The 144,179-nt window shown below is 35.3% G+C and overlaps 2 protein-coding genes across 3 annotated transcripts in view; both read left to right on the forward strand.

The window, feature by feature from the left end:
• The first annotated feature begins 21,393 nt into the window (after positions 1 to 21,393).
• On the forward strand, positions 21,394 to 97,653 carry LOC150108515 (protein Wnt-16-like). Its single transcript, XM_090415940.1, has 4 exons — positions 21,394 to 21,689; positions 74,967 to 75,229; positions 79,089 to 79,366; positions 96,415 to 97,653. Exons 1-4 carry the CDS (start codon positions 21,619 to 21,621, stop codon positions 96,877 to 96,879), a joined length of 1,077 nt encoding a protein of 358 aa, XP_090272066.1. The 5' UTR covers positions 21,394 to 21,618; the 3' UTR covers positions 96,880 to 97,653.
• A 46,352-nt stretch (positions 97,654 to 144,005) lies between these two features.
• LOC150108516 (proteasome assembly chaperone 2) overlaps positions 144,006 to 144,179 on the forward strand; it is a 135,501-nt gene continuing 135,327 nt past the window's right edge. For both annotated transcript variants that reach the window (XM_090390824.1, XM_090390823.1), the window contains exon 1: positions 144,006 to 144,179. This exon is cut by the window's right edge and continues 104 nt beyond it. The gene's annotated coding sequence lies outside the window, so the exon portion shown is untranslated.

Raw genomic sequence — 144,179 nt, forward strand, 5'->3', positions numbered from 1 at the left:
CACACACAATGGATGATAACAATAATGAATTATTATATTTTAAACGTCCTTTAGAATTTCAGCTAACGTGACATTTATTTTTCATCATTTTCACCGTGACTCCAAACTGGATGTTAATCAAACGGGCTAACGTAATTCACAAGATATTCGCAATTTTCTCAGCAAACGGTTAATGAGAATCCAACGAAGCTCTGCCATTTAAGAACGCACGCACACACACACACACACACACACACACACACACACACACACACACACACACACTGACTGGAACATTTTTATTTGCGAAAGTTTTGAAAAATACCCGAATACCTCTAATGCAACACATTATCACTTCAGGAAAAGTCCGACTTATATAAAAACAAGGACCTATTCAAGATTCCCGATCCGTAGGATAGTGGTCTCATGTTAAGTGATGAAATCCATTTGCTATCTAAAGACATTCAGAAACATTCATGTCCATGGTGGGATTTCAAAATGCGAGGTATTCGTTGAAAAGCAGAAGCACTGTCCACTAGAACAAGTGAGAAGGCGAGATTTAACATAAATTAAATGTTATATATGCCAAATGATATACAAAATTATGAAGAAATTAGTGGTAATATAATTCTTAAAATGTACGTAAATACGTGTAATATATGCATTCTGAGTGTAATATATAGTGCAATATATATCTTCGAAATCTTCGAATTTCCTACACATGGCAAAGTAATTGTTCCCAAAATTCTCATAAAGTTTCCGAAATTGCGGGGCAGCAATGAAGAGGTCTTGGACTACGGCAGTGTTTCTCAAAGTGTGTACGCATACCCCCCCCCCCGGGGATACGTGGTAATTTTCGTCTATGCATCATTAACGTATGGAATCATTATTAAGAAAAAATAATTATTTTAAATGTATATATTTCTCAATAAATTATATATTATGTGTGAATTCTCCTACTCAAATTGCGAGTTACTAATGCTACGACGTTCATGTCCTGGCGATAGTAACTCGCTTCATGCGGTAAACAACACTCAAACAACAGCGTCACCATACTGAAGACGGCAAGAAAAACAAGTAGTTTTATTGTATCACTGAATAAGGTACAGAGACATTTGCAGTCTGTGTAATATATTTCTCAACAAATAGTGCAATTAGAGACAACTGAGATAAAAACGGCACTAACTAATGAATCACATCTCCCTTCCAACAGAAACTGCTGTATAGATTCATGCAAAGTTAGAATTAGCATTTTAACTTAACTGTTGGCTTGCCTTTATCTTTGATTCGCGCGATCTTTTATTAATACCGCACCAATCATATGCACTTCATAGCTGCTCTATCTCTACTGGCCTACCATTACTGTCTGTTTCGCGCTCTGCTTTTACTTCTCATTTGTGAAGGATTGTTCATTACGTATCTCAAATCTTGTAAATTACTGGTCATTTTTGCTTGAAATAATGGGAAAGAAGATGAAGCTATTTGGGTAGATGACTTTGACGATTCATACATGGAAACTGTTTTCGATGCCAAAAGTAGCGATAGCGTAGAAGCTTCTTGGTAAGTCACATCATTTTCAGTTTTTTTCTAAAAACTTTAGTTTCAGAAAATCCCCGCATATATCTCGCACGACGATTTCTTAGCTTTAATTTTGGAGAAAAAAAGTGCGAGTTATATTCGAGTAATTTTCTACAGAAAGAACTTTCTACTATTCAACAACACATGAAACCCAATGGCTTTTCCGAAAAGAGTACACAACATCTTCTCGATTCTTATAATCCACCACTAAACAACAAAGATTCAATACGTCGAGTTCCAATTCCATACATCTCCGGGATTTCAGAACCTATCTCAAGAATTCTGAAGAAATATGAGTTAACAGCTACATATTCACCTATTAACAAATTATCTTCCCATTTTCCTTCTCCTAAAGACAAACGCTCAACTATGTCTCTTCCTGGAGTTTATCAAATTCCCTGCAACTGTGATATCTCCTATTTTGGACAAACTGGACGCTCCCTTGAAAAAAGAATCCAAGAACATCAGTCCTCCATTCATCACAACAAACCTGAAAAATCTGGATTGGCTCAGCACGTGATTGACACTAACCACAACATTCTTTGGTCAAAAACTCGCCTCTTACATAGATCCTGCTATAAATTTGAACGTTTATACAAAGAAAGCGTAGAGGCCTTACTCCATCGTCCTAACCTGAATCGGAATGACTGTATATCTATATCAAAAATCTGGGAAAGTCTAATCAGGATAACTCATTAATTCATATTAATTTTATGTTATTTAATATTATTAATTAATATATTTATTTCAATCATGTCTCTGCTTAAAAATATTCCCTTTAATACTTAGTGATATAACATCACGCGGCTTGTTCTATTTTTAAATGATAATATTTAGTATTCCACCTTGTATTTTTTAAAACTGTTCTTGTAGTGCCACTGAAGATGGTCTGCAATTTTCAGACCGAAATATTTGGCTAATTAAATATCTTTCTTGTGTTTACGTGCTTATATTATTCAATATTCGAGTAAATACGGTAATTTTTTTAGCTTTCAAATTCTTATTGAAAGCTAAAAAAACATAAATATGGATCATTGGTTAAAGACTGGGTTTATAAAACTCACAAAAGAGAGCAATATAGCAAATACAAGTAGTTGTAAGCAATAAGAAAACGTTGATATTGTATCTGGATCAAATGAAATTGATAAGGGTGTGTCGTCTGACATCTCTAGAGAACCAATTAGGAAGAAGATGAAAAATCTTCGTAAGTATGATATGAATTACTTCAAATGTGGAGTTTCATGGTCGGGAAATGAAGAGGAACCTATTCCAAATTTTGTTCTATTAAAAATAAATCATATTTTTTGTTTACATGAACATATAAATTCAAATAAAATAGACATTTACAATGAAATTTACTTTATTTATTTATTATTATTATTTTGATAAGGGGGTACTTGGTAATAATGAAAATTTAAGAAGGGGTACGCGGATATCTGAAGTTTGAGAAACACTGGACTACGCCATAAATTTTTCCCATCATGTTGTTCGCTGGTGTTATTCCAGGAAAGACAATTTTCAGAAACATGAGTTCCTGCTTTCATTCTACCGGAGTCATTGACTAGAACTGCAGTCCTTAGTTAAACAGTTGTGTGTGTGTGTGTATATATATATATATATATATATATATGTTAAAGATACCAAGCTATTTTAAACCTGGTTTTACTCCACTTCCCAAGTAAGCAAACAGACAAGTAAGTCAAGTAATACTTGCAGGTCACCTAGACCTGCAAGTATTGCAACTCTAGGTGACCCACACGTATTGCAAGTCAAGGCAACTTGTGGTAAAGGTGGATAAGCTCTGATCACTATTCCACCTTTGCCACAAGTTGCCTTGACTTGCACTACGTGTGGGGTCACCTAGACTTGCAATACTTGCAGGCGCAAACTTGACTTATTTGTCTGTTTGCTTACTTGGGAAATGGAGTAAAACCAGGTTTAAAATAGCTTTGGTATCTTTAATATTTATTATACCCAAGGTAAAATACTTTCTACATCTATCTCTCAACCTGAGATTTTTTTAATAAGGTTAAAACACCTTATGGTAACTTGTTCTGGTAAAATACTTATAAGCTCTGTATTACTGATATCTTGGTATTTCTAGCCTGGCTTTCACTGATGAGACCTCAATAAAGGTCGAAACCAGTCTGGGTAGTGACCCCTTGCCATTAATACATAGCATCATACATCTCCTCCAGGAGATGTGCTTTGCATTAAGGGTAAATATTAAGAATAGTGATCAGAGCTTATCCACCTTTACCACAAGTTGCCTTGACTTGCAATACGTGTAGGGTCCCCTAGACTTGCAATACTTGGAGGCGCAAACTTGACTTACTTGTCTGTTTGCTTACTTGTCTGTTTGCTTACTTGGGAAATGGAGTAAAACCAGGTTCAAAATAGCTTGGTATCTTTAACATTTATTATATTTTACCCAAGGTAAAATACTTTCTACACACACACACACACACACACACACATATATATATATATGTATGTGTTAAAATCTTTATAAGTTATCTCGGTTTTTAGTCATTAAATCTATGTTTTAAAATGTATCACAGCAACCGAGTAAAAGCCGATTATCATATATATATATATATATATATATATACACACACGCTTTTTTTGGGGGGGGGGTTCAAGTGGACTGATCTAGCATAAGGATATTTATCTCTAAGTGTGTTAGGCACTTCACAGAATACTGGACATACGAAGTGTTCACCATTTTGTTTCTTTTTTTTTTTTTGCTTAATTATTATTAATAATATTATTATTGAGATATCCAGGAAGGAGAGAGAAACTCCTGGATACATTTGATTGTCATGTTTCGGTTTACCGAGTAAGGAACGGAATTTGAAAAGAGAAGTAAACGAAGTGCGTATTTTATATTTCTTGAGAATTTTAACTAACTTTGGTGAAATGGAGCTGATATATGATAGAGATATAAAACTTTTACATCATTATGCTATCTTCAGTACGGTGAGCAGATTGATTAAATAGCAACTTATCAATAGTTTGTTTACGATAACCGTTCTTCTGAAAAGTTTTAAGAAGGAACTGTAGTTCTTTGGTGATATTTTCTTCTTCGCTGTGGAGGGAAAGAGTCCGTTTACCTAATGTACAAAAGATGTCAAGCTTTTGGGGCGGTTAATGATGTTATTGAGCATGAAGGAATCTGTTGATATGCGTGGGTTTTCAGCAAATTGAGATCGTCAATTTTTCTGACACACGGGTAACTTTGACATCCAGAAACGGGAGAGAAACATTAACTTCCAATTCCGAGGAAAATTGTATTTTTGGGTGTTGATTATTGAGATGGTGCAGGAACTTCTTTAAGGAATCTGTCCAAGACTCCAAACTAAGAAAACATCATGACCTTGACTTTGATGGGAAGAAATTGATTACTTTTTTCCTCAAAGGCTTCTAAATATAAATTTGCCAATATACGAGATAATGGATTGCCCATGGCCACGCCACAGGATTTTTTAAAAAGAGAAATAACCAGAATTTATGCAGTGGGTCAGGAGGAACTCGTGAACATGTTCAATAAATACTATGATATTCAGAACGCCTTCAAATGTCAACAATCCGTTTTCTACTTAATTTCGAATATATGCATGAATAATAAATTTTAGTTACTTGATAAAAATTATTATTGCTATTATGCGTTTTGCATCGAACTCATTTAAATAAAACGGTACATTTTACATGATATTTGAAATTTTAATGTTAAAAGAAATAGACGCGTGTTTTGAATAACGTAAGCAGTGACTTAATGAATAAAAAGAAATAACATTCGGTCACGTGAAATATCACAAGGTTATTTGGGAATGTGTGAAAAAAAAAAGAGACTATAGTATATCTAGGCTGTCAGAAGCAACGATCGTGTTGCATTTCTTTCAAGTCATGCGCATGCGTAAACACATTAGCTAACGGTTGCATTTGTCTGCAAGTATACATTTCAAATCCAAGTTCTACGACAACCATTATATATGAGCGTGAATAAGATCGTTTTTTAACCCTCTCATTGTTTTATAATAATTCGTTACAGTAATTCATTTAAAAGTATGTGAACACATTTCCTAATTGAAATTGAGTTCAGACTTTCAGTGCAAATAAGTATGAAATAAAAATTAATTACTATCCGAATAAACATTGCATTCTCTTATAATAAACATTTAATAGCGTTGTTGAATTAAATAGTTATACTGAAGTGCAGACATAGATTTTAGGCTTGGGATTTTGAAGCATTCGTCAAGAAGTTAAGAGAGAGAGAGAGAGAGAGAGAGGATGCAAGAGGCCACATGTGTCCCTTTTTTTACCTACAGTCCTACAAGCAATTTCACCCTGTGACCTTAGGCAACTGCCTAAGGTCACAGGGTGAAATTGCTTGTAGGATTGTACTCCTTAAATCTGTGACTAGATCTTCAGGTATGCCGGCTAACAAAAGTTGAACACGACATTATGTTTTTTTTTTTTTTACAAAGACGATTTATAACCGTTCACTGCATTTCATATTTCATTTTTTTTTATTCATCCAGACTACGACAAAAGACCCAGAACGAACGTACAGCTTGAAGTCTATACTTTTTGTTGTTCTTTTCCCTCCACAGTTAATGTTCCCCACAGAGGGGCGAATGAGACATGACTTTTTTTTTTCCTCCAGAAGAATAGCATCGAAATGTGTCATTATTATGCCAATCAGATTTTAATAAGACCGACATAGTTTCAGTCAGCAGGCATCTGCAAACGATTTGCATACTCATTAATACTGAATTAATATTATTATTAATAAGTAATATAACAACTTTATTTCTTCAGAGAATAAATTTTTATACATTTTGTCCCTAATCTTTTCTTTCTGATAATCTTTAGGTTAATGACAACGTTTCCAGAATAAAGAGAATATAATTGGGAATTGACTAGAAATTATCAATAATTGAATAGTTAATAAAGAAAGCATTACACATTCCTTTAAAATCAAGTCCAATCTTGATTTTAGAGAGACGTAATCTTAAACTTTCTAGGAATTAAAAGGAAGTACGTCAATATCGATTCACTTACCACCTGCAAAGCGAATTTGACTAGAAGTACACTAGAGAAATTTGGTCTTCATCTTTCTGAACAATGCGTGTAAAGCGGTTTACAGGTAATCAAAATAATCGATACTATTTCTCCACAAGATACCCTTCCACATCTTAACGCCTTCCGATATTAAGCTGAAGACATATGTCGATCTTCGGTTATAAATAACTGCATTAAGGCAGTCATTTCGAACAGGTAGTGTGCATCCCTTCAGTTGGTACAGCACTGCATCGAGTGGGAAACTCAAAGTAATATCCATGTAACAACTTCAGTCTCACTGGGGCTCGATACTGTGTAGCAAATATGTGTAAATTTATCAGTTAAAAATGCCGCAGTATGAAGAACTTGGAACCGAGAAACCAACATATCCATCACACTAAATATTCATCCATTCTTAAGTGATATAAATTATTACATTTAAGATTTATCCTACAATTACAGCATCATGTTTATTTAAAATAAGTGGTTTCGTATAAATATAAATTTATTAAATTTAGATAAATAAAATACTTACTATTTGTTGTTGTTTTTTTAAAGTATTAATGGAACTGACTGGAAGGGTACGCAGTGAGAATACTCCTAAGTTAGAGAATTAAGGATCCACTGTATGAAGTTTGAAAACGACTGCATTAAACAAAGGACGCATTGCATGTCTGAACTTCAACTTTGGATCGAAGGACGTTTCTGTTGATAGGCTTTTTTTAGTATTTCTCCTTTTCACAAATAGCAACGGCAAATAAAACGACTTAAAAACAAAATGGACTAACGGAAAACATAATGAAATATCGAATTTGGAACATTCTGGATGCTGTGAACTTAACGAACATCTTTTGAGTACAGTTTGAATAAGCGTAATCGATCTGAACCAAAAAATAAACAGCTCAATTTATTAGATGACTGGTAGTGAATAGAAGATGTTAGAACAGAAAAAACTAAATCAAAATGACTTTAATTAAAAGACATCAACTGAAAATAAGGTGATGAATAAACTAGAAAGGGGGTAAGTGCTTATTGGTCTCGAGGGTAATTTGGGAATAAAATTATTTAAGTGAGATTGCCATGAACAAAGTGTTTTCTGGATTCACCAATGTACGAGCATAATTCGAGAACCCGATATTACGCATAAATGAAACGTATAATTTGCGTAGAAATCAGCTTTCATGTTCATTGATGGTTACGTTTTGTAATAGTATAATGTATTTTTCCTAGTTTGAATCTTATTTTTATTTTTATTTGCGACTGATTATTTCATGCTTCGTTTTTTCTAATTTCTAGGCAGATTCTTTTTTTTTTTTTTTAATCTTATCATTTGAAAATGTAATAGTTTTTTCATGTTAGGCTTAATGGATATGTTACAACCAAGTAATTTGACTTCATGTAAATGTAATCAATGTTATCAATGTTATGACAGAGAAATGATTCTCTGTTCGTCTGCTGTACTCGGCTGTTAACAGTATGTGTGTGTGTGTGTGTGTGTGTGTGTGTGTGTGTGTGTGTGTGTGTGTGTGTGTGTGTGTGTGTGTGTGTGTGTGTGTGTGTGTGTGTGTGTGTGTGTGTGTGTGTGTGTGTGTGTGTGTGTGTGTGTGTTCTTATGGTGTCGGTGTGCCTGTTTCGCAGGATGAAAAACTGGGGAGAAGCTGTGGTTGGCAATTGCATGTATTCTCTATTGCTTTTTCCGCTTTGCAAAGAAGAAAACTCTGAACTTCCATAAAGAAGTAACTCTACTAACTCCATATGAGACACACTAACTAACCTTAAGCTCAAAAGTTCTTATAAATGTCACATGATCACCGCATCCTAGACAGGATTGAAGCCGGGGTCTTTCTAAAAAAAAAGCAACATCGCCACCAAGTGAGCTATGATACACACACACACACACACACACACACACACACACACACACACACACACACACACACACACACACTAAAAAAAGAAAAGAAAAAATAATACATGAGTTTGTTAATACAACAAGAATGTATTTAAAAAAACTTCCATGTTTTTTCATGTTGCTCATTTATTCTACATCAAGTTGTTTAAGAATTTTCTAAAACCGCTCTGAAAACTACAAATATGTAACTTCATTTATTCTCATTAACCTAATAAGAATGGCAAGTCTTAAAAAATAAAATAAAATTTAATTATACTTACTATCATTAAAACTAAAATATCTTAAGAAATGAAACCTAATTCCACTCTTTAGTAACAATGTATCGAATCCAAAAATTCAATGCTTTAATTCGTACATTGGCTATGTGCAGGAAAAATAAGGATATATCATTTGCAAAATATTTTAAACTTTTTAAAAATAAAAGAAAACAAAGGAATTAACAAGCATTCGTTCGAATATCAGATTAATTACCATTGAAATGAATGTTATTGCGAAGGAGAGAGGTGTTTTCAAGAGAGAGAGAGAGAGAGAGGGAGGGAATAGATAGAAAAATTAATCGGTTAGAAATTTTGGAATATTAACAATCTGAAGGTCAAAAAGAGGCAATTCCAAGAAAAGCAATATAGGGAGAGAGAAAACATATCCTTGAAGCCATAATTTATAAAATAATAATAATAATGATGATGATGATTCTGAAAACAAGATCGAGTTGAAAATATGACTTTCTATTTGTGTGTGCGCGTGCGTTTTGGTGACGAGTTTACAGTTTTTGCTGTAACTACTTTATATGGGCGCTGTTAAACAATGGAAAAATTTGCCCAAGCGCAGCTAACAGTTTTAACAGATTCGGCATAGGATAACAACGTGGTTGCTCAGTAGTGATTTTGCTTCGTAGTGATTTTGCGTGTCAGCTAACATTTTAGCACATGTTTGACGATGCAGAGGGGACGGCAGAAAGATTTGCACAAAAAAAAAAGTGATTTCTAGATTATGAGACAAGTGCAATTGCCGATTCATCTGAATAAGGAGGAAGCCTTCAGATTCTTCCTTCCTCCATCGTCCTTACTTTTCCTTCCGCCTGTAAAGACCGCTATCTGAAACTTTGTTATGAAAAATGTTGCAGAGAGAGAGAGAGACTGTTACGCAGTTTCAGGCAACTGGTTTGTTATAAAAATAGATAAAGTTCGGTAACTAAGACCGAAGCGTGTTATGCAGATCGATCTAAATCTGGCGTCCAATTTTATAAACTTAATGCAGGAAGAAACATCATCATAACAATACAACCTAGCAAAAGGACTTGTTTAAGTATTCAATTTTGTTGTTTTCACTTCATCCAGTGGCACTCTTTTCATACTAAAAACAAGGCATTTGTAAAAGAGATGACATTATGATTCAAATACGTAAATATAGGAAATTGTAACCTTCAAGAATTAGTCTCAAGACGTTCATGAGACCAGCATTACATTCTTGTAAGTGTACAGCCTGATGCATCGTTTCAGGAAATCTTGAATAACCATGGAATAATTAGAAACATTTTTATAACAAAGATTTTTATAACAAAACTTTGTTATAAAAATAACCAGCTGATACCATTGACAGCGTGCAACCAAAATTGTGCTTGAAGTTTCATACCAACAACTTGCAATGGACGTGCACATCCGACAAGGCTAAACAAACTTTTAGCTTTAGCAAACTTAAAATGAATAAACTTAATCTAACACCCATTACCAAGGGGAGGGGGGGGGGAGAATGTGCGATAATTTGGGAACTCTATCCTACCCACAAACATGGTACTTTTTTTTAAGACACGTCAAGCATCCAATAAAGGTAGCTGGATCACATCTGGAGATGAAAATCATCTACCAACAAAACACTTGAACAAACATCCATGCCAAGTTGGAATTCGAACCAACAGTCCTTTAAGCAACTTTATTAGTTTCTATAACCAAGTTTTATTAGTTTATTAGTTTCAACCAGGTTGCTCTGTTAGTTTTATAACTACGCACATTCTTGCGCAGTGAATTTCTGCACATACGCTTTCGTTTACAAGCAAGATTCACATAAGTCTAACTAATCTAAGAACAATGAAATGCAGTTTACAGATGAACTGCTTGAAAAATATTTTTAAGGGTCTGTAATTGTCGAGTATGTTTTGGTGCATAGAAGACTTGATTTTTTCCTTTAAATATCTGAAGAATCACTTTTGATTAAGTAAGCCACAAAATAACGAACAATAATAAAATATGAACCACGTCCTTGACATTCTGAAATAAATTATTTGCACAGGCAACTAGTTTGTTATAAAAATAGATAAGGTTCGGTAACTAAGACCGAATACAATAAGAAAATATGTAACCTGCTGCGGGTACGGTTCATACAAAACATCAGAATTATAAACAGATAAGCAGCTGAGCGAAGCAAAACCAAACCGCTGCTTGGCTTTGCTTATTCTACTTATTTGTTCTGGTTTTCCATCCTCCTCACTACCAGTTCGTCTCAACATACAGCTGTAATTCACCTCCTGTCAATGTAAACCAAAATATCTCGTGTATAGAATGGGATGAAGCTAAAATTCGTGGAATCTATGTAAAGCACTATAAATATACGAAGCAGTGAACAAAATATATAAATTGCCTGTGCATTTTTCCCCTCTCTCATTTACTGCTCTTCTTTGTGATCCTCGCTTACCATATAAAACATTTCTGGACAGGAAACAATTAAACACTTGAAACTCATAAATTTTATCATTTTCTTTTCGCATTCCTATTTCGAATCAGAATCTTTCATAAAAGGATAATCTCGTGGTGATGGAAAATGCGACTATGGAATCGACTAGTTCAGTTTTTGCCTCCCTTACGCTATATGTGAACTATTTGTTGGTTCGGAGTTTAAAGATTATCATGGTTCGGGATTCTGTCGCTATCTCCTTCACTTTATCTCCTATCCAAACTCACAATTTTCTTTACTTGAAAACTTGGACATTTAGTTTCCGTCCATCAACAGATATTTTTGACAGTTTTTCACATCGAACAGCGGGCGTCAGACTAGTTTGGCGTGTCGATGACAGTCGCAACTCTCACTGACCAGAGATAATTGACCAAAGGTGGTGCACTATCTGAGGACTGCCAAAGAAGCAATAAAGAAAGATGCCGCCAAGCGTTCCGTCATCGCAAGTGGAGAAGCATGCGTGACACAGCCCGAGGTTGAACACGTGTCAAACACACATCTTCGCACTGGAAAAGATGTGATAAGAGCGACAGATCCAGTGCACAGCAGCTGTCAGATATTAACAGAAAAGATTCAAAATTCAAGTTACGTCACGCATGCGTAACTCACCTTGGGTGTATGTGTGCGCGGATACGTCTTCTTCCGATCATAGAAACTGTTAAGTTAAATAACATTGTAGTTCTTCAATGTTTAACGAAGCCCTCAAGCCTGGTAGAACATATGCAATGTACAGACATAGGAGGCTATGAGAATAAAAAATAAAATAAAAATAAATAAATAACACGCACGAACGCGCTCAAATTTAACTTGGGATTGTAAGACACACAATTCAAACGTAATTGACGACTTGTTTTAGGTTACTTGTGACTACTTATTGTCGACGACTCGGAAGTTGATATTTGTGTTGGCGTAGAATTTAGCAATTTTTATAGTCGATTATTTATATAATGACGCCAGTCTATCAATTTCTTATTAGTTATGGGCGTCAAATGTCCTTAAAAAAAGTGCTTCACCTCATAAGAACTATTTCTTTTCTTATTATTGTCAGTGTCTTCAAAAGTGTTTTTCAAGCACGTTTCACCAAATTTAATTGCTTATTAACATTACTTTTATCTGTTCGTCCACATGTAGAGAATGAACTCCACTGCGGTTTCATGGATTTAAATAAATTTCATATGTTGATCTTTAAAAAGTTTGAAGAATCATTTAAAATTTTGTTTCAAGTGGACTATTTTCATGTTCAAAATATTTAGAAGTGATAAAAATAAAATATAAAATATAAATAAAATAATATAAAAAACTGATTAAAAAAATTCTTTAGTCCTCCTGAGGTATTAATGTGTGATAGCTTTACGGGCATATTTGGGTTGGAGAAGACACATAAAAAAAAAGGGTAAGAACCTCACTCAGGTTGGTAAGAATTTAATGATCTACGCTAAGATTTTTTGCATTATTTCAATTTTGTTGCAAACAGAACCGGTGTAACGACAAACTTAGGCAATAAATTCGGAATGATGCAAAATTATATGTTACGAATGATAACGAATGTACACTTTCTGCAACAACATTTTTGGCTTATGCGTTGTTACAGAAAGCGTACATTATGAGTTGCAGAATGTACACTTTCTGAAACGCATAAGCCAAAAATGCTGTTGGTCGAGTTGCTATGTAACGAATAACGTGATAACATATATTTATATATAAACTTCCATCTAGTTGTAAATAGTCTAGATTGATCACGCATGTTACAGTTTCTAGCAGTTTACTACCCATTCAGAACCTTCCAGTAGAAACTTTCGTATGCAGTGTAGGTGCGTACACTGCGTACAAAATCAATTTTGGTTTCATAACATAAACTTTGTTCATTTGAAGATGTGGTACTTGGAACTGAATAATTTCATCGTTTTGAATAAAATTTCTTATTTAAATTTCAGGTCTACATTTAAATAAGAAACAAAACAAAAAAAAAAAAAGACGTCATCGTTCTCTGAGCGGTATTTGCTTAACCTGCATTGACATTCCCAACTATTTTAAATAATCGACATGCATTTCAACGACTTCATATTCACAACACCTTTCGCTTTAATATTTAAAAATTGTATTTTTACTTTTTAAAAAAAAAAAATAGTAAGAGCTCAATTTACTGAAAAATACCTTTCGCAAAGAATTTCGAAAGAATTTTGGTGATTTTAAACAAATTTCAAGTAACTTGAGGAATTCCATTTATCGCCAGAGTTAAGAAAATCTCGCCGTTGAATAAAAAGTAAATAAATAAATAAAAAGATTCCTGTCGCGTTTACCGTGAATAAATAAAACAGCCACATTCAACTGCCTGTAGTAATATTGATTGAAAGTGAAAATACGATTTCGGCTCCATCAGAGTTCTACTTTCTTGCAATTCTGTTTGTGTGTGTGTGTGTGTGTGTGTGTGTGTGTGTGTGTGTGTGTGTGTGTGTGTGTGTGTGTGTGTGTGTGTGTGTGTGTGTGTGTGTGTGTGTGTGTGTGTGTGTGTGTGTGTGCGTGTGTGTGTGGGTGCGTGTGTGTGTGTGCGAAGGGCAGGTTTAGTTGCGTATAGGCAGTTTATCGTTTCATATAAATAACGCAAAAAGCAGCGCAGCCAACATAGCTATTAGTATTTTTGCGGTATTTACAAAAATAAAACAATAATACAAATAATAATAATATTAATAATAAATTTTAAAAAAATAAAACAAAATAAAAAATAGTTACAAAATTGTCTGCAGAAAATTCTGAACATAAAAGATGTGTTTTATTAAAATTACTCTTGACTTTCAATGTCAGATCTACGCAATGGTTATACTCAAATATAAACCAAAGGCACAACTTTTTTTATTTTTTTTATTGCAAGACGATGCAAGATTCAATGCAGTGCTGGTCTTAATACCAGCACTGCATTGAATAAGTGGAAAAATGAAAAAGGAAAAAGAAGAACAAGTGTATACACTTATTCTTCTTTTTCTTTTTAACCATTTTATGTTTTCGGTCAAAAAGAGGCGAAACCACTATTGTCGTGTGAAACAAATTATTATTATTTCCTTTTTTTTAAAGAACTTTTGCAACTACTTTTTAAAGTGAATGTGAGTTTGCTGATGTCATAGATGGTAGAATTTTTCTCCCCCGGAAATTCGGGATCTTATCCAGCAAAACTAACAAACCGACATAACCAACAAAATAACTGCCCTAAAACGAAATAGCCGCGCATACGTTGAACAGACTTGTCTAACGTCGCAATAAAAAAAAAAAACAAAAATGCTCAAGACTATATTATTCCAAAAACCAAAAGTTCTTTACTTTAAATTTTATGTGTCTCTTTATTATTAGATTGATTTTAAATTTCATTTTCCGTACTATATTCATTCAAACCATTCATTAAACCCAATATCAACCCATTTCGATGCTACTCGTTACCTCCATCGAACGTGCAAAGCTTAATTTGTGTTTGAGGAATACGAGAAGTTACTTAATTTGCGGGAAGGATTTGAGATTTTCCCTTGAGGAGATTTCAGATATCCAATCGTTTTTTTTTTTACCCATTCCAGACAAGTAAAGAAGGGGAGCAAGTTTTTGTTATGCCATCTAATTAGGACTAAAAGGCTTCTGTAATTACTTCATGAAGAGTGAAACTTTCTTTTCTTATTGTGAATACCACCCCTAAGAGAGTGAGTAAGAAAAGCAAAAAAAAAAAAGTAAAAAAAGAGCACAAAGAAATTCAGTTAAAAGAAGTTTTTTTTTTTTTTTCTTTTCTTCCAAAAGAGGTAAGAAATCTGCTTAGCTTTACACAGAGACCCCCGCACGCACACAAAATAAATACTGGAGATATGAAAGGAAACCAATTCGCAAACATATACTGTCTTGCGGAATATGGTTGTGGAATATAAATAAATAAAAAGGAAAGGTGTAAATAAATAAGAGGAAAACAGAGGGAAAAACTTTGAAGAATAAAGTATAAATAATTTTTACTACTTGGTATGATATCACCACTTTTTTTACGCACACCTGAAATGGCATAAATTTTTCAAAATGGTCTTACGTTTTTCAACTTTGCTGCACTCATATTTTACTTCAAAAATGAATTTCTGGACAAGTTATAAAGTAGATATCCAGCAGTTAGAGAAGACCACTTCAAATTAACATCCTGTATCGGATTGCGATTAATTAAATGGACAAGACAAACCTCCAATATTTAACAGAGAAGTTACTCATTTTCTGTTCTTTTATATATATTATTATTGTTACCTTCGAAAAGTGGCGAAAATTTAATTGTCATTCACATAATTTCCGAAACATCTTCATTGGCCTCTGTAACGAAATACTGCACATCGAAATTCATGCATGAAATATCCATAGCAACATCAGACATGCGCATTGCTTGTTGAGAATCGAGCGTTGTATTGCATGCCGTGTATTATTTATGCGAATATTGATCAAGATTTTGGAAGTTTATGCCCAAAAGTCATATGATTAATGAAGTTGTATTTAAATTTCATCATTTATTTTTTCCTCCGACTTTAAAGAAGGCTATCTACACAAAGAAATACACATTGTAAGTATAAGGGTGTAATAAGGTATAAGGATTGATATAGCTAAGGAATGCTGTCCAGTTGGCCATAGATGAATTCAAATAATACAGTGTAATTAGATAAACAAAGACGAATATACGTATAATGCTCTCACTTTCTTTTTTTACATCTAAGACACGGATTTATAGTATTTGGGCGATGGTTTACTACCTTGATGTAGGGTAGACCTACAACCATTGGCACGCATGCCCAAGGTAAAACGCAATTTTTGTTGTTGTTTTGGCATCCATGTACACAAATCACTATCACCAGTTGTTAGGAAACAAGAAAATAGATAGCATGACAAAAAATCTTCAAATTATCATACGTTTTCAACTCTGCTGCCAGACAGTTTTGTATTCTGACGTTTTTTATAAGATCGTATTATTATTATTACATGACACCTCCAAGGAGTCCAAGGATTCGTTGCGGGGGGGGGGCATTCTACTCCACTCCGCTACAAACATCTAACGATCTGCCCTACTACATACAACTACCATCACCATCATCTACCGCCCATCACAACACCACCACCTCCAACAAGATTTTTTTTTCTGTAAATTGCGTATGTTCTGAAAGCCGATTTGCCTGTATGCGGGATGAAAAACCCGAGTTTTCGGGATTGCCATCGGTTCGGCTGTAAAGAGTATTTAGGTAATGCTAGGAAGAGCAGTAGTCACTGACTCCATTTCTGCTCCTATACTAATTTCTGTCGTCCGTGAGAAGCTTATAATATTATTTATTTGTGTAGTGATTACTGTTGAACATTATATACATATAATGCTTTGGTATGCTGATTTGAGTTACATTTCGACTTGATTGATACATGAATTGAATTCAAATGACCGACAAAATAGGTGCACAACTTTATTTATTGGAAGTATTTTGTAAAGTATTGTATTCCACTGTTTCGTTTTTACATTTATTAGTATTTGCAATTTATCATTTTGGGCTTGTTTAAATGTGACAGTAACAACGGTTTAATAAGATTAACGATTAACAAGATATAATACTCTACATTATATCTTGTTTCTTTCAAAGTATTCTATGCACATTGTTATTTTTTATTATATCTTTTAATATTATTGATATGTCATTAATTTTTGGACAGGTATTCGGAAAATGGCTTACATATATTTATTTCATTTGCCCCCCCCCCTCCTCCCCCCAAAAAAACTTTCAGGAATTTTAGCACACTCTCCAAAAAATTCGAATTCAAATCCAATCAAATAAATTTATATAGAACATTCTTAGACGGGTTTTACAAGTGAACTGGCCCAATTCTCTTTCCTCATCTATCCGTTTGCATGAAATAACCCGATAATGGTGAACTACTTTTAGATTAAACATAGCATTTCTATTAATATAAATATTAAATATTATTACATGTTAAATATAATAATGTAGATATATAATCAACTTAACATATTTTGCCCTATACACAACAATGTACTTACTATAGGTTTTTTTTTTTTTTTGTAACTTCTCATGTATGAGATTTGCAGACCAGTGACGCGAGGAACTCCACTAGACGAGTGACTCACGCAGTTACCCTTTGGGCGGTGATATTAATCGCTCCCTCTGGATATCAAACACCAGCAATGAACTTAATCTGGCCCTAATCTTCATGCTTTTTTTTTGTTGTTGTTGTCTATTAAATATCTCAAGTAAGATGTCGATATCTGAACACGGCAATGCAATGTTAGGTTCATTTTTGTTAATTTGTTTTATAAATCTCCAACACAAGGTGCATAACCTATGGCACATTTAGGGCCGCATGTGGAGAAATCAAAAAGAGGAAAGGAGAATCGATTGATGACTTATTTTTTATTATATATTAATTGTTTGTATATATATTGTATTATATATTGCTTTTGTTTGAACATTCTGATGTAGGTCTCTACTTGGGAGGCTGTTCCAAAAGTAGATTGATTAGAAAACGAGAACGAGAAGTTAATTTGGTTGGTTTAAAGTTTGGCTGTGAATGGATATTGATCTGCAGTTGCTCGCACTGCTACAGTCTTACAGAAAAATGTAGAAATGTGATGATGACGATAATGATGATCATGTCAAGTTAGTAGAAGAGTGACCATGAAAACATATTAATACATAAAATAGATGCAGTCTATCAATAAGACACCAGTGGGAGTGAAGCGGTGAGATAGGAGGGGAATATAATCAATTAACCTGACTGTACTTCTTTAGATAAACCTTACAGTGGAGTTTATTTTATTGCTGATGTTCATTTTTTTAAATTACACTAACTATATTTTGATTTTTGATATCAGACTGTCTACAGGATTCTAATTGACTTTCTCATTTTGAATTTCCTGTCTCTCTCTCTCTGAAATCAATGGCAAATTTATAAAACTAATTAGGATTATTTTTATTATACATAATGTTAAACGAATATGGTCATTCAAAATTATTTTCTCTGAAATAAAAGAATATTTTATAAATAAACCCCTAATCACTGTTCTAGTATTGTCCGTTGATTATACTGCGATTTTATGACCGAATTAGGGAGAGAGTTGATCAGATTTTTTTTATTATTATTATTTAACATATGTTAAGCTTGAGGAAAACAAAACAAAACAAAATGATAGAGAAACAGATGCAATATGGCTGCATCAAAATATTGAAAATACCAGATTAAAACTATTCGGAGTTAGTTCTCTTACTTCTGTCATATCTTGAAGTTTCCTTCAAGATATCACAGCAATTTTTTTTTTTTCCCAAATCGACAAATTGATCAGCGTTTTAAAAATGAAACTAAAGAAGAAGAAAACACACGTTTAGTTTAATTTCCTCATATATATCATCATCATCATCATCATCAAATTCCTTCAATGTACCTTCAAGGAGTGTACAGGATCATATATATATATATAAACATGTATGCATACATGTTCTGTCAGATTTACGATTTCGTATTTCATTTTTTTCACACCATATACCTGAATCATCTTTCATCTCCACTCCCGGATGTCATTTGAATGTTTGACGTGTCCTGGAAAGTGGTGATAATTTACTCGCCTGTTCCTAAAAAAAAACTACAGAAACAAAACGTTTCATTTATTTCACTGTGTTTGCATTTCCACACTGAGAATTAATCGCATTGTTTTCCATTTCATCTTATAGGCCATCGGAGAACACACTTGGTTTATAGACGTAATAAATTGGTCCTATTGTCTTAGTGGCTTCGATACAAAAATCGTATCATAACAAGAGTCTCTCTCTCTCTTTCTGTGTGTGTGTGTGTGCACGCGCCTAGATAGACATACAGAAATCACTTAGAAGCGAGAATAGTGATAATGATTGGAGATTCAGTATTTTCTAGATATCGCGCAATTGCAGCTTGCACATTCATTTGAGTAGCGTCCTTTTGTTCAATATTTTCAATTTCTATTTGTGAAGATATTGCAATTCTCAAGCCATATTTTAATATTTAGTTGCATTAGCAGTAAAGATTTACTACAGCTTGAAACTTGGACAGTTTACGATGCCGTTTTTTTTTTTGTTTGGAAAGACCTGGGTTCGAATCTCGTCTAGGATTTGAAAACCTTTACGAAGGCTTTTCAAGTGCAGTTAGATATATCATACGGAAGGGGCAGAAAAGAAAGACAAACGCGACAGAGAACACACGTAGCTGACTGATATAACAGATTATGCAGACAGGATTAACCGCCCTATCAGAAAGCATTGAATAGTTTCAATAAATCAAAGTTACTTTGTCTCTTGACAAAGTAACTTTGATTTATTAACTTTGCCAATTGAGCTTAACATAAAGAAAATGATGAAACTTGGCCAAAAACTGAAGTAAACTGAATTTACTTGAGCAACCGGGTCACATAAAAATAAAGTCGATTGAAATGAATAAAATTTGGAATGATTGTTGGAGCAGCTGAGACGGAGAAATAATAAGCAATATTCTAGAAAAATTCATGAGATGAGTGAGAGGCTAAGCGCCTGTACTAAACAGTGATTTGAATGATGAAATGAGCAACCAGCCTTCTCAAGGAACATTATGCTATGAATTTTTTTTTTTTTTTTTTTTTTTGCCACTATCAGACATACAATTGTGAATGACTTTCGACCAAATAGCTGATCTCCTTTTTATCTCTGTAAATTTGTTGTATATTGCTAGTGCGATCCATTTTCTTGCAATGGGTGGCGTTTCATTAGTTTATTATGGTTTGTCAATCGCACTGGGGAAAAAAATAGTAATGTAGATCCATTTGATATGCCAGCATTCTCTGCAACTCTTTCTAATGTGTTTTCCACAATACCTATAAGGGAATAGCAAGTTCCTCATTGGAACGTGATTGCGATGACATTTATTGTTTTAGATTATTGAATTATTGTTCATCTACCCAGGATAGTTCGCCATCAATGTCAGTTTGTGGGAGGAAATCCAAATAGAAAAAGAGAGAGATCGTTTTTACGCAAAATAATTTAAATAAAAATTGCTGATTCTATAATTGTCCAAACTGTCAAATGTTAAAAAACTCCTTAAATTAGCGTTTCCTCTCTTTTTTTCATACTCCGAGTTATTGTGTATATCTGGTTAAAGAGTAAACTGTTTTTTTATTTTATTTTACGAGAATATATATATATTTTTTGTTTCTTTTACTATCTAGAGTTTTGAAGCCATTATTTTAATACGTGGTTCTAATATCTTGGTTTCTAGGAAATATTACATGCATTAATAAAGGCACCAAAGCAATGTAAACATACCAAAAATATCCCTAAAAGTTACTATACAAAGAAATAAACGGTTTTTATTGTAATATGATTTATTTTCAGGCACGCTTCACAAAATGGGTATGCATCTTTAAGAATTTGGTGTTGTTCACGTCTGTTTCTACGGAATTCGGTAACCCTGAATGGATAAATTTCATTCAAATTTGGTATCTGGAATCCTTACACAAATTTGTCAATGCTGTTCCAAGTTTGGTTTCACTCGAACCATCTGCGGAAACAAAATATGTTGAAAATATATATTGTAATAATTCTGCACTGGCTGGATGGAAGTTAAGTAAATTTAATTAAAAATTCTCCCTTCGATTTCTTAGGGGAAGACGGTCAAGTTAGAAGTTCAGTGCAATGAAAGGTTTTATTTTTGTCGTATTTCCAATTTTTCTCCAGAAGAGAGATCTTTTTTTTTAATTTTATTTTGTAAGCACTATAGCTGATAATAATGAAGGATATTACAAGTTCATAATAGAAAGAAGAAAAAAAAATCTGTGCATTTAAGTTGATCTTTAAGAATCAAACATCTTCCGTTACTCTCTTAAGTTTTTTATTTTATTTTATTTTATTTTTTTTTTTTCCTCTTTGGATAACTCTTTATCGCTAGGAAGCCTTTTAGGATTGCTTCAGTAGCGCCGCCAGTTCTCCAGCCACTTAGTTCCTTTGTTAAGGAGTTCAGCAACCAATCAGCGCTTCGCCTTATTCAACATTATGCGTCATATGGTTGCACGTTGTCATGCTGACTAGCAAGCGTGATTTCGTTGTGTGTGTGTGTGTGTGCGTGTGTGTGTGAACCACCAGTGACACAATGTGCAAATGTTACAAGTTGGGACTCGTCGCATGTTAGCTCTCTGCAACCTGTTTCTTTCAAGTCGTTTGTGCGGTAATGTCAAGTGACACCTGCGGCGACCTAACCACTATCTCAGGTCGGAAGCCGCACTCGTCTTTGCACAGTCCTAAGAGAACTCACGCGTTTCACAGCCGCCGGCGTGACAGGCCACCGACCGAGACAACGTGCCACCTATCATGGGGAAAGTCGTACTTGCTGTTTGGTGGGCTATCAGCTTCTGTCTACACAGCACCACTGCCACCTGGATGTAAGTAACTGCATTTCACTTCTAGCTTTAACATGCTGTAATCGAAATTCTCTGTCCTCGTAAGTTTATCGCGAGCGTGTTCTTTTTAACTGTTGCTAAACTTTTCAGACAATTTCTAGGTTTTCTCATTTCCGCTAGAGTCAACTGCGGAGTTCAGTTTTCTCCGTCATCTGGAAACCACCTTACTGTTATGTTAGGATACTACCGTACTCGACTGTACGATAACTTCCCAACTAATTGAACATCTCAAGGTAGAAACTCGTAGTAAGCAGTTTAATCAGGTATGATATTCATATCGTATTTTTCTCTCTTTCTCGTACAGAATGCGTCGCACGTTTTAATTGTGGTCGCAAGATGTTCTTATCTCCGAACCACACTTAAAAGTGGAAGGAGACCGTGATGATAACATGGTCATTTGGAGAGCATCTCAAATGTGAACTGCATCTATAAGAGGAATCGTTTATCTACTTGTCAAAAGTGCATTATGAGAATACATACACTTATCTCTCTCTCTCTCCACGGGTTAGTCTAATAGCAACTCTTTCAAATAAAACCATTTGTAAGCACTTCTGATCTAAAACTACTTGTATGATGTTTTCGAATGATCTTTTAATAGGATAGTATTTAAGCACATCTTGAGTCGAATGATCATTTTAATCAGACTAATGAAATTAATAGACATAAACTTTCCTTATTTTCGATGCTGTGGCTGTTCATTTGAAAACGACTACGTGCATCCATCATCTCAGGTGAAACAGGAATGGAAGTTAAATGACTACTAAACTATGCTGCCTTCGCAAAGGCAGAAGGATGAATTATGTCGATCCGACGCATTGTCACGAAAGATCTTAACCAATATTATATAGCGTTGATCCCAAATAAATAAAATATGCAAACAAACAAAGCGTGCGCTAAATATCATGGGAAGACAACTTAAAAATATACTTGAAAGGAAGTAAGTTGTCGACAAATACATGATTAACTTGAAAATTATACATAAATTTTGAATGAAATGAGTTTCATGATTATCTTTGTTAGTTGGAAGGATGAATGATAATAATAATAAAATACCATGCACGTAGATTATTATTTTGAAGATATTACGCAGCTAAAATGCAATGAATTATAAGAATTAATAACTAAGAGCTTTCAAAACCTCGTTTATCTTTTTGGGAGACAGTAGTAGATGAGAAAATGTAATAACTATTTCGAGATATTGAATAAAGGAATTCATCTTTAATAATATATGTTTGAACACGCTATATCAATATGTTTATCAATCCCCCCCCCCCACCGCCGGAACCGGAATTTGTCTTCGTATACTACTCAGAAAACAATAATAAATAAAAATATTCCAGTCTCTCAATCTCCACCCTCCCCTAATCCTTGCTTTTTGTCATTCAATTTCGTTTGGATTTCACTTCGCTCACGAGATATGCGTTCATTTCGTTAAATGAAATGCTTTCATTAAAACTAAACAAACAAAGAAAACCAATTTTTTTTTTTTATTTTTTTGTCCAGTCGAACAATCTTGGAAGACAACAAAACGGGTTCTACAAGTGATAACAAGGCAACATTCCTCCGCCATTTCCAAGAAATTTAATTTCTCCTGGCTAAACTCTGGTCCATTCATTGTATCACTTTTCTGTAGGTTTCAATCTTTTGTATGCGGATTGCTTAATTATCATTATTATTATTTGTCGCACTTTTCGTTTCCTAGTAATGTGTCAAAGATAAGCTAAGAAATTTCTTTCCGTTTCTTTCTTGTTTCTCTCTAATATTAATTCTTTGCCTTTTTCATTCCTTCCATTACTCCTATGTTCTAATATCCATCGACTACACACACACACACACACACACACACACACACACACACACACACACACACACACACACACACACACACACACACACACACACACACACACACACACACACACACACACACACACACACACACACACACACACACAGTATTGACTCCATAGCTGAGTCTCTCGACGATGCGCTTTGGTTTGAAAAGACCTAGATTCGTATCCCATCTAGGAATGCGTAGAACCTTTATAAGAGTTTTTCATCTGAAGATAAACTAGCTGATCTCCTATAGAGGTCGTAAGGTTCCCTTCCCGGAAACGCAGGTTTCTCATCTTGAAAAAAAAAAGTAAACTGACCAGAAGAGCACACGCAGTTAACAGACAATAATACGCCGGCCTCATGTCTTAATTGCTTCAGTCATAATTCCAAAATAACAAACTCATCTAGCTACACAACATTTCATCATTCTTCCTCTTAGATCTAAATACACTTTGGGGTTACATAAGACTCCTTTCCATACTCAGAAATAGTTTTCTTGTCATTCCAATTCTACATCTAACTCCTTGCACGGAATCGTCCACTCCACAGTTCCTTGTATTTGAATTTGTCTCCCTTTTCTATATGTACTCGTGGATGATAGGATGCTATTAGCAAATTCTGAGAACAACTTGCGAGCATTGACCGTACATAAAAAAAACAGAAAGAAAGAAAAGAAAAGTCAAGCAGTGAGACTTGAAATTAACTCAGATGAGACGACAATGGATATTACTAACAATCTTTTTTTTTTTTAAGTCGTTCTGGAAAATATACATTGTATCGAATATTGAAAACAAGTACTAGAACATCCAGTTTTCAGAATGAAATATACTGATATGCTTATTCTAGTATTATAGCAGTTGACTCTACATCTATATAGCAAGTTCGTATAGTACGTATGCATCTGTAGAGTGGAGAAGTTCGTATAGTACATTCTGTATGGTATTGTAGCATCTATATAGTATGTTCTTCTCGCATGTGGAGAAGAACGTACGTACTTCGACAGAGGTGGATTATCATAGAATGCTATATCACTGGTATATTCTTTCGTGGAAATGATAAAAAGACTGTTACAGCCTCTCGAATAAACTGTAGGGAACATCATTTGTCAAGGTAACGTGAGGGTGTCATTTCATCCAGAAAAATGCCGAAGAAGCTAACACCAGATGTTCGGAAGGATGTTAAAGAAACCCCAGCAGTCGGATGCATCAGCAAGGAAGTCAAAGAGTGTGCAACCGTTTATTTTACTAGTGGACCACTACATAAAGATACACACAGTCTCGAAAGGCACAAGTCAAACACCATATATGATGTTTGAGTTTTCCCTAGTAAACAGTGTAAAGTGCACGTGTGTAAAGAATATGGTGGTTGGTCTTTAGCACAGAGAGTTTTATGATATGTAATGAATAATCCCGTTATACTCTGCACTGATCAGATGGATTAGTGTGGAGCTGGGTGATGTCATGAAAAAACACCTTATGTGCGAGTGTCATCCCAACTGAGAAGTTTTGGTGATGGAAATATAAAGGTCTGGAGCTGTTTTTTTTTTCCAGACATGGACTCGTTTCATTGGTTGTAGTGCGTGGAAAGATGAACGCCAACCGATGCAATGAATCCTACACTGTGTCAGTCTTACGGAAAATATACTTCTGTATCTTTCAACTCTACAAGTACTATTGCGACATAGTTTAGAAAGTGATGTGGAGAAATCTGACTGGCTACGTCCGATCTCAGTCCATTAGGATGCCTTTGGATGTAGGCCAGACCAGTGCATCTAATTAAGAGTACAGACTGGTCAGTTTGAGGAAGAATGGTTCAAAATAAGTGACTCATATCGTAGAATATGCCTAGTATGGTGGAAAGTTTGAATAGCTCCAAAGGCTTACAGAATATCGAGACGTCCAATTTAGAAAGACCTGACGCATTTTTGTATTCCAATACGTATTTAAATATAATGTACATTCTAAACAAACATGAAACAGCATGATTTTATTTTATTTATTTTATTTTATTTTTAAGAAACTGACATAGCTATTTTTGAAGAAAAAATGCATAATTTAAATTAAATAATAAATTAAAATAATTTATTTAAAGCAGAAGTTAAAAGTAGAGAAAACGTGTGCTACTTATAGGGAAGGGGAAAAAACGCCAATACATAATCCAGTTTTCCCTCCTTATAAATTTAATAATACAGCAATTATATAAAAATCTTATGAAGAATGCAACAACACTCTTTTGCAGTGATGAAACCCTCTTTTTTAGGAGGAGGAAACACATTTTTTTCTTGATGTATTTATTCAGAAATAAAAGAGTAAAATGTGGTATTTATGAATCATTGTATGTACATATTAAAACTTCAGAGAAAGAGCGGGAGAGAATGGAACACTGCAAAACTGTCATAGTATGAATTCATGGTTCTGCACGGAAGTTTGCGTGGCTGCCTTTTGACATTTAAAGTAATCAATTAACTTTGAGGAAGTGGAGAAGCGTCAATCGTTTTCGGATGGTTTGCCGATGTGTATACAATTTGTTTGTCGAAGCATTTAGCTCTCATTACCGGAATCCAAACACATCTTTGTAAACAACCATAGAAGCTGAAATTTTAAGTAAACACCACCAATTGTTTCTGTTTAAACTACCAGATTACGTTCTCACGTAGAAATGCTTTCAACATTCCGTTATATTGAAGATGCATACAAGATGTGAAGTAAATCTTCATACAAAGTAAACCGCAGTTCGCTGATGTCAAAAACAGCACACCAATTTTCACATATTTATCTCAAAATATTTTACTTCCTTGATTTCCTCTCTGGGGAGCGGTAGATTCGTGAATTCTGAAGATGCGCAGTCGTTTAAGTGAAGACAAATGTTTTCGAAAATAAATGACTTCATTCTAACTGCCATTAATTTGGGAATAAATAATTCTGAGAGTGTTGTAACATGATATTCATATAGACATCTTAAAATGACTTACAGAATAAAGTTATTTTTATGGTGGGGACGTCCTGCTGGAGCAGCTGCACCGGCTCATCTTGATGATCTGGCGAGAAGAACGGCAGCCGGACGAGTGGAAGGAGTCGCTGATCACCCCCAGTATATAAGAAAGGAGATAAGACTCAATGCGGCAACTTTAGGGGCATCTCACTGCTGTCGACTGGTTACAAGGTGCTGTCTAACATCATGCTAATACGCCTCACACCATATGCAGAGGAGTGCCATGGTGACTACCAGACGGGCTTCAGGAGGAACCATTCTACAATAGACCAACTCTTCACACTGCGCCAAGTTTTTGAAAAGTGCTGGGAATATAACCGGGAAGTTCATAATATTTTCATAGACTTTTCTAAAGCCTATGACTCAATGATACGCCCAAAAATATGGCAGATATTAGAAGAGTTGGGAATTCCTCGAAAACTCCGAAAAATGACGCAGGTGTGCGTAGCTGGTTCGAGAGCAAGAGTGAAAGCAGAAGGTGACCTTTTGGACCCGTTTCAAGTACAGACCGGTGTGAAGCAGGGTGATGGGCTTTCTCCGATTCTCTTCAATCTAGTGTTGGAAAAAGTAATTAGAAACACACAGCAAGTGGCAGGTGCAGTCGACATGGGGGTGCAAGTTAGGATTCTTGGCTACGCTGACGACCCGAACGTTATGACGCATCAACGGGACGACGTGGTGGCATTGAGATGGGCGGACCAGACGAAGCTGCAGAAGAAGTTGGCCTGAAAATAAATGCCGAGAAGACAAAATACCTTTTTATGAGTCGCCATGCTGCTCAAGATCCAGAAGGAGCTGCACAGTTTGAGAGGGTGAAGGTATTCAGGTACTTGGGTTCTTTCGTGACTGAAGACAACAAAGTTGAGGCTGATGTCCAGAGTCGGGTAAATGCTGCGAATGTGGCCTATTATCAGGTGCGTCCCCTTTTCGCCTCGCGCTTGCTGTCTTGGGCTACAAAGGTGGGACTATACAAGACTTTGATCAGGCCTGTTCTCCTCTACGGTGCTGAAGTGGACTCTCACGGCGAGACAAGCCGATCACCTGAGAGTATTCGAGAACAAGATGCTACGACGTATCTATGGAGGGGTCATGGCAGACGGAGTCTGGAGGAGGCGGTCCAATGCTGCCATACACGCTTTATACAACTCGGCAGACGTCTTGATGGAGCTGCGAGCCCGGCGTCTTCAGTGGCTGGGGCACCTGTACCGTATGGGCCCCCGAAAGGACTGTGAGACAAGCGTGGGAGGTCCGACCTCGATCAGGGAGGCCGCCAGGGAGACTGAGAAAGAGATGGGCGGATCAGGAGAAGGAAGACCTGCAGGCTGTCGGGCTGGAGACCAGAACGTGGCGGACAGTTGCAGAGGACCGTGCCCAGTGGCGACATGTGGTGCTTGAGGCCAAAAGTCCCTCCAGGCTGATAGCGCCTGGCTAATGTAATGTATGTACTGAATACCATCAGCAGAGTGTTGTCTGTTGATATCAGAGATAACGCGACCTACTGCTTTGTTGTACATCACGAAACCACAGACCTTTGATGAGTTTTTTCGTTTGGGGAACAAGTCGAAGTCGCAAGGACGCATATCCGGTGAATATGGAGGATATTTCAATACTTCCCATTGCCACCTGTCTAACATCTCAGTCACCAGTTGTGACGCAGGCATTGTGCATTGTAGTGAAACAAGCACAGTGGAGAACCCTTGAAAAAAGTGGTGTCATTTTCTCCTTAAGGTCAGACGTAAATGGTGTTCCAGAAATCGTCGGTAGAACTGTGCATCATCATCAGTTTGCCCTTAGGGCACACCAGGATGAAGAATGATACCTTAACCTCATAAGCGACTATCACCATGACTTTAACTTTGCTGGGTTTTTTTTTGGACGGAGTGATCCTGACTGGCGCCATTCGTTGGATTGTCTCTTCAGTTCAGGCTCATAAGCCCTTGCATCCCTCTTCATTTTTGTATGGTTCCAGATGAAGGCCAGCAACCGCGAACCTGTGCATTTTTGCATCTTAGTCAAGTGATGTAAAATTCAACGAGCTGAAATTTTGCGCATACTTCCCGCTCTGGTTAGGATATGACAAACACTGACGGATTATCCCAGTTTACTGGGCCAACTGGGCGTTCAGTTCAACGGCGAGGAGTCCTAAAACAAGCTCAACATACTCATCTGAAATCAGGGGTGTCGTAGTGTCCGGTGCCTGTGTGCAAAACTTTAGTTGGCGCCCCAACCCCCCTCCAATAAAAAAATCACTTTAAAAAAGCGTTTTTTTTTTTAAATTATTTCCTACTCTTTGGCGCATTTACTAACCTGGTGCCTGTGTGCGTCGCACACATTGCACATATGGCCAGCGCGCCCCTGTCTGAAATAGTGGGTCATCCTGCACAGCGATTATCATCCGGGTGATCTCGCCCCACACGAAATGCACTGACCATCTTGCGACAGTCCGCCACAGGCTTCCCTAATACCACGATGACAGTCGCTCGCAGTTTTACCTCGTGCAATCTGGATCTTGATCCAGGATCGCTGTTTTAATCTTGTGCACATACCTTAGAGTGTTGCACACCGAGTCGTTGATTTTAATTACTTCTCCACACTTCTAACAAGGACACTTGTTAGAATGGGCTGTCTTGCCTTGTGGCATGTACAGTACATACAACTTGCACCTCTATCTGTCAAGAGTAACATTTGAGTTATTACCAACTAGGTCTCCTGACAGTGTTGTCACTACTTTATTTACAACTCTCATATTAGGATAGCCTGTTTTCAGGTATTTTAAAGGGGATTTGTATAACATATGTGATTATTCATGTGATTATCAAGAAAAATTAAGACTTGGATTAATAAGCTAGACCAGTAATGGAAAAAAAATTCCCAATCACAATGCCAACATTTGCTGCTAAGAGACTCTCGTTGGCAGAGTGATTAGCGAACCCGCTCTCTAGCCAAGAGCCTGCGGATTCGAATCCCTCCCAGGAGCATGGATGTTTGTGATTGTCCTACCAATTCTTTGTGGAAAGGTAGGACGTTTCCACAGAGGTCCTACCTTTGTAGCCTCCCCCCCATATATATACTAATATATATATATATATATATATATATATATATATATATATATACTAATATATATATATATATATATATATATATATATATATATACTAGGGGGGGGGGGCTCCTCCACCCTGGCGCCTACGGCGCCCAACTCCCCGAGTTGACTGGTAAGCCGGTAAGACAAAAAACGTGACATAAAAACGTTTCAAATTTCGGCTTATATATATATGTGTGTGTGTGTGTGTGTGTGTGTGTGTGTGTGTGTGTGTGTGTGTGTGTGTGTGTGTGTGTGTGTGTGTGTGATAATCGGCTTTTACTCGGTTGTTGTGATACATTTTAAAAAATATAGATTTAATGACTTCAAAAACCGAGATAACTTATAAAGATTTTAATGAGAATAATACTACTAGTTTCGACTTATAACATCCTACCGAACCCTGTCCACTTAAACAACAATTTGAGTTATAACATCCCAGATAGCCATGCTGCAGTTATTCAATACTGGCGTTCACGTGAGCCTGCACGCACACTTGCAATAAACAATGGCACGCCTGTTACACCAACTTGAAAAAATACAACGTTTTTTATGTATCAATTATGTGTGGCAATTTTTACCTGTAATTTCCAGTTTGTTTAGATACTTCAATGTTTATTACTATTCTTTTCCTTTATGAATACCTGAGGAAGGCTGTTATAAGCCGAAACTAGTAGTATTGTTTTCATTAAAATCTTTATAAGTTATCTCGGTTTTTGAAGTCATTAAATCTATATTTTTTAAAAAATATAAATATATATATCAACTGATGCCTGATATGAGAGAACCTCTGTAGCTCAGTCAGTACAGACAAGTGGTTCTTAATCATTTTTGCCTGATTAAATGACTCAATACGATAATTATACTGCCCCCCCCCCTCAGAGTTCACAGCGTTCCATGGGGGGGCGCTACCGCCCAGGTTAAGAACCACTGATATAGACGAAATCCATTGGTCGGAAAGACCTGGGTTCGATTCCCGTCGAAGACGTGAGGAATCGAACTTTATCTGGTCTCTTTCTACTGGGGGGGGGGATTGGGCGCCATAGGCATCAGGGGGTGGGGGGGAGGCGGAGCCCGCCTAGTATATATATATATATATAAAGAGAGATACAGTGGAAAAAACAGCTCATAAAATGCAGATATCAACATTGTAACTATAATAACCATCCTTGTGGCACGAAAGAATGACGCTATTAAAAAATTCTCTATGCATACTGATACTGTTGAACTCAAGTACATGCTTACTTTAACTCAGCACTTCAGTTTTACTCGTATCTGAGTAAAAGTCACATTACAACAACTTAATTCAAATAGGTGGAATTTAGTGAAATTCCTGCACATTCCACTTTCTTTTTTTAGTTATTGTAATACCTTCATGTAAGATCTCTTAGACGTTCTACTTCGTGTCTTCGTTTATAAGTGCACGGTATGACTATTGCAACACGTCATCATGTTTTGGTTTCTGTAATTGAAGCAAAGATCGTAGTTTGATTTGAGGCGTGAATGCGGTTTCGATTTCGAAATCCTCGCAGTTATCCTCGAGTCCAATGAGAATTGCAGACGCCGTTGTCATTGGACTCGTGTATTGGAGAGAAAAAGAGAGAGAGAGAGAGAGAGACAGATAGACAGATATTTGTATCCATTTTATCGCAGTATTATCGGTTCGTGGCAGGTACGCCCGCAGATACTACCTGTGGGCGAAACAGCAGTCTAGCGTTCTTTTAAGTTTTCTTTTATCATAGATATACGAGAGTTCTTCAGTTAATTCTTCATCGTCATTAATGAAACGACAGGATTGGAATTCTAATGTTGATATGATCCATAGTTTTTGAGACATATATTGGTGGGATTGAGCATGCAGATATTTGCTTGCGTAAAGTGGCTTCCTGTCTATTGTAATTTCAATCCTATAAAAGTTCCAGCCAGTCTGACGTTCAGAAAGAAAACTTGATTTTGTAAGGTTTGTTGTTCAAATGATTCATCATATCATGAAAGGTTTTATTCTTTTTCCTTTTTGCCGTAATTCCAGATTAAGAAAATATCATTAATGCACGTTTCCCAGTCTTAGTGATAAATAGTAGATTTCAGGATCCTTCCTTCCAATATTCCCATGTAGATATTTTGGTGAGAGAAAGGGTTCTCCATTGCCAGATCCCCATTTCTGTTTCTATATCTCCGTAGTGCTTGATGGTAATAAGTTTTCTGGAGAGTATTTTCTACAGTCGTTTTTATTAAGCTTGCAGGACGAAAAACCGAGTTTTTTCAAGGGAGAGAGAGAGAGAGAGAGAGGGAAAACAAAAAAGCTTCCCCGTGCCACAGATCGACAAACGGTCGAAAAAGGTTTAGAATAAAGTTCCTATAGTCGGCTATTCGAATCAAACTGAGAACAGTCTTTCTTTGGGTGATCTAGTACTGTGAATGCAAACATTATTTCAATAGGGCTACTTTTTATAATTTAGCACATCTTGTACACCAAGAAATAAGTGAACAATCACTACTAGAATAGGCCTTTTGGAAGAGCATTTTACAGAGGGATAATAAATAGAGATTATGTCCGCAAAATAATCTTTTTCATTTATTAAATTATTATTCAAAGTGTTATGAACATCTTGTATAATTTGAAGGATGGAATAATGATACAAGAGCACACGAGAGAAAGTTTGACAATGCAGATATCGAAACAAGAGTTCAAAAGCAGCACGAGGAATTCCAAAATTAAGGTAACATGTTTTTTTTGAGGATGTTTAATACTAGAAAGTTGACATAAACCAAGAAATAAGTGAATATGCACTACTTCTCCACAAAGTCTCCAAATTTCAAATTTATCGATGCACTTGTCCCAATGATAGATCAGATTGTCAATACCAGTACTGAAGAAGTCTGTGCTCACACCCAGTAACCAACATTGCACCGCCTGATGACCCTTCTAATCAATAGCAAAATGCCTTCAGGAAAGGTTTTTCTTGAAGGGCCATAAAAGGAAGTCTGAAGTCTCTAAGCCTGGGCTGTAGGGGATGCGGCAGAGTTTCCCAACGATTACAGCGCAACCACTCACGAGTGGTGTGCACAGTGTGTGGAGTAGCGTTATCATGCACCAAATTCACACCGCTTGTCAGGAGTCCTGGTCGTTTACGTAGAATGTTGGCTTTTCAGTTTGTCCAATGTGGCACAGTAAAGCTCTACATTGATTGTTATTCTCTTCGGCAAGAAGTCCACCAACAGAACGCCTTGGTGATCCCAGAACACTGTGACCATGACGTTTCGGACAGTTGGAATAGTGTTGAGGTTTTTTGCTCATAGGAGATTGTGGATGTTTCCAGGTCATGGAGTCTTGTTTATTCTCCAGGGAAAAGTATTGAATCCATGTTTCGTCTCCTGCGACTAGACGAGCGAAAAAATTCTCGCCTTTGTCGCTGTATCGCAACAAATTCTCCAGACACATCCCCATGTGTATTGCCTTGTACTCCTCTGACAATTGTCGGGGCACCCAGAAGGACCATACTTTTTGAAAGCTAAGAGCATCGTGATCAATTTCATAAACAGTTTGCTTATTCAAGTTCATCACTTGTACAATTTCACGCAGTTTCACTCACCGGTCTTCAAGAACAGTGCCCTTAATCCGCGAAATGTTGTCTTCTGTCTTGCTCGATGAAGGCCTGCCCTCTTGATATCGATCTTCAATGTCATTACGGTCCGCTTTAAATTCATTGCACTAAAAACATACCTGCTTCTTAGACATCACCTTTTCACTATACACAGCAACCAGTTCACGGTGAATGTCACTTGGTGAAGCCCCTTTTGCTTGCAGAAAAAAAGAAAAAAAAAACGAAGAACTTCATGGACACCTGTTTTGTACTACACTAGCAGGGTAGCCACCATCTTGCAACTGGAATTAGCTTTGAGGTGACAGTAATGTCACACTACAATGGTGGTCTTTATGAACGTCATTGATGGGTCTATCTGTCTACCGTGTTTTATCCCATTCCATTTCACCATTATTAAGAAATAAAATATGTTACCTTACTATTCGCAAAAAACCCTCGTATAACTAGTCCTTAGAAGTTTATTGAAGGGAATTAAAAATTAACATCAGTATCCTACTATGGTTATAAACTTAGGACGGTGTTGTAATTCTTCGTAACTTTTATATATATATATATATATATATATATATATATATATATATATAATCTTTCTAAAAAGAGCCTTCTCTAGTGCAAAATCCCAATTGGGCTGTGGTGATAGCATGCTTTGCTTTCCGCGCTGCTTGGAAGCAAATTTCATTTTTTGGTTCTTTGAAGGACAAACTTCCTCTATTGGTATTCTTGGTATTTATCGGAGTCCATGGACTTTTGGTTTAGTCTGCTTTCTCCAATTTGAGAAATCTACAACTGCTAGTCGCGAAGTACATAAGAAATTCATTAAATACCACGAACCTGAATAATCTGGACTTACATCTGCGTTGATAATTCTTTTGTTATATGTGCACCGCTATTGTTCCATCTTTCAAATTATACTGAAGATGACTGCAATATTTTGGATTACAATCTACAAATAATAATAAAAAAACTATTTTTATCTGAGTACAGTAATCCAAATTTTTTCTTCGTGTTTATTAAGTGAACTTACTACTACATAAACATCGGAACAGTATGGTGGTATGTGATAATTATTGAACTGAAAACAAATCGAAGATTCCAATTCGAACTCAGAGAATCTTGGAAAGACATGCATTTAATCTTATAAAAAAGCCAGGCATGTTTGGTCGTGCTCAAATAAAAAAGAATGGAACTGCCAAAGAAACACAGTTATAACCCCTTGCAAATAAAAAAAAAGTTGATTTATGTCAATTATAATAAAAATATATGTAAATATATTCTGGATAAGTAACTAGTCAACTTTTTAAAGAGTGTTTAAAGACAACGAGAAGAAAGAACAATCACGCAATGATTGTTTTTTCTTCAATAAACGGTCCCCCCCCACTCTTTTTTTAAAAGAGACTCTCAGTTCGACAGTTTCAGTTTTCTGGGAATGAAATTCCACCATGAACTCCCTTGACATGTCATTAAAATGCGTTGTTATTACAAATGACCTTTACGCTTTGAAATATTTATTACAAAAGAAAAAAAAAAAAACATTTGCAGATGTAAGAGCTTACGCTATTTAACAGAACAGACACCCAAGTAGTTCATTTACGTTTTCAGTGTGAGCCATCACCGTTTGAAGTCCGTCCACAGTAAGTTAATATTAATTTTGCTAATTTCATGTATTAGTATACATGATAAAAGCAAAACTGAGACAGACTAAACAAAAATAAATCCCAATAAAGCTCATATCTCTTATACCTACAGTACAAACCACAAAGAATGCCATTTACACCAATTTAATTCTTTATCGATATATGTCTAGAGCCTTCTTAAATACGTCGTCTCAAGTATGAACTACTACAATTCTTCCCAGAAGTTTATTGTAATGGTTAATAAATTCGGTTTTTATCCATTTTGAATTTTGTTTTTCCAGAATCATACGTTTAAAATGGCGTAGAGCTGCCGACAGAGGAAAGCATAATCTTCCAGGGCACTTTCCATTTTTCATTAGCATTTAAGTCGCGCGATATCTTGGTTCAATTTAGCTCCCTTCAGTGTGTTCCTTCAGACCCTCATAATTTCCTTTGAAAAAATTAAATCCCTTACCTTATTGCTTCGTAACACCTCCTAAAGAGAATAACACTGCGGCAACAGGTACAGTATATTTCCTCTTCTTCTTTTTGGTATGTATTGCATTTTGGTGCAAAATAAAAAGTTAACTCGAATTAGCATTCTTCAATTTCTAATCAGTATTAAGGGAAATTCAAGTCATCCACTGCTAGACATTTATTTTGCCGGTGTCCACTTGATCTGTTCGGAAAAAAAAAAAAAAACTCATCGTAATCAGAATGGTCACCTGCTTTATAACAAACTCTGCCCTTTAAAGTTGAATCCCACCAAACAGATTCAATGATGCAACCGGAAGTATCATTAAATGGAAATTTCAGTCCTGTCTGTTAAGTTACGTAGTTTCCATATGTAATCCAGAGTGCTTAAATCAGGATGGCATCATGTTGCTATTGAATCGGCTATGTCCAGATTCGTGCTATTGATCATTACATGAAATTCGAAACATTTATTAAATACACTTCTAGCATTCGTATAAAGGCAAGTAATTGCCGTTTAAGTTATTTTTATGTCTTACACAATCCATGTAGACCTTCGAGTATTGTCTATTCAGAGTTTAGTTATATGGGTTTATTGAAAGAACAAATCGCAACTCTCTTTCTGCTACTGTATCGCCATGCCCTAACATCATAACATGCACAACTTGGGTGGCCAATGTTAGCGGTTACGTCATCACTGGTGAATTTATTACAATCTTTCGAGTTGTTCTTTCTTCTGGATGATGTAAGCTTCGCATCCGCAAGTCTTTCAGTTTTTCAATAAATGTTTTAAACCGTAAATATAATTTGTAATAATGAAGTACATTATAGTGCATTCTTTCATTTGACATGCTTTGCAAAGGAGGAAGTAGGCAGTGAATTAAGAGACCAGTCAACCCAGCCAGAATGGTCTTTGTAACAGACAGAGCCCAATACTCATTTATGTAAGACCGAGTCGAGGGTAGGGAGAGGGAACTACGTTTCGTTACGCCAATATTTCCTTTTCACGTTGTCTGCAGACTCTGCTGTCCTAATTCTAGTCGACGAGAAGTAACAACAGCATTCCTTTTACAGTGTCCTTATGTGCTTGTAGACCTGGTTATTTATTTGGAAAATTAATTATTTAGTTTTCCAAAGTATGCCTGGTGTTGCAAGATTATCTACTTGAAGTATTTCATAGTTCGTTTCTTAATTTTCACCTAAATGATAATCTTAAAGGATAGTTTTGCGACCGAAAGAAGACAATCGGTTAATTTCTAACGCCTTTCAAACTCACTCCAAATGCTGTCTCAGAGATGGTTTGTTTTTTGTCTTGTTTGTCTTACAGGAAGGAGGATTATTTTACTAAACTGGTCCTTCCTACACTTTTCACTAAGAATGTAAAGCAACAGCTACCTGATATACTGTATATCTAGATTCCTTTTAGTGTTGACGTAACGAACGAACTTCCTCTTTTTCTTTTTCATTCTATTTGCCTGTATCAAAAAGTATTAGCTAACATCTAATACCTTTAGGTATTGACAAATAGCATTAATATTTCTCCCATGCCCATACACTCCACCACTAATGTACTATAGGTCGTAAAATGTCTCGCGTGTGCGTATATGTGTTAGATTTCATTGTATAAAGAGGCTATGATTAACCGGAAAATAGAAGCAACGCATTTAGTCGACTTCGGGATTTTGTTTTTCATTTTGGAATATGAAGTGGGCTTATACTGACATCAGTTAAAACGAATTTCGTTCGTGATTCCTTCTCAATCTTCGAACCAGTTTCCTAATATACAGGAATAAGTTCGATTGTGTCTGTCTCGGTTATAATGGATTTCTCCCCTATAGTTAACAATTTTTTTTCAATCACTTCAACATAATACGTTAATTATCAACGTTTCGAAGGGTAGCTATTTTATTACCATACTTTTGTGCTTGTACTATTGGAAGTAAACAGCATGCCTTATTGAAATACGTTACCGTATGACAGAGAGAGAGAGAAATTGCATTCGGATTACAACATATGTCCATTATATATCGATGGTGAATATGTATTCAGTAATTAAGTGTTAATTGTACTCGCCTGTTTACTCGTAGCGAGTTAAACTGAAACTCAGTGTAGTATTATATCCTAATGCAAGGGACGGGGGGGGGGTAGTACAGCTTCAGAAAAAAAATCTATTTTTAATTGGCCTTTACTGTGTCTATTCGTTCTAAATACCCAACACAATCTCATATAGAATTTTATGTTGGGCCTATATACGAGAGGTTGGCTGGTCAACCTATAGTGCGTTAGTACCGTATATGGGTAGTGGGTTGGGAAAGAAAAAAACTTGTTTACATTTGATTTAAAAGCCTGTATGTTGTATTCCTTGGGAAATGCGTCAGGAGGAAGACTGTTCTACGGTACAGCAGTAGCAGGGATGAAGGAGGAGGAAAAGAAACTTCTCTGTGGGTTTCAGGGTGTACTGTGAAGGGATGTTGCGCAGCAGCTGTAGGTGTTCCAATGGGCTTAGTACAGGGTGGGGGAATTATTGATACTGTTTCAGATGAACATTTCCCATGGAAATATTTATAGAATATACAAATTGCAGAGACCAAACGTCTATGTGAAAGTGAGGGGAGCGAGTTGGTAAGAGATGGATCATTTATCAGTCTAATGCTCTCCTCTGCATTGAGTCCAGCATTTTGAGGGAGCTTTTAGGACCCACTCCAAATGTTAGAGTAGTTTTCGATAGCTGGGCGGATTTGTGATTTGTATAAAGTTAACAGCTGTTTAGAGGTGAAGTAACGTCTTGAGCGAATTAAGGTCCCTTTCACTAAAGACCTGCGCGCGCGTGTGTGTGAATTATATTTACTAGAATCCAATCTGTTGCCTAGATATATTAAAATAACAGGAATTCTTGTTTTCTACTGAAATGCGCGTGCACTCACGCACACACAAAGTCTTTATAGTGAAACGGACCTTAAATTCTATATGATATTGTGTTGGATTTAGAACGAATAGACACAGCAAAGGCCAATGAAAAGCAGATGATTTTTTCTTCTGTTTTCATTTGCTGGTTTCACTGACAGCACTTCCAAGACACTTGCGACATTTATCCTTCGGTTTGAATCCCATGTGATTTGAACCCATCCTCGTGTAGAGGATTTACACTGAGTTAGCTTTGCATTAGGAACACGTCAATCCACCTTCCTGTACAATCACCGCAGACGCCTAGTAACTATTCCACAAGGTGGGAATTCTGTTCTACACCTTGTGTGATATATATATATATATATATGAATTTATATATATATATAAAATATAATATAAAATAAAAAATTAATTTTTACAGATTTTTTTAACCTTTTCATCTACGCATGCACACGCGCACATATGCGCGCAATTAATAGCATAAGAAAATACGGAGACATGTTGCCGCTACTCATATGGCAAGCAATGGATTTATCGGTATATATCAGTAACCCTTTCTACTAGCCTGTCCTTATTAGCATCACAAGAACAGGCTAGCGGATCTTCTAACCTGTTCTTGTGATGGTAAAATAAAAGAACATTAAGATTAATATAAACCTGAAATTTCTACCGAACAGGAAGAATGGATTTTGGCATAGAGCTGTTCGTATTAAGAAAAAAATAAAATAAAAAATAAATAAAATAAATAAACATCATTGGTACATTTTAATATGCTAATTATAACCAGACTTGAATGCATAGCTAAAAAGAAGCAATTTTATTCTGCCAGCCTAGCAAACAGAAGATAAATTCATTTAACTTATTTACGCACATAATATTGACGAGAGCAATCAATTTACGAATAATGCACTCTCTCTCTCTCTCTCTCTCTCTCTCTCTCTCTCTCTCCTTGCGTCAATGCATAGCTTGAGTTAAATCTATAAATGAGCTAAACTTCCATTGATTTAATCTGTACGAATATGCTAAAGTATTCGATATTAAAATCTCTTTATATGCATATTAGACATTCCTTTGGAATGCCCACTTCATATTCGACCAAATGAATGGCAGCGCTATTTGTGGATAAAGGTGAAACCACCATCCATTTATCGGAGAATGAAGCGCAATTAATATTGTGTTGAAATCTTAATAAATGAATTTATATCTTCCTAGATTCACTCCAGTACAAGTCTCTAGATTCCTTCGAATGTATCGAACTCTTTTATGAAATGTTAACAAGCCTCCGAAATGGCTTTACACATTATAACAATTCATTCATAATTGTCAACGTATTATTCAAACAGTCCATACTCGATATTACGTAGAATATGCGTCATATTCAAGTACGCTATTCTTACTTAGTGATGACGGAAGGGAATGAGGATGATGTGAATGCAAACTATTGTAGTATAATCATTTGCGATGGTCGTGTTCAGCTTTTATTATTTTTTTAAGCACAGACAAAAAAATAAGAAAGACAACACAGTTAACAAGACTTGATGCACACTGGTGAGTTTCCTGATCACGTCATATCTCCCAATTATTAAGATTTGGCGAGTTTAAAGCCATTTATTTTGTAGGTGGGTTGGTGTTTATTATTTAAATAATCATACGGCAACTAAGCCATGAACCATGTGTTAATTCGCGTGTGTGTGTGGATGTCGCCTAGCGTATTGTCGACGAGATATACCGCTGGATAGAGAGAAAAGAAAATACAACTACAAATACTTTTGAGATTGCTTATTAAGGTTGGTAATAAATTTCAGAAATGCATTACGTCATCATGCCGAGGAAAACGAAACAATATAAAGAAACCATAATGAAAATTCAAATATAACTCAAGAATTGACACTTCCATACGTCTCTCGTAAAGACATTTTGTTAAAAATTTGAAGGCACCAATAAAAACAACTAAAATTATTGTTATTAAAGCCAGTTAAGTGCTCAAAAAATTTCAGTAGTTGCTTACCTTGAATTTCAGATGAATGGAAGGTGTTATTAATTCTCGTATAAAGGGGAAATATTTTTTTTCCAACGGTTTCTCATTGAGATGTATTTCAATACATATTTGCATTGAAATCTAGAGAGAGAAATATTTTAAGCAAGTATTTATTTTCTGGTCAAGACAATATGCGGTGTCGCATATTTTACCACAAAAGAGAACAAACAGCTGTGTGGCAAAGTATGTTGTATCGATTTGCGACAACTTATGTGAACAGTAAGAAAAATTCCAGCTCGACCAATACCAAGAAGTATGGCTCATCATGAATATATTTGGAAGCTGCCATTAAATTCCTAGACAAAAAAAAGCCTCTATTTTCTCCACGTTCTTAAATGGATGACTGGATTTTTTACTTATTATTAATGACATCGTTGCTTACTATTAATTAACTGCCAGTTCATATTAATATAGCGATAAGAGATTAATAACTAATTATCCCTGAATTTTTTATTTTTTTTAGAATGATTATTTTAAAATTTAATGACAATTGTTATAAATGGTGGCAAGTTCATTGATATGCAATCACTAGCGTTGAACTTGATGGCATAGCAATTAATTTTGTTAATTGCTGTGCGAACCAGCATAATTAACAACTGAATTATTAGTAATTCTTCAGTTTAATTATTAATTTTACATCAACGGAAGGATTGTCAAGAGAATACTAAGGTGATATTTATGAGTAATTAGCACCAGTGAACATTTTACTATTGTTTTTATGCGCACATATTAACAGAAAAATTAATATAATTATATAAATAAATAATGCCAGTGCAGTACTGAGGAAATGGCGAATACTTCCGTAGCTAGGCTGACCGAAGAAAGACTGTTAAACAAGTTCGATTCCCCTCGCCGACTAGTGGAACCTTTTCTATTCTTTTATTCGGTCAGTTCCCGAGTTAGTCAATCTTTGGTATGGGCAAGTAAGTTTTTCCCAGAGTCTTATAAACCTCTCATCTAAAAAAAAAAAATAAATAAATAAATAACAAAAACAATAATATTAGTGTCAACGTTTAGGGCCACGAGATGCGTGAATTGTCCGTCTCTCTTGCCTCTGAAATAACTTGATTCATTGATAGCTTGAGCTCACTATCAGTGAAGGCTAAAGAATGAAGACTGGCTGCTGCCAATCTTCAAAAAGTTGATTAGGGTTAAAGGAGAGCACCTGCTCCCTTTAAATAAATATAGATGCACATGTAAAGAAGAAACGAAATAGTTTGAAAGCAAATAACCTATACTTGTTGGATCTTTGAGTTACATACAGTATATCGGTTTCCTTAGACCAATATACGTGTGTGTGTGCGCGCGTGTGTATATGTGTGTGTAAACCGGAACCCATCCATGGCACTCGTATGTTTATTATGGATTACATATTAGATAATCCCGATCTCTTGATCTACAGACCAAACATGGAACTGTTTTCAAGCGACTTCAGACCCCCCAGTAGGCAAACCGGTGGTCTGACCAGCATCGCATCATTTATTAGAGAACAATTTCATACTAAAAAACGTAACATCATAATATGCATTTTAAAGTGCCATTAAAACTTTCACACGAATAATTTAAAAACTTTAAGAATTGCGATTTGACATTTACCAAAGTTTTTATATTTATTATGAAATGATGAAATTGTAATGCCGTTATTAAACCACATAGAACAACTTGACAGTAAAAAAATACTTATTCAGACAATCACCAAATTTCGTGAATTAGCTGTGTTTCACATCATTAGGAGATATAATGAATAAAATAAAAAATAAAAAAGAGAGGCTAACAATGGAATGCTTGCTTATGCTATGTAGACACTTGATGGTTGGTGACACTATGTGCTCCACTGGCTTCCACGTGCGCTAAATGTTTTATGAGAGGACAATACTAGGCGTAATATCATGTCTTGTTTCTTGTTGCACTGTTGAGGGTGTTTTATCATTTCCGCTGATTCTTTGAACGCTCGAGTAGAAAATGTAATCTATGCGGATCATTTCAGGTCACAATATTTCATGTTTGGTTTCCATTACATGTTCTACCAATCTTCATTTATGTTTCTTTCTTGTTCTTGTCCTTCTTCACGTCTTTGTTAGGACTTACGTATCTCTCCTGACCTGCCTGTCTGTCCTACGTAACACAACCTACAGCTATGGGTAAATAATAAATAACTAAACTTATTTTGGTTCTACAAGGGCTTTCTCAAAGTATTTTATATTATTTTAACCAGAGTGACCACTACATTCATTGTGCTATTTACCTAATTCCTGCTGTTTACCAAAATAAACGTTACTGCATTTAAAATAAAAGTGATGAAGATTAATCATAGTTTGAGACTGACTCAGTGCTGTAGGAAAAATGATCAGCAGGCGAGTCATATATTGATTATCACTATTGTGATCCAACAAAACTGATAAGTGAGATCTTCTATCGGCGCTAATAGTTTTGCTTGTGTGCTCAAGTACTTAAGGACCGGTTCGAACCATTGATTTTGAATTGATGTTTTCAAACAGCAGCATTCCTCAAATTTTATGTAGCAGTAAAGGAACGCCCTAGTTGTTCATTTAAAAAATTTAAAAAATAAGTATTGTAATAATTATTTATTAATGACATATGTAATTTATAATTTAAAAAGAAAATATGTGGAACTGTTTCTTCAGACTAAAATTTTTCAAAATTGCAGTCTTAGGAAGTTTATATTTAAATAGCAAATACAGCATCTTACTGGTATCTAAACGTGTAGACGTTAGATTCAAATTATTTCTTTTCATTTGAATGGATGATTAAATTTTATAAAACAGTGACGTGCATTGATTTCGTTGCATAAAATTACGTATGAAGCAATGTGTTTATAATTACTTCGAACGTACTTGATGACATTCAGTTTATATACTTATAATTTGGGAATTAAGTTTTCGGATTTATGCGTGTATTGTTTAGCAAACAGAAATTTAAACTTTGAAAACTCCGTTTTAATTTAAATGATATTCATGAATAAATGCCAGATAAACCGTAAATAATTTCCATTGCGCTGTGTTGCCAGTTGGGTAATTCAAGTTATTTAAACATTACTTTGTATCCCACTTGACACGGACTCGCCCTCTGCAGTTTCGGAAACTCTGATTTACAATGCATAGGAGAGTTACACTATAATTAAAGTACTTCTCACTGATCGCAAGAGTGACACTCGATTAGAGTGGATGCTGAGGTAGCTGAATGAAAAATAAAGCTTGGCAGTGCGTGCGAAACTCTTAGAAACTTCGGCAAGTGCAAAACTCTGTTTGCTTTTTTGTCTGGTTTGAAGTTTTTTTCCCTCTTTTTTTTTTCGCCTTAAATTAAATTTAAATAAATAAATGCTTTGTACATCCTCACAGTAAAGCAGAATCATTCTAGAGTTATTCACTTGTGATTTAAAAAAAAAACGTTAATAAGAAGTCCTTTTAAAATTTAGAATGCGAAATAAGATCAAAATCTTATCACATAACTAAAAATGGAAAGATTAATTGATTATTTCTACCATGAATTAAAAATCTTTTTGTAAATATAGACATCAAAGACGGGATTTGAACCTAATCTGCGCTTTAGGACACAAATTGAAGATTTTCTGAGTATTTATTACGGAAATGTTAGTTTATAGGATGAATCGTATTACTCAGGGTATGAATATGAAATAAGTTACGTAAACTTAAAATATAATCAGCTTCCGTCCACAGCAATGCGTTTAATTAATAGGCAAGTATGAATTTAATGGTGAATTTTAAGAGCAATTTAACTGTCTGATAGGTTTGTTGGCGTGACAGAAAATTAAGAAAGAAATTAATGCAATTACCGGATGCCTAATGGAAATTCAACCGAAGGAACCTATGGATAATATCAGAGAAATTTAATTATCATTTTCCGAGCTTGTCTCTAGTAAATCAATAAATTAACCGGGAGCCTCAAAGAGAAAAGACTGACACAGGCCAGAAAGAATCGGTAAAACGATATGTCACTTTAAAAAAAAAATAAGAAGAAAAAGAAAAAAGAAATTACCTCACTAATTTGGTAAAAGAATGCGAAATACGATTATCGGCATTATAAATTTGCTATTCATAATGATGAAGGAAAAAATTATATCGAACTTGGTGTGACAGATGATTGTAAATCAGCCATCTGTTGCCTTTCTGTGAATTTTATTTTGTTTGTTAAGATTTTAATATGGAACTGAAATTAGTTGGCAGTCGCCAAGTTTTCGGAAAGTAAAATCTAGATCAGTTAAGTTTAGAATAAAGCACGAAGTAACTATGGCCTTCGGGTGTCAGCAAGTGATCATGTTTTCCAGTTTTGTGGAAAACTCCGTCATCTCAATATGTGTCCAATTAACAAAATTCGTAGTGAAAAGGTCTAAATAAAATTCTCCGCGTCTTTATTGGAATTTAAATCTGGGTCTTTTCAACCAAGGGAAGTTGGATGATGTAACTAATTCATCCATCTGTGCGACAGCAGCTTACACACGTGCATGGATTACTACCGACTTTGAAAACAGTTTATGGCATAAGAGAAAAACTAGGAAAACAATCTTTTTTTTTTCTTTCTGAGGTTTAATTTCATTCCGACTCTATTGAAATTCATTTTTCCTAAATTATGCCAACATTACTTAAAACTGCATCTTTTACTTGGTTATAAGCATGTGCATACTGTGATAATATTAGCCATTATTTTAACAAGAACCATGAACTATTAAAACAAATCAAAGGACAGATTTAACAGGGTAGGGTGTCTTGGCGATTTAATTATTTGGAAAGACCAATAATGAAATCCTCATTTCTAATCTACTTGACAAACTGAATTTGTGCCAAGAAACTTCTAAAACAGTTTCTAAAGCGATGGATAGTTATGAAGTTCAAATGCTTTTTAGAAATGGATGAACTAACACAAGCAAAGTAATGTGATATCTCAAGGCTACCTTGGTCGCAATACTAAGCTTTTTATAATAAGCTTCTATAGAATTTTCTCAAACAATTATTTGCCTACTTGATGAGAAATACGGATATTTTATTGTCCTTAAAAAAAAAACAGTGTAAGAAAGTACATAATGTATGAAAAATGTTACATAATAAATGAGAATCCTACCCAAGCCACTTCATGTCTCCAGTTAAGGAATTGTGGCGATCTCACACTCGACGACGGAAATTATCTGTAATTAGAGGACCTCCAGAACATCTATGGAATTCACAACTGTTTCAAAGCAGTGGTGCTTCACTTTATCCTGGTCAGAAGAGGCAATTTAACTTGTTATGTTTGATATTGTTTCGAGCTGCAAAATTCATATTTCATCCTGCACGAGAATTAGGTAGTCCTACCGCCTCTCTTGTTGCTTCAAAACACCCACTAAAATCCTTAATATTCATTCTTTCATCTGCTGGTTAAGATTTTTAACCGCAATTCAGCGTAACGTATCAGTAGTTATAAACACCAAGTGTGAGCGTTAATAGCATTTTATCTTTCAGACATTTTGGAACCTAATACAACTTCTCACCTAGTAAAAATAAATCCAATAAGGATAATTGTTCTTGTTTTTTTAACCTAAAGACAAACAAAAGATTATCTATGAAATAAGAAGTTACTGCTTGGGTTAAGTTCTCCTTTGCGATGGTTCTTCCTTAAGATAAAAAGGGAAAAATACGAATTAACAATTTTTTCTAGTGCAAGATCAAGTCAAGTCGATCGCGCACACACACACACACACACTAAACGAATAGAGACAAAAAGTCATTCTAATCTAACTCAGTGAGCTGATTAAAACAACCGGAAATTACCATTTTAGAATAATTGTTCCCTGTCCCATAAAATTTTCTAAAATGTCAACATCGCTTCCTACGTACAGTGAACGAATGCGTTTATATAACTGAGCCTCTGTCAAATCCAAAACTTATATAACTTAATGCGTTTAAACAGAAAACTTCTAACTGAAAGCATTTTTAAATCTTTGTGTGCACAACAAATCGAGTTAAAGCATCAAGGCCGATTACTTTATTTTTATTTTAAACACATGTCAGAGATTCGTAGCATATCAATGCTATGGGTGAACCAGGGGTTAGATAAATAACGAAGACTACCGTAGAAAAAGATATGAAATAAAATAAAATAAAAAATAGTTCTTTTCATGCTACTTCAGGCTACTAAATATGCAAAGTGACAGTGTTATAATGGGCGATGAAAAATCATCTGCCATCGAATGACTTTCATAATTATGCAAGTCACAGTGGAATTTGAATTCTCAGCTTGTTAGTTATGAAACAGAGAAATTATCAACTTGGTCAAACAGGCCAGCTTTTAATTTTAACTGACAGAATAGGGCACGACTTACAAGTCAAGGACAGCAGCGTGTCTGAAGAATTGATCTGTAAGATAAAACCGAATCAAGCCATATCTTGAATATGAATACTACCCGCGATATCAAAAGTAGGAAGACAAGGACTCATAAATTTGGACAGTCACCATTGGGATGTTGCTGACACTCGAACTGTTAGGTGGACTGTTTTCAGAACATTATGCAGAGTGATCCATAAGTCATGAAGAGCTTTAAACATTTAATAACTTTTTTATTTATTAATTATTTTTGTTCTTATTATAATGGAATACAGAACCTGAAGATTTTTTTCTATTAGTTATGAAAAACTACATCACATCAATGCCTTCCATTTACAAAGACGGGTTCTTTCTACGGCATATTTCATGATAGGTGTTAATGTTTCTGGCTGCAGCAGCCTAATTTTTTCACGAATGTTCTCCTTCAGCTGTTGGATTGTCTGGGACTTGTTTGTTCACATACAGCTTTTTCCTTCAGGTAATTTCATAGGAAGAAGTCGCGAGTCATCAGATTTGGAGAACGTTTTGGACAATTAATTGCAGATCTTTGCAAAATTACATAATCGAATGCTGGTTTTCAAAATAAAATTACACGATTTTGGTTCGTTGTTGGGTTGTGAACTTTTCCATGATTAATTTCCCAAATGTTCCTTAGAATACCTAGAAAAATAAAGTGAAAAAATAATAATTAATAAAAAGCGTTATTCATTTTAAACCCCTTCGTGATTCATGGGCCAACCTATATATATAATAGTGTCCAATGACAACGAGCTCATTCATTTCGATTGATGATTCGTGTGTGTCCATTTTCTGCTGCGATTCATTTAAAAAAAAAAAAACAGGCATATTTTGTGATAAAATTTTTCGAAACGCCATTTCCAGGTTACGAATGACCTTCCGTGCAGGTAGTATATTTTAGCATTGAAATAATGCACTGTGAATGACAATATACTTAAATATGCCCACCTGTACATTTTGTAGAGCTAACTAAGAAAATGATGAATGCCTCATTGGATCAGACATCTCATAGTGCTGCATCTAAGCAGACATGAGACATGGCAGATGTCATGAGAAGGTCATAACATCGTGCAAAAATTCTCAATGTCACTCAGTCCTTATGCAGGTACTTTTAAAAGATTCAAAGCGATGCATTTATCTTCCTAGGATGGGTTCTAAGCACCAGTAAAGCAAGCAACACCAGTAAATCACACACACACACACACACACACACACACACACACACACACACACACACACACACACACACACACACACACACACACACACACACACACGTGTGTGTGTGTGTGTGTGTGTGTGTGTGTGTGTGTGTGTGATTATGTTAAAATAATGGCTACATTAATAGAAAAAGTTTTTATTTCAAGAAGCGCAAATTTTGCAAATTTCATTTTTTAAATTTTGAAATAAAAAAGAATGCAAAGGTCAACAAGAAGAGATGGAAAGTCAGTTAAAATGTTGTTGTTTGATGAGTACAAAATCCTACAGTCGTCTCTGAGTCCGCCTACATCTGAAAATAAAACGAATTCTCAGCCATTTTTATTACCGGAAATGGTAAGCCCAAGCAAGACATCATTGACATCTATTAACGTAATACCCGCTCATACACAACTCGATGTACATCATCTTTTTCCCCATGCTACTTAATAAGTTCCTTTCTGAAAAACAGTGAATGATACCGCAGAATGTTTTTATACATATATTTATTTTTGGTATGTCAGGTTTTCATTGTTCATGGTTTGTCAGGGATTTCTTCCCAGAATTATTACTAATTAATTACTAATGGGTTTAGCACATAAACTACGATTTAATTTGTTTCCGATAATAATGCAGCTACGATAGAATTCATTATCGAACTTTGTTCGCTCTCTTCAATAATGCGAACTCTTGACTTCACAATATGTTTTGTTCGCATTTCAATATTACATTCGTAAGACTCCAAAACCGCATGGAATACTACTGCAAATAGAATTACAACATTTATACTACGAATAACAAACACTCTATATGAAAACTAAGTAAAAGAAGTTTCCATTGAAAGGGAACGGCTTATCAGATTTTCGATCCAGCATAATTAATGGAGGAACATTATAATTTTTAATATGACTTCCTATAACGATAAGAGTTTTTTCCTTACTTTCCTTATTAAGTCACTCCAGACCAATGTTAAAATTAAGTGGGAAACTATTACATCTAATTAGAAGTTTGATATGTTGGATTATTTTTCCTGTTGTTCCACATTCAACTTTGCTGCTATATCATTTATTATGTTAGCCATTTCCATATTAATTGGTCTTTTTCACTAAAACTGCTGAAATATATGTTCATTCAAATGTATTTTAATGTTTTCTTCTGATTTTCATAATTCTGATCCTGATCTTTGGTTAAAAGAGTTGTGACGGATTTATTTAATAGTTTTACAGAGTGTGTAACATGGGGAATAACATGCAAATACTAGTTTTGATCTACCTTTAATTTTAGCTTTTGCCTTGCAATAAAACTTAAAAATAAGAACTCGCTAAATAATTCCATTTATATCGCGCGTTACGTGTTTCAAACAGCTGCTCCCTTAGTAGAGTTGTTTAAATATTTCTAAAGAGAATATAAATTATCGTATTTCAAGGTCTAGAAAATGAAGCTTATTATACTTCCTAATTTCTAAAGTTGTATTTATTTTAAATAGAAGATCCTGGTCTTTGGCGTTTTTAGTCCAAATACGGCATGTTTTTCACTCCGGTGTATTTTACTATTTTCAGATGGTCTTGTATAAACTTTACCTGAAATATACAGGTTATCTGCATTCACTATAACACCCAGATAGTTTTTTTTTTTTAGACTGACACAATGAAACATCTGCTTCACGCACATCAGATTTGATCTCCTGGTCAAGTCCTCTGAATTATATAACGTGTAATTTAAAAAAAAAAGTTATAACTCAAAAACATGAACACTAGTGAAAAGTTTCGAAAATTAGATTCAAAAATTCGAATTCTGTGTCTAAAATTCACATAAGTTAATGCAAATGTTTTGGAGAGTTTTTATCTTCTTTTTTCACGTTAAGCTGTTTTTTTTTCGGGAGAGATTTTAGCATTTGACTTTACAAAGGAGATTCTTCATATTGTATTTTCCCTGCTTGCTAGATATAATTTCGTACCTCAATATAGGAGGAATTCCTGGAATATTTATTGTATCTCTTTCCCTCTACAGAAAATTTTACATCCTCCTTCCCCTTCAAAGGCACATCAGGCTTTGTAAAATTAGTTTCGCAAGCCCATAAAATTCCATATATAAATATTTGATAACCTTGGAATATATAATCACCTTATTCTTTTAATATACTTAGCTCCAAGAACTCATTCTTGCAACTTCAGCTAAATTAAGTTATATTAAAATAAAGTTAAAATCATGTTTATAAATGTAAATATGCAAAAGAAACTGTAGTTGTGAGTTATTTATTTAGAACTGTGAACCTTATTACTGATACTACAGGCTTCAAAGCACATAATTTTTATCAAAACGTTTTTTTAAAAAAATCAGATTTAAATAGTGAACTACGAAAGGAAAAATGAGAATTGTTAGATGCCAACGATAATGAAAAACCTACCAGATGATTTTAACTGTACATGGGCTATACATTTAGCTAATAGCGTTAAACACAATGAAATTAAAATATAGTATACAAATGAAAAAATATCGTAAAATAGTTTTAAACAACTGTAATGCAAATAATAAAAACTTGTAATGATAAAGTAAGCTTTTCCTGCTTCCTTCTTACAACTTTCTTTCTTTCTGGTACTTCGGTTCTCACCACTAATGCATTATTACTTTAATTGCATTATTTTAATTGTAATACGTTGGACAGTGAGGTCTGCTTAAAACAAACACGCTATGAAAAATATGATTTATAACGTATGTCTGATATTTTAAACAAGATACAAATCATGAGTTTATAAATTTAATTATCAGTTTGTTTTCTCTTAAGCTGGTCCTTCTAGTTGGGGTTTTTGCGTAAGGCTGGCTTTTTACTTGGGAAGATAACACCTTCCCAAGTAAAATATTTTTACAACTGATTTTCCGATGGAAAATTCATCGGACAGAAACAATGGAAAACGACCAAGAAAGGATAAAAGTAAATGACTAGGAATCTCGGACATTTTAAAAGGATCCATGTGGAACGGACGAAGCATAACAGCAAAGAAATTAGAATTAGCAAAGCAACTAAAAACATTAATATAGCCGCGATAAAAAAAAAGAAATTAAAAGGAACAAAATATATATAGATGGTTTTACTATGTTATATAGTGGAGCGGACCAACGTATCAAAGCTTCTATGGAAGTGCCCATTGTAACTTAGTTAAATTAAAAACAAACAGAAGCTACTTAAATATCATGGAGATATATGCTTTTGAAGAAGACAGAAAAGAGGACTCCGAACAATTTTATGAGGAACTAAACAACGGTTAAATAAATGTAATAAAAACGAATATATATTAATAGCAGCTAGAGCTGGAAATAATCCAATATGTCTTAGCAAAAGAATTATTAGACTTCTGTACTTTCAATAATTTTAAAATAACTAATAATTTTTTACATATTTACAGAGGCAATGAAATTGCTTGCTATTTTTTTGTTAAATATGAAATCATTATTTGGTAGTTTCTAAAATAGATATACTAGCCAAATGAAGAAACGAAGTAAATAAGTAAACATGAAGAGAACAACTATACAAAGTATATCTATTACAAGAAGAAAGCATTAGAATGCTATATCAATCACGATTAACAGATTACCTAAAAGAAGCCCAAATCAGCGAAGATGTAGAAGAAGAATGGAAAACTTTAATAAACACAATTCACAAAGCAGCTTCTGAAGTACCTGGAAAGAAAAAAGAAAAATTTAGAATAAAGACATAGAAAATACAATAAAAAAATGATTATAAAAATCACTCCTTCAAAAACATACAAAGAAACAGAAGAAATATACAGAAACAAAAGAAAAATAGCTAAAATCATTGTACAGAAAACTCACCAAGATTCTTGGGAGAGATTTATTAATGAAATGGAAGAAGGCATATATGGAAGACAAGACATAGCCCACCAAATATTAAGGAAACTAAACAACGAAGAAAGAGATACAGCACAAATCAACATAATACAAAAAAAAAAAAACAATGGATGGAACATTATAAGAATTTGTGGTAGGACCCAAATTTAATAACAGAAAATAATAATGAAGAAATCAGTGCTGATATAGAAAGAATTAGATCAGAAGAACTAAAAGAAGCAATAAAAGTGTCAAAAAAAAATAGAAAAACCAACCGGATTAGATGGCATAGATACACAGCTTTGGAAATATGGTGGAGAATATTTAAATCACAAATTCTTAAAATTAATAAATAATTTTACAAAATTTACAGTAAAATCCTGAATGAAACACTTTGAAATATTGCAAACAATCTACTTTCAGAAGAACAAACTGGTTTTAGACATGAAAGATCGTGTGTAGACAACAGTTATGAGTTAAAACAAACTACTGAAAAACGACGAGAATTTAATTTCCAACTCTCTCTCTCTCTCTCTCTCTCTCTACACACACACACACAGGGTGTCCCAAAATTCACGCAAGAAGTAATTTTGATAGAAAACACAGGTTTTTAATTAAAAATTGTAAGTTCTTATTATTCATAAAGTATACAGTATAGGGTTATGCATGGAATAGCATATCGGGTAAATGGCCTCCACGGCTTTGCTGACACATACGCACTCTTTTGTCTAAATTTTCCATGACCGTTTTGCATAAATGTGGCTGGATTTCGTTGATACAGCGCTCAATGTCCTCCTTCAAGGCTTGTTGGCATAAACCTTAGACTTAGAAAAAAGTCCAACGGCGTTAAGTCACATGATCTGGGCGGCCAATTCTGATCACCAAAACGGGAAATTACACGACCAGGAAATGACTCATGCAGTAATTGAATTGTTTCTCGGACTGTATGGCATGTGGCACCGTCTTGTTGAAACCACATGTCGTCCACATCCATATCTTGCAATTTAGGCACAAAAAACTGGATTATCATGTCGCGATAGCGAGCACCATTAACTGTTATTGCCTTACCAGCCGCATTTTCGAAGAAGAATGGACCGATGATGCCTCCAGCCCAAAATCCGCACCAAACAGTGACACGTTGTGGATGCATTTGTTTCTCAACAATCACTCGTGGATTTTCTGAACCCCAAATGCGACAATTTTGTCGATTAACGAAGCCATCAAGATGAAAATGAGCCTCATCGCTAAAGATGATTTTGTTCGAAAAATAAGCATCCACTTGTTGTTGTTCCATAATCCATTCAACGAACTCTCTTTGCTGTGTGTGTGGTCAGTAGGCTTCAGTTCTTGAGTCAATTGAACTTTGTAAGCATAAAGATGCAAATCTTTCGTGAGAATACGATGTAGAGAGCTTCTCGAAATGCCCAATTAAAGACCACGGTGCGCAATGATGTTCCTGGACTCTCAGCAATATTCTCACGAACTGCTTCGATGTTTTCTGTTGAATGACTTGTTGAAGGACGGCCAGAGTGTATAAGATCACTAATTGATCCAGTTTCCTTGAATTTTTTAATTAATCTTTTCACAGTTGATGAAGTTAAATCACTATTCCGACCATATTTTGTACGAAAATTGCGAACTGTAGCTTCCAAACCATCATTATTTTTAAAATATTGCTCAACAATGAAAATGCGTTGTTCTTTCGTGTAGCGCTCCATTTTTAATAACCCTGAACTGTCAGCTGTCACGCTGTCTTTTTTTTTCTCGTTGGCAACACTTTACCACACAAATGGCGCTAAATTTAAATCTTGCGTGAATTTTGGGACATCCTTTATATATATATTTTAAAGATACCAAGCTATTTTAAACCTAGTTTTACTCCATTTCCCAAGTAAGCAAACAGACAAACAAGTCAAGTTTGCGCCTGCAAGTGTTGCAAGTCTAGCAGAGCCTGCACGTAGTGCAAGACCAAGGCAACTCATGGTAAAAAGTAGAATAAGCTCGGATCACTAATCTTAATATTTACCCTTAATGCAAAGCACATCTCCTGGAGGAGATGTATGATGCTTTGTATTAAAGGCAAGGGGCCACCACCCAGACCGGTTTCGATCTTTATTGATGTCTTATCAGTGGGAGACAGGCTAGAAACACCAAGATTTTAGTAATACAGAGCTTATAAGTATTTTACCAGAACAGGTTACCATAAGGTGTTTTAACCTTATTAAATAAAAATCTCAGGAGTAGATATAAATGTAGAAAGTATTTTACCTTGGGTATAATAAATTTTAAAGATACTAAACTATTTTAAACCCGGTTTTACTCCACTTCCCAAGTAAGCAAACAGACAAACAAGTTAAGTTTGCGCCTGCAAGTGTTGCAAGTCTAGCAAAATCTTGGTATTTCTAGCCTGGCTCCCAAAGACCTCAATAAAGGTCGAAACCGGTCTGGGTAGTGGCCCCTTGCCTTTAATACAAAGCATCATACATCTCCTCAAGGAGATGTGCTTTGCATTAAGGGTAAATATTAAGATTAGTGATTAGAGCTTATTCTACTTTTTTACCATGAGTTGCCTTGGTCTTGCGCTACGCGCAGGGTCAGCTAGACTTGCAACACTTGCAGGTGCAAACTTGACATGTTTGTCTGTTTGCTTACTTGGAAAATGGAGTAAAACCAGGTTTAAAATAGCTTGGTATCTTTAACATTTATTATACCCAAGGTAAAATACTTTCTCCATATATATATATATATGGAGAAAGTTACTCAGAAGAGCTGTTATCAATGCAATGTTGTATGCAAATGATCAGACTACGTTATAAGACAATGAAGATGACCTCAAAAAAAAAAAAAAACAGTTCATGAATTAAACGAAGTAAGCCAACAACACAATTGAAAAATATCACAAAATTAAACAAAAGTCATGCCAATTAAAGGTCGAGATCACGTTAGATCAAAAATAGTAATAGAAAATAAAATAATAGAAAAGGTGACACAGTTTAATTATTTAGACTACATAATAACATATCTAAAATATAAAGATATAGATGAAAAATTAAAGAAATTTCAGAAAATCTGTGAAACAATTAAAAGGCCACTGAATAAAAATAATAAAAAAAAGACGAGAAACTCAACTAAAATTGTATAAAGTAATGGCCACTCCCACTCTATTATATGGTTCAGAAACATGCACCCATCCAAAAGAAGGATGAAAGTAAAATACAAGCTGCAGAAATGAGATTTTTAAGATCAATTAAAGAATGCGCAAAATTGGACCACACAAAAAAATGAAGACATTAGAAGAGAACTAGATATTTATGTGTCGTAAATGAAAAGATCAAGGAATGTAGAGAGAAATGGAAAGACTTCTATCTAGGATGAAAAGAGATCGGCTACTAAAAGAAATGGATAAATATAGACCAAAGGGAGCTGGGGTGAGAAAGACCGGCTGCAAGATAGAAAGACTAGTTAAAGAGGAACAGGCAAATGCTTAATATGTTGGACAGTGAGGTCTGCTTAAAACAAATACAATATGAAAAATATAATTTATAATGTATATCTGATATTTGAAACAAATTATAGTTGAGTTGATAACGTTAATTATCTATTTTCTCTGGCTGAAAATTTTGAAAGTAAATATTTAAATACATTGAACAGCATTTGATGGAAACGTACAAATTAAAATGAAGACATTGTGAGTTGGTATTTCTTCATTTTTTAAAATGATGGAAAGCATTAGCGACTATCACTACATGACTTTTTGTAACCGTTTTACCTTTGAATATTTCAGAAAATATTCTCTTCCTCCTGGTCTAGTTCAGAGAAATACATTTCTTGTTTCATTAGTAAAAACTGATTTGGGTTCATAAGAACCAGATCTTGCGTTCTATCATAAATTAAGACCTATGACTGCAATTAAAGTAGAATTTCATCTTCAGTAATCAGTGCTATTGATTTTAAACGCTAAATAAAGAAGCAAATTTTACTCAGAAGTGAATACGAATTTTTGAATTACCTCAGTTCAGCAAAATTAAATCTTCGGTCATTACGTTTCCTTTTATAGATCGAAACAATTCTGGAAAAATCCATAAACTATTTTTTTTTTTTTTTGCTTCAGGTATATTTCAATCAGCGTTCATTAGCCAGTCATAAAGTGCTGCTGAACTTTAATTTTAAATGCTGTAATGATTACACGCTACCATGAACGAAAAAAAAAAAATTCAAACGAACAAGTTATTTCATGTCATTTCACATTTAAATGACACAAAATCTAAAACAACTAAGTTTAAAAGAAAATGGAATTTCCTCATAAACGAACCAAGTTTCGAATCCTTTTTATAGAGTAATGGTTGCACGTTATCCTCACCTGCTAAGGGTTATTTATTTATTTATTTTGTAACTCGATGGGAAGCAAATATAGGCGATCATCGTATAGGCAATCCCTACCTCTATTTACTCGATCTCCATTTGTTTCCTCTTCATTGACACATTGTTCGTTTCAATATTTAAACAAAACTTTCATCCGAATTCACATAAAATAATTTCGCATGTTCTATCAACTAATTATACAATTCCACTTGACTGCTGATTTACAAAACCGGCTTGAAATTATTTAGGAGCGCAGTGTCCAAAATATTCTGACTGCTAATAAAAATGACAGCGTAGTAATTATCTTAGAAATGCTGACGCAGGGTCTGTTCAAAGCGACGATATAACAATGATTCCATCCCTCCCCCTCTGTTACTGTCGACGAAGTTTCTTGCTGTTTTATAAGTACACACACACTGATAAGAAAGTTTGTTTCTGAGATTTCTATTCACTAAGCAAGGTCAAGTAATTGTTTTCTTTTGGCTCTTGAAAGTAGAGATAAGCCATTCTTTGTGGACACTCTTATCTTGAAATTCTTGATTAGATTAACTTCCTCTTAATAAAAGTTTAGAGTAAGCCATTTAACAGCAATTTTTTGTCTGTTTTTCCTTCCTTCCTGCCGTCCATAAATAGCTTCGATAAAATACACGTACGATAGAATTAACTACAGTGATTCCGTGTTAAAAACTATATATTCACTCGTCTTTATTTATTTTTATTTGTATAAATTAAAACATAAATATGTTAATAATATAATATATTTATATAGGGTGGTTTCAAAATTCCACGTACAAACTTTGAGGGGAGGTCGAGAACATCAAAATCAACCATATTCATATAGGAAAGCATGATCGCAAAAGCCACCGGAAGGTACTAACAGGGACACAAAAATACAGAAATAACACAAGGCAGTAAGTAATGTCAAAAACTTTTATTAGGCGTAACTGAACAGGTCAATAGTAGTTGGATACATAATATGGTTTCGCATCAGGTGTGTAAAACGATGCATCTTCTTCGTACGACGTCGAAAACTTGAATGAGGAAGCCCCAATTGTTCACCTGGAGGGCTGGAGAACAGCGCCACCTATCACGCTCGGGTGGCGTTTTCGGTCATGCTTTCTTATGTGAATATGGTTGATTTGGATGTACTCTACCTCCCCTCAAAGTTTGTACGCGGAATTTTGAACCACCCTGTATATACGAGTATAAATAGTAAAAGATAAATTACTATAATTTATCTTTTTTATTCAATGTGGTAGGTAATTTGCAACAAAATTAATAGTGTATCAATAGCCATTTTAGTAAATTAATTACAATAGGGGATCCAATAAGGGGAGTTGCTGATGGAATACAAACCCCTCATTAGATAGGATGCAAATTCAGATCTCGCTAGTTTATAATGAGAAGAATTTTAGGCCTTTTCAAGTAGTTTAAGCTAATGTCAGAAAGAGATGAGAAAGATACAGACAGACAGACAGAGAGATTTCGCAAGAAAAATAGCTTAGGAATCAGGATACACACCCTGAAAATAATTACACACCTATTCTCAGATTGGTTCAAAAGATGCGTCACTGTGAAAGTTATATGAATAAACATTGCTATCTTTAAAATGAATCATTATTAGGTCGTTCAATACTTCAGCTAAAAATAGCGTAAAATGTCTTACAAAGCATTCTCTGATTTTATGGCTCTCGCTCGTCAGGATACAAAAATAAAAACAAATTTGATAGGCGTTTCTAAATGCCATAAATGTGATCAAATCTTAGATCTCAAATATTAGTGTTTTGCTCTAACTACGAAATAAACTGTGAATATTTCAAGACATAAATACAATTATTCGCACTTTATTTTCAAATGAAAAATGTAGTCTGAAGAATTGTATTGCATTTTAACAGTTATAAGAGCTTGCTAACTCGATGTCAATTTGCTTATAAATGTGTGTTGTTTGTAATCGTGAGATTGACGGATTTTTTTTTTCCTGCTTGTCATTCCGCATTCTAGAGATTTCAGGACTATTAGTGAACTGACTCCGTGTATGGGGGTTAAGAGAGCAGGAGTGTGTTGCTGTTCTTCTTGAAAAATTGTTTCTAGTAATTACTAAAGAAAGAGCCAAACGGCTTCATTTTGGCGATGTGAAATTACATCCGCAAAGTGGATATTAGATCCAACATTATTTCAAAGCCGAATCTTTGTAGAAACTACGAAAATTTCGTAACTTGACCTGAGATCTGATGAGAATACAATCCTCAGCATCCCCTAGTTGCCTTAGCTTTCACTACTTAAAAGACATGGGCGCTGCCCAAGCGTCCATATATTCGCCATTATTCGCCAGCATCCAGAAATTTTAGAGAGGTATTTGGTGTATTACCCCTAATGTGAGAGAAGTATTCTACGGTCGCTCGGATTTGAGATGTGTACAGAATAGCTGGACAGATTAAAAGTAACGGGTTGAGCGAAAAAGGATGTCAAGTTTATTGGAAGCTGAGAGGTGAAAGTGTTGTGATTGTGTCATAAAAGTCTAGACGGGGAGAGGGAAAAGGGTGAGAGCAGCAACACATTTATCTAGAACATCCCAGACATGCTCAATAGAATGAAATCATGGAGACCTATGACTTCATCCTATTATACGACCTATCGTACAGCAATCTCTTCTTGAAGTTATTAGTCGACGAGCTTCGCTCGATAAGGACGCGCATTACCATTTTGTAGTACAAATACACTATGCTGACAAACGTATTTGGACACCTAGTTGTGGTAAAGCGTTTTAATTACATTTCTGGTACCGAGTGGGACCACCTTTGATCTGAATAACAGTAACTACCATTTGGGGTATGCCTCCGACCAATTTCTGATATGTCGCAATAGAATATGCATCCATTCCTTGAGCAAATCTACCTCCATTGCTAATGCTGATGATGGAAGCTGTGGTCTGAAGCGAATTCGGCGTTCTAACTCGTCCCAAAGTTTTTGGATGCGGTTGAGGTCTGAACTATAAGCCTGCCTGTCCAAACCCCAATGTCGAAACTAGTCTCGGACACGCAGTGCGAATGGCATGTAGAATGTTTGTGTGCTGAAACATACAAGGTTCACTGCCTAAGAACTTCCACAGTATCGGAAGTTGTCCAACATGTACCGGTAGCCATCAGATGTTATGGTATTGGGCACGCCAACAATGGACCAAGCCCCATCCAAATGAAACACCCAATACCATTACCTAGTTTCCAACAAATTTGATAGTTGGAATGATGCAGTCCTGCCGAAACCGTAGAATCCTTTTCCAATCATCTACACTCTATGATCGGTGTGAAAGACACCAGTCAAAACGTTCTTTAGTATTGATCGGGGTGGATGATGTGGCTTGTTTGCAGCAGTTCTGCAGAAGTAACCTAAGGCATGCAACTCTCTGCGAACAGTTCTAGTGCTGACAAATGTCTCTGCAGCATTTTCCAAGTCGATGCTAGGTCCACCGCTGATGTCGTGCGAGATACTCGAACATTCCGAGACAGGCCAACAACACTCACGGAGTGTCGGTGGATCCCCAGGGCGTTTTCCTGCTGTGATTTCACCACCAACTTTCCATCTACGATTGACATAAGCAAAAGCGGATTTCGGTCTACTGAAAGGTAGTAATGTGACGGAGGGACAGAAAGACCACTGATGTGACACCCAATTATCATCCCATGTTGGAAGTCTATCAGTTTAGCTGAACACCGCAAGTTGGCATCGACTGAGGGTCAAAACATACAGCATATCCCACATTTTATTACCAGACTTACGCAGACACTCCCTGAATATATGCATGTGATAGGATCCGAAATTTGCATGACACGTAAGTGTCCAAAAAATTTTATCAACAGAGTGTATCTTTTCCTGTTGCATCCGCATACCGACGAGCGTAGGGTTCAAGGCATCCTCTCTATAAGTTGCAGCACTCATGGTTTCGATAGAAAACGCATAGAAGTCGGAGCGTCCACTCAACGAGATGCCTCCCCAGACCATCACACTGCCTCCACCATGTGTCCCTTTCATATATATTACGGGTGTGATAATGTATCCATGTTTCTCTCCAGATCAGAGCCCGTCTGATATTGCTTTGTAGAGAAAATCGGGACTCGTCTGTAAACAATACTGGCCGCCCATTGGTCTTGAGTCCACTTGACGGGGAACCTGCCCATATTAAACGTTCTGTCTTTTAGTGTCGGTGTAGAGGAACACAGACAGCCAGTAGTCTAGCAACAAACTACCTTCATGAAGAATTCTGCGCACAGTAGAAGCAGATAGCAATGTACCTACGATCCGACGCGAGGTCAGATCGTATGTGATTCGGGGACATATTCCTGTTTCGACGAGCAGATAATCGGTGATATCGGTCGTCCACTGCAGTTTTAGCCCGTGGCTTTCCTTCACTGAATCTCCGGGATCTGTTTTTGACTGGTAGAATTGGTTCCGCATTCAGCGAACCACTTAGCGAGTGACATTCAACTATCTGGCTACCTCCACCTGACTTTGGTCTGCCACTAGTCTTACGATGTCTCGCTACCTGAATTTATCGGTTAAATCATGTCTTTTGAAAGCATATCAAAGAATTTTGCTATCACGAAATATCTTACTCTCGCAAACACAAAATGGAAAACCACTCCAAAACGCTCGCTTTTATGCCGTGGCTCATTTGCATATACTATTGACAGTGCCACTTTTTAATTTACCTGACTTTTAGATGTATTTTTCTTTTTACCTCCGAGTTGTCGCAATTTTTCTCTTTGTTCCTAAATTTTTGGAAACCATACAGCCGGCCGGGTTGGCCGAATGGTTAATGTATCCGCTCTCCAGTCAAGTGCTAGGTTCGAATCCCTCCATGGGAATGGATGTTTGTGATTGTCTTGTGTGTGGAAAGGGCATCTGCGACTCTACCTCTTCTTCTAACAGAAGGCATCACTTCCACAACCCTGTGAGGTACGAGAGTGAGCATACGGTGTCTACGGATGTCAAACGTGAATTATGTGTGTGTGTATATATATATATGTGTGTGTGTGTGTGTAATTAATTTTTTAACTTGGGGATATTGTATATTAGGGTTACCAAGTAATTTTATAAGCTTGGTTATTTAACTCCTAATCTCAAGTAAGCAAACAGTTAAGTTTGCGCCTAAAACATAGTTCAAGTCTAAAGATGGTACAACACCAGGGCAACTCATTATAAAGGTGGTAAATCATATATATATATATATATATATATATATATATATAGCTCATTCGCTCTTACTAACAGGATGTAGATTCGAATCCCACCCGTAGCTATGGATCTTTGTGGTTGTTTTTTTTATAATAGACGAGTTTGATCACCCAACGTGAAATACCATAGCCCTGCTCTATTTATATAAGAGAAGCCTAAAGGATCTAAAGAAAGTTATTGTGGTTCTTGTGGAATTACAGCAGGAGCAACGAAGACTATGAGGCCAGCGTATTAAGTATGTTAATTACATGCGTTCTTGTGGCCAGTATGCTTGCTTTGCTACATAAAAACCTAAGTTTCGGGAAGGAAAACTCTGCCATCTCTGAATAGTCAAGATGAAATATCATGCTTGATCTCAAGAAGGTTTCTAGATTATTTTAGTTCTCGGTCTATATTAGTCCAACCAGGGTACTAATATATTCATGTGATGTAATGTTCTCCCGAAACTCGGATTTATAACTCCGCAACTCGAGAAAATCGATCGTAGAACTCGTACTAGTTTAGACAATAAAATATATTATCAGGGTTAGAGACCACGAGATGAAATTTGTCATCCAGGGAGGATAGACCTGTTGTCCGCTGGTCCGTCCTCCCTGGATGCCAATGAAATCATTGATAGCCTTGGGAAGTGATTATTAAGAGTGGAAACTGGTTGCCAATCGATCTTCAAAAAATTAGTTGGGGTTAACCGATCTATTCTATTCACTTTGGAGAATGAAATGCGTTAGATGATCGATTTTTATTTATTTATTTATTTCCTAAAAATTACAACCAAAAATTATATATTCCATGTTAAAAAAGTTTTGTTTAACTTCCAGCTTCCCAATGAACCATAAAAATCATCTTGCGAATTTGTCAATGAATCAATGGTCTTTAAGATCACCAGAAATATATGTGTGTATTGGCGCGTGCGGTTGTAAAGTAATATTATTCTTTAAAAGTAGCATTTAAAAGAAAATTTCCCTTCGTAACAATTTTGGGTTCCGTAGGTTAATTATCATCATGAATCGTCGCATGTTATGTTACATCATGCGAGAATAGAAATGTAATTCTATTCGAGTAAAATTTGTATCCCAAAACAACACTGAGATAAATTGTTTCACGTGCAAGTTTAACTGCGAAGAACAAACATAATTAATGAACATCCTCATTACTCCTTTTCTACATTCTGCCTGTTGTTTCAAGCTAAAGAAAACTTTATGCCTTTATAAAGAACTGCAATCGGTAAAGTGTCGCAGATGGATTAAGTGTATAGTTTACCTCGAAATTACCAAATTTTAGAATTATTAAACGGAGGAGGAATAATGCAGATGTGTGAGATTCTTCGGTGGGGGGAGGGGGGATGTCGTATGATAGAGCAGCGTCATCAAGAAGAAAAACACTTTCCGATTCTTTCAAACGTAAAACAATTGGAAGAATTGGAAGGAATCGCATCAGAATCGGAATATTATGGGCAATTGCACAAATATATAAATCGTACTTTTAAGAACATTTTTTATTTTATTTTTATGTGAATTCCGCCACAAAAGATTGTAAATGAGCACCATGGGTAGAATAAGGGTTAGATAATCCAGAAACCATGCTCTAAAAATAATAATAGATTAAAAAACATGATACTTTATAAACATTTCAATCGTCTAATAAGTGGACTTGTTGGTCTCATACCGGGCAATGAAATCCATCTCCCACTTAAAGACATTTACAAACATCCATGCCCACTGTGGGATACTTGCGCACAGCTTGCTAGATGGGAGTCCATACGCTATTCATCCCGCCAGCTAGACCTAACAGAGGCAATATTTATATGATGCTGCTCGCAGCTAAGAAATAGAAAGTATACAGAAAATGGTAAATATACAAATAATTTCACAGTGAATGAAATGTATGTTATATTTCACTAATACAGTGAATTATCATCACATCCTGTGCCTTAATTATCACCGAAGATAGAAATAGTATAAATTTTCTTCATTAATTATAATAGATACACGACCGACTTATCAGAATTAATCCAATAACACTCTAATTATGTGTATATGCAACGGCTTCATTGTTCATACACAACTCCTCCCCCCCCCCCCCTTTTTTTTTAAGTGCTGTTGGGAAAATGTGTAACAATGCATTAGATTCGTTTTTAGTTGTCTGTCAGTCATTCTGTCCTTCAGTTTCTCGGTACCATTATAACTACTCAGTTTTGAAATTTTATAAGGAACTCATTCAACTTGATATTCAAGATCTGTACTTGCTATGCACTGATGAATTATTTAAATCATCACAATTTTGGGTTCAACTATACCATTTTTAGAAGAAAAGCGATCGAATGAAATAAAATTATAAATGAAAATATCACAAATGAAAATAAATAAACTGTTTACAGTAAATAAGGAAAAACAGCTTTTGGTACATTTCTGCTATACATAAGTAAATAACGCTACTGTGAAAAATGCTACCTTGAAATCATTTTCATTTACTATTCAGATAATTTCCCTAGTAACTGTTGATATTGTAACTGTCACTAAGGAATTTACAATATTATAAATATACAATATTGCGATACGTTATTTGCGAAGTATGTTTCAGCTTTTATTAAAGTCATATTTCTATATTTATTATAACCAACAAATGGACCTGTTTAGTTTTTATATGATGGATTTTAATATAATGTATTTTATAGAAATAAACATTTGAATAGAATTTTTTATCATTTGATAATATATGCTGTTTATTTCAATCAGAAATAATAAAAAAAAAACACGCATACTTATTTTACATCACAGAAACTTCTGAACTGTGATAAACATTAAATTATTTACAAGTAGTTTCTATTCTCGTTTTACATTTTACTTAACTGAATGAGAAAATCATTCAGTTTGTTTTAATGCCAACAGTAAAACAAAAACACGTGTAAGGAGAAGAGATATATACGATGCTGCTTAGCACTGTCCACACTCTATATTGCGAACATATATTTATATTTTTTTATAGCAGTAATACCAGAATTTTTGTTTATTTTTATTTACTTCGCAGTTTATATCACATACATGAAGTTGCCGTAGCAACATACCGGAATTGCAGTGGAGAAAAATGCCACACGTTTTCTAGAAGCTTCTATAATTGGCAGTATCCGGTATAATTATGCGTACTTAGAAGTCAGCAATAATTTAGGCATGCAAAAAAGGAAAAGAAAAAAGAAAGAGAAAAAACACACACACGCTTGAGATTCTATAAGAAATAAAAACAAGCGAGTTGAATGGAATGAAGTTCAACAAACATGTTTACAAAAAATAAGAATTGAGGCCTTCTTAGAGATGGCATGAATGTCTTGCCTTGACACATCTGCTTTTTTTTTCCCTATTGTTATGCCCGAAATGCTATTCCGTGGAATTCCCCTTATGTTGTTATTTATAACCACAGAAGAACTATTAAGTGAGAGCTTCAGGGTAAAGTTCATTGGCATTTAAGTAATACAATACCAAGGAGACTCGCATGCTGGGGATTGTGTTCTCGTTAGATTTTTTTTCCGAACTGTTTAAAATTTAAAAAGTAATTATAGGTTTGCTGCTTGGCTGTAAAATAATATTGGATATTTATTATCTCTTCTTTTAATCGTTAAAATAAATATTAGAACTAGTTAATATTTTAATAGTTAAATACTTTATTTTAATAGTTATAGATTTATGCCATTAAATACACGGCTTACAGCAATAACAAAAGCACTTAAATGACAGTGTACTATTAGTTACACTTGTTCTCTTATTCTATACTAAAGGCTATACTTTGCTTCTAAAATTTTACAGGAGATTTTTACAGGCTATTTTTGAATGGAGATCAGCTTTTCCATTAGAAATGATATTGCCATTTTCTTTCTTATATTATGATTAATAATTACGAACACACGTGTGTTGTACATCACTGAAAGCAACAGTCTGCTTAAAACTCAACAATTATATAAGACTCTTACACTTTTTTTATAATGTTAGTCAAGTAGCTTTATTTTACCGTCCTACATGTTTCGCCAATTTTTCTATCGGCATCTTCAGGGAATACAAACTAGTAAGCTATATGGAGGTAACAGACTAGGTTATAACTGATGGTTCTAATTCATATAAAAAATTAGTATTGAACGAGACAAAAATCACGTTCCCGAGACACGCGCATTGTCTCGTTCAATACAAATTTTTTTATTAGTATTGAGCCATCAGTTATAACCTAGTCTGTTACTTTCATATAGCTTACTAGTTTGTATTCCCTGAAGATGCCGATAGAAAAATTGGCGAAACATGTAGGACGGTAAAATAAAGCTACTTGACTAACATTATATATAAAAATAGTGTAAGAGTCTTATACATAATAGTCAAGAAAAAATTCCACACAATTATATGTTAACTGAGTTTCATTTCTATTTGTGTGAAGGTGCTATCTTGCTTAATAAGAAACCTCCTATTATTCTAGAGTCCAAGTTCATTTAGACTCTAGAACAGCAATTTATTTATACGTTATAGTTCTTAGCCTTCTCTAGGTGAAATTATAGTTAAAATAATTCTGCTGTTATAATTCTTTGAATAATTTGCTATAAATGCTGTTATACTGTATATGATGATTTATGCAAGTAAGATTTTATTAAAGCTCACTCTAAATCGGATTGAGGCCAAAGTTGAGGTAGAAGATGAAGGAGGAACAAGCAGGTTTTAGGAAGGAAAGGATACCAGAAATCAGATCCTTTTCTTTAGACAGATCATTAAAAAACCATAAAAAATGTATAGGTAAGGAAATTGATGGGTTTTTCTCAATACATCAGGTTGATAGCTAACTTGTACAGTGAGCAGGAAGTTAAGGTAACAACAGGATTAACTGATTGGATTCAGATCGGCAAGAGAGTTAGGCTACCTGTTTAGTATCTATGCTGAGGATATTATGCGTGTAGTATTGGATGAGCTTAACACAGGAATTAGGAATAAAGATAGGTAGCAGACTGATCCATAATCTTTGTCTTGATGGGATTGAGTTGAGTCCCTGTTGTTACTAATGGCATTAAGTTTGTTAAGGATTCGTCCTAGTTCTTCCTTGTCATTACAAAGGAGTACTGTATCATTAGCGTATCTCAGATTATTGATTAGTCTTGGGAACCCCTCAAAGGAAATATAGGCAGGGAAGCTCCTGAAAAAGATGTAGCTTAACGGAGAAAGAATTGAGGAATTCAGCAAGTTCGAATACTTGGGATCCGTTATTAATGTGAAGACTTGCTGTTCAGAAGACCACTAGAAGACTAGTAATGGCCAAAAACAGTTAGAGACAATCTAAACTCCAGAAGGATGGCTCTATCTCCACAAGAACAAAGTTGCGAATTCTGGATGCTGTTGTTTTTCCAACAGCGACTTATGGATGTGAGACTTTGAGCCTAAAGAAGTTTGATAAGGAAAGGATAGTTTACTTTTGAGATATGGTGTTATGGATGGCTGTTGAAGATTCTACTTAAAGGTGGTCATATAGTGCTAGGAAAGATCGGCAGCACTTTAAGGATCCTTAAAGATTACTGACAGAAGAAAGCTGAAATACTTTGGGCACATTGAAAAGATGGAAGGAGGACTTCTCAAAAGAGTGATAGAAGGAAAAGTTCCTGGGAAAAGAGGAAGGAGTGGGCCTTCAGTGAAATGGATGGTGTGTCTGCAGTGATTCATATTCAGAGAGTTGACGCCTCCAGAAAAGCATACGACAGGTCCACCTAGCGAGGACTCGTGTGGAACATCACCAAGGAAAGTAGTGACCATACGGCATCTGATGATGTCCAATGAGTAGACGGATGGATTATTCTTTGATAAAATCAAAACATTGCGTTAAAAAACTATATATTTTTCACGTAAATTTTCCTGATAGCTTTCATTATCTTTAAGGGTAACGTGATAACTTTCTTCATCCTGCAGGATAAATTTTCGTGATAGCTTTCTTTATCTTTCAGGATAAACATTCTCATTAACCTTTTCCTGAGTTTACTACCGGTTAATAATTTGCCAAAATGTGTAAGATAGAATTAATCGATAAAGCGCTATGAGATGGCTTTATTCATTAAATATATCATGACTGCTTTTGATCCCTACTACTCAGTGACGTGAGTGTGAAATGACATGTCCGGACAAGTTACTGTTTATGCAAAGAAACTCATATCTAAGTATACTGCTTTCATTCATGAGCAGCACTGCAAATCAGTGAAATATTTCTCCTTCTTTCTCTACATTAATGCTTTGCAAACATTCCCCAAACTGCCTCACCGTAGTTCATACATTTCTGATGGTTTCCCTATAATCATTGACGCCTTTGCCTCTATTCAGAGGAGAGTTATATTAATCAGTGAGTTTCATACTAGGACTCTCCTATTTACTTTACTCTCTAGAAAAGTACTCTCTCTCTCTCTCTCTCTCGTTCTAGATACCTTTTCTTCAAATGCCTCCTTATGTGCATTGGTAGTTAATAATTCCTCTACATCCCCTCCCCCCCAAAAAAAGTTTTTATATCTTTTAAAGAGTACCATAACATGTCAGAACATTCTCTCAAGATCATCATGCGTACTGTGTACGCATGATGATCTTGAGAGATGATCTTGAGAGAACACATCGAAATGTGTCATTCTAAGTTTCTTAGTGTTTTCCTTATGTCTCTTACTGTGTACGCGTGTGTGTGTGTTGGGGGGAATAAACACATCAGGTTCGTTTTCTCTTTTGTACAGTTCTATGAACAGAGTTAGTCATCAGCTTTTTTGTAATCCGAAGGAATCAAATAATATGTGATTTACAGAAGAATGCTAGTACGGTGTGGTGAAAGTACATAAGTCATAGAAAAGTATAAAAATAAGTGAAAAGGTAGTAAATGTAGAGAATAGTTCTCAAAAAGACTATTTAGCATCATGATAATACTCAATCTCATTCACCAGGTGCAATCATTGGAACGAATCGGTAACATGATTTCGAAGTTTTTTCGCCCCCTCTCTCTTATTATGCAGTCTGGACACTGTCCCCAAGTAATTATGACTGTTTTCTTAAAAAGAGTTTTTTTTTTTTTTTTTTTTTCACATGATGATGAAGCCAAAGAAACGGTGTATGCTTAGCTATAGGAATAACCAAAAATGCTTTTCAGACATTTGGGGAATAAATTTAACAAGTGTTGGGAAAAAATAAGGGGAAGCTATAATAGGGAAAAAATACTAAAAACGTCATATATATATATATATATATATATATATATATATATATATATATATATATATATATATATATATATATATATATATACAGGGTGTTCGGGATAAATTTGACATATTTATAATTAATTATATTTTTCCGTAAGTTACATGTATTTACACACACTTCTCTTCATTTAAAAGTTTGGACCCTTCTTCATTCATATACAAGATGTCAGAAAGGATGGATAGCTGGAACCCACCTGAATCATGGAAGAGAATAACTTGTATCATGATGATTCGTGCCCGCCATCAAAATAAGGATATTACGACTGCTGCCCAATGCTCCCTGAATACAGTAAAAACAATCAGGCATGAACTAGAGACTTGCAATGGTGACTATGAGGATGTAGCAAGAAGAAAGATCCCTAGCAGACGATCTGATTGCGTTCGTACAGCAGAATTCCTCGCAAATCTGCAGGAACAGGTGTTGAAGAACCCTGGCATTGGAATTCGGGCTTTGTTCGTGGAGTTGCTAACTGTAGTCAAGCCTGGATAACAAGGGTAGCCAATGGTAGGCCGTATGTATGGCAGCAGGATTCGGCCCCTTGCCACACCTCTGGGAAAAGTCAAAAATGGTTGTCTGAAAATTTCTACGACTTCACCAGTCCAAATGTTTGGCCTGCAAACTCCCCAGACCTTAACCCCATGGATTATTTTGTATAGGGCGCAGTTGAAAAAGACACCAATCGCACTTCCAGTAATACAAAAGCCCAGTTAATGGATAAAATTAAAACAGTTTTTGCGGCCCTTCCCAGGGAGACTGTAGCATCAGCTTGTTCGAGGTTCCGAAGCAGAATTGAAGCTGTGATCGATGCTAATGGTGGTTATTTTGAGTAAATCTTGTTGATGGTATTGTAATTAACTCTGCCTGTAATGTTTTTTTTGTCAATTCATTAAATTTAATAGATACAAAGAAGATTTTCTTTTTCCTTACGAAACTGTCAAATTTATCCCGAACACCCTGTATATATATATATATATATATTTTTTTTCCCCCTAGATTTAATAAAAATATAAATTGTCATAACTTTTTGGTGAGGATAATAAATCCAATATTCTTAATGCTTATTATTATTTCCTTCTCGACCAGTAGGTCCATAATCATATAAAGAAAAATGGCTTCACAATCTCTCTCTCTCTCTCTCTCTCTCTCTACCACCCATTCGTGTGTGTGTGTGTGTGTGTGTGTGTGTGTGTGTGTGTGTGTGTGTGTGTGTGTGTGTGTGTGTGTGTGTGTGTGTGTGTGTGTGTGTGTGTGTGTGTGTGTGTGTGTGTGTGTGTGTGTGTGATTGTCATCATGGAGATGGTAAAACAAAAACAAAAAAAAGTAAAAAAACCTCATACGTTGAATGTAAATTTTAATCTAGATTTAACGAAAGCTGAATTATACACATTATTATTTTTTGAGTGTATTATAGAAGACTCGAGCTAAAATGACCGGACCAGTGTTCTGTTGAATTGTGCAAACAACAGATGAAATGAAGTGACGTCAACTTCAAGTAAAGTCATTTACGTTTCCTGAAATTCCACACATATTAAAGCGAGAATTCTCCGTGTCAAAAGTAGGTCAATTTATATAATTGTATCCTGTCTTTTACTTAATTATGAAGTAGATTTCCTGTTATCTTCCTCTTTTCAAGAAAATGCTCCAATTTTATACGTCTACGTCTACTAAATAGTATACGTCTACTACTTCCATACCGTGGGAGTAAATTGAGTAAATATTGAGTATAACTTTTGAAAACATAAGCTAAAGGAATGACTGCCTCATGATGTCTAAAGACGTTCAGGAAGATGAGAAAAGAAATGTGAAAGCAGTTGTCGATCACCAGTCCAAAAAATATTACTAAGAAGCAAAATTCATCATTTTCGGTTGTTATGGGCTTTATCTTCTATTAAAATAATAATAAAAAAAACATCAGAAGCAATGTGTTTAAGAGGAGAGACTTACTACGTAATCCATGTCGAACCGTTCTTTCCCAAACATATCCGAGACCACTACAAAGACTTTTGCGACAACACTTATTAAAAAGTACTCAGCAGTTGACCGGTGTATTCGTTTATCAATTGGATTCATTTTTCCTTAATATTCAGTATGATAAAGTTTCAAAATTGTTTGTGCAAAATGCTTTCCTTACTTTAAATTAATTAAAAATAGTCAGCGTAATTGGAAAATAGGACACAATTCATTCAATTTCTACCAGTCATAAGCATTTGCGTTGCTGTGATCAGAGGGTGTGTGCCAATTACTGAATAATGGACTTACTATATGGAACGGATATACATAACGTACCAGCGTTTTGCTAATAGCCATGGGCACGAGCGACTCCGAACGAAAACGAGATTGCTGTCTATGATTAAAATGCGCTAGAAGCTCATTTAATGACAGTTCACAACGGTTGGGGATATTGTCACTAACAATTTCGAAACGAGCATTCGTTATAACGAATGCTCGTTATAACCGATTAAATACTCAGAAAGGTAAAAATACCCTCAGAAGCAAACAGCATTCAGTAATTAACGTTATTTCATTTTACCATTTCTATCATAATAATAATAAATTAAATTAAATAATGTATTTATCTTCATTAATAATTACATTCGTGTCACAATAGAATTTAGTTTGGTAACCAAGGTAACCAGAGTTGGCTACTTCATCTCTCATACCGAGTTAATAGAGGTTTATTTTTCCTTCCGAAAATCGGGTTTTAGATCCTGCTAAAACAAGCAAAACGGCGGGAGAACACACGCATTTACAAAAATAACATACCGGCCTTCTAGTCTTAGTTGCTTCGGACCTACTTCCCACCTAAATCGAACCAAAAACTTAGTAGAAACAATTTGAAAAATAATATTCGCAGTATGTGCACAACTTAGAGCCTCTTCTTTCCCATTCGTTTCTTTCTTTCTTTCTTATTATTGTTTATTATTGTGAGAGTTTGACGTATTTATATTAAGAAATAAAATTATTTCAGAAAGCATATAATAGTGAAGAAAGAATGGAAAATGAATTCATTGCAGAAAACGACTATCGAACATTAATAATTCGTTACTCAGGATGCACAAATAAGAAAAGTAAAAAAATAATAATAAATTAAATAAAAAACAAAAAACTACCGAATAGTCAGAAATAAACATATTGTAACTTATTAAACATTATTAGTATACGATCCAGTGTGCTATACTTCATGTTAACGGCAGTTAACATGAAATATATGTCGTTAACCCTAACTCTGGCTAACATGCAACGTGTGCTGCGTTTAGCGACAGAAAACAACTGTATAATATTAGCAGATATATTATTTACGCATGTGCAAAATATGACTGAAATTTCTCATTTTAATGATGGCGATCTCGTTCCAACTAAAAGTTTACAAAAATAATAAAATAAACAAATAAAAATAAAATAAACAAATAAAAATAAAATTCAAATAAGTCAAAATACACTAAATGAAAATAAAACACAAAATAAATAAAAATTAAAAAACTTTACATCAAGAAATTTGCATCTTTCAGATATAAATGTATTATTATTATAATGGTGTCTCTATGGAGTCAGAAGATTCGTAGCGGGAGACCCTATATTGACACTAACTGTTATTCACACAATACCTATCGTACTTCTTAAACTCATTCACAGACGAAACACTCGCAACCACCTCTGGCGCATTCCACACATTTACCATCCTCAATGCAAAAAAATCTAGTCCTAACACCCTTTTTAACCATACTCTTACACAATCTCCGGGAATTACCCCTCGTTCTTTCCCTTCCTGCACTGTATAGAAAAAAAGTTATCAGTGTCAATCCTATAAAAGTACTTTAATAATTTATATGCCTCGATCATATTTGCTGTCTTATGTCTATCAGCTACACAAGCCTGCAACAATCTTTGTAACTCGCCTCTGCACTTTCTCTACCATTTCTTCATCACCAAGAAATCAAGGTGACCAGATCTGTGCGCAATAGTCTAGAAGTGGTCTTATTAATGCCTTATGAAGAGGATCAATAACTTCTCTATCCCTGCTTGTCAGTGTATTCTTCAACAACCATGTAATTTTATGTGATTTTTGGCAATCTTTTCAAGATTCCCTCTAAACTTAAGTTTTCTATCCACAATAATCCCCAAGTCCCTTGCTTCGTCAACTTCTTGCAGTTTAGTTCCATTAATATAGTACACAGCATGTGATCTCATCCTCCCGAAGTGCATCACCTTACACTTACCAACGTTAAACTTACAGCCATTTATTTACCGTTAGCCCATACCGCAAGCATATTTAAGTCATCTTTATTTAAGGAAATAAAGCGAATGCGGATCAAAAATACAAAACGTTCTGCTTTTATACAACCCAACATTGGAAAGTAGTAGGGAATTCTTATCTGGCTAATATGGACCAGCATTAGCTTCAAAAGCTTTTGGTTAAATTAATTTAAGAATATATATTTCATTTCATATTTAATTTCATTTATTTAATTTAATTAATTTAACTAAAGCGGCATACTTACTAAACTCTATACAATTCATAATTTTCGATGGATTAAATAAAATTTGAAATCTTATTTTTGTTCGTATAGTAGCAATATGTAGAATTTAAAGACAATCATTCTAGACAGCATCTATCCACAGTCCGAGACAGACAGACAGACAGACACAGAGTGCTACCCACGAGGTAACATTATCTCAAAAAAAGCGATACTATTATTTCTTATCCATGACCAACCAAAACATAGAACGGCTAAACTTATCGATTTCTGTAGAGCATTAAAACTGGTTGTGGCATTTAAATTGCAATAGTACAGTATGGAACACATACAGGCGTATTATATGTGAACCATAGTGCAGCGTTGTCTCGAGGAATTACTACCAGGTTAACAACGATATATTTCGTAAATCATCATTAATAGACTCATGCAGTTTCGTTTACAGATAAAGAAACCCGCTAAATGTTAGTAGTTGATAGAGCAATTATTCCATCTACCGCGCTGCGCCATAGATGGAATTTTGGTGAATGCTATTTACAGTGCAGCGTAGTTTTTCGCTTGCTGAATTTGGGTTTCCAGTTACTGTGAAAAAGAAATTCAGCCAAGAATATCAATATGATTCACCCGAGTGATTGAAGTGACATACATATCACACTGGCTTGGCATAAACAGCAGTTTATGCCAAGCCAGTTTTATATTGAGAAATAAAGCAAAATAATCAGGGTGGATGCTGATTGACTTGAAGTGATATGAGAATCTTTTCAACATAATACCCGAAATGCATCGTCAGACCAGTCAGAGGCGTAGTCCACAGTTTACAACACGACGCGGTATTGTAAAATGATAATATGATTGAGTTAACAAAGAAAGAATCAACTGTTTATACGAAGTTCATGAAAGTCATGCAACTTTATTTATAAGCAGTGTTTAGGCCACTCCTCTCTCCTGTTCATGCAGTAAATCCATATTTCTCTCCACGTCTGAAGACAGCGCTAAATACTGAACATTGCCAGATATCGTTCATTACATCAACAATTTCATCTCGTCTGAAGTCGTTAAAACAGCTTACTTTCACCTTCATACTCGTTTTAGGAAATCCGAAGGCGCTATCTCTGGCGATCTAGGAGGCCATTCTCAGCCATCCACAGACAAACACAAATGAGCGTGCACATTGTCATGGTGGTAAAACCAGTCATCATTCACTTCTGTTATATCTGAGAGGTTACATCAGACGACCAGATCAAGGGTAGTCATTATTATTAGATGACTAGAACTTTCAGTATTTGCAGTGTTTTCCAAGCCATCGTTATTTTATTTTATTTATTTTTCCAACAACATTCTTAAGTTTTAGTTTTACTCATGGCTGTCCCACCTGGTTTATTGAATAGACAGTGTCCCTGCTCTTCAGCTAATAGTCTGTAAGTTCAAATCCCACTGTACCACGGATGACTGTTAAAGGATTCAGGTGGTAGACGAGTTTCGTCGCCTGGTATGTGATCATCATTTCAGAGTTCATTGGTTGATATAGGGCAGGATCCTAGATTATTTAACCCTTAGCCTGTTCATAATGAATGCAATATGAGCTACCGATCCTTGGAACTAGCATAAAAATTGCTTGCTTTAACATTTTCCAAGTTTTTTATAGCTAAATTTTGAACAAACCTTTATTCCTCATAACGCATCGCTAATTCCTGTAAGAACGAGCTTATACAATCGGCACAAATGATTTACTGAAGCATCACTTCCTTCAGTAGTCAAGAACATTTTTTTCGCATTCCCACTTTTTGGACTGTGCCTACTATGTGTATATGGTTTTATTTATACTTTTAATAATGAACATATTTAAATACAGTTAACGGGATAAACTACAGACTTGATTGTTATTGTTTAGTTGGGTTAAATATCACGTAGATAGACTTAGAACAGTTTAAAGTATTTCAATTAAGTCTATTTTTTCTGTGGATTATGCCATTATATATTTGAGATTTATTAAAATTTTGCAGGTATCTAGGGATGGTTGCTGTTTCTGCTCCAGTTGACATATCAACTATAGATGTTGTAGACAAAGGCATATCTCTCTGCTCAACTGTACCTGGACTTGTCACTCGCCAAAGGAAAGTATGTCAGCTACACCCAACACTTATGTCAGCTGTGAGTTCTGGAGCTCGTCGAGGAATTATGGAATGTAAAAATCAATTCAAGAATGAAAGATGGAATTGTACCATTGATGTTGGAGAAAGAGTATTTGACTACACAATACAAAGAGGTGGGCAAGTACTCGGTATATTTTTATATTTTGCTGATTATTTTACTGTTGATTATTAATTTATATTGTGAATTTATTTAAGTATATTATTAGCATCGCCATTAATATTGCCCTACTGTCGTCGCTGCATCAGACCACTAAACAGTAACCATCCATACTGACTTCAGAAGTTGTTAGAATAACACTTTTATCCGTATTTCCTTCCCCATCCCCATCCACCTACTAACAGTGTGACATCATTTAAGACTGGTGTTCTTACGATGAATGCGATATTCAACACACACACACACACAAAGAACGTTTCTCCATAACTAGGTTTATGCCGGAATGAATAAATGGTCTGAAAAAGACACTAAGACCTTGCACATTCTGCTAAACTCGGTGAAAGATATAATAATTTTAAATCAATGCGTAGAATTCAGTGTATAAAATGAATTTTGAAAATTTATTTTTGAAAAACATGATTTTTTTTCCCCTCAGCTCTAGTGAATTAATAAAATTGTTCATTAGGGAACTAAAGTAAAACAGTCATTTAGCCCTTTGCGAGTCCGTTTTATTTTATCAGTAACATATACGCTTATATTTTGCATTATGGGAGATACTAAGGAAAGTGATCAGAGCTTACTCCACTTTTACCACGAATTGCCTGAGACCTGAAAATACTTCAGACGCAAACTTGACTTACTTGCTTGTTTGCTTACTTGGGAAAAAGGATTAAAATCAAGTTTATAAAATTGCTTGGTATCTTTAATATATATATATAATTTTTAATATTTTTTGCTGACCTTTCAGTTAGGGGGAAAATTTTCATGTGTTTCTCCTGCTGGGAACGATTATCTGTTTGCTGTTTCTGGAGAATTCTGACGTTAGATATCTACGAATTCTAGAAGCGTGACCAATCATCGTTCGACCGAAGTGAAAAACAGCCGTTTGCTTTGACGCGTGACAAATTGGTATTGCCTGCTTGTAGCGCCACATGTGCCTAAGTACCACATTTTCCTCTGTTGTATTGCGCCTCTACGAGTAGGCTTAGCAATACGTCGTATTGTCATTTCCTTTATCAACCTGTTTTTTTTTTTTTTTTGCTTTGCTTTCTTTCTTTCGTTTGGATATTTCCTATAACACAGCTTTTCATTTCGGAATGAAAAAAGAAGGAGAAAGAGAGAGAGAGAGAGAGAAAAGATCCAGTTGTAGTTATGTACAATTTTAACTCGACTGTAGTGCATCATTACTTCTATTATTATTCGATTCCATTATACAGCGCATCAAGCAATGTTATTATTTATAACTAGAAAAAAGAGGGCGCAAAAGTCATTGAAATATTCAAACAACTTAAGTAACTATTTATTGAAAATGGAAAATTTAGTTAAAAAATAATTGCTTGAAGGAAATAATTAGCGACTGAAAATAATTAAAAGGTGTTATGGAAAACAACAAAGTGGGTGGAGGACGAAAAGAAAATGAAACAGTTTTCTCTTCTTAGGCAGAAAACTAAGTCGTTAATGGCTGATAACTTCTCTCAAAATGCTACGGTTATGAGACTGTGAATTTGACCGACATGAATTATTCCTTCGTTTGCCTTAATTTGGATCCAGTTTTGTAAAGAAAAACTGTGCTTATGCCATTTTTATTAACTAGTATTTGTTTTTGGTGGTATTAATTTTATTATTATTTCAGACTTGCGTGCAATCAAAAATTGCATGTTGGTGCACCTACACTGACATTATAAAAGTCTTTCTTCAGCTGGTTTGATTCAGTGAACTCACCACTTATTCCAGCATTGCATTCCGCTGAACAAAAAATTTTCGCTACTTTTCACATAACACCTTTACGTAGCTAGCTCTGAGAAATGAGCACTTTTCTCCCGCCATCTGCCGCCTTCTACATCTGTCTTGTAAGCTACTCTCACCAACTTCTAAGTCTCAATCATATCAGCTCTTTTCCTATCTGGCAAACTCTGAAATTCACACTCCCCCAATCTATCATCGTCATAGCCAACATTTCACTGCCTTAAGTTTGGATAGCTAGAGGTGAACTGTCAGTAGACTCGCACAGTTCAGTTTTATAGGTTATCATGGTTTGATAAAACGAATGTCTATAAGTAATATGAAGTTACTTCTGTGCTCACTTTGTTTAAAAGAGAGGCGCATGGTATATACAGAAAATTTAAACAGTCCTTAAAATAAGTCGTCAATGTAAGGAAGGTAAAAATTTCCTCACAATCTAATAGCAAATACAGTAATTATTTCTTATTACCAATTATACTGCAGCAAGCGTATTTATCTTACTGATATATATATATATATATATATATATATATATATATATATATATATATATATATATATATATATATATATATATATATATACACAGCGTGTTGGGTCTCTTTTGGCCGAGATAAACGCTTACATCCTCCTTGCCATTGACTCCATTAGAACACGGAAAATGCCCTGAGGTATTCTGGACTAATAACAATGTTATTGATCCAATAGCGCCTAAAGTTCGATGGGATTCAAATCCTATCGATCTTTAGACGGATATGGTCTTTAAACCATGCTTCGGGAAGAGTCCAGATCCATCGGACCACATTGTAGCCATGTAGGGTAATACCGATCGGAAACAATCCCCAGGTCAGAATTAGCGGTCGTGGTGTGTATGATCGCCAATTCCCATACTAGGATACTGTCACCACCAGCCTGTTTCAGCCGACCGTGCAGTCTATTTGGTAGGACTGGGTGGTCAAATATTTTGGCTCATGAGTATATCATCGTATTACTACCGTGGGATAACTAAGGTGATCAGGTAATCCGGAAATTCTGTTCTACGGACCAAATATGAAACCTTTTTAAAGCCAGTTCAGATCTCCAATAAGCATGGTTGGTGGTCTCATATACCAGGCGATAAAATTAATCTAAATACATTTACAAAACATCCACAATAGAATTCGAAGCAAATGGCTATTGATTGACTGTAGAGTAGATACGAGGTGGGGGAGTGTAGAAAGTTCCGATAAACACCTAGAACAAAAATGATATTAAAGCAACTGATGTAACCACAAGAAAGAACATACTAGTAGCAGAGATATGAAAGTAACTTATGTTCATATATTCTTAGATCCTCGTATGTTCTTTCTTGTGGTTATGTCACTTGCTTTAATATCATTTTTCTTCGAGGTGTTTATCGGAACTTTCCAGCCACCCCCGTCTTATGCTAACCACTTGATCAACTCGAAAGAAAAGACATTATGACATAAGGATATTTATGTGAGGTTAATACTTAAAGAATTTATAAGACTTTCTATTACGAGCCGTGAGACCATCTGAATAAACATGACATTGCTCGTTGCATAGCGTAGCCAAAGTGAAAAAAAATCACAGTTACTGTATATCGTGCACAATTTACCTACCCATTTTAGTTTATTATTATTATTGACACTTTTTTGAAACAATAAAACCTGCTTCGTAAATACTGTGTATTAAAGAAAGAATGGGGGATCAATCATTGTGAGGAATAACTGTCGAACATTAATTCGATAATGCATGATGAACAAAAGAAAAGAGTAAATCCGAATAAACAGCTGAAAATTAGTTGACCAATAATTAGTTCATTTGACGAGAAACGACTACTCTTGCTTGGCAGATATAATATGTTTTATTTATTGGTTCATTATCAAAAAATACTTAAATAGCCTCGTTTGCAACCGAGAAATAATTATTTAGTTTATATCTGTAGATAATAACAGAAAGGTTTTCCAGAGGTTCACGTAATATAACGACGTCAATTGTATATTTTATATATTTGCTTTCTTTTGATATACAGCATTATTATTACTACACGCCATTCTTTGTATTTTCAGGAAGTCGAGAAACAGCTTTTCTTTACGCAATTACTAGTGCTGGAGCAGTCCATGCTGTCACCGAAGCCTGTAGCGCAGGAAACCTTACCGACTGTTCGTGCGACGTTACACGTCACTCCACACTTGACGAATGGAAATGGGGTGGATGTTCTGATAATGTTCGCTATGGGATGATGTTTTCTCGTCATTTTGTGGATGCTTCCGAGCATACGATGAGACGGAAAGATAACACAGCTCGCACCATGATGAATCTTCACAACAACCAGGCAGGAAGACTAGTAAGTGTGTGTCTCAGTGTTATCTCAGCGCAAGGGCGAATACCCGTAGTTATGCTTGATATAAAATATAGAGAAAAGTTTGCCTTTCATGCATTGAAATACTGTTTTACAATACGAGAAGCAAGGGACGTGGAGAAGTAATTTTTATTTAAAATAACAATTTGTGTCATTGTTTAAATAGTGAAATATATTTTTTCGGTATGCATTTATACTAAAATCAAAAACAATGTACTCAGATGATGACCAGTAGTTGACTGTAATGCTGCTATTATCTCCCCCCCCCCCTTCTCTTTTGCTTTTGTTTTTCCCGTGCTTAACAAAACCTGTAATTTTTCCATGGATGTTGTTAGATGCCATTAAAGTTCTAAAATTAACCTTGCCATTAATCGCCTGTCACGGCCAAGTAACGGGCTGTTAATCTTGACCGCATTGCCTAACAGATTGCGTGTGTTCTTCTGTCCGGTTTGTCTGTTTTTTCTTTTTATTTTTTTAAATAGGTAAAGGGATGACAAATCCGAGTTTTCGGGAGGGAAACACCTTCGTCTAAGACTGGGCTCATTCACCTTTAGTTGAAAAGCTGCGATAAAGGTTCTTTGGGTCCGGTCCTAGACGGGATTCGAACCTGGGTTTAAAAAAAAAAAAAACTCGTAAAAAAAAGCACATCGATACTGCCGGAAGTAAATAAGCGTCCTAAAATTAACTGGAAATTGTTATTTGCTATATCTAAAATAAAACGGAAGTTTATATCGAATTTTACAGTTTAAGTTGTTAAAAAAAATAATAATAAATAAAAGAAAGAAAGAAAGAAAGAAAAAGAAAAACGTTGAAAACGAGGGGGGGGGAGGCTGATCCTCAGAAGTGGCGCTTGGGTCTTTGGCGCCCGCATGCAATTTCTATCTAAGCGCCCCTATAACGATCCGGGCATGTGTGGTTCTGCAGGCACGAAGGGGGAGATGCCCCCTTCGTAGCTGCGCCCGCATGCACCGCATGCTCTGAATGCCCGCTTCCGCCGGCTCTACTGATACTGATCCACTTATTTTGATACAACAGATCAAAAGATGAAATTTATGAGCCTTATTATCAAACTACAAGGAAAAATCAAAAGTAAAGATAGTTGGAATGTAAGAATAATCAGAACATTCTCTCTCTCTCTCCAGGTTATCTTACGAATTGTTAAGATAAACAAATCGAAACGTGTCTGCTCAGTTTGACGGTGTTCATTGTCTCTCGTACAGGCGAGGGATAAACGTGTCAGCTCCGCTTTCGATAGCACTGTTAGTAAACAATAGGTTGTCATTAGCCCTTTGTGGTCAGAAGGATCAAACCGTGCAAGATTTACAGAAGAATGCTAGCCCGGTGTGCGATGAAAGAAAAGTCAAAGAAAAGTGTTCGAATCGATGAAACAAGTTTCATGGGAGAGAGAAATCCGTTGTTTGCAATAAACGCGGAGAACTGCTTAGTTTACTGTGAAAGTTTTTGTTTTTTGTTTTGCGTCATGAAAATTTTGCACACCCTGCAAACTCGAGTTTGTAGTCATAACAACGAAAAACAGACGAACTCACCAGAAAAACAAATACAGTTAAATGCTCGTAATGCACTGGCCACATAACTATCGGCAGTCATTTCAAACAACGACATTTAAGGTTGGGTTGGTTGCTTGAATTACGGAAGAACCAACGAAGGCAAAGATGTCAGCGTACTTTTTCTGTTAATCGTGTGTGCGTGTGCGTGCGTGTGCGTGCGTGCGTGTGCGTGCGTGCGTATGTGTGTGTGTGTGTTATTTTATCAAGTTTAGCAGCTGTAATCTTTTTATCGTTCTGCGAAATCTGTAATATATTTCTAATGCTGAAAAGAAAGCTGTTGTAAAGCTAAATGATTTGCAGCCGGGAATAATTGTGTGCGATTCCTTTTTATACTAAGGTCACATGTAGGCACAATTTAAAAATTATTTAAGATTGATTCATTAGAAATATTTCTATGTAAAAGTATTGCGACGCATTTAAGCGACATGTGGAAATGATTTTAAGCTATACTTCGTACAGTCATGTCACGGTGCTTCTGCTTTAGCTGAAAAAAATAAAATAAAATAAATCACGACATTGAATGGGAGCTTTTAGGCCCTTTTTATATTTGCCTTTCCAGTTAGAAAGACAGAAAGATTAAAAAAAGTGGGGGAAGAAAGGGTTATATTGGTATGGTGAGCACTTCTAAAACATGCCATTAATGACTGCATTACTACTTCAAGTTTTCCGGGAATTTTATTTATTTATTTATTTATGCTTGTGGCTACATGAAAATGGTAAGTGACAAGTACAATCACAATTTCCAGAAACAAATGATGAAAATCTTAACATATAAAAGTTCATTACATTACATTAACACGACCTGCTTTCTAAGTCTTTTTTTTATTTTTTAAATAAAGCAAACGTAACTTCTCATAATCAAGCCAGGGACAATTATCGTCCTGCTGCAACAAGGCTACACGTTCTCACAACACTTCACAACATAAATGTAGCTGTATCCGAGGTTTAACTAGAGAGGAGTTGTGTCTTGTGTGAGAAAACTTGATCCATTAGAGGAGGCCCATTTCACATTGCATCATCACCTTCTAACATGAGGAGGAGTTCTGCTGATACTATGACGAGGACTATGAGAGTGACTACGAGAATAACGTCTTCGTGGTGAGACGGGACCGTCATCTTCTGTTTCCTCCATAACCACCGCCATACCAACGACAGGTCAAGGTCCAGGCTAGAAAGCCAATCCAAGGCCACATCTGTCACCTTGTGGATGGTCCTGTAGGCCACCACAGTGAAATTCGCGCCTTGCGCAGTCGTACACAATATGAGTAATCGTCTGAGCCACGGGAGAACAATCACAATAAGGGTGATCTGACAGCCCCATTTGTGTAGAAGGTAGCCACATCTGCTCTAACTAGTTCTGATCCTGTTTATTGATGACCAAATCTTTCTAGGAAGATCAAAACCGGGTTGCGGAGCACAGGGATCTTCTACCAGGAAGCCGTTTGTTGGGAGAGTGGGGCCAATATTCTCTCCATATGTCAGATATTGATGGCAGCGCAGCTGAAGAGAGTTCGTCCATGGACCAGAGAGGCTTTCTAGATTTGAGGCGAAGACTAGTTGGGTTTATGAGAGTCTGGTGTAAGGGCAGGAGTGGGTTGCTCATTGCTTTATTAAATTCCTTAATCGAGGCTTGTCTTCTCCGTATGTGTGGTGGAGCAATGTTAGATAGAACAGGCAGCCAGGAGAGAGAGCGGTGCTTCTCACTGTCCCACTAAATGTGCGCATGGTAGAGTTTAGCTAGATGTCTATAATGTTAGTGTGTGTACTTCTTTCCCAGACAGGGGCATCCACCTCTTAATATAAATTATATTAAGAGGTTGATGGTTTTAATTTTATTGGAGAGGTTGATGATGTGCCTTTTATAGGTTAGGCTTCTGTCCAGGCTCACTCCAAGGTATTTTGGGTGAAGCTCGTGTTCAACCGTTTTTCCACAGAAAGAAGGGTTGAGTTGTTGATTCGCCTCTGCATTGTACAGGTGAAACACTGAGGACACTGTTTTCGTTGGTTTTGGCTTCTTGGCTTCAAGTACCACTGCTTGAAAGAATCTTCCAAGGTGTTCAGGTCTGTATTCAAAGTTGATTCTAGGTTAGTAAAGGAGGTGGATTGATGTAGGATCGCTAGGTCATCGGAGTACATATACTTGCTTGATCTGGTATGAGGTAGATCATACACGTAGATGTTAAAATGTATATGGGATAACACAGAGCACCAAGGAAGACCGTTGTGAAGGAATCTGGGCCTGCTCTTTTTTCCACCAATATAGACCCGGATCTTTCTGTTGGAGAGAAGAGATTCAAAAAGTTGTAATTTTTTTTTACACTTTATAATATTTTCAAGTTTTAGGAGGAGGTCCCTGATTCAGACAGTGTCATAAACAGATGTTAGGTAAATGAAAGTGGCTCCAGATTTAAGTTTCTTCTGGAAGCCTGCTTCAATTTGAATTGTCAGGGCCAGGACCTGGTCACAGCAACTTCTTCCTGGCCTGAAGCCAGCTTGTTCAGTCGGGAGTACTCTTTCGATGAGTAGTGAAATTCTTCTAAGGAGAATTATTTCAAAGAGCTTAAAGGTGGTGCAAAGCAAGGAGATAGGTCATAGGTTTTTCACATCATTTGGATCTTTCCCTGGTTTGGGCACGGCAATTATTTTGGCTTCCCGCCACAGTTTTGGTAGTTTACCAGTCATGATGATTTCTGAGAAAAGGGCAGCCAGCCATATTTGGCCATGTTGACCAAGATGTTTTACGAACTCTAGGGAGTATACCTTCCACTCCTGGAGCTTTGCCATTCTTGGTAAGTTTTAAGGCTATTTGTACCTCTTCCGGAGATATTGCGTATGAAATTCAGGAAGCTCGGGTTCCGTCTCCAGGATTTGTCTGATGGAAGCTTGTACAGCAATTTTCCTGGTAGAGCCGGGATGAATCTTGGAGGTTTCAATAAGAAATTATCTCTGTTGTTTTGTGTGTTGTTGGCTCTACTCCACCTAATTTTCTCAGAAGTGACCAGATTCTCCGACTAGATGTGACGAAATCGAGTTCATTGATGGTTGAGATCCATCTTTCCTTTCCGTTTTTATCCAGGGTTGATATGAGCTCCTTAGCAATAGTTGGATCTTCAGTTTCCTCATATTTGGCTAGGAGTTCCTCACTTTCTCTACTCCAACATGGGATATATTGTTTTTTGTAGCCTCTAGGGATAGAGGCTTTTGCTGCAGATTTGAGTAGTTTAACAAAACTAGGGTAACAATTAGGAGTGGGTGGAATTGTTCTAATGGTTTGCTTGATTTGTTTCTGAAATGCAGTCCAGTGTTCCGCTGGTGATTGGTGTTCCGCTGGTGACTGGGATTGATGTTCCTATCTCTATTAATGTAGGACGATTTTGACTATTAGGGAACCTGTTAAGGATGGTTCTGGTTGATGGAAGAGGGTGGTCTTCGGAGTCTTTAGTGACTATGCACAGATCTGCGGTGTAGGTTCTGTTCCATCTGGTGGAGTAAATAGTGCCGTCCTGCTTGGCACCATAATTCAAATACAAGTTATATGTATCCATCCAGTTAGCTAGATTATTACCATCTCAGTTGTTAGAGCAATATCCCCACATGGTGTGATGGGAATTGAAGTCACAAACATAGATAGCAGGGTGAGGAGGAGGTCGGTCTATCTGATCAGGTCAGGATTGCGATCGAGGTTTGTAGATATTGTAGATGGTGATATTTTGAACTTTAATACCTATGGAGTATTCTGTATCAGGAACACTTTGGGTTATATTCTTGAGACCAGGACGGATATAGGTTGCTAAGCCATGCTTGAGGTGGCAGTTATAAGACACGAGAATGAGTCCTGGGATCTTTAGTCTATAGGGGCTGTGTCAGTTTCCTGGAGAAACTGACACAGCCCTATAGACTAAAGATTTCCTGGAGAAAGCACATGGGTTTCCTGGAGAGTCAAGACGTCAATTGCTTTATCTTTGGCCATTTTCCCGATGACTTCGGCTTTAGATTTAGATATCCCTTCTATGTTTAGGGAATATATCTTGAAGTAGTGTTGATTAGGGGACTGTAACATATTTTTCGAAGCTTTCCATCCACCTAAACAAGCAACGTGATCCTTGTTATTCCGGGCGACGATCGAGCCTGTATGGAACTTTTTATGTTTTGTATTCATCATAATTGTAAGTAGTCCAGGAGGCTTGAAACCTTTGGACGCCTTGTAAGTAGTCCATTAGCTTCATGTTGCCTGTGATTCATCTCTGGGGCTTCTTTCGTCTGAAGCACCAACAATGTACCACAAGGCAACACTACTGGCTGGGGGGGGGGCACGGGGAAGGCTGTCTCAATCCCCCCCTTTCAGGGAATGAAAATGAAAAATGTAACAAATGCAATAGAAAAACAGAAAAGTAAAAGAGATGGTAGTTCTGTAGGTGCAAATTATTTAAATAGTGATAAATAAAGCATGAGAGAGCGATAATATGAAAGGATTGTTGAAAGAAGCTAGAGTGAGAGAGTAAAAATTGTTAGTCTGTTTCTAAGATGGGATAGTGCATCATAGTCCTACTTGAATTAAAAATAGCTATGATGATGCACATTTATGTAACTGTGATAGAGATGAAAGAAGGACTGTATTCTTTCCAGGTTGGACTTATTCGGTATGTGAAAGGATACCTGCATTAAGAGGTATTAAATGCGAATAAATATCTGCAAGTTGTCCAACTGAAGCGAGTAGGTTACAGAGGAGTATACAAAGAAGACCGGAAGCGACTCATTATGTACGTACACAAATACCAGGAGGATCGGTATTTGTGTACGTATATTTTTTTCACCAAGGAATTCAGTTTGTTGCCTTGGTGAATACATTGTGGCCGCAGATCGTAGCATTAATGAGACTTGGCTTTCGGAGGCAAATATACTAACTGGAGTCGAATGTAAATTGTACAGATTAGGAAGAACAGGCAATATAGGAGAGGAAGGAGTGTGTTCTAATGATATCCGAGAATTGAAAGACAGTCAAGGTATAAATGTATGTTGCCAATACTACTGTAGTGACAATTTTTCATGTAGCAATGAGTTTGAAGCTATCTTGCGTGAAATGATGTCTAAGAAGATGAAATACATCTTGGATCCTGGTGAAGATGAAATGCATCGTGAAATTAGCCTAATGGGTGTCAACTGAGTAATTATTACGGGAGACTTTAATTATTCAAACATTGCTTGGATAGCGATGAAATCTTATGAGAAGAAAGAAATCGAATTTGTTAAATATTGCAAGACAACTACCTCAAGCAGCATGTCACAGAGGAAACTCGAGAGCAGAAAGTGTTAATACCGATTATAGTGTCAGAGGAGGTTTCAATAAGAGATATCAGTTGTTGTTTATTTCTTTATTTCTTAACGGTGTATATTAGAACACAGAAAAATAAGTAAATAAATTAACCTGTGTAGCTCAGTGGATGTGGCGTTTGCATACCACGGTGCTTGGCCGCACGAAGGAAGACTTGGTTTCGAGTCTAGTCGGCGACTAGAGGAAATTTTTCTAAGCCTTTTTTCGACCGGTTCCCGAGTTAGTCGATCTCTGGAACGGGCCAGCGGGCTTTTCCTCCCGGAAACTCGGGTTTTTCGTCCTGTAAACTCAAGAAAATCGACCGTAGAACCCACATTATTTCAGACATTAAATATATTGTGTTAGGGTTAGGGACCACGAGATGGCGGCACATTTGAGCCGTCTCTCTTCACTGAATATATACACAAATACCGCTTAATTAGTGATAGCCTTGGGCCATCTATCTCTGATTGGTACCAGTGGAGATTGAACTGCCTACTAAGTCTCCAAAAGTTAGATAGGGTTAAATGGCCTCGCCTACTCCCCGTATACGGGAATAAAAAGGCGTTAGCTGATTTTTTGCTGATATTTCACTGGTGATATAACCAGCATCTTCACAAAACACAGTTTGTCACAATACGCGAGACTATAACAACATGGTGTAATCAACGGACTAGTTAAACAAAATTGTAGCAGCAACACAGAGTTTAGAGTCCTGATGAAGAGATATCAGTGTTTTACTTCCAGTCGGTGACAGCGATTATACTGTACTTATCTGGGAGTAGCTAAGTGTACGGAAGTTCCATTCAGCAAATGTTACATGCTGAACTTCAAAGCAAGAAATTATGACGAACTGAGGAGAATACTAGGCTCGGTCCCATGGTGTCAGTTGCTTGAAGGGAAAGATATCTGCACTGCGTGGGAAGCATTAAAAATATTTAAATGGTGCAATATCAAATGCGACCCTGGAGTTCGAAGAATAGATAGGTTCGGGTGAAATGGATGGACAGTTTTATAACGCAAGGGGATCCTGAAAGATAAAGATGTGGACGGAATGCCACGTGTATAAGGATGACATCAGTTATGAAAATACAAAGTTGACACAGAAAAGATACGGAAAGCTAAGTCTAACTATGAAAAGAAACTAGCTTTGCATGCCAAGGACAACCTAAAAAGAATTCTATCGTTATGCTACAAATAAAAGAAAAAACGACTGCGAAAAAATAACCGTACTGAATGCAGGTGGCATTCGGATGTCAGATGTAAGTGCTATCAACCTGAAGTAAGTGATATGGAATGCAATCCTTCACCTACACTGAATGGTGTGATTCAAGTACAAGGAGGAGTCATATGAACTTTTACATAAACTAAGGAATTCGGGTATAAAGTGCTGATAAAAACTGATGAGATTTCAGCACAGATGCTAATAGAGTGTTCAGCAGAAATTACTATGTACTCGACTGTATAACTTGAGACTCAGAACAGAGAATATTCCAGAGTGGAAGGAATGTATGCTAATCCTGTTACATAAGGATAATGCAGAAACTGGTGTACCTAACATATATCAAAGTATGGACCTACCAGTATGAGATCTCGCATATAGAAATAGGTTGACAGAGTATCTACACTTTGTAATGAACAGCATGGATTTACTAAGGGAACGTCATGTTTGAGTAATTTGTTCACATGGAGAAGAGTCAGTTACAGTGATCAGTGGTGTATCTCAGGAATCAGTTTCTGGTCCATTATTATTCAGTCTGATCATTAATCACATGGTGAGAGATTTGACAGAAGGCATACAGCTGTTTGCTGATGACACAAAAGATAGCAGGGTAGTTAGGGATGTCAGTGACATGTATCACTTACAGGACGATTTAAGTAGGCTGGATTTGTGGACCAGTAAAAATGAATGCCAGTTTAATGTTATAAGTGTAGAGTTATACAGTTTAGAGTAATGAGATCTGTAATGGCATATCACACTAGCGTGGACATTCTAGAAGAAACTGATCAACCTAGGTATCTAACTGAAATTCAAGAGTCATTATATAGCTACAACCCAAAGGATAATAGCAATGCTAAAACGAGCATCGACTTTAAATCATTTTGTCTCTTCTCTAAGGCATTGATCACCTGATCCTGAACTATTCAGTCTAATCAAAGTTTACTGATTTTCGAGGCGATGCATAGAGTGGAAAGGGTGTAAAAGGGGGTGTTAAAAATGATATTGTAGAATATAGATTATGAAGATAGATTGAGAATGCATAGTTCCTAGACCTAAAAATTTCTGAGGGGATCATACAGCATACCGAGAGATGACATTTTTTGCTTTATGGAGGACAGGAGTGCATCCTTAGAAGCTGAGAATGAGCATGGCCAAGAAAGTGATCAGAATTTGAGTTTTTGGTCTATAAAAGAAAACTCTAATTGTCATTACTTTATTGAAAGAGTTGTCCATGAACGACTTTTCCCCTCACAGACTACATGACTGGAATGACTTACCTTTTAAGGCGTGAGTTCAAGTATAGTACGTCCACAATTTCGAGACCCTTCGACACTTCTACGCATGTCACAAAAAGGAGAATCATTCCGATAATAGGGTAATCAATCCGTTCTTCTGAAATGAGTTTGTTGACAAGAAAGCACGTGATTTCGCATGTTGGCGACCAATTCGTAATAAGTCATTTCTTTCTCCCCGTCAGCATGAATCGACTATTCTTGGCAAAAATCCAAGCAAAGCTCTACAAAGTGTGGGCGTACTCATAGTGTGATTGAACTCAACAACAGGTATGACAGCTCTGTGAGAAATGTGTAGCTTTCATCGATGAGTGGTGAACCACTCAGGGATCTCTAATGATAAGGATAAGAAAATATACAGCAGAACCTACATTATTTATTTCAGACAATAATATATAGTGTTGAGGTTAGGGAGCACGAGATGGCAGCAGTTGTTTGCCGTTCTCTCTTCTTTTGCCTAATTAAAAAATCATTGATGACTTTGGGCCAATTATCTCTAATTGGATAAGATAGAGATCGACTGTAAATAAACTAGTCTGAGGCTAAACGGCCTCATCTACTTCTTTTGTGAAATAAAAGGCATCAGCGGATGTTTTAATATATTACTGAAAAAGCTGATTTTTTTTCTCTGATGCCATGTCAGAAATAATAATGTCCACAATGGCAGAAATTAGACGTGAAAATTTATCATTTCAAAGATCTACTACATGAATTTTTTTTAAAATTCAACCTGTTGGTTGTTAAACCGTTGTTGATGGTGATATGCTGAATGTTATCTTTGCACAGAACACGATCCAAATTATTTTGTAAATAATTTTCTCTCTCTCTCTCTCTCTCTCTGTCTCATACGGAGGAGGCAGGGTTTTTCATCTCACAAAACAGGCACACTATCAAGAAAAACATGCACAACTGCATAATACGAGTATATTGACCTCATAATCTTAGTTGCTTCTTCCGTAATGCCAAACAATAACAAAAACGTTTCTCTCTCTCTCTCTTACATAGAGTTCTCTAATCAAAAGAATTATCTCATCTTGTCTTTGATGTGTTAGGCTCTCTCTCTCTCTCTCTCCCTCTCTCTCTCTCTCTCTTACATACAGTTCTCTAATCAAAATAATTTTCTTATCTTTCTTTGATGTGTTAGACTTAATGGCTTGTACTAATTTATGCATCGGGAGTGCAGTTAGTGAAAGCAGATCACACTGTATAGGAGAGAGAGGAGGAAGAGAGGGGGAGTAAGAGATCGCTGCTGGTTGTGAAGTTCGAAGAGGTGGAAACCATCCACCAGAACATGCAATGGAAAGCTAAAGAGAAAGTTGACTACCCAATTACAGAGGGGCCAAAAAAAAAAAAAAACCGCAATATGCTGAGAAACTAGCGTGCCCGGAAGTGGTTCATGTGTTCACTTGAAACTCGATGACCACAGTACAGAATCTGTGCTGGCGATCATTAATTAGCTGTTGGATCACAGGTAGAAGAAGTATTTGACTATTGATGATTTTCTGCATTATTTTAGAAAGGAGTGAACTGGATGCAATGGGTTAATGGTATGACGGCAGACTTTTACCTTATGTTGTTCCGCAAGGGCTGAATGTAAGCTTGTTTCCTTGCTGTGGGAGGGGGAGGATATGTGCTAACTGAGGCGATATAGGACGGGTGTTAGTTCCAGAGCACAACTTTCGAACACAGTTGAGGGTAACGACATCCGGATCAATTAATGCTTCTGTTAATCTGATTCCCTCATTCATTAGTTAGAATGAATGGTGGAATTGAATTGATAATCATACACATTGATTTTCCTGTTTTCTGAAAGACAAAAAGATAAAAACAAAACAAAAAATCGTGGAAGGAAAAAAAACCCGGTCACTACTAACGGATCTTAAGCTGAAATGGCTTTATAAAGATTCTTTACTCCCATAAGGATTTTATTGCGAGATTTTTTCAACCACAGGTCATTGTCACTACCGACTGAACTTCCTAGGCTACTCAACTTCGGTTGCGATAAGACAAACCAAAATCAACATTAAAAGGAGCAAACAAGTCGAAGCTTAATTCGAATTGTATTGCATCAGGTGACAAGATTGCAGTGAATAAAGTAATTTGCTAGCGAGGAATTGCAACATTTGAATTTTATTCAAATCTGAATTATCCAGATGCCACTATTCTTTAATAACAAAAGTTTCTTTGGTGGCAGACTTTTCTCCCTCCATTTTTTTTCTTTTCGATTTTTTTTTTCAAGTATCTTCTAAGTTCGCTAGCTTTTAAGGTGTATTATATAAGCCTTCGTAATTTACTATACTGTGTGGATAGTAATATAATTTTTTATTCTTAAGTATACAATTCATTATAATATTTTTACAGACATTAACAAAAACATGTACAATTTAACAAGAACAAAGAAATAATCGAGCGTAAGATGAAAATATTTAGCAACAAGTAATGCATTGCTATTACTTGTTGTACCTATTATTTGTTATACCAAACACTTCCCATAAATGGGAAGTGTTTGGTAATTGAATTAGAAGAAATTGCCATTCCTTTAATAGTTTGGGACTAAAATATGCTTTTTGGAAAATCTGAATGCTGTCACGCCATTCTAAGGAAGCAGAAAATTGAAATTATTAGAAAACAATTTCGAGTCCTTGAAATGTATTGCGAAATAGCGGTATTTAGAGGTTCGGGTGCTTAATCCCCCTCCCCCTCCTCCCCTATTTTTTTTTAAATTAAATTCTTTTCATATAATTGCTTATTGAATTCTTGAATTGCATGAGATTTTTTTTTTTTTTTTGTATAAATCGTTATATTATCTTGGAAGATGACGTTCATGACTGTTGCTAAGAAGTACATATTTAGGAATTCCTGGTCTTTAAGCATCACGCTAACTTGTAAGTGCTTCATCCTATTGCAAAACTGCATTTATTATTCTATTTTAGAATAGTCAGATTTTTGCAATCGCGCCCTCATGTAGAATTCTATTTTCGGGCTTACACTTTTAAATTCGCTTGCATTTTTTTCTTTCGGTGTTTGATGATTTTTAGTGAATCATTCTAATCCATACTAACAAAACTAATCAAGTTTTGTTAGTATGAACAAATAACTCCACTCACGTGATTTTGAGGGAGCTGAGGCGGTATTTGAAATAATGTAGCGACTTCCTAGAATTGTTATGAATGTTCTATTTTCCTTTACTGCTACACAGTGATCAGCATTCAATATGGCAGAACTATAGAGATAATTAGTGTTGAAGTAAATAACCTTAATTTAAAGTAAAATAAAAGAATTGCTAATTACCAACGTTTGACCTTCATATGAAGGTATCATCAGGACAAGATTTGGTTCAACAGTAATGATCGACCATTATAATTCTGTAGCTTGTGCGTGGATGTGTCTATTCCTGCTTATGACCTTAATACGAAAGTCTAAACGTTTAGAATTATTTTATTTTAAATTAATGTTATTACTCCAACACCGTAGTAGTCTCTTGCGGTAATGAATCTTTCCTGATTTTCTTTAATGTCTTTCCAATTCTATGAAGTTCATTTTACAATCAGTTTAGCTAACTAGTATTTTATATAAAGTGTCAGTGTCAAGTTGTCCCATATTTTAATTTGTACGTTTAAGGCTATATTCAGGATCAAGAACAATAATATTATTATATATATATATATATATAAACCTTTCCTTGATAACAGTTGCGAACATGCATTGCGAAGAGCAGATTACTTCGGTGAATAATAACTGGTGATAGAATTAAGTAAATTTTCGCAATCAGTACACATGACGTTAGCTTGATGCTTTCGTGCATTCTTGTTATTATTTCTACATAACAAAATTTTGGAAAACAATAAGTGGATTTATTACACAAGAAAATTGTCATGTCACATTTAGTTTACTGTTCACACCATGTTGACAAAAGTATTTGGGCACCTAGCTGTAGTCAGAAAAATATGCTATTATTACATTTCTAGTATTGGGTAAGAGCATCTTTGACCTGCATAATAGCAATTACCCTTCGGGACATGTTTTCAACCAATTTCTGATATGTCGCAACAGGAATATTCTTTCATTACTTCCATTACTAATACTGATGACTGCCGTTATTATCTGAAGCGAATTCGACGTTCTAATTCATCCCAAAAATGTTAGACGAGGTTGAGATGTGGACTCTGAGCCTGCCGGTCTAACACCCTCATGTTCTTTTGTGGAACCAGTCTCGGACACGCAGTGCAGTATGGCATGAAGTGTCCGAGAAGTAACGAAGTGTCTTGCTGAAACATACAAGGGTCACTGCTTAAGAACTTCCACAGCGTCGGAAGTTGTCCAGTATATCCAGGTAGCCATCGGACGTCATAGGTTTGGGCACGTCCGCCAATGACCAATCCTCATCGAACTGAAACATCCTCACCTCCATTACCTAAATTCCACCAAACTTGACAGCTGGAATGATGCCGTCCTGCCGGAACCGTTCCCTGGGTAATCTCCAGATCCAAACACGACCGTCTTAGTGAAATCTTAGTGAAATATTTGGAAGCTTCATTCGTCGCTCCACAGAACCCTTTTCCAATCATCTAGGGTCCAGGAACAGTGTGAAAGACACCAGACGAAATGTCATTTCGCGCTGGGGGGGGGGGGGGTGATGTGTGGTTTCTTCATAGCATCTCTGCTGTGGTAACCTAAGGCATGAACTCTCTGCGGACAGTTCTAGTGCTGACAGATGTCCTTACAGCATTTTCCAGGTTGACTGCGAGGTCCGCCGCTGATAACGTGCGGGATGCTCCATCATTCGGACTCGTCGATCACGATCAGTGAGTGTTGTTGTCTTCCCATGGTATTTTCCTCCTATGGTAGCACCATCAACTTTCCATCTACGAATGACATAAGCAAGTTGTGGATTGCAGTATACTGAGACCAGTAGCAATGTGACGGACAGAAAGACCATTGATGATACTCAACTACCATCCCAAGTTGGAAGTCCATCATTTCAGCTGAACGTGTCATTTTGACATCGAGTACAGTGCTAAACATGCAGCACATCCCACATTTTATTACCAGATTTACGCAGACACTCCCTGAATATTTCCATGTGGCAGGATCTGAAATTTGCATGGCACATAAGGTGTTCAAATATTTGTGTAAACATAGTGTATATACGATTGTAATAAGTGGCTGATGCCAAAAAGAACATTGCCCAAGTGAGATTAATATTAGTATCATGCATCTAAATATCAGATAATCCAGACATTCTTTTCTAGAAACTGAACGTGGATCTTCGTCATGCCCCTTCATTCCTGTAACCATTCAGGTGATGGTCTCACACTAGATGATGAACTTTATGTAAAGCCAAAGATATTCACCAACACAAACATTCATGCCAACAATGGGAATTCAAACATCGGTCTAATATCTGTTAGGTCTCTGACCTAATCTGAGATTTTCTGAATTGGTCCTTCTTCCTCTGAGTCATTTTCCTTTCCGTTTTGCTTCAAAAACCTGTTTTCACAATCTTCCATCTCCTCTAGTGTTTAGATAACGAAACCCTCTTGTTCAGCGTACACAATCCCGTCCGCCTTCCCTTGCGTTAGGTTCAGTGGCCTGTCAGGGTCGAGTAACCTGATTAATGCTCCAATAGGACAGTTAATCCTATCTTCACAGTGTATTATGACTGCCAAAATAGTAATTGCGTATGTTCTTCCTGCCTGTTTCACTGTTTTTGCAGGTGAAAAACTGAGTTTCCTGGATGAAAAACTTGTCGTCTCCGTATGAGACCGACTAACTCACATTTAGTAGAAAATGTCCTGATAAAGGTTTTCTTCCCGTCCTGGATAGTATTTGAACGCAGGTCTTTGCAGCCGATGAAAATCGTTGAAACCAACTGAGCTACTTACACAGTCTTGTATAGTAATAATGTTTAGTTCCTCATATCTTTGTTTTCAATGTGTTCTGTCGTTCCGTAATTTTCCTTAGGATTCTCGTATCTGTGATCTCTAGTCCCTGATCAGTTGTGTTATTTTTAACATGTCGTGCGGAACTTACATTACATTAAATTTTAATTAATTTCAAAAATTCAGATTTTACAAACAAGGAATGCTAAGTACGTTTTTTTTTGTTTTTTTTTTATTTTTGTAATTTTTAGAATGAGACTTTGGAAACAACAGACGACATAAGAAATCAACAGTTTTCTTCTTGCCATCCTTTGTGGACTGAAACAATCAATAAAGAAAAAAAGAAAGGCAAAACCAAACTTATATGACAGACGTCTCGTAATATACGCAAGACCGAATGAAAGAGGTAGACATAGCGATAGGAATTTTATCAAACGGTTAAAAATGTTTGGGCCAATCAGAGTCACAATGACCATAATTGGCCCATTATTAAATTTAGGAAGGATATGAAGGAAGTTATGCAAAATTTGATAATGCTAGTAGATCTAACAGTGGAAATTAAAAACCCAGAAACTCGGGTTTTTAATCCCGTAACTCAAGAAACTCATAGTCTCCTACAGGAAAATGAACACTACCCTCTTCCTTTTATGTAGTAACGTCAGTGGCCAGGTAACTTGACCTCTTATGAATCTAATCTTGATAATGATCCGCTAATCTGCTAACGTCTTTTATTTTCCAAAGGGAATAAGCGAGGGCGTTTATCCCTAGCTAACTTTTAAGACTATTAAACAGTTGAACTCCACTTTTAGCCAGTGAGAGATAGCTGGATCAAGGCTATCATTGATTAAAAATTGCATCCTGCAGGAGACTATGAGTTTCTTGAGTTACGGGATTAAAAACCCGAGTTTCCGGGATAAAATAGAAACGTACATAACAATGACAACGCAGTTAATTCTATTACCCTAGCCCGCTCATTGTTTGGCTAACATTTCTGCTTTACAAAAGAAAAAACTCTTTCACTCCAATATCGAGACCAGGTAACTCACCTTCGAGTTCAAAACACTTTATAAATGTTTCTTTGGGTCCTTGTTGGAAGTCGAAATCAAAGGGTATCATCATTAACCAATGCACGATGAAAGTGTTACAACAGATATTTATATATGTGTGACGATTCGACTTATTCGTGCTTATAATTCATGCAGGAATGAATGAAGAGAAATTCAAAATATTTGAACTCAGCCACATTAGTTAGTAGAAGATATTCAGTCTAATGCATATACACTCCATGTTGCGAATGAACATTGCATTTTCCCTATATGATTATTATTATTGTTATCGTTTATTTTTGAAAAACCTTTATTACTTAGAAGTGTGAATAAATATCAATAAATATACTTATAAATATTTAACTGCAGGCTTCTTTTATGTGTCATTGCAATTTATATTGCTGTTAGTTTTAATCAATAGTAGTTATACTTGCGTGAAATTAATCGAAGAATTTTTTTAATTATCTTTAAATAAGATAAATGATGTATAAACGTTAAAACCACCATTATGAATTCAAATATGTGGTTAATTAATTACTTGCGAGGTTTTCTCATATTAGGGAATATGAGAAACTTCTGAACAGTCATTGAGAAATTTCCCAGCGGATAAAATATAATTTCCATTAATATTTAAGGAATAATCGTAATAATTTGCCCTGATTTTCGACAGAATTTTTAGAAAAGTTATTTTCTTTTCTTTTCTATATTCTAGGCAGTGTCAAACAAAATGGAGCTGAAGTGTCGTTGCCATGGCGTGTCAGGCTCGTGTCAACTAAAGACCTGCTGGCGTAAACTACCTTCTTTTCATCAGATCGGAGAATACTTGAAATCCAAATACGAGCAATCGATTCAAGTGTCGGTCAAAGACAAACGAAGACTTCGTCGCAGGGGAAAAGTGAAACGAAGAGTTCCCGTAAGAAAAGAAGACCTCGTTCATATTCGACGATCTCCTAATTATTGTGTGGAGGACTTAAACAATGGCATTTTAGGAACTAGCGGTCGCCAGTGTAATCGAAGTTCCGAAGGTCCTGACAGCTGCACTTTGCTGTGTTGCGGCCGAGGCTACAACACTCAAGTAACGCGTACTCAGGAAATGTGTCACTGCAAATTTCGCTGGTGCTGCTACGTGTCCTGCAAAACGTGCGAGACCGAAGTGGAGGTGTACACGTGCAAATAAATCCGTGTCCGTCGTTGACCGGTATTGCTGAGTATTCCCGTGCTTTGTGGTCCGACAAAAATCTCTTGATGTTTTTTGTCTTACATCGCAAAGATTACCGGTGCTGGCGAAATTATCAGCGCCATTGTGTTCGAGCTTTGTTCTCTGCAGGTCGGTAGGTGTCGCTGCAATTTAAAGAATGAAGGCAAAGCGTTTTTGCATCTCACAAATTGCATTTGAAATTCGAAATATCAAAACAGTTTTTGTTTGTTTGTTTTGATATCAATCCTCAGGACAGGACGAAGAGAATAGATTCTATTGGCATTTATTTCTAGGTGTGAGTGTGTGTGCGTGCGTGCAAGAGACGTTATCCAATTCAAGTTGTTATTTTATCGTGTATTTGCCTCGTAAAATAATTTAAACATCTATACGTACCACCTTGATGATATGGAATCTGGTTCAAGATTTCTTTTGTGTTCAATAAGAAACCCTTGCACATGTTTGCCAACACTTCAAATAACAGAAAAGAAGACTGCTTCCTGTTGGCGTGTCCTCATGCAATTAACGGTTATGCATTTAACTTGTGGTGCCATATTGATATTAAGCAACTATGAAAGATCTCCCAAATATTTATTAATACTGTACTGGAACACTGTTCCAACTCACACAACTTATTTTCCACCACACACTTGCTCCTCATATTTTTGATCAGATACTGAAACTATATTGTAGTTCGGTAGTGTAATGATCCTGTGTTCACTTCTTAAGAAAAAAACAACAACAAGAAAGTACTCTCCAAAGAAATGTATGCTAATAAGCATTCGCAAATTTTAAAAAAATAATTTTTTTTGTATAAAATGGTTATGTGTTTTATTTTTCAATAAAACAGCATGTTACACCCATTAAGAACAAATTTTCTGGACAATGGGACAATGGTGGCCAAAATACTGGAGAACAGAACAATCTAACTTGTACTTAAGATAATTCTTAGTGTTTAATTCAGAGAAGGTGCACTTTTTTTTCCCATTAAAAGAACAAGCAATCCCCGCCAATGTGATTTTTATTTTTCCCATTATATACATGTACCGAAACGAACCAAAAAGAAAAACAAGACTCCATTCCTTCACATAAGTCTATTAAAATGAAATAACATACTGCACTAAATATAAAAACCTGTATTATAATTTATTGAGGGATTTTTGATAAGCAAGGTTATATTTTTTTCCAACGAATGTAATATTTCACTCATTTATTTAACAACTGGTCAATATTTTGTTGTAGCTTATTATATGATTTCAAATCATCAAAATGTATTTTTTGATGACCGAAATCATATATAAGTTATTAAATTTACAATTTGGTCTGTGTTTGTTTTAATAAGCTAACTCATGTAGTAGTCACACCATTGCCTGTTACATGAGAGAGAGAAAAAAAGTGAAAATAAATAAATAAATCATTTCAAAAGCCGAAAATGTAGGACGACAGCTACAGTAGATGACGAGCGACCAAAAATGCTCAAATATGGAAGTATAAACGTTTTTGCAGTGTTTACACTACATAAATCAGAAGGCTTGGTCAGAAGGTCAAATTCCAGATGAATGGAGTTAGTTCCCATTTATATAAAAGGCAGTAAAGCTGAATGTGAGAAATACAGAGGAATTTCTCTGCTAAGGTAAGATTTATGCAAGCATTCTTGAAAAGAGGTTGAAAAAAATTGTTGAAGAGAAACTTGGAGAAGAACAAGCTGAGTCCAGGCCAAACAGAAATTTTCAACATCAGATTTTAACTTTACTACAAATAGTTGAGAAGTCGTTGGAATATAACAAGGATCTGTAATAGAGTTTTGCAGATATGAAAAAGGCATAATGACAAGGTGCCCAGGGAAAAGCTTTTCAAAACACTACAGTTATATGGGAATGAATGGAACTTTACACAGAGCAATGGATAGTCTATATTTCAGGTGTAAGTCAGCGCTTAGAACTGAAGGAAATACGGAAAGATGGTCTGATGTAAAATCAAGGTAGACAGGAGTCTACACTATCTCTACCCTTATTCATCATCTATATGGATCCCATTATTAAAGAAAGTGACATTAAATCAGATATTAGAATTGGAGATATCAAATTTAGCAAATTGTTTTATGTAAACTGTTGTACTTCTAACACATTCAGTGCATGTCGCCACGATTTTCTGTTTAAATTAAATAACAACTGTAACAAATTTGGCATAAAAATCAACAATTCAAAGATCAAACTATGAAAAGAGTCAGAAACATAAAAAACTTCAGGTTCATTCCGAATAGAGAGCCTATAGAAGAAGGAAAATGTTTCAGCTATTTAGGCACACAATTTTTAGTTAAGATGACAAATTAAATTTGGAAATTAATAACAGAATAAGCAAAGCTGGTAGGATGGGAAGCATTGATGGGGAACAACATTGATGATGGTGAATTATCTGAAAATAAATCTTGAAATAATGCACTAATGAATGTTCACTCAGATATAGTTGAGTAGTAATTATTTTCAACAAGACTGTACGCCGTTCTGCTGGGAAAAAGAGAGAGAATCCTAACTCTCGATCTTCGCTACAAGACGAAAAACTTTTATCATCGCTTTTGAAAGTGAGTTAGCTGCTCTCTAACGAACGTAGCAGAGGTTCCTGAAACTTCTGAAACAAGTTTTGATAACTACAATAAATTAGTCCATACTACAATACTGCAAAAAATTTAAGAATCTGAATAACGTACCTCAACGTCTTACTTCTTAATTTTAACATAATCTAAACAACCAACTAATCCCCCCCCCAAGTTATTTTGCCATAATTCTATTTATTAATAACTAATATACAACATTATTATTATTATTATTATTATATGACACCTACAAGGGCTCATCATGGGATGCCACTCTACACCGTACAACCCATCCCTTCATTGTTAATACGGCACACAACGGCACTGTTTACCATCTACATACAGCGCCATCTACCGCCCATCAATAGTATGTTTATCTATAAATTGTGTGAATTTTGTATTAACTTGCCTGTATGTGGGATGAAAAAAACCGAATTTCTGGGCGAAAAAGAAAAAAAAAAAATCTCCTTATGAGATTGGCTAATTCACCTTCATTTGAAAAAGTCAATATCTAAAGATTCCTCTCTCCACGATGACAGCCGCATTGGATTTTTTTTTTTTTTGGACTACAGAACTGATATAATTCATGACGTAGATGCTAACACAAATTTTGCTTCTTGGAAAGGCTTGCAGTACAGAGTCGAATGAGAGAAGGGTTAAAGTTCTACGAAATTTCTCATGAAGGGTTGGTTCCAATACCATCTTTACGTTGTTCTTCAGTACGTACCTCTACCCCCCGCACAGGAAATTACTCGTTTTTATATGGCTAATACACCTGATTTGTGATTCTCAAGAATATCTTCTAATCGCTTTTGAAAAACACAACTTGTGTCTCCACTTCGAGTGGAGACGAGTCATAAATTTTAAATTATTAAACAAAGATCCATTCGCACTTACAAGTTAGTTTACACATTTAAGTGCCTTTGAAATGAGTTTCTAACTCAGATTTCCCAATCCTCTATCTGAAGAAGACAATTTCCCGAAACTAGAGGTAGTGGAAAGTTTGCAAACTGAATAATGTGCATTTCGTACATAATTAAATTTTTATATCTTACATTTAATATCCACAAAGCTAACGTTGTAATAAATAATATTTTACATAAAATTATAATAATCACTCTAATCATTTGCACACACACACACACACACACACACACACACACACACACACACACACACACACACACACACACACACACACACACACACACACACACACACACACACACACACACACACACGCGAGACTTTTTTCTTTCTTTCCTTTTTTTTTTTTTGCCGAAGTCCTTCCATATGTCTTAAGATTGAAATAGGATAAACAGAATAAATGGAAAATTTTTACTTTTTTGCAGAGACATATTTGTACATCTAATCTCAATCTAGGAAGCCCTAGGGTGTAGTATAGATATGAAATAATAACCGCCGTAGAGCAATTGAAAAAATAGCGGAACATTGCGCCCTTCGATCCTCGTCGAACCCAGGATTGCCCATATAAGGGAAATCCTTATATGGACTTTTTCAGTTGAAGGTGAGTTAGCCAATCTCATACGGTTGTAGCAGGGTTTTTATTCCCGCGTACAGAAAATCGGCCTTCAGAACACCGCAACTTACAGCCAAAAAATACTGTTGTTGTTGATAATGATGGGCGATAGATGGCGTTGATGGTGGTAGTGTCGTAGTTTTAAGTAGTAGTGGAGAGGATGAGATGTATTTAGCGAAGTAGAGTAGAGTCCCCCCCCCCCACGATGAGTCTTTGGACTCCCTGGAGGTGTCACGTAATAATAACAATAATAATAATAATAATATTTTATGCATTGTTGTCCGGTTCTTAATCAATAGCATGACTCGTTCCAATACAATGAATTGTTATGTCACACGGTTATTTGGACTTGAGCAGTGTGGCACCACGAAACAACTTACGATGTTAAATTGACCAAAGAAGAAAAACGGCGTAAAAATTTCCATCCTTGTTTATATTAAGTAAGCTACTTTCGATGTTTAAGGTTGTAGAATGTGTGTATATTTATTTATTTATCGCTATTTATTTTGTATCGATATTATTAGCATTGATTTATTAGCAACATTTTTATGTTCTTTTATTATAAATAGTTTGTAATGAGTGTGCTCATTTAAAATTGCATTCGTCTTAACATTAGTCTTTATTTCCTTCAATAACTTCCTAAAATCAGTTCACTAGCTGTATATAATGAATGACTGAAGAATCAGAATTAATTTTAGCAAACGGTTCCCGCCGACCAGACTTCACCAGGTAAATATCAAGTAATATCAGAAGCAAGTGGGAAATGGGAAGTCGATGGGACGAGAATGATAACACTTGAGGAATACGGAATAAATCTTTAATTCTAGAGGAATGCTGAATAATCAAGTAACATTGATGATGTTACTTGATTTTCATCAGGTAACATCAGATAAGGATGTTTAGCAATGTTTTTTGAATGCACATTTTCCATTAAAAATATTAAATAAAACATTTGAAACTCAAAGAGTATAGATAAGTGACAAGAATCATAGTCGACAATTGTCGTGCAGCTTTTCAACACCTTTTTCAACATTTTTTTTTTTTTAAATTAACAAAATATTATCATACAGCTTGTGTACATTATATACAATTTAGCACATCGTATTTTCTGTTTAGTACAAACATAGTAAATAATAATAATATTTTTTTTATTCTCTTGCAAAGCAATCACATGTGCACAAAACAAAATAAACATAAACCTACCAATCGACCAACCTTCGCCAGCAAAGGTTGTCGATTGGTACAGCCTCTGCTACTAATGGCTCAGCAAAAAGTTAAGCAAGTTTGAGCACGGTTAGTAGTTGAAGGGGAGAAATCATTCGATGATGTTGGCACACTTTCTCTCGATGAGTCTTTGAACTCCCTGGAGGTGTCACATAATAATAATAATTATTATTATATTTTACATAGCAATATTCATCTATTACAAAGATTAAGAATTCGATTTAAATAATTAGGTATTTGTGTGTGTGTGTGTGTGTGTGTGTGTGTGTGTGTGTGTGTGTGTGTGTGTGTGTGTGTTAGTGTGTGTGTGTTACGTATAGAATAATGTAAAGGAATGAGAATTATATATTTATTATGTAGTTGGGTACCAATGAAGATGAGGATGAGAAATCTCACTGACTTCAAAGCTATAGTTAGCTTTTCTGAAGACAGAGGGATTAACGATTAACTTAACTTTGTTCTTGTTGTCGTTGTCGTCAGCGTTTGTTGCTGTGGTTATTACGTTTTATGAGACACGTATGGCAACTTTTGCAGTGTTTATTGGTTTTAAATTGGTTTTAAATGAGTTCTAATCTTATTCTTAAGGATGTGAAAAGAATAAGATTAGAACTCATTTAAAACCAATATAATGGAGATCTCAAACATAGGCGAACATATCCGATCAGACAACATAAACTTCATGGTCTTTGACTCTTTGAAGAAATGGTCAGACAACATTTCCACCAACACCAACTTCACTATCATACACACAAACATAAGAAGTATAAAAAAAAACACTGGCTTACATTGATAACACAACTCAATTATACAATGATAAATATAGAGGCACTAATACTGATCGAAGTTGCAATAAACAACATAGAAATTTACGCATACAACATAAATACTTATCAAACCTACCACTTATGTAGACCAAACAAAATAGGAGGTGACATTGTGGCATTTATCAAAGAAAAATACAATGTGACAGAAAAACAAACTTACTTCGAACATGCGGAAACACTAATTTTGGAACTCACAACTAGCCACAATAGTATCAAATACACAATAAACACAATATACAGACCCCCAGATAATAATCCACTCGGTTTTCTTCACGAGTTGGAAACATGGCTAAGCGGCATCGAACCGCGTACAACACACAGGCTCATCCTAATAGGAGACATTAACATAAATACTCTTGACCACGCTTCTTCAACCACTAACACATATCTTGATATACTAAGCCAGTACAATATAAGCCCTACCATTAACTCCCCAACAAGAGAATGAATACTCAATAACTCACTAATACAATCATGCATTGATCATATCAACATACGGGCTCCCATCCATACATATACATCATCAGTAATTAACGTAAAAATTGTCGATCCCTACTTTGTCTCAACTTCCTTTTATTACGTCCCCCCCCCTCCCACCACCACAAAAGTCGACAAAACTCGATCATACTAAAGAACATTGTCGATAACCAAGTAAAAAATACAGACTCGAATTCCCTACTTAAAATAAACGATCCTGTAACATTATACGAGAATTTTCAACTAAAGTTCACAGAAATATACAAAAAAGCAACAAAACCTACGCAGACGAGGCGACAAACAGACAACACTCCTTAGATAAATGACGACATACTAAATACTATTACTGTAAAAGAAAATCTTTGGAAAAAACTTAAAAAGTCACCCAGTAACACACTTTTACAAACCTTATACAAAAACACAAGAAATAAACTAACAACAAAAATTCGTAGGACAAAAAGACGCTACTACTTCCAAAAATTCATGGAATATAACGACAAAATTAAGCTAACATGGGCTACACTCAACGAATTAGTAACCCGAAAAAAGAAAACTTCAGCACATGATTTTATTGCAAAAAGCTTCGGTCAGGACACAAACCAAGAGGAACTGGCGGACTCATTCAACCATGCTTTCACAAACAACATCACACAACTCAAAAAAGACAAACTACCAACGATCAACAAAAAACTACCGACACAACGTCAACAACAATGATGTATTTTCCACCCGTAACAAAACAGGAACTGAAAGAGAAGCATTCCAACAACTAAAACCAAAGACCACTCCAGGAATAGACAAAATAAGACTCACAGACCTTATAACACACTTTGAACAAATAAATCCAATACTTTTGAAACTCGTGAACATAATATTCGACACAGGCATTATTCCACAACAACTAAAAACTGCAGTAATTACGCCAATATACAAACACGGCAAAAGAAACGATACTCAGAACTACAGACCAATAGCTACACTACCAGTCATCTCAAAAATTCTAGAAAAAATAACACACACCAGACTACAGAACTATTTACAGAAGTACAACATCATCTCACAAAACCAATACGGCTTTCAGAAAACAAAAAGCACCATTACTTTATTAGAAGACATCGCCGACACGATAAACAAAGCTCTCGACAAAAACAAGTACGCCGTCCTTATACTTCTGGACCTAACCAAAGCATTTGACACACTTGAACATGACATAATACTCACCAAATTATACTCAATAGGGATAAGAGGAACACTACATACATGGTTCAAGAACCTCTCAAACAGAACACAAGTAACAAAAATAGGTACATGTCACAGTCGGAGTATACAAGTAAAACCCGGTGTAACTCAAGTGCCATATTATCACCCACTCTGTTCAACATATAAATTAACGATGTTCATAACATATCCATAAGAAGTCAAATATTTCAATACGCAGCTGACACTGCACTACTAGCAATCCACACAGACATTAACACAGCTCTCTGCAAAGCACAACAAGACCTAAATAAAATCACAACATACTTCCACCAAAACGCAATTCTAATCAACGGCACCAAAACACAGATGTTGATAATACATAACCCAAGAATCATACGCCCCGCACCACTATCGATACATTGTTACACATACCGCTGCATTATCAACAAAAATACCTGCCAATGTTCCGAAATCAAACCTGTAACACACACAAAATACCTCGGTCTCTACATAGATTCCCACCTTAAATGGACAAAACATATAGAATACCTACACACCAAACTCCGGATCATCGCAGCAAAACTCTTCCAAGTTAAAGACATTATTCCACCCAACATAAAAAAAAAACTCCTATATCACGGTATCTGCGAATCCCTACTCAGATACGGAATAACAGTCTGTGCAAATACATCAAACAGCTACCTAATAAAATTAGAAACACTACACTGGAAAATCGTGTCAACAGTGATCTGGACACCTTACACGCAACAACCAATATCCGACAAGCACATGGCGATACACAGAATTCTGAGCATTAAAAACCTGAAACACTACATGACATTAACAAGGAATTACTTCAGCATCACCTGTCGAAACAACAGAGACACATATCGTATAACACGACCTACAACAACTCTCTACATCCCCACACCCTTCAACAACTCATACGGTTCTTTTGTGAGATCGCATCAGATACCCACGCAGTTCAACAACCTACAAAGAAAGTTAAAACACGTAGATAACTACAGAACATTAAAAAACGAACTCTGGAAAATATACCAACAAAGTTACGAAACCATTAACACTAATATACACATCACAAATCACTAGCATCCAATGCCTACATCTCATACATAAACAGTAGCAACAACACAAATAGTGAAGGCTAAATCCCACTCTCTTCATAAAAGCTAACCCAAGCTTCGAAGTAGGTGGGATTAACTTGCCTCACTCATCTACAAGTAATCCTTATAAGCAAATGCAGAAATTCGTATGTATAATCACTCTTTCTCAAACTTTAAAAATAAAAATAAAAATAAAATAAAAAATAAAAAAATATACAAAAATTCTGTATAATCTTCATTATACAGAATATATATATATATATATATATATATATTGTATATTAGGATAACCAAGCAATTTTATATGCTTGGTTATTTTAGCTCCTAATCCCAAGTGTGCAAACAATTAAGTTTGCGCCTGAAACAAAGTTCAAGTCTAAAGATGGTACAACACCAGGGCAGCTCATTGTAAAGGTGGTTAAAGCTTTGATCACTATTCTTAGTATTTTCCCATAATGTAAAGCACATCTCACTAGAAGATGTATACTGCAATGCATTATGGGTGGGGTCACTACCCAGACCGGTTTCGACCTTTTTTGAGGTCTCCTCAGTGAGTAGCTAGACCCTAAATACCAAGGTTTTAGTAATACAAAGCCTTATCAACTTTAATTATATAAGTTGCAACAAGGTGTATTAAGTTTTAATAAAAATCTCTGGAGGAGATATTGATGGGAATAAATTTTTAACTTGGGTATATTGTATATTAGGATAACCAAGCAATTTTATATGCTTGGTTATTTTAGCTCCTAATCCCAAGTGTGCAAACAATTAAGTTTGCGCCTGAAACAAAGTTCAAGTCTAAAGATGGTACAACACCAGGGCAGCTCATTGTAAAGGTGGTTAAAGCTTTGATCACTATTCTTAGTATTTTCCCATAATGTAAAGCACATCTCACTAGAAGATGTATACTGCAATGCATTATGGGTGGGGTCACTACCCAGACCGGTTTCGACCTTTTTTGAGGTCTCCTCAGTGAGTATATATATATATATATATATATATATATATATATATATATATATATATATATATACATATATATACATATATAGTTCTCTATCACCAAAATTGGCAAAAATTATGAAGAAATTTAACATTAGAACATACTTCACTACCCTTCCAAAACTTCGTTCTTTCCTGAGTCATCCCAAGCCAAAACATAGCCAACTTCAATTCCCAGGAGTTTATGAAATCATCTGTAGTTGCGGAAAACCATATTTTGGGCAAACCGATAAGTCGGTCTCACTACATCTCGAAGAGCAACAAAGTGATATCTCTTACAACAGAACACGTGCAAGCGCCCTCTCCAGTCATGTTCTTTTCTCTGCAAACTCTAATTTAGAAGAGCGTCAACACCAGATAGACTGGAATCTTACTACTAATATCCATAAATGCACTGACGAACTAGAAAGGCGCATCTTAGAATCAAAAGAAATAGCTCTGGACCCTTCACACATGAACAGCAATTTAAGCTATAGCTTACCTGACTCACACACCGCAGTAATTCAATTCTGGCGCTCTGGAGATAGTTTCCACTCACTAACGCCTCACGCTAGACCCGCCACGCGGACGCCAGTTCAAATTTGACTGTTGTTATTCCTAACTTTTTTATGAGAAGTCCATGTTTTGTCTGGCTATTTTCCAGTTTGTGATAATTTGTACACCTGAAGAAGTCGGCCTTCCGACGAAATTAGTTGTGTTTTAATTAAAGTTTTTATTTTACCTTATCTCGGTGTTCCTAGTCAATAAAATTATGATTTAATATATATATAACTACACAAATGAACAGTTAAAATGAGAAAAGTTTCATATTTTCAAGATTTTTTTTTCCACATGAAGTATGCTACGTAGCTGAAATCACAGTACTCGATATTCTAAGTCTTCATTGATATACTAAATCTTCATTGTACACAACATTAAAAAGCAATAAATAAATAAATGAAATATGGCGTCATCAAAAATCTCCACATTGATTGGCTACATTTGGTAAAATAAAATTCATGTGAAATATTCAATTTTAAACAAAATCAGATAGATCGGTGGGTATGTGAGAAAACAGCTATGCTTTTTCTTGCAACAATAATTTTTGGTTAAATTTCCTATCCTTGATGCATTCAAAATAGTATTGATTAGCACAGCAAATGTGATTTGTTTGATAAATCAAATGAGTCTCTAGCTGCGATGTATATATACGTGTAAATATATTATATGCTTTGAGATTACTGGATAATTCAGAATAGTCTTCGGATTTAACATCCGAAGGAAACGAAGGAAGGAAACAATAAAAGTAGAGTAGATGAAAAAAAAAAAAAAAAAGAAAGAAAGTCGACGTATAAATAAGTAACAAGAATCATAGTCAACAACTCTCATGCATCTTTTCAGAACGCATGTCTAATATTAGGAAAAACAGTAAAAATGAATCGGTTAACTCTCAAAACAAACCAAAGAGAAAAGTTTAGATCACTTTAGTAAGTGAATTGTTTTCGACTAAGAAATTTGTTATCTTAGCTTCCAATGAGAATTTTGTATTCACCTTAAAATATTCCAAACACATAACAGGTGTTACTCGTTTTTGGTGGCAAACATAAACCGTATCATCCATATACATTATCTGTTTTTAGCTAGAAAAAATCAGGAATGAAGTCGCAAACGTGTCACATGGGAGGTCTTGAATAATAATAATAATAATAATAATAATAATAATAATAATAATAATAATGAGCAAATTTATTACATTGAAGATGATCACATTATCAGAACATGGACATGGCCCAATGGAAGAGATAGGGCAGTCAGTTTCATCAAATGAAAGAAAAAAAAATCTGCATTCTCAATTTCATAACACATCTTCCTATTGAACAATAACCGCTTTCAATATGAAGTCTTCTATTAGTTCGATATTATGATCACGCTTCTAGAGTATCAAGGGCCGTGATTGCAAGGCTCCATAACTGGATTTATCATTTACTTTCATGCTAAGGTACCTATGTAGCCTTGTGGTAACGTTTCTCGTACTACCAGAATGTAGGACATCAGACAAAAAGGATCTGATTCTAGAGATTTGATTCTAGTTGCAGACTAAGAGACTCTTTTTCAGCCGGTTTGTCAACCTTCAGAACTAAATTAGGCTGTTAGTCCTGGAAACTCGGGTTTTAATCCCACAATATCAGAACAAAACGACCGTAGAATTCACTCTGTTTCAAGCGATTGTTAAGATTTATCATCACGAGATGGCAGCAGATGTCTACTGTACTCCCTCCTAGATGTCTAAAATAAATCGACAGTCTTTCTGGGATGACTAAAAGCTAACAGCGGAGACCGATCACCCTCCCCCCAACTGTATAAGTTAGAGATAACAGAGTTCCGCTTTTGGGATGGAGAAAAACAAAGCATTTGAAGATTTAATTTAATTTATTTATTTATTTACGCTTTTGTTAAAACCGGATATCATCATTGAAGATGTCAAGATCTCATATATTAAATTATTATTATTATTTTTTTTTTTTTTTTGACATGCACTTTTTCAGTTTCAGTTACTAACAAATTTCAGATAAACGTTACACAATTTGAAGTATTTATATTAGTAATACAGGAAATTTTTAAAAAAGTTTGTCAGCCTTCAAAATAAATTTTGGTACCAGCCTTTGACCCAATCATAATATTTTTTGCGGCAAGTTTCTTATGCATGCTTACTGCTTATTAATATTAAATCTAGTGAAAATATACTTTTAATAGACATTAAAAATAATTACAGAAGGCTGAGCAGAGAAATATGTAGAAAATAATATTTTATAGGGTAATTAAACGACGCGCAAGTCACTTTCTAGTTATCTTCTTCAGAATATAACTCTTCTATCATTCAATGCATTTCTAGCAGGGCTATTCAAGAACATTCCTCAGCTGCAGGATCGCATTCACTTCTATATCAGCGACGTCTTTAATCCATTTACCCACAGGGATATTTTTTTCTTTTTTTAACTTGGAGAAGGTAAAGAAGCCTCGAGTAAAACATTTAGTAAGTAAAGTGGTGGGAAACTACAAGCAAACTCTACCGCTCGGCTTAGAATTCCTGCAGACCGCATTTCTACTAACATGGAGAGTTCTAGTCATGCAAAAACAAAGTGCCAGAAGATCGTTGGTAAAACCGTTGCCGACAGAATGCATCTCAAAGGCTTAGCGGAAATGATTATATAGACGAAGCAAATTCGCAATGTGACCTTGAGGGAGTTTCCTCATATACCATTTTCTCCCCCCCCACACACACAAAAAAAAAAAAGTCCCGATCAGAATGTCTAACATTTGCCCAAAGTGCTGTCTTACTTTCTTCAAAGTCTTTCTTGAATGTTGTTTTTCGAATACGCTTGTAATATGCCATGCATTTTTGTAGCATCTTACTTGTAACATGTTACTCCTTCAACAATTTCACAGTATAGGAGAGGGAATATATATATATAATTTGGATCAGATGATAAGGAAAATTTCTGATACATAATCCATGAAGGCCGACTTAAAGACGGTTGTATGGGAAAATACTGACTGAGTGTCAGTTTAATGTTGATAAATGCAAGTTTGCGCATTTTAGGCTGCAAATATTGCAGACAGAGTATTATATTAATGAAAATTTGTTGAAAGTGGAGCTATGGATAAAAATAAAGGTAGACAGTGAGCATTGGATAGCTGCAATGTTAAAAAAACATAACATTGTAAGACCCGCTTTAGAAGACTTTGATAAGACCACATCTGGACTACTGTTAACCCAACCTTTTTTGGCTTATGGAACTTTGCATATGAAGACGTACTGAAGTAGTGCGACCTTCGAAGTTTGAGAAAGAGTAGGAGAGGAGACACGATAGAGACATACAAGCTACTTAGCGGATCTTACAATATACGTGTAGATAGAAAGAAAATTTTGGAACTCATGACAAGCGGGGAAGAATTCAGGTCATCCTTAGAAGCTGAGTAAGTATAGTCAAGAAGCATGTTAAGTACAGTTCTTAACAAATGTGGTGAGCGAATAGAATAAGCTGATAGTGGACTTTGTAAATGCGTCTTCAGTGAATAATTTTATGGAGCTAGACACCAAGGAATTATACCTTTCAAGACCTCCCTCGATGAGTTCCTAACTTCTTAGAAGAACCTATGCAATAATAATCAACGGCTACTTTCCTTTATTCAATGAAATTTCTTCAGTCGACCGTAACGTTGTACTGAACGTGTACAAGATTTCGTGCTTGTGTGGTGATGGACAGGAAAGTCATCAGAGATCAACCCAAAAGTATATCTGTGATGCCAAACTTCCCATTGTGCTTTGGATATTACAAAAGAGCAAATTGATCTTGATTGACCACCCGACATCAAATTCTTAAAGTGTGAACGTGAAATGTATCACTCGTCAATTTTGTATTGCTTCTGCATTCAACATTTTTTTTTTTTTTTTGAAAAAGAAATGTAAACGACCGAATCGTTTTCATTTATAGATATTGCCTTCACTGGAGTCTGTGCAAATGAGAAAGTAGACACAATAGTCAATGTCAAAATGATTAGACTGTAATACAATCTATATATATCATGTGATGTGATCTTTTTAACTATATATGCTAAAACTTGTGCTACTCCATTTTGTTCTGTCAGGCTCAGCCAGTGTATTCTTAAATTAGTAGAGAGAGCTCAGATAATTTCATGACACCTCATCTGACACCTGAAATAAAGTTGAATTGTGAAATTAAAATATCATCCGTGGAAGCTTCTTAGTGCATGATCCTTGTAGGGTAGACTAAGACTAAGTTATAACAATGTTATAACTTAGTCTTAGTCTACGACTTAGTTATAACATTAGTTATAACTTAGTCTTAGTTATAACATTGTTATAACTAAGACTAAGTTATAACAATGTTATAACTTAGTCTTCCATAATTTATCGTTACAACTGTAATATTCTCACGGTTTTATTTATTATTATTATTTATTTTTATTTTGTTTCATTTTATTTTTACTACTGGTAGGTTTGTGTAACCCTATGGAGCTGAAGTTTGCATCTATAGCTCTAGTTATCCGGAAGAAAGACCTAAGTTCGATTCTAGTCACTGATTAGAGGAACTTTTTCTAAGCCTTTCTTCAATCAGTTCCTGAATTGTCTATCTCTGACACTAGTAAGTGGGATCTTTCTCCCAGAAATTCTGGTTTTTCGTCCCATAAACTCGAGAAAATCGACCTCACAACCTATACTATTTCAGACAATAATATACTATGCCTGGGTTAGGGAGCCGAAGAGATGGTCGCACTTGTTTCTCGTCACTTCACCGGATGCCATTTAAATTTAGCGATAGTCTTGGGCCAGTTATCTCTGTTTGGCTAATGATAAAGTTTGAGTTCCCTGCACTGAATTTCCAGGACAACTAAAGCCATAAAAGAGCACTGTATATTATTGCCTATTTTTGTGTTCTTTATCTGTTGTTGAATTAGGACAAACTCAAGATTCTGAAGGATAAAAGTTACTTCAGTGTGAAAGACTTACTAACTGAGGCTTACAAATGATGGTACTCTTCATTTTTTTAAGTAATATCATCAAACAGCCGATAACATTGGCCCATTTCCTAGATTAAGATTGATTGCTCTATGGTTGCACAATAAACGAACCAAATTCGATTATTACAACGTCATTCAGTTGGTAGCAGTACTCCCTTCACTTCTTAGTTTTGTGATAATTCCTGCATCTGCCCTGTTAAAACTTAGTCTAAGTTAGATGTTGCACAAAATTGCTATATCGAATTACTGTTTGGTCCAACATTAACACACGAGATGGACTGTCTTCTTATAAATGGATTTCAGTCTACGGGCATATCCCAAGCGCGGGTAACCGTTGCACGATTTCTTAAGTATTTTCTGTAAAACTGTCAAAAAAAATGAAAAAATAAAGCAAGAAATTGCTTCTCTATTCGTGTAATTATTTTAATCGCATAATTATTTTAAATAATTTTTGTATGTTTTCACAGAACTTCCGTAAATATGATAAAAAAAAAAGAACATGAAAAAGTGGGTTCTTGTTATCTCCATAGACACATTTTACGAGTTAGGCTATTTCATTTAAGTGTAATATTTATTACTGAATATTAATAACCTAGCAAAACCTAGAAAAAAAGCAAAACTAATAGATAAATTTGCGTAATTATTTAGGTTATCCGTTAACATACATTCCACTGACATGGTCAGCTAGTTGCGTTTATATTATCGTAAATTGTTTTTGAAATATTCAAATTTAAGACCTTCTTATTCTATTTGATGGTGAAATTCATCACTCCCCACTCCCCATTGTATCCGATTCGCATCGCAAGAACACTTCATTTCTGTTTTTACTTCCAGATTTCGCAGTCCTGAACAAAGTTAATCGAACGAGTGGTGAACTGGCTATGCATTAGATGCAACGCGTTCAGTTTCAATACAAGGGCCCAAATCTTTAGAAATGCTATTTGTTTGTAAAACTATATCTTATAAATGACATTTTATAAGATAAAATAACTATAAATAATATTTAATTGGCCAGAATTTCTTATTCGAAAGCTATCGCATCGAGTAATAAACTAAAACTTAACGTAAAACAATTTCACGTTTTATAAATAAAAACATGTACTCGGACTTTCTCTAAGGGGGAAAAAGAAGAAGAAAATGACAGCACATAAAAAAAAACAAAAAAAAAACGGGTTTCTTCTGTTGCGAGAAATGAATGCTTCCATTCTGTTACGTTCATTTCTCGAATCAAAAGTCTGATTGCCCATTCACTATGCACTCTGAAATCCGCACTACTATTTTCGAACATTACGGTCACAGACATTTCTTTTAAGTGCCTGTATGTGGGGTGGAGGAGAGGAGGAATATAGACTATTTTAGTGTCAAGATTTTCAGTGATGTGTTTTTGTTCTGTTTTTTATTTGTTAATAATTAACATATTAATGACTAATTTGTGATCAAAAGTATGAGTAACATTACTATTTAATTAAAGCAACTGTTTCAATTAACCAGGAATCGATTATTACAATTTAAAATACGTAATAATGATCGAGGAGGCCTGTGTAGCTCAATGGAAGTGCGCTTGTCCACGAAAATTGACTTATAGTCCGAGTCTAGTCGCCGACGGGAGGAATTTTTTTCTAAGCGTTTCTTCGATCGTTTCCCGAGTTAGTCGATCTCTGGCACGGCAAGCGGTTTTTTCCTAAGAAACTCGAGCTTTTCATCCCATAAACTCAAGAAAATCGACGGTAGAATCCACACTATTTCAGACAGTAACATATCCTATTAGAGTTAGGTACCAACAGATGGCAGCACTTGTTTGAAGGTTTCTTTATAAGTGACTGCCTATAAATAGTGATAGGTATGGGCCAGCTATCTCCGATTGGGTACTGGTGAAGATTAAACTGATCACACAGTCTTCAAATGCTAGATAGGGTTTAAAGGCTTCGCCTACTCTTTATAAGGGAACAAAAGGTGTTAGCTTCTTATTTATTATTATTGATAATGATTGAAATAGGGCTCTCGAAGCATCTCGAAACTTTTTCTATATAATATTTTTTTTAAAAAGTATGCTTTTATGTGTATTGTTCCAAAATAATTCTCAATATGAATATGAAATTGCGGCAGTTGTCTTTTGTACTGATTATCTTGGCATTTACAAAATTATCAGTGGCCATGGTGACGACTAAAGGTAAAGACCAGCTGTTTACCAATTTCCAAAATTCGGCTACCAGTCAGTTTGGGAAATAAAAGGCATTAGGCAATTTATTTATTAGTTGTTTCTTCATAATGAAATTATGCAACTTAAGCAGTAAATGACTAATGTTTAAATGCACACATAGATTGAAGCAACTACAAAAAAATTTACACATTTCAATTCTGATCTCTTTGGAGTACATTTTTTTGTCAAAAAGAGTATTTTCATCATACCGTTGACTTCCTCTAGTTTTTTTAACCATTAATTCGCTTTCAGTGGCCATGTCATACAGACAACTGAAACGACGGATTCACTCCACGTTTCTTAGATTCAAAAGCGTCGAGCGGCTAGTGAAGAAAGCGACATCGAGAGCATTTAAAGTTCCATCTCAGGAGTCACTGGAAGAAATTTCGAAAAGGACTCACGTGGAAAAAAGCCGAGTGCAGATAATACAAATAATTTTTCGTCGTTTACGTAATGAAAAGAATCCACGTCACATCCTCAAATCATTCCTGTTATTGGAATTCTTGGTGAAAACTGGCTCTTCGATGGTAAGAATAATGAACGGTTCTCTGTAACTTTTAGTATATTGGCGTCAGCCGCAGATCAACAGTAATTATCTTTTTATATTATTTTGATATTTCGACTAATTTTTTTGTACCACACTTTACATAATAATCGAAATAATCGGATACTTGATAGGTTAGGATACTACTACTTTGTTCACTGGGCATCTACAGATGCCGTATGGTCACTCCGATGCTCGGTGATGTGCCACACCAGGCCTCGCCATGTAGTCCTGTTGTTTGCTTTTCTGGTTGCCTCAACTCTTTGAAGATCAGTCACTCCACACATGCCATCCATCCATCTCATTGATGGTCTACCCCTGCCTCTTTTTTTTTTCCAGGAACTTAATTTTCTATTACTGTTCTGAGAAGTCTCCCTTCCATCCTTTCTATGTGTCCAAAATATTTAACTTTCCCGGATAGAAAAGCTTGTTGATATGAAGAAACATTTCATTTTTTATCACCAATGACGCTTATTCGAATTGTACATGCCAACCAAAACTCTTCACATTTGAAATCATCAGAATAATCTTTCCCCTTCTTTCATTCCAACAATCCTTTTGACTTTACTGTTGATTGGAACTTTCCCGTTAGTAGCTCTGGCCAATAACTTGGCACAGATTTCATTTTTCGTTGAAATACCAATGTCACATTGGGTAACATCACATGGTTGATTAAATTTTGCTAGTTCTTTTTTCTAACTGGAATACTGTTCTGCTGTCATTCCGTCGATTCTACCTGTGAATTCATTACGAAAATTTCTTCACTGAAACGAAATTGCATAGTATGGTCCCAAGATATTCAAATGTTACTTGATGGAGCCTCCTTAGTTCAGTCGATATCGAAGATGCCCTTTGGAAATCCCTAGGTCCGAATCCCATCCTGTCTAGAACGTGAAGAACTATTATCAGAGTTTTCATCTGAAGGTGAGTTAGCCGGTTTCGTATGAGAGGGGAAGGATTTTTTCACTCTGCAAAACAGCCAGAAAACACACAATTAAGAGACATAAGATACTGGCCTCGTAACCTTTGTTGCTTCTGCCGTAAATTCAAAACAAATAAATCTCCATTTTGTTATAATATACAGATACTAGAAACATTCTGAGAACAGAAACTGAGATTTCCTGTTTAATGTCTTTTCATTACAATGCTTCGGACTTTAGCAGATCTCTTCAATCATCAATAGGTCATGCTAAATCTAATTTCAATCAAAATCTAATTTTGATTGAAATTCTCTTGATTGTTTATATTTAATATATATATATACACACACACACCACAATCAGTTAAAATGCAAAATTTTCTGGTTGCTCTTCTGTATTTACGAAATGCATTATTTGAAAAACAATGTCAAAGTCTAAAACTACTTAATGCCCCTTAATGCCCGTTTTCAACCTAGGTTCCTTTATTATTGAACATCTGAAGTAAATTTAGATTTCTATAAATTGTTCAAACTATCCGGTATTTCTAAAAATACGCGTATTTTTTAAAATTCATACAATATAATTCTTTATACGAAATTGTGCAACACATATCACGCGTGAGCGTGATATGTGTTGCACAATTACCTGTGCAACACGTAATTATGTGTTGCACAGGTAAGCATGAGAGTGATACGAATTCATTTTTTTTAAATTTATTTATAGTGTTTCGAGAAACCGTCATAATTTATGGAATGTATCACATTTCATAAATGCTGTTAACCAAAATTTTCTTAACCAAATACCTCGCATTTCATTTTCCTCGTTTTAACTTTGAGAAACAGAAAGAGAAAGAAAGAAAGACAGAGAGAGAGAGGACTCAGCAAGTAAAAAAGAAATAACAATTTTTTTGTCCAGATGAATCAAGGGATCTCTCTCTCTCTCAGCAAATTTCATTTTAAAATTTAAAAAAAAAGAAAACGCTTTTGTTTTTAAGATTCTTAGCATTCAACACATCGATTCATTTTATTACCAACAATATCATCGCAAATTACATTTTACTTCGAATTTTAGTTAACTACGTTCTACCTTTAATTTTAGATAATCCAGGACATTAAGGATAACATCGGTATAATTAAAGATTTGTGTGATATTAGCAAACGAAAAAAAGCTCCAAAAAACTGGAAACTAGCTGAGAAAATAGCGGCAGAATTTCTTAATTTAATATCTGATAACTCCTTGCAAAAGACCGAGGAAAATAATTCCTTTGCCGCTGCTAACAAGAAAGAGGACCCAATTAATTTACAGGAAATGGTAAGTATAAGTAATTAAGAAAGAAATTATCTTTGTAGTTATTAAAAATATCTATTTTCTATTCTTGATAACGAAACTGAAGTAGCTGTTAGCTTTTAATAATCAGTAAGTCAATAGGTCCTTTAGTCAGATCAACTAAAATGGAATTGGTTGCGTAAGTTGAAGATGAGTTAGCAGGTTTCATAAGGAGATGACAGGGACGTTTCAAAAGTCAGAATTTGTCATTGACATTGCCAGACTGACATTGGCCAGAAAAGCATACACAATAAAAAATATAATACCTAATTAGACATAATTATTTCGAAGTAAATCACAGCAACAGCTTTGTTATTTTGTCACAGGAGTTTGATTTAAACATTGATTTGACTTTACTTGATAAATTTTAGCCCACGTTCTTAATTACCAAATTTCATTAAATTCAGAGTATGATGTGTGTGTGGAGGGGGGGGGGGAAGATTCCTGCTCTGTAATATATTCTCAAATTTTGCCGCTCAAATGGTCTGATGTAATGAAAACCGAAATGACCCGCTACAGTTTAGTAAATATCCTCTATACCAAATTTTAATTAATTCAAGCAGGATTTAATTAATCCATATTTTAATTAATTCATTCAATTTTAATCAATTCAAGGTCCTGTTAGGACGACTGATAGGACAGAATATATACCTATGGACATACTAAATCTAAAAGCACATAGTAGGTGATTACGTATATTCCTCGAAATACGTATAAACAAGACATCAAAAATAGTCAATAAATAGCTTACTTTCTTACATTGACAATTTTTCTTGCTTGCGTAGCATTTTAATCTATTGTATATTTTACGAGAACATTTACGATATATTTTACGATAACATTTAAAATATAAAAAAAAATAAAAAAATTTACTTTAAAATAAAATAATTAATTAAATCTATAACATGTTACGCTAAAAATAAATCACCATGGTAGTGTATCTATAATAAAATGTACCACGTAGCGCCCCCTCTGAGCTGAATGTTACAACAAAAAATTCTTTTCCCTATTTGCACCTTTTGCAAGGCAGCCTAACACTCCAAGTAAAATATCTGTATTTGCCGCAAATAAAATTAATAAATAAATTAATTAATACCTTTCATTTTACAAAGCAAGCATTATTTTCGCTGTACCTTCGTTGTTATCTGTAGACATCTTCATTAATTATAAATGTTATTTAAGTTAAGCACAGTCCATTACAATCTGTGTATGTTAATAAGTTATATTATACTACGCTATTACAAAGTGAGCACACATTTTGTAGAACAAAATTTTGTGCTACACAAATAAGATAACAGAATTGTCTTTCAGTTAAACTATTAACTATGCATAAGAAAGAGTATTCAACAAATGCCCACATACTTCTGATAGGAATGGTGTTATATGTGCACACTAGCACGCTACATGGAAATGTGTCAATGGTAAGAGATGAAGTTGCCCATAGCGTCTTCATCAAAATTAGGACTAAAAAATAATGCATCCTGTGATATAACAAAAACACTTCTGCTTTTCTTACGCTATAAGAACAATAAGGTAACTAATAGCGTATTCTCAAAAATAAACACAACTGCACAATCTCCTACATTCACAGCTAAACATAAAACTACTTCGGTTCATGGTGAGATGTGCAAAATAAGGTACGAGTTAATTACATTCTTGCCTTCAAAAGAGATCGCTGCAGAGCTGTGGAGCTGACCAGATTCAAATTTTCTAGTAAAACTCTATGTCAAGCTCCAGGGGACATGTCCAGGAGGGGACCTGATCGAGCATAAAAGAGTAACAGCATGTAAGCCCGCTATTATACAGAGAGAAAAATACAAATTTGAATCTGGTATCAACCAGATTTGAACCATGATATCAAATTCTTTATCTAAATTGAAAATATAAGTTTATCTTTTAAACTTATAACACCAGTCAAATTCTGAGTTCTTATTGTTTCTATGGGTCTTGTAGCAGTTTTTTTTTTTTTTTCACTTCGAAGCGAAACTTGATAAACGTGCTGACTTGAGTGACCAAGTGAATAACATTTCCGATCTCTCTTTAGAGTCAATAAGGGTCATGGGTAGGAATTCAATTGTGAAGTGCGGATATGAGTATCACTGGATGGTAGATGAGTTTCGTCATCTGGTGTGAGTGGAGACCTGAAGTGCTTAGAAGTACCATGGGTGGTACTTTTATTAATTAATTATTTACTTATAATAATTAATTATAAGTATTAAAAAGTAATTATAATTATAAAAATTATAATTTAACAATTTCTTCTCGATTCTCTTTCAGGAAAAAAGAAAGTTACCTTCACATGAAGAAGATGGATTTCCTATTTCAGGTAAGATGCCATTATTAGAATATAAAATTTAAAAAAATAAAGTGGCTATTACCTGTTTTTTTTTTTATTTGTTCCACTGATAAATCCACAGATATTCCTCTTATATGTTGTGAGGGCCTTCGTAGCTCAGTCGGTATTGACGATGCCATTTTGTTGGAAAGACATGGATTCGAATCCCGTATGGCATGAGAAGAACCTTTAATGCATCTGTTCATTGCCGATTTGTTTGTTTTGGTAGATAAAAACTTCGGGTTTCTGAAAGAGAAAAACCTGGATTAGAATCGTGCGTAGGACACGTGATTCTAACCCAGATCTTTCCGACAGAAGAAAATTGTTACTGAGTTATGGAAGCGCCCAGAAGAAGTAGGTAGCCGATCACTATTTCTCACCACCGTCGTTGGTTCAGTGCATTCCCATGGTGCCCCAGATAAAGCAATGTTTTAATCCTAATGTTTTTATTGTACGAACTTGAAATAACAAAACAAAAGAACAACTTAGGAAGGTACTCATACGTTATTGTCGTGAGTTCTGAATTGTGTTTAGCGTTCGTTTATGTTAAGTTACGGGGTTAAAGCAGAGTTTCTTATGAAAGAAAAAAATCCTGGGATCGTTGAACAAAACTCTAGAAAACGTTCCTGTAGCAATCACCACAGCTGAACTTACAACAGTCCTTTTATTCCCCCTGCAAACAGCATTACAATATCAATTTTTCCTCGAAATTGTCATCTGTTTGATTCCTATATTTTATTTAATTTATTATAAAATGAAGCAGAATTCTATAATTTGTTACTTATAAAGTTGAGATGTCCAAGATCAACAACATATTAACCAAGATGAAGACTATCTTGATTTGGATTTCATAGATAGGCATCATACTTTGAAATATTGCATTTCATTGAATTTCATTCAACTATCGATGACAGCTGGACAACCTTTTCAACTAAAAGTTGAAAAGATAGTCCAACACCTTTTTTATTCCCCAAAGGGGAATAAAAAAAAAGGTGTTAGACTATTTTCATCAATCTTCTTCTTCTGCAGCTTTTCCCACTTAAGTCGGGTCGCTGTTTGTGGTGAGTCTCCTCCACGACCTTCTGTCTTGGGCTGTAGCCACATCCAAGTTTTTTATCCTCAAGTCCTCCTCCACCATCTCCCTCCATCTCTTCTTTGGCCGTCCGCGCTTCCTCCTTCCCTGCACATCCATCTGCATGACCTATCTTCCCACATATTCTTCCTCCCTCCTCATCACATGACCAAACCATCTGTATTTTTACTCCTAAGTTCGTAACTTTCACCGTTCCCCTTACATAGTCATTTCTCAGACGATCCTTTCTGGTCACACCCCACATCTACCTAAGCATTCTCATCTCCGCTACCTCCATCCTGCTGATGTTATTTTTCCTCAGGGCCACAGTTTCCATAGCATACGTCATAGCTGGTCTCACTACTGTCCTGTAGATTTTGCCTTTTCATCAATCGTGTTGAATATTTTTGTTCAAGAGATTAAATTTTAAACAGTCGAATAAAATGCACTAAACCTCTACTCATAATAATTACAACTTGACATATAGAATTATAATAACTAACAACATTTTACCAATGAAAATAAAGACAAATAATGAAGACAATTAGCTGTATTCTAACACGAAGACTACTCACGAGCAAACATAGAAATATAAATTTCAAAGACTGAAACGTTTTTGCACACGAGCACATAATAACCTCTAGCAAAAAACAACTACTATTCAAAACAGTAAAAACGCTATTAGGATTTTAAATTTAATTAGGTGGTAAAATATTACCACGAAATACTGATAACTCCAAAATTCTTAGAACTGGAGACGAGGCGCTTATTTAAGTAACCTATCATTTTAAAATGGCTGATCAAATTCAACACGCGGAAACTTCTCAAGGATATCTTAAGTTATTAGTGGTAGACGTCATTGAATAACGTACAGATTACAGTGTAATAGATGTAGAGGGAAAATAACGTATGCAAAAGGCTTCAGTGAAGGAAAAAATCATCAAAACTGCTGGAAGCATGAATCTATATCATGAATAACATCACATCTTGATATTTAGAATTTGTGTATTGTATCATATACTTGAATTCCATGAATTTATATTATATTTATCAGTTAAAGTATTAAATATCTGAGTATTATTATTACAGGAGATGTGAATATGGATTTCCAGTTTAAATTTCCAAATATTGATGAGCATCTATGTTAATATCACCCTGATTTTAATCATATAAATGCTGCTAAGCAATGGAAGATACTACATGGTTGTCTCTTTAGATCGTTCAACGTAGTAAAAACTATTAACGATGCACAAGTGTCAATAGTCCAAATTTTCATAGACTAGCAATTCCTGCCGAGTATCAGTGAAAGTAATAACCAGAGTAAGAAAGGAAACAATAGGCACTTTAGAGGCGAATAGTACGCTGCTTAAAATTGTGCATCGCATTGAAGTGGGTAATAACTTAGTGTGGACGTTTTCAATGAGCAGTAAAATGTAAAGTGACTCACTTGATTTACATTTGTTTGTTTTCGGCAATTTCTTCGATCCTCAGAAGATGATGTCTGAAGTACTCTGCTATGGGAAAGGCTACTGGGAGCATGAAAGACCCAGGCCACCGTTGTTAATTACAAGAATCTCGTAGTCACAAAAACTGAAAATTGATATCTGCTCGCTATTAAGGGGTGACAACTACACTTCGAGTATTTATTTATTTTTATAAGATAAATCATATATGATCCTCTTCTTTAAGTGTGTGCGTGTGTGTCTTATGATCATTGTAATTGCTTATATTTTTCACCAGGACGTGAACAACCCAGAATAATGAATGCAGTACAGAATTTGTTTGCGCGTTCATCAGATCCAAAAATCAATGCACCCTCGAAAAAATTTAAATTAATTAAAGAAAGCGGCAGCGTGACAGTTAACATAAAAGCGGAATTTAAATATCAATATGAGTGGTCAGGAACAAAGAAAAGGAAAGCAAAAAAAAACAAGGAAAGTGCTTCACACAAGACTGCCTTATCACCGAGAGACATTGGCCAACTGCTCTCAGACGTACCGCTTCTGAACTTCGCAGCAGGCTGCATTACTCATCAACAGAAAGACGATGATTCAAGAGCATCTTTAAAAGAGCAGAATTATCCACATGTATCCCAAGTGTTGCCTGAAACCTCTTTGGAGAATCGGGAAAATAAAGAGAATGAAATTAAAGGATCCAGACCACCCAATGATTCATTTTCACAGATAATAGACAGTGACCAAAAGGAATGTATAAAAGAATCTGCAAATGAAACCTTTCTGAAATGCCATAATAATATCAAACTAGACGAAATGGAATGTCAGATGCCTCTACTAGTAGAGCAGGGTCCTGAGATAGAAGAAAAGAAAGGAGAATTATGTCAAGAAGGGCACTCACAAGTAGTTGAAGATGTACAGAAATCAGAGGTACCAGTTATTACAAAATGCTCTGATAGAGAAGACCTGATAAATGATAATGAACAGATGATAAAAATATCAGAGGTAAGTATATGATTTGTTATAATTATTGGAGTTCAATAAATAATAAATAAATACCTTTGCTGTATTTTACAGGGTTGCATGCATGAGAAAGAATATAGTCAATATTTTTCTGATTTTTTCTCAAAAAAATTATAATTTTAAATTACAATACTGTTTCCAAAGTTTTCATTTCGACAATTCCGATGCCACTTTTATTATTTTGTAATTAAATGCCTATTTCTATTGCAAGAAATGCCTGTAATGTAACAAAGTTCAATTAATTACATGAAAGTAGTAATTGTTTGCTAACAGAAATGATACGTTGTTGATCATTTTCAACACAAGTTTTCAATACTTTTTCAAGTTATGCATCATTACTGGAACATCTGAAATGTGTGTGGGTAGTTTGGGCCTCCAGCGATGAATCCACTGACTCCATGGAGATGCCCGTATAATAATAATAATAATAATTTTTAACGCAGTTTATTATCTTTTAAAGAAACAATAATAATAACAATGGTAATAATAACAATAATAATTTCAAAGAAATTTTTATTTATTTATTTTTTATTTAAAAAAATATAATTTATTGATTGCTAAAATATAATGCGGTAAAATAATAATAATAATAATAATAATAATAATAATAATAATAATAATAATAATAATAATAATAATAATAATCGCAAATTATTATTGTGAATCGCAAACAATATTGTGTGCACTGAAGCATTGCTATAATGAAGTAGACAGGTGTGTGTGTGTGTGTGTGTGTGTGTGTGTGTGTGTGTGTGTGTGTGTGTGTGTGTGTGTGTGTGTGTGTGTGTGTGTGTGTGTGTGTGTGTGTGTGTGTGACACTTTTCGATGAACAACTTCTCTTCAACTTTCCCTCATAAGGACATCTAAATAATACTATTGGTTGACAGGTTTCCCTGTGGGGAAAAAAAAAAAAAAACTCCTACGCAGTCGCTTCATAGTGAAAGAAGCGACTGCATAGGAGTTTTTTCCTGGCTTTTTTGGACGCAATGATGGTGATGATGATGATGACGGACGTCACTCCAAATGTTGTAAACAGCATTTCAGAAGTTTTTGAAATTTTATCGATTTTGAAATCAAAGACTTGCTGCATGCTCTTCGTTCTTTCACGTCATTCATTTCGAAACTTCAGAAAATATCAATAACCGAGCAACTGGTTTGCATGAAAGCACCGCAGCTGTAATGACTACACTCAACACATTCATTCTTGGTTTAATCAATGTTTGACGACACTTCGGGCTTCATATTGATTATTGTCATATTCAATTATCATATTGATAATAGTCATGAATAAAATTTATACGTCCTGTTCGGTGAAAAAGCACGACGATCATTCCTTTTAAAGGTCACAGAGTTCTATAGAACATAAGCCGCTTCCAGGAACAGTCTCTGTGATTAAAATCAGGATCTGCGAAAAAGCTTCGCCTTTTTCGACCTAATAAAGTGAATCTTCGTCCATGGCATGTTGTGTGCATGATGTATCTAATGATAGACGTCACAAATTATCGAGTATATTCAATATTGCATTTAATTTATATTAAATGTTATTTTTATAATGTTAATTTGAACTCATCCCTTAAAAGGCTCAAGAGCTTAGACCTTATGTCATCTCATCTTAAATTCTGTGGCCGATTTTAGATGGCGATACTTAAAAAAATTATGTTTTCTATTCTGTGTTTTTTTTTTCGATTGTATTTATTCATAGTTTTTGTCGTGTATAATTTAAAATAGGAAATATTAGCACTAGTTTTCTTCACGTATATTATACTAATATTTTTAAGTACGATTTTAAGTCATATATGAGCTGAATTAGCTGATCTCATACGGATGCAGCCGAGTTTTTTATCCCGAAAACTCTGGTGATCATGACACATACAGACAATATAGGCAGTCAACAGATAGAAATACTATTAGTGGGAGGCATAATGTAAGTGTGTAGTTGTTAGATAACAGCGTAGTGTAAACGATTAAGTGGTGAAGACGATGGATTGCGTGGAGCAGAGGGATTTTTTGAATTGAATTCTTGAAATCTTTTGCAAGCGTTAAGAAATAATTAATTATACAGTTATAGAGTGATAGGGATAGAACGTAATGGATACAGTATTTTCGGAGGGGACAGAATGAGGGGGGGATAATGATTGACGAAGAGTGTAAGTCAAAAATAATGGAATTGCCTCTAAATGGCAGATATGCAGAGGGCAGTTCATTTGATGCTATTTGGTGTGAGATAGAGATTAACAGGATGAAATATGTAGTTGGTTAATGCTATAATTCAAGGGATAAAGGAAGAATATAGATGGTATGCACTGGAATGGAATGGAATGGTCACAATAAAGGAAGGAAATTGAGTTTATACAGTTGTTAAGAGATAATTACCTGACACAGCATGTAATGGAAGGGACAAGAGGTTCGAGAGTGTTGGATCTAGTTATAGCACCGGAGAACGTATCAATAACCAATTTAGTCACATTGTCTTCACTTATGGAAATCGATCATGTGGTATTAACCTGCGAGATTGTAAGTGGTGAATATTCTGTTAACAAGGGGTATATGTGGAATTAGAAGGCTAGTGATTATGACAAGTTGAGAATTTAGCTTTCAGCAGTGCTATGGCATAAGAATTTGAAAGGGAGAGATGTTGATGGTGCGTGGGAGATTGTCAAAGGGTGTTTAAGGAAAGTAGTATTAGAAAGTATAGCCAGAGGCAGGAGGAGAAATCAAGTAGGAGCAAGATGGATGAATAGTATTATTAAGCAGGAGTTGCATATAAAGAAAGGTTGTGGAGGAAGTATAAAGAAAACGGTGATCAGTATGCCAATGAGGTGTATAAATCACAAGCAAGAAGGGTGACTGGTATAGTAAGGAAGGTCAAAACTAATTATGAGAGGAAGCAAGCTGATGAGTCCAGAGGAAATCCTAAGTAGTTCTTTCGCTATATGGCAAGTAAAAGGAGGAATAACTATAGAAAAATGAACTTTTAAAAAGTGTTGATGGTAGGGAATTAACAGAAGCAAATCAAATAGTTGAATTACTTAGTGATCAATTTGCAAAAGTATATAATCTTAGTTGTGATATTGCAATGCCGATTGCGTGACTGTTGAGATTCTGATAGAAGAAATAGAGATGATTAATATATTACAGAACCTTAATGCTAACACTGCCATAGGGTTAGATGGCATATGGCCCACGTGTTACGAGAATGTGCAAGAGAATCAGCACCTCCTCTAACCAAGCTGTTTAATTTAACCCTTAGTTCTGTTAAAGTTCCAATAAAGTTGGAAGAGGAGGAAATAATTCCACTGCATAAGAGAAGCTCCAAGACAGAAGTAGCAAATTATAGGCTAATCGGTATATCAGGAGTGGTGGTTAAGGTTTTGGTGAAATTGGTAAAAATTAGAATTCAGGACTGAGTGGAGAGCAATACGATACTTTATATAAGCGCAACATGGTTTTGCTAAGGGCAGGTCTCGCCTTAGTAACTTACTTTCTAAAATAAAATAACAGTGGATTTGGATAAAGAAAATTCTTACTCGATGATACTGCTAAGGCATCTGACAGGATTCCACATAGAACTATTCTGCATAAATTGAAGCAGATTAGAATGGATCCGAAGCTGGTGATTTGGATTCGAGGGACTGATGGACAGATATCAAAAAATGGTTTATGGAGGAGCCGAGTTCAGGAAAAGGCAGGTGACTAGTGGTGTATCTCAGGGCTCAGCACTTGATCCTCTGTTGTTTAATTTGTACATTAATCATACTGGAAATAATTTCAGGTATATATGACAAAGTGACCATAGAAAAGCTTTTCAAAACACTACAATTATGTGGGGGTGAATGGAACATTATACAGAGCAATGAATACTCTATATTTAAGTCAGCAGTTATTTATGTAAGTCAGAAGTTAGAATTGAAGGAAATACATAAAGATGGCTAGATGTAAAATCAGGGATAAGACAAAGATGCACATGATCTTGACTTATCATTAGAATTGGACATGTCAGACTTAGTTCACTTGCTTTAATCAGATGATGTCGTACTCCTAAGCACATTTAGTGCAAGTCTCCAGCATTCTTTAACTAAACTGAATAACAGCTGTAACAAATATGGCATGAAAAACAGCAATAAAAAGACCAAACTATGAAAATAGGCAGAACATAGAAAACTTCAGCTGCATTCTGCTATTAAATATTTCAGCTGTTTAGGCACAGTTTTTAGTGAAAATGGGGTTAAATCTAGAAATAGATAATAGAACAGAGCCAGCTGATTAAATTTATACGAAAAAAGAGAAATTAGAGCCCTGTGTAGCCTCAGTGAAAGTGACGCTTGCATTTTCTACGCTAGCTACCCGAAGATAGACTTCAGTTCAAATCTACTGGAGGAACTATTTCTAAGCCTATCTTCGACCGGTTCCCGAGTTAGTCGATCTCTGGCACAGGCAAGCAGGTTTTAAGGGATGAAAAACCCGAGTTCTTACTGAACTCGTGTTTTTCATCCCATAAACTCAATAAAACACATTAATTCAGACAGTAACATATTCTGATAGGGTTAGGTACCAAGAGATCGCAGCACTTGCTTGCTGGTCTCATCATCAGTGGCGGCTTATAATTAGTGATAGTCACAGGCCAGCTAATCTCTGATTGGCTAGTGGTGGAGATTGAACTGCCCACTCAGCCTCCAAAAACTAGATAGGGTGAAAATGCCTCACCCACTCCCTAAAAGGGAATAAAAAGGCGTTAGCTTATTATTATTGTTATTATTATTAAGAGAAAAATTAGCCAAAACACCAAGCTACCAGCATACAAGACAGTGTTCAAACCAGTTTTAAGTTATGGATCTGAGAGTTGGGTTAGAAATAAAGCACTTGATCAAGGATTGACGACCACAGATATGGGGGGGGGGGTCTTAGAAAATTTAGTGGAGTGAACCGATGGTCAATGGCGGAATCACATTAAAAATGGAGATATTAGAGAGGAACTTGACAATTAGCATTCAAGAATGTGTAACCAATGTTAATATAAGGTGGTACGATCACTTAAATAGGATGAGTGAGGAAAGGTTAGTTAAACAGGTGTTTGATACCAAGTAGGCAGCAACGAGACCCAGAAGGAGTCCAAGGTCTAGGTAGATTGAGTCAGCCAGAAGTGCCTTAGAAGAACGTAATGTTAGATACCTTTATTTCATGTTAGATATCTATATCTCATCATCATCATCATCAAATTACTGCCATGTACCCTCAAGGGGTGTACAGGATAAGATAGTACTACATAAAAAATTCACATCATTGCTAACTTCCTATCTAAATTTTCCTCCAAATCAGATATCTATATCTTTATCTTAGATACCTATATTTCATTTCAGACAAATTATGGAGAGTAGAACAGTGTTAGACATAATATTACTTTAATTTCCCGACGTTTCGACCTTGATATCAATGTCATCTGGAGTATATACATATATACAGAGACAAACTATATTACATTTCAAACATTATGCCAAAGAGACAATGATTTGATCTAACCTCTAGTGAAAAAAAAAATAAACTACATTAAAATTATATTCTATTCATAACATTATCAACGAACAAATTCATATAGATAGTTTTATTACAGCAAACGTGGTGTCCTAATTTAACATGAGAATTGTTATATTAGAGTTAAGATCCTGGTTGCCTGTATATCCATTTAAGATCCTGGAAATCCAGGATCTTAACTCTAAGATCAGAGTTAGTTTTAATAATAATAACAACTTAAAAACTTCAAATATATACTTTCGTATTTTTCAAAATCTCATTTGTTGTATTAAATGTTCTATACAGAATTATAATAAATGTGTAAAAAGCATTCGACAATTTCTGTGGAATTACTTTATATAATCTATTTGTTTTTATATTGTTTATAGATATGACATGAAGCTTCCGTAAACGCCAACCAAGAACTCACAAGAGATAGCAAGATAAACAATGGTCTTTTTACTGATTAACTATACAATCCAGTGATTTTCATTTTCATATGTACTTCAGTTGAAAAAACTAAATTTTTAAAGTAAATTTGGAAGTGAATCTGAGAAACAAAATTGTTTCATATGTATTTTGTTTTAATTAGAGTTACTTCAATAAAGTATAAATTTTGGGAATGGAATTTCATGATGTGCTAATTTGCTTTATTAATATTTACTCAGTTATACCTCAAAAATTAATGAATGGTGGTGGTGATGTCTAGGTGGTTTTGTGTTGTGTCGTGTTATAAATCATTCATTAGGCCAAAAATATAGGAAAGTTTTAATTTCAGATCTTTATTAAAGCATAAGTGAATACAATGTATTTCGATTAGGATAACATATTAGGATTTGTTTGTAAGTCAGTTGAAGGTAAGTTAGCTGGCCTGATGCAAAGGTGGAAGTGATTCCCCCTTCGTAATGTTAGGTTATTATATCACCCAACCAGACAAACAGGAGAACACTGGCAATTTGCACACACACACACAAAAAATATATTCATATTTAGGCGTATGACAAACCGCCTTATCATAAAACTGTGGGTACAAAAGCCAATAAGAGTAGGTTATGGACCTTATGAGCATCAGACCACCGCTGATTTTATTATTATTATTATTATTATTATTATTATTATTATTATTATTATTATTATTTATTCACATAATTGATACACGGTTAAAACAAGATTTAAACAACATTATTTAAACAACAGAAAAATTTAGATTCTATCCAAAAATCTAAGAAGAGTCTGTCAGGTAACGTCGTAAAATATGGACAATTCCAAGTAATGCTTTTTTTTTGTAGGTCATATGGGGTCACTTCGTTAATGTTTAATTGCTGTAAATAGTTGGACAGCTTCTTCGAAATTGCGCGAAGTGCACCGATAACTATTGACAGGGCCGGCGTAAGCGGGCATGCAGAGCATGCGGTGCATGCGGGCGTCGCTACGAAGGGGGCACCGGGGCACGGGTCATAAGTTTATTTTTAAGAAAGAAAATTTTTATCATAAAAACAAAAAATTCTTAGAATGATCACTATTAAAATAAATAAGGATACACCGAATAAAATTTTTTAAAAAATTGTATATTGCCAGCTGTTTACAATTTTGCAGCGAGAGCAGGCTAAATGCTTGCCTCCAGAATCTAAAGTGAAACGGTAAACGGTTTTTATGCACAGAAACGAATCCTACAAAACATTTGTTGCTACGTAACCAGTCTTATGGTACTGTAAAAACTCGATTGTAGCTTAAATATTCCAAAGCACATTACATTCGATTGTTTATTTAGGTTAAGTCCTATGTGAATATTGTAAAAATAAACTTTGTTTGTCTCTGTATAGTTTATTTTAGATGTTATTGTAAATAACACTCTGGAAGTTAACTGTATATACTGCTTTAATAAGAATATGTTAGAGTGTTAAAAACAAAGGCAATGTTTATATTGCCGAAGCTGCATGTAATAGATCTACATGGCGGCATTAGAAAGATTGTTATTAAAATTTGTTTGCATGAGAAAGGCTTGCAGGCTTTAAGTATAAACGTCTGCTAAGTCAGTCAGAAAGGTTCAAACAACTTTCCGATGGCCGGCAACTTACAATTAAAAGAAAGCGGAGGAGAACAAAAGGCGTGCCGAACTTGAAACTTAAGATGAAAGAATCATACTGATTCTTTGGGGGTTGCCAAACTTCATGCAAGGTCTCAGAGGAGGTATAATAAAAAGGGACTGAAGCAAACAGAAGGGGCTGCACGGATCCAGAGATTCCTGTAGAAGTAGAGGGGGCCCGGTTCCAGAGACGTCCACAGAGAGACAGGAGAGGCTGCCCTGTTCCAGACGCTGTCAAAGAGGAGGCAGCTCGGTTCCAGACATTGCTAAAGCTGCCCGGTCCCAGACGTTGCCGAAGAGAGACAGAGCTGCTCGGTTCCAGATATCGTCAGAGAGCATCCCAGATCCAGACGTTGGTTGAGAGAGGAGTTTTCCGCTTCCAAAAAGGAGCTTCTCGGTTCGAGGCGTGGCTAGAGAGAAACGACTTCTAGGCCACAGACAGGGCTTTCAAATTGCCGAAAGGAGAAGTCCCAAACGCCGTAGAAGAGAAAAGTTCCCAGTCCAGAGGGATCCTGATTGACAGTTGACAACAGTTTCATTTTTCTTGGAGGCGGCATTTTCAGTTTCTTAGAGGTGGCAATTCAATCTACTTGAGACGGCAGTCGTCCAGGCATTTTCAGCGAGCCCAAGTAGAGGTGAAAAGGCGAGGCAAATTTCTCGAAGTACCTTCGCTCGTAAGTTTTTCTTTTCGCCGTGGGAGAATAACATTTTTCTGGAACTGTACGAGTCCTGCTACATTCCCAATTGATATAGCCGAAGCCAAAATTCCAGATGAAGATCTGAGATGAAAGAATTGCCATAGAACTTTTAGTGAAAGACTTTTGACTAATTGTGAGATACAGAGCCTTTGTAAGTTCAAAACTTTTATATAATTCCTTTTATAGTTGTATTAGAAAGACTTAAGATATATGTTTAATGTTTAATAAGGTTAAGTAGTGTCCTTAAGAGAATCATTTGGCATGAAGTTGATATCAAATTTGTAAAGATAACTTAACAGAGAGATTTGGGTAACCTCTTTGCGAGTAAGCTTGGAGTTTAATAAGTAAAATTTGTAAACTGAGAGTAGATAACGTTTTCTGCTAAATAAAGTATTTTAAAGTTGAAGAAAAAAGGTTCTAAATTTTGCTAAAAGTTTTTATAGAAGGATAGAGAAAGCAATCTCCCTAATATTTAAATTCGTGTACATTTCATAGTAATGTAAATAAATGTTATTTGACTTTCTTGTAAACATAGCACATAATAATATAAACAAGAGAGATTCTGAGTGAGAGAAAGCGCGCACAGCTATATTAGAATAATGGAGAATAAAGTATAAAGTAAAGAAAAAAGACATCACAAGTAATTAATAGAAATTACAAGTATACAAAGTTAAAATAATAATAAAATTTTACAATGTCGCAGTAATGACAGGATAGCAACAGTAGATTTATAACAGTATGCATCTCAATAGGCTACTGACAGTAGCGCAGTGCATACTATTGTTTCGTCTCTGTGTTGTGTTGTGTAATAATTTCTTGTGGGCATAAAATAGAAATGGAATCAAAAATTAAAAAGTTATCTGGTGCACAAAATCGTAAGCGTCATGCTGCGAAAGAAGCAGATATTAAGAAACAAACTGGGGCTCTTAATAAATATGTTAAAATATTAAAATATTCTGATGCAGATTGTAACCAACTCGATGCATCAGAAATCAGAGTTGACGAACCGTGCACATCATCCAGTTTGAATGAAAGTACTATTACAACTGTTGAACAAGATAACAAGACGCAGGATTTAAGTGAAAAACAGTTAGGAGAAGATTTAGTTGTAGTTGAACACGAAACTAACACATTGTTAGTCTCTGTAAATTTAGAAGATCCAGGTGAATGGGGAAATATTGATGAAAAATTACAAGTTGTTTTAATTGAAATGGGGCCTGTTCAAAAGAAAAATATAATATATCCCAGGGATACATATGGGCATAAATTTGGCGAAACGTATTATAATAGAAAAATGGAAAACGCGGAGCTCGTGTCAAGAATATGGCTCATTTATTCCGAAACTTTAAATTCTGTTTTTTGCTTTTGTTGCAAACCTTTCGTACCTACCGAATCAAGTAGTCTTGTAGAAGGTTATAACGATTGGAGAAATGTAAGTACAACTTGGCATAGACATGAGACTAATTTAACTCACATGAAAAATTTCTTAAAATGGAAGGAAGTTGATAAAAATTTAAAAAACAAAACTACTATTGATTGCCAGACTCAGTGGAAAAGAAACATTGGACGAGTGTTTTAGAACGCTTGATTGAAATTATAAAATTCCTTGGAAGCCAAAATTTAGCTTTTCGCGGATCATCTGATAAATTATATGAAAGGAATAACGGCGATTTTTTAAAATTAGTCGAACTGTTTGCGAAGTTTGATCCCGTTATGGAAAATCATGTTGAAATGGGCCTACAAGGAAACAATAGAGTACACTATTTGAGCAAAGAGAGTCAAAATGAAATATTGGAAACTTTAAGTAATGCAATCAGAGATACAATTTTATTATCAATTCGAAAATCTAAATATTCCATAATTTTAGAGTGCACACCTAATGCAAGTAAAACAGAACAAATGACCATTATTATTCGCTTTGTTTCCTGTGGCAATGGAATTGTGAAGATCAGGGAAAACTTTTTAGGTTTTGCAGATATATCAGATTCCACAGGACGTGGTTTATGTGCAACAATAGTGGAACAACTGGTAAAATGGAATATTCCCATTGAAGACATGCGCGGTCAAGGGTATGACAATGGGGCAAATATGAAAGGGGGAAAAAATGGGCTCCAAAATTTGCTTTTGAACAAAAATTCTCGAGCTTTTTACGTGCCACTCATACTCTAAATTTAATCATTAACGATGCAGCCAAAGTGAATGCAGATACAATTAGTTTCTTTGCAATTATTCAAGAAATATATAATCTCTTTTCATTCTCTTACAAACGGTGGGCAATCCTTTTAAAGTTCGTAAAAAATTTAACATTGAAACAGCCATCAGATACGCGATGGGAAAGTAAAATTAATGCAATCCCTCTACGATATCAGTTAGGAGAAATTTACGATGGACGTTTTGAAATTTTAAATAATGAAAATGTTAATAAAGAAACTCAGCATGAAGCACAAACATTATGTGCTAAAATGAAGGACTACAAATTTATTTGTTCTCTTAAATTTGACATGATTTACTTAACAGAATAAAGCCTGTGAGTAAAATGTTTCAAGACAAAAATATGAACATTACACTTGCTTTAGAATCTATCGAAAACTTAAAAATATTCTTACAAGAGTATCGATCAGATACAAATTTTAAAGAAGTTCTAAAAACGGCAAAAGAACTGAGTGGAGAGGTGGATGGAGAACAAGAATTTAAAACTGGTACGGAAGTTCGACGACGAAAGAAGACACGACAATTTGACTACGAGATTCATGACGAAACGCCACAATCGCCAGAAGATAAATTTAGAGTGAATGTGTTTTATACACTTCTAGACATTGCAATGTGTTCTTTAATAGAACGTTTTGAACAACTGAAAACATATTATGATAATTTCAATTTATTGTATAGATTACTACAAATTTATAACGAAGATTTACGAAAAAATTGTGGCGATTTAGAGATTCTCTTGATGGACGGCGACAATAAAGACGTAAATGCAATACAACTATATGACGAGTTATGTGCTTTCCGGGATATTTTTCGAAAGGATAATTTAAATATTCAAAACCCTTTCGATATTCTTAATTTTATTGTGTCCAATAATTTATCTTTCCCTAACTTTTCAATTGCTTTAAGAATACTATTAACCTTACCTGTTAGTGTAGCGAGCGGTGTACGTTCCTTTTCGAAGTTGAAATTGATTAAACGTAGGTTTTAATTAAAAACCTACTTAAGAACAAATATGTCACAAAAAAAAAGGCTTGTTAGTTTGGCGTTAATAGCTATTGAAAATGATGTACATGTATGTGCGGAAATGATGTATGTGCGGAATTAGACGTTAAGACCATTATTTCTAGTTTGGTGAATATGAAATCAAGAGCCCTAAAATTTTAATAAAAAAATTTCAAGTATATTTATGTAATTTAATTTATTTTCTGTTATTCTATAAAGATTTTATTTTTTGAATACTTATATTAAATGTTCTAATTATTTCAGAATTCTTTTCTTATTTTCTCATCTATCTTGAGTTTCTTTTATTTTCCTAAAAGATAGTTCCACTTATAAAAATTATTAAAAAAATTTTACAACTTACTAAGAATTTAGTAAAATGCAAGAATTTTTTAAACTTTAGTTCAAATAAATTTTAACTTTAATTAAAATTCATTTTAATTTTGTTAGCGAATCGGGTCGGTGAGAAAGCTTTAACTTTTGAGAATTTTTTTGAATATTCGGATTTTTAACGATTATCCTGCTTAGTCAACACCCGTTACATTTAGCGAACCAACGTGTGTCTGTTCTGTCAAAATTTATTTAAGAAATTTCAAATAATTTAAATTTTTATTATCGTAAAAGAACCACACACGCCTGGATTGTTACAGGGACGCTTAGATAGAAATTGCTTGCGGGCGGCAAAGACCCTAGCACCGACCCTGCGCTTATCCATGGTTCTAACTCGTGAAGAAAGCTGAGTGGATTATTATCTGGGGGTCTGTATATTGTGTTTATTGTGTATTTGATACTATTGTGGCTATTTGTAATTTCCAAAATCATTGTTTCCGCATGTTCGAAATGAGTTTATTTTTCAGTCACATAGTATTTTTCTTTGATGGTTTGGTAATTATTTATATTGTATGCGTAAATTTCTGTGTCGTTTATTGAAACTACGGTCAGTATTAGTGCATCTATGTTTATCATGGAGTAGTTGAGCTGTGTTATTAATGTAAGCCAGTATTTTTATTATACTTCTTATGTTTGTGTGTATGATAGTAAAGTTGGTATTGGTGGAAATGTTGTCTGACCATTTCTTCAAAGAGTCAAAGACCTTGAAGTTCATATTGTCTGACTGGATATGTTCGCTTATGTTTGAGATCTCTATTATATAGTTTTTTAAGTGATTTCTAATCTTGTTCTTAAGAATGTGAAGAGTCAGTGTTTTATATTGGTAGGCTGTATAAGTCGGATTCACTTGTAATTATATAAACTCGAGTGTTTTCATTCTTTCTCATAAATATCTGTGAATCCTTAGTCCACAGGAACTTGTAGTTTTTCTCTCTTTTTGTCTTCCTTGCTTAGTATAAAAGATTTTTGAAGTATAGAGTCCAGGGTTCACTTATACAGATTGGTGTTGGGAGTTTCTTGTCAGTTAGGATCGTTGTTGTCGGCCTTGTTTTCTTGCTTGCTGCAAGACTGGAGTCTGTCCGACTTCTACTGGCAAAAAGAGCGATGACTGGTGGCGGTCTCTCTTTATTTTTTTGTGGGCCTCGTTTAATAGAGGTGAATGTCTGTGGTTGCGATTTGAATGCCAATTTTACTGACGATCAGTTGCATTATGTTGCTTAAGTCTTCTCTATTTTCTTTTGTTACACCCTCAGTTTGAAGTTCTTTTTTTCTTTCTTTTTGTAGCATGCTATATTTGACACTTGAGTGTATTTACCTCTTTCCACAGTCATTCATTTTCGCGCTTGAGTGTTTCTATCGCTACCGTTAATTTTGTCTTTATTTCTCGCACGGTTCCTAACATTTCTTCAGAGGTCACGTTACTGAACTGTATGTAACGTTCATACTCCTCAAATTTTTTGTTAATTTGTTCCATGTGTGTATTTAACAAGACTTTAACCACGAGTTTAAATGAATCAAAGTTATCTGTAATTTTATGATCAGGAAGCGGCTTACCTTGATGTGCGTCGTTACTTTTCTTTGTTCCTCATTTTCTCACGGCACTGCAGACAGCGCCATTCGGTCCGTTTTGCGGCTCCTTTTTGCCTTCTATGTGCTTTCTACGATACCTGGACAGTGGAAGTATTGTCTCTTGTGACATCCAGAACAATGAGGCATGTCCTCTTCGTCTCTTAATGGCTTATTGCACTTGTTAAAGCTCATTGTGCTTCACCTTCGCTGTCTCGGTGACCTTTATACTTTCTTCCCGTTAGCGACTATAGTGCGACTTTTAAAATGGCGACGTCCTTTGTTCCTCATTGGTTGGTACATGTCATAGCCAAGGTATACAAATAAAACATGATGTTCCTGAAGGTGCCATATTATCACCCACTCTATTCAACTTATACATTAACGATGTTCATAACATGGCCATAAGAAGCGAAGTCAAATATTTCAGTACACAGATGACATCGCACAGCCCACACAGACATCAACACCGCTCTCTGCAAAGCACAGCAAGACCTAAATGAAATCACAACATATTTCTATCAAAACGCAATTCTAATCAACGGCACCAAAACACAGATGATGATAATATACAACCCAAGAATCATGTGCCCCGCACCACTATCGATACACTATTACACATAACACTGCATTTATAACAAAATACCTGCTAATGTCCCGAAATCAAACCAGTAACACATGAAAATACCTTGGTCTCTATATAGATTGCCACCTTAAATGGACAAAACATATAGAATACCTACATACCAAACTCCGGATCATCGCAGCAAAACTCTTCCAAGTAAAAGACATTATTCCATCCAACATAAAAAACTCCTATATTCACGGTATCTGCGAATCCCTACTCATATGCGATATAATAATCTATGCAAACAGTCACCTAACAAAATTAGAAACATTACACAGAAAAATTGTGTCAACAGTGATTTGGACACCTTACACGCAACAACCAATATCCGATCAGCACATGGCGACACACAGAATCCAGAGCATTAAAAACCTGAAACCCTAGATGATATTAACAAGGAATTACTTCAACATCGCGTATCGAAACATTAGAGACATATATTGTATAACACGACCTTCAACAACTCTGTACATCCCTATATCCTTCAACAACTCATACGGTTCTTTTGTGAGATCACAGATACCAACGCAACTCAACAGCCTATCAAGAAATTTAAAACACATAGATAACTACAGAAAAGTAAAACACGAACTCTGGAAAATATACCAACAAAGTTAATATAGCATTTACACTAATAAACACATCACAAATCACCAGCATCCAATACCTACATCCCATGTATAAACAGTAAAAACAACATAAATAGTGAAGGCTAAATTCCACTCTCTTCATAAAAGCTAACCCAAGCTTCGAAGTAGGTGGGATTAACGTGCCTCACTCATCTACACATAATCCTTATAATCAAAGAATGCAGATTATGTAACAAAACAGTTCAGTAAAGTATATAACAATAAAGAAGATACTGATTATTATGTGATAATATAATTAACATAATATTAGTATGCAACATTATATTAATGATCTTATCGCATAATAAGCAGTATTACTATGTAACAAGTCCACGCGGTTATCCTAGTATTTGTGCGCTTCGCAACCATATGCCTGGGAAAGGAGTGTCCTGTGTTCGCTTCCCGTCGGTGACGTTAGGAGCTGTAGGATCTTACTCAACCATAGCCAAGTTAGCCGGTCTTAGGCATGGACGGTAGGATTTTATCCCCAGTTTATCCTGGGGGTTTTTCCTATTGAATCCTATTTCAATAGTTAATCCTATTGAATACAACAAAATGCCTCATGGATTAAGGAAATAGAATCAGAAATTAAACAAAAACAAATCAAAATGTCATTATCTCTAAAGAAATGGTCAGTGTACAAGCTAGAAAATTAAAAAAACTGGAGTGCACCTGGAAAAGACGAACTACATGGATTTTGGTTAACACATCTAACCAGTCAACATGATCGAATGGCAGAACAATTTAATTATTTGTTGCAGTCATTCTCAGTGGAAGACTGAATGATAGCTGGGCGCAGTTTTCTCTTCATTAAAGATAAGGATAAGGGTGCAGACGCAAGTAACTATCGTACAATAACATGCCTACCAACTATGCTTAAGCTGATCACTGCAATCAGAGCAAATTCCATATACCACTACTTTATCAGATAATCAGATTTATCTGATTGAACAAAAAGCAGTTTTAAAAAATCTAGAGAAACAAAAGACCAGATTCTTATTAATAAATTGATTCTCAGAAATTCAAAAAGACGAAAAACTAACTTAAACACGGCATGGATAGACCATAAGAAAGCATTTGATTCCTCACACACTCCTGGATCCTAAAATAACTACAAATATTTGGAATTAGCAAAAACATATGTTCGTTTCTGGCTGCTGCTATGAAATCATGGAAAACAACGTTAATAGTGAATAATAAACAATTCGGAGATATCAGCATTAAACGTGGGATTTTCCAAGGTGATTCCTTGTCATCATTGCTATTCAACATCTCTTTGATACCTGTGTCTATGATTCTGAAGAAAAATAAAACTTGGATGTGAAATTCCTAAATGTAATATTAAAATTTCGCGTCTATTGTATATGGATGACTTGAAGTTATATGGAAATCTGCCCAGTAAATAGACTCTTTATTTACACAATTGGTATTTTCAGTGATGACATCAAAATGAAATTTGGTTTAGATAAATGCACAATTTTATATATTAAGCGAGGAAAAATTAACGACACTAGCAATTTTAAGTTTAATCAAGAGAAAACAATATAAATACCTAGGATTATTAGAAGCCGATGATATCCTCCACTCGAAAGTAAAACAACAGGCAGCATCAGAATACATCAAAAGAGTTGAATTCTGAAAACAAAACTAAACGGATTAAACACAATTAGAACAATAAATTCTTGGGCTATACCAGTTATTCCATGCACAGCTGGCATAATAAATTGGACAAAAGAAGACCTGGACAAAGTGGACCGCAAAACTAGAAAAGTTATGACTATACATCATGCATTGCATCAACGAAGTGATGTTGATCGGTTGTACCTACCAAGGAGAATAGGTGGACGGGATCTGCTGCAAGTGAGACACACTGTGGAAGAAGAAGAAATTAATTAAGAAGTTACATCGAAAACAGCTCTGACCCAATGCTTCAAGCAATTACAAAAGAGGGCCTTCTAAAAGCAACAGGAAACAAATGCGATTACAAAAATGAACAACAAAATAACCGATATGTGCGCTAAAAAAAAAAAAAAACCCTTGCATGGCCAATTTCTTCGAGATACTGAGGACAAAATTGACGTGAACGAGACGTGGCAATGGCAACAATACGAATATATTAAAAAAAAAAACAACAGAAGGATATATTCTAGCAGCTCAAGCACAGGCATTACAAACGAATGCAGTCAAAGCAAAACTTTAGAACATCAATAATAAAAGCAAATGCCGATTATGCGATCAGAAAGATGAGACTAAAACAATCTAATCAGTGCCTGCAGCAAAATAGCTCAAACTGACTATAAATACCGCCATGATTAAGTGGCCAAAATAATTAATTGGCATGTATGCAAAAATCACGGCTTTCCTACTTCTGATAACTGGTGGCAGCATAAAATAGAGACAGTGTTGGAAAACGAAACATCGAAAATTCTCTGTGACTTTCGAATACAAACTGATCGGCATTTGACACAATAGACCTGACATCACAATTTTCGAATCATCGACATCCAAATCATCGACAGGTTTGGATTATCGATATCGCAGCACCCAGTGATAACAATATTAACAACAAAGAACTGGAAAATATTACTAAATATCGAGATCTGGCAGTCAAAGTTGGCAGGCTGTGGCTTAAACACACCAAAGTCATCCCAATTGTTATTGGTGCAACGTCAGAGAAGCTATCCGACGATCTATACATGAATGAAGTGATCCCATATGACCTACAAAACACAGCATTACTTGGAACAGTCCATATTTTACGACGCTGCCTGATGGACTATTCTTAGATTCTGGGTAGAATCTGAATTGTTCTGTATCACCAGTCACATTTTTGTTTATATGATATCTTGTTTGACTGCGTATCAATTATGTGAATAAAATAATAATAATAATAATAATAATAATAATAATAATAATAATTTCTCTCTGGAGTTTCTGTTTGTTATTGCAGTGTAATCCTTAAAAATTTATTTCAAATTTGAAATAAATTTCAATTTTGAAATAAATTCTCTCTCTCTCTCTCTCTCTCTCTCTCTCTCTCTTTTTCTTTCTCCCCTTAAGAACGTTCACATTTCCATACAATTCCAAAGTGAAGACAATATAATAACTCTCACCAAATGGGGATAAGACGCTACTGCCAAATACTCTCAAATGTCGTATTTTCTCAAACATATCCTGACTAAGATAGTTGTCCTTTAAAAATTCTAGAAATTGAGTTCTCTTATTATTTCCTCTGTTCAACACATATTACCACAGATGAAATCTTCCACACCCATTTCGTACTTAGCTGGCTTGCCTAAACATTTTCTGTCCATTGCCCTCTACATTCGCTAGCATTTACAACATCCCACCAAACATCCTGCCTTGCATAATGTACTCCCAAAGTCATGCAATTTCTTTTTTTTTTTGTATACCTTGAGCGAAAACTCCCAGGCAAAAATTAATTAAAATTGCATACGATACTGGAATAAGGGAGGAATACATTTATTTGGATTTTAGATTTCATGAAAGGAAGAAAAATGAAATTAAAAGTTAATGGAATTTATTCCAACAAGTATCGAATTGGGCTGGAGTCCCAGAATGTTTTGTTCTAAGCCGACTCTTATTTCTCATCTATATGAACAATATCCATCCTCACAAAATAAATGACGCAAAAATAGCAAGTTATGCAGATGATATAGTAATCTGGCACAAAAGCAGTAATTCTCAACAATCTGAAAAAAATCCTAAATAATTCAATAAAAGGCTTAGAAAGGAGGCCTGTGAAGTTTATTTGAAGTGGCACTTGCATCCTGTGCGCAAGGCCACAGGAAGATAGACTTATTGTTCGAGGCTAGTCGCCGACTGGAGGAACTTTTTCTAAGCCTTTCTTCATCCGGTTCCCGAGTTAGTCGATCTCTGGCACAGGCAAGAGGGTTTTTTCTCCAGAAAACTCGGTGATTGGCTATCTGTGGACACTGAACTGCCCACTCACTCTCCAAAAGCTAGATAGGGTTTAAAGGCCTTGCCTACTTTCTATAAGGGAATAAAAGGCGTTAGCTTGTTATTTATAAGGCTTAGAAAGATGGGCAAATTAACTTAAATTACAAATTAACCCAGAGAAAACAAAACTGAGTATCTTCTCCACTGATAGAAAAAATAGACACCATTACAACATCCAAATCAAAATATATAATACCAAAATATAAAAACCCGTCTCCAAAATACTTGGGCTTAAACCTAGATAATGAACTGAGATTTATAACTCATATTACAAATATATTTAATAAAGCTCTTAAAAAGCTTAATATTATCAAAAGGCTTTACAGAACAAAGTGGGGTGCAAAATCGAAGACACTCAAAACTACATGTACGGCACTCATACGACCCACAATGGAATATGACTCATCCATCTGGTCTTCAGCTCTACTAGCTCAAAAGAAAAACTACAGAGTACAGTGAAGAACAGTAAAAATTATTATAGGTGCAGTCTCATCAACAAATAATTTAAAAGTTCAACAAGAGTCTGGGCTTTGCATACTAGAAGGCAGAAGAAAACTCTCCACAGTTAAATTCACTAACACAATCAGGAGCCACTAGCAGGATTACATCTCATTCGGGTCTTTCGATGCCTGGACAGGAAAGTCTATACTAAAGAGATCATCTACTTTACAACATGATCATTAAATTAGAAAACAGATCGACTTAGAGCATCTGTCCATTGAAATAAGCAAAGAGCCATTCTTTTCAACTCTACTACCAAAAAACACAATGATTAACTTATATTTTCCTAGAACCATGTTCAAAAAAGATTCACAGCATGAAAATAAAAAAGGACTTGACTCTATACATCATTTAAATAATCTAAACCATGTTATTACCTACACTGATAAATCATTTGATGAGGCAATGAACCAAGGAGGATCAGAGTTTTTCCTAACTCTACCTGGAGGCGAGAAAACGCAAATCAAAACCACAGCTGGCAAAATAGCTTAAAACTTCACTTGTGAATTAACAGCCATACAAGCACCTCTCAAGTTCTATCTCTATAATCCAGTAATAAACATTACAGAAGGAATAACCATCTGCAGTGACTCCAAATCTGCACTTGAGGCATTAAAAAATGGTAAAAGAAAACTCACACAGGAAATTCATGAACAACTAACAACTTTAAATTTAAAATATAAGAACTGTATACTGCAATGGATACCAGCCCATGTAACTATTGAAGGCAATGAGAGAGCAGATAGACTAGCCAAAGAAGCAAGATACTTACCTCAAAAATTACACCCACTATCACTAACTGATGCTAACTCTTTCACAAAAGTAAGATTATTAAAACAAACTATCAAGAAGAAGAATGAAATCAGCGAAATTAAGGAAAATAGAGAAATACCACAATCATCACCTGACTAAGGACGGAACATTTTAAAGGCATGAAAATTCAGCCGGATGGTACAAGAAGTTATGAAATATGCAAGACCTAGCCAGAAATCGAACTAACACTTGCATTTATCTATTCTTGTCCAGCAATTGCAGCAGTTCTACAGAAAATTGACAATAACCCTATAGAAAAGCTCTCCGTCAAAGTTCTGTAGGAGTAGAAGTTCTAACTAGAAGTTCTTCAACGGACTCAACAACAACAAAAACTTCCAGGGATCTGCACGAAAGGTTTCAGGCATGCTTACTGTTAGCAAGCAAAGGTTGGTAGATTGTTAGAGCCTCTGCTACTAATGGCTCGCAAAAAAGTTAAGCAAGTTTGATCGCGGTTAGCAGTTGGAAGGGGCTCAATCGTTCGATGCTGTTGACACACTCTCCCTCGATGAGTCTTTCGACTCCCTGGAGGTGTCACATATTAATAATAATAATAATAATTTACAGTACCATATCATATTCTTCTTAACTCATTCATCCTTTATTTTGTATTATTAATTTTTATGTCATTTCAGTCCTATTTAATAATTTTATTATAATTAACATTAAATAATTCCGTTTTGAATAAAATCCAGAGCGTCTCTAGGCGATTTGTTTGGCAATAAGAAAAGTGTCGTGAAAGTATGTGTGTGCATTGTAGTTCCTTATATACTTGACTTTTTAAGTTTACTGTTCGCTCACTTTCCCCGAATTTTGTACAAGGTTGGATATTATCGCATTAGTTTTATAAGTCTGCCAGAGAATATTATTATTCTTGGTGACAAAGTCTGTACG

The sequence above is a fragment of the Typopeltis vanoorti genome, chromosome 3 (assembly GCF_054136105.1).
Source record: "Typopeltis vanoorti isolate ZY-2024b chromosome 3, IOZ_Tvanoo_1.0, whole genome shotgun sequence".
Lineage (NCBI taxonomy): Eukaryota > Metazoa > Arthropoda > Arachnida > Uropygi > Thelyphonidae > Typopeltis > Typopeltis vanoorti.

Bases quoted from the DNA above. Each gene is read 5' to 3' on its own strand.
- LOC150108515 (XM_090415940.1), top strand. From the start codon at position 21,619: ATGGGGAAAGTCGTACTTGCTGTTTGGTGGGCTATCAGCTTCTGTCTA. The intron at 21,690-74,966 runs GTAAGTAACTGC...AAAATTTTGCAG, and splicing joins AGCACCACTGCCACCTGGAT to GTATCTAGGGATGGTTGCTG. The intron at 75,230-79,088 runs GTGGGCAAGTAC...TTGTATTTTCAG, and splicing joins TGACTACACAATACAAAGAG to GAAGTCGAGAAACAGCTTTT.